The sequence below is a fragment of the Loxodonta africana genome, chromosome 7, assembly GCF_030014295.1.
Source record: "Loxodonta africana isolate mLoxAfr1 chromosome 7, mLoxAfr1.hap2, whole genome shotgun sequence".
Taxonomy (NCBI): domain Eukaryota; kingdom Metazoa; phylum Chordata; class Mammalia; order Proboscidea; family Elephantidae; genus Loxodonta; species Loxodonta africana.
The window spans coordinates 13,336,323-13,464,495 of NC_087348.1; the positions used below are offsets into that span (position 1 = coordinate 13,336,323).

Consider the following 128,173-nt stretch of genomic DNA (forward strand, 5'->3'; position numbering starts at 1 on the left):
GGAAGCCTGGGAGGTCAGCCTGGGGCAGGGTCTTTGGGGCCTAAGGTCACCCTCAGGGAGCCAGCAAAGACAGCCAGCCCTTGGCATTTCCCCAATGCATTCTCCTGTTCCCATGCAGTGCAGTCATTAGCCCCCACTTTATGGATGAGAAAACTGTGGCTCAGAGATGTCAAGCAACCGATCAAGGCCAAACAGCTAGAGAATGGCAGAGGCAGGACCATAGTTCAAGTCCCGTGTTCTTCCCTTGAGGCTGTGGGCCAGCCCCTGTCTCTTTAGGACTAAGCCCTCAAAGCAGAGCCCAGCAGAGGGGTGACAAGTGTGCCCTGGGTAGTTCTCCAGGATTTGGTGGTCACTGGGTATGTTGAGATGTTGTTGTTGGGTGCCATCAAGTCTATTCCAACTCCTAGTGACCCTATAAGACAGAGTAGAACTGCCCCATAGGGTTTCCTAGGTTGCAGTCTTTACGGAAGCAGACTGACAGGTCTTTCAGTGGGCTTGAACTGCCAACGTTTTAGTTAGCAGCTGAGCACTTAACCGTCTGTACCACCACGGCTCCTTGGGCTGGAGAGAGGAGGTAATTAATCAGCACATATTGATTCTGTCTCCATTGTGACGAGCTGGGTGCAGAGATGGCTGCAGCTGCCTTCTAGGAGTTTGCCATCACATCCTTTCCAGAGAGACGATGTCTGTTTTTAACTTGTTACCTGTTTTTTGCCCTGTTATGTTTTTACCTTCTCCAGACTCTTGCCTTCTAAAAAGGAGGAAGGGGAAGGCTGAGAAAGGGGCGGCTGTGGCATCATCAGCGGGCTCTGCTGTTACCCTTCACAGCCACCTTCTAGCTGGTCTCTGAGTCTGCCCCTCCTGGATCAGGCGAATGCTCAGCGCAAGTCTCTTGCCACATGGACGGTGATGAGGAGCGAGGTGTGTTCTGTCACGTGAGCTGCACAAACAGCTTCCTCAGCACTTTTATTAATAATTCAGCCTCTGGCCGAGGGGGAGGGGATGGGGGGATAGGAGCCCTGGGGAGACAGCAAAAGTGGAGACCATTCCAGGCACAAAGGCCGAAGGGGAACCCAGGAGCCCTGCCTCCCAGCCGTGGCCTAGCAACAGAGCCAGGTGGCCTCAGGGGCCCCGTTGGGGAGAGTGCAGGCCTGGCATCTGGTCCTGAGGGACAGAATGTCCCTCCCCCCTTTGTGTCTCTCCCTGAAGCAAACCCAGGACACCTGGACCCTGATGACAGCACCAGATCGGAAACAGGCCTGAGGGGTCCCTGGCATGCAGCATGGCAGCCCTCGGGGAACCAGGTGCTGCCAGTGTTTACTGCCACGTCATGGAACCCAGGATACAGGGGCCAGCAGCATCACGGAAGGAGAGGGCCTCTCTGGGCCCCCTTCACTGGGGGCCGGAAGGGGCGAGGCAGAGCACCAGAGGCCCAGGCCCTCAGGATGTGAGGGCAGGATGGGGGCGATTCACTGCCTCTAATCTCTTTCCTCAGAGGCTCTGCTCACTCGGCAGACTCCAGCTTCTGCCTATGCCCAGTCCTCTGTGAGTGCTCAGAAAACAGCAACTCACCGTTGACTTGGCTCTCGGTGATGCTCCAGCAGGAGACAGTAGCCTTCAAATGCAGCAGGATGGTTTGAGGCTGGACACGCAGAGGAACTTTCCTGACAGGCAAAGCATAGGGGTGAGGAATATATGATATCTCCATTAAGGATAAACAAATAGCAGTAATAATAATAGCATTCATTATCAAGAATAGGTTCTGTGATCCAAATATAGTTTGTGTTTTAATTGTATCATCTCATTGAATCTTCACAATTTAAAAAAAAACCAAACATGTTGCTATCAAGTCAATTCCGACTCATAGCAACTGTATAAGACAAGAGTAGAACTGCCCCCAGAGGGTTTCCAAGGCTGTTATCTTTACAGAAGCAGGCTGCCACATCTTTCCCCCCTTGGAGTGGCTGATGAGTTCAAACCGCCAACCTTTTAGCTAGCAGCCAAGTACTTAACCACTGAGGCTCTTATCTTCCAAATAGTCACAGGAAATGTTATTAGTTGCCATCGAGTTGGTTCCAACTCATAGCAACCCTGTGTGCAATAGATCAAAACACTGCCCAGTCCTGTGCCATCCTCACAATTGTTGCTCTGTTTGAGCCCATCCTTGCAGCCACTATGTCAATCCATCTCGTTGAGGGTCTTCTCCTTTTCACTTGCCCTCTACTTACCAAGCATGATGTCCTCCTTTAGGGACTAGTCCTTCCTGATAACACTTCTTAAGTACATAAGACAAAGTCTTGCCATCCTCTCTTCTAAGGAGCATTCTGACTGTACTTCTTCCAAGACAGATTTGTTTGTTTTCCTAGCAGCCCATAGTATATTCAATATTCTTCACCAACACCATAGTTCAAATGCATCAATTCTTCTTTGGTCTTCCTTATTCATTGCCCAGCTTTCGCATGCATATGAAGTGATTGAAAATACCGAGATTTGGGTGAGGTGCTTGTTAGTCCTCAAAGTGCCATCTTTGCTCTTTAACACTTGAAAGAGGTTTTTTGCAGCAGATTATCCCCATTTTATAGATGAGGAAAGTGAGGCCCAGAAGTGTCAAGTAGTCTAGCCAGGGTCACACAGCTTTGAATGGCAGAACCGCATAAATCTATAGTCTTTCCTTTTTCCAAGGTGAATGAATGATTTCTTTAATAAGAATCATAACAAAGCAGCTTAAAGCTGATTCCTGTGAGGTGGAGGTCAGACATACCTCCATACTCCAACCTTTTTACCAGTCCCGACACCAGCTGCTCCCTTCACGGTACTCTCTACTTCTCTGTTGGGTTCAATAATTGATTGCAATGGCCACATAGAACTCACAGGCCTTACTCATGATTATGGGGCTTATTAGAGAAGTAACAAGTTACAATTCAAGATCAGGATCAACTTGGAGGTAACGGAAGCAACTCAGGAGACAATAGACAGTTCGTCAACCAGGACAGCTTCCAACCAAGATAGCTCTTGGCTTCTTCTTAGCCTCTGCCGCTGGTCCCCGCTCAGGCAAGTGTTAAAACTCTTTTGGTTCCATTACCCGAAGGCGCTCAGCTCTGTCACTCTGTGGGTCAGCAAGCCCACTGCAGTTGCCTTGCTCCGTGGGCCAGGAAGCCACCGCAGCTGTCTCACGCTGGTCTCCTGGTTCTTGCCACTCTTGCCATCTTGCACCATCTCGTGCCCTCATGCTGTCTCCAGTGTCACAGCCCTCTCTGTCTCCTGGGTCTAGGAGGTTCTCAGTGTAGGGACTCCTGGTCCAAAGGATGCACTCTGCTCCAGGTTCTTTTTCGCAATGGTCCTCTTAAGCCTAGCAGGATGAAAAAACTAGCCAATCTCCTAGGTAAGCCACAGTCACCTAGTTTGCATCCTTGCAAGGGTTTTACATACCTTATTTGCATAGTAACTGTCCAATCCGTTTGTAAGATTGTGGCCTAGCAAATCATCTTCGCAGAACTACAAACCCAGGGCTAGAAAGGCCATATATAAAGAAAAACCCCTTGCCCTGTCCAAGGACTCTGGATCCCCTAGACAAAGTGACTGAGGCCCAGAGGCAGGGTGTCGATAATGCAGGCAGGAAGGAAAAAAACCACCCAAGGCCCCCAATCCTCTGGCGTATCAGTTTCTGCAACTATATGCCATAAGATATATCCAGTGTATCTGAGGGGCCACCTAGCTCCACCATTCTGGAACAATGCTGTGTAATGCCTGCTGAGAGTAAAAGAGATTGGGATTTGTATTGCTTTAAGGCGCAGGCTGTAAGCTCTCAGGTGGGAGCCAGCACTGGGTCTTCTCCTGAATCCCACTACAGTTTATAAAAGGCTGGGAACCAACCAAGTGTTCTACCCCCTGTTTTCTTATCAGTTTCCTGGGCTCTTAGCTCCAGGGCCCGTAGCTCCCTGCATCAGTTCCTTCCCCATCTGTCACCTGAGAGGTGTCTTCTTTCCAATTCTGAAAACCTCTGTGATTCTAGATGCTTCATAAAGACCTGTTGAGTTGCATCGATGAGGAATTCTGGCTGTACCTGGACCAGGAGCCTGTTTGAGTGCTCAGTGCTGGGGCAACCTGTCTTGTTTGTTCTTTTCTAGGGCAATGGGAGGCAGGAGGAGGAGAGGGCCTGGAGTCCCTGTATTTCTGGCCTACTGGCTTGGCTTCCTGGGGTTTGCCAGGCTCAAAAGGGGAGTGTGGATCACTCCTCGGTGTGTGGAACAGAATGATCTTTGATCTGGGGGTTTCTGGCCACTGAGGAACTATGAGCTAGAACCTACAGATGCCTTTTCTCCTTCCATTTTTAATTAGAACATTCAACCCAAGGAAATCTGTTCTCCACCGGAATAGTCTTCATGGAGGTTTGCTTGGGGAATTTCCTTATCTGTTTCTCAACCGGAAAAGCTGTGGGTGGAGGTGAATATATGTGTGAGGATGCATGTGCTTGAGAGAGAGAGAGAGAGAGAGAGAGACTCCATGTGAGTTCAAGGGGATGGGGTCTGTGGGTGTGTGTGCTGCGGGAGAGTTGAGATGAGGTTTGTCCCTAGGGGTCCTGGCTGCCTGCAGCGCTGTGGGAAGGCAGAGGTGTGGCTGGACGTGCGCTGTGCAGTATAAAGTCAGTGACGTGGATTTCTTGGGGGTGGGAGCAGGACCCTTTGACTCTGGAAAGCCTGATGCCCTGAGAACACACCTGAGAAGGGAATTCGCCATGGAGGGGAGGGCAGGATGCTGCCTAAGGGATTTTGCCCTCCTGCCCACACCTCCCGTGCGGGGGCAGGAGACCTATACTGTGTGAAGCTTGGAGTCCGTGACTCTTTGAGTAGGAGGTGTGTTTGTGTGCCTGCAGGGGTGGGGAATACGTGATTATATGTGTTGGTGTGTGCAGAGAGCTTTCTGACCCTGAAAACCGCCAACGTTTCAGATCCAAGCCTTTAACATCCTTGGCAGAAGGGTCCCTTCTCCTTCCCCTCAGAATTCTGTAGAGGAAAGAACGGAGATTCTCCTGATCGGTGCTGTTGTGAGCGGCAGAGGGGCCAAGAGGCCCCCAGAGTTGGAAGGGCAAGGAGGGATTTCCTTCCTACCCGCTGAAGGGTTGAGGTCAAGAAAAGATGGGGGTGGGGCGGTGGAGAAGTGGGTGCGAGAGAGGTATGAGCAGAGGCTAAAAGGGCTGAAGTGGGGAGAGTCACTAGGATTAGTCCCCCGCCCAGGGCAGAGAACCTAGAGTTTTTGGCTCTAGCTGTGTGCGAGCTCCGGGAACGGCCAAAGGGTGGCGGATCCAAACTCCGCGCTGGCAAATATTCCACTCCTGATCTTCCCATATACCAACCCGCCTTCCCCGGCCAGCCGCCTTGTCGAGTCCGGAGCTGACGCCCTCGAGGCGCCATCAAGCGGAAAACCCGGCATGGATCTCCACGCCATTTGGATCGGAGTCAAAGGGCACCTCGGAGGAGGTGGCTGGCTCGGCGGTCCTGCCCCGTGCCGGGCTGCCGCCATCAGGGGCGCACAGGCCGGGCTGGTCGCGCGGCACGCCCGGACCCGCAGGCTAGAGAAGCCCAGGATTGGGCTCTGCTGTGCTCCCCGCGGGGGCTGCAGGCAGGCGCGGCGCGGGGCGGTGGCGGTGCCCTCGGGGCGGCTCCCGGCGGCGGCGGCGGGCGCGGGCTGCAGTGCGCGGCGCGGCCAGTAGTGGGCAGCAGGGGGCCCGGGCGGCGCCGGCGGGGCCCGGGGCGCGCTCACACACGCGCTCACACACACACACATACACACGGCCTCGTACACACTCACACACGCTCCGGCGCGCACACGCGGCGCGCAGGCCGGAGGGAGGCGGCTCGGCGCGGCTCAGCGGCGGCGGCGTGCTCGGCGGGCGGGCGGCCCCCGCTCCCCGGCTCTGCGCTCGGTGCAGCCGCGCGGCCCCCGCCCTCGGACCCGCCCCCGGGGGTCGCCCGGCCCCATGCCCTGCAGCGGCGGCAGAGCAGCGTGCGGCCGCGGGAGGCTCTGAGGAGCCCGGAGGGAGCCGGACACAAGGGACCATGTACCGGGACCTGGAGGCGGCCAGCCCAGGTAAGCGCGGCCCCGCTCCTGGGGCGCCCCGCACCGGCGGGCAGGACGGCGGCAGCGCGGGGCGCCGGCTCGAAGCCAGCCCCGGACTGCTGCCCGCGGAGCCGCACGGACTCCCGCTAGGATCCTCCCAGCCCGAGGGGCGCGGGTTGGAGCGGCCACAGCTCGGACCCGGACCCCCGCAGTCCGGGCACTGCCAGGCTGGATGCCTGGTGCCGGCTTCGCAGTGTCCCCGCAAGGACCTCCCCCCCACCCCCAGCGGCCCAAGGACAACGTGGGTGGTGGAGCGAGGAGCCGGTGCCCTCGGAGGCGTCCCCAGTTCCTCAGCACTAGTGCCCAGGGGGTGCCGGCGAGGGGGGGACTCCAGGGCGAGAATCCCAGGCAGCTTTGGGACAAAGGTTGTGGGCACCGGGGAGCGGAGTGGCATCGGCGGTGCCAACTATGACTTGAGAGGATGCCAGGGGACAAGTGGGGATCTTGTGCAGCAGCTGGCAAGGGGGTCGGGGCGGGGGGGGATCTGCAGGAGCGTGGAAAGGGGCGGCAAGGGTACCTGAAGGGAAAAAGAGCAGAGGGTGGTGAGAATGGGGGTGGCAGGGGAATGTGCTCATAGGCTCGGGGAAGGGGGAAGCAAAGAACCCCAAACTCACTCCAGCCCTGTGAGGGGAAGGGGGGAGGGGCTGTGCTCCCCTGCGTTTCTCCCAGCCAGGGGAGTGGCCTGGGAGCCCACGTCTGCTTGGCATCCTTGCGGCCAAGGAATCTAGCCTCCTTCCTTGGAAAATTGCTCTGCCATTTCCTCCCTGGCTCTCGACGCCTCCTCACCCTATGCCCACCTGTAGGCAGGTCCACTGCAGCTCCCGCCCAGGCTAAGTCCCAGCTTCCACCTAGGGTGCCCCACCCCAGGCCCAGCACCTTCAGCTGGCCAGCTCTGGCAACAGGGTCTGTGTCTCTGGGCTTCCCTCTGACGCTGAAAGAGTGACACTCCAACCTGAGGACTTGCTCCCAGATGAAGAGCCTAGGGGCTCACTGCTGTGGATCTCCTGGGGGTGGGATGCTGGGGGAGAGGATAGCACCCAAAACCCTCCCCAGAAGGGACCTGGAGCCCCTCAAGCTGTTGAGGGCAAGTCCAGTGGGTGCTGGCTTTGCCCGCACTTGCCCCAGCCCCACATCAGCTCTCTTCCCTCTAGGGGCGGCCTCTGCCTGCCCCTGCCTCCTTCAGGGTCTACTCTCACCCCATCGTTCAGCCATGATTGAGAACAACCTACCAGCTCCAGGATTTGCACTCCCTCTGTACTTGGGCATAAGGGTGAAAGAGACTCAGCCTCTATGAATGTCTTCTAAGTGAGGGCTGAAGGCACAGTGCCTTTGGAGACCCATCCCCTCGTCTGCCTGGACCCTGGTCATCTACCCTGACACCTTCCCCCCGAAAGGCCACCAGCTCCCAGCACTTGGACCACTCTCAGGAGCTAATAACTTAGTTCAGAGGCCAGATCTGGGGTATAAGGAAAGAAGGGAGGATGCAGTGAGGACACTCCCCTCCTCTTGCCTTGCCAGGCTGGCAGCCTCCCCATTCCTGTTAGGTCAGTTGCCTGGGGCCCTGCTCTTGTCCCCTCTCCCTCCTTTCTCTTCCCTCCCATGCCTGGACACATGACATCACCACCCCTCCAAGCACCTCTGCCCTCTCCACGGAGGCCAACTTAATGTGCTAAGTATCTTCTGGCCAAAGGGCCTGGGAGTCACTGCTGCCCTGGTGTGTGGCAGCCCCTAGACTTTTCCCTCTTCTGCTCTTGGAATTGGCCTCCCTGCCTGTCGGGGGTGGGGGGCTGTCCTGCTCATTCAAGCTGCAATACAGGGTCCACCAGTGCCCAGGGCAGGGGCAGCTCTGACTGGGGAAGGGGCTGGCCTGAGGCTTACTTTTCTCTGGTGTGGGCACCTGACTGGGTAAGGTCAGAAATAGATTGGAGAAGGTGTCTGCTTTTGATCCTAGTCCTCTGGCAGCCTCTGAGGGATCAGAGACCTCTGTCTGGCGTCTGTGCCCCTGGCATCCCACCCATCTCCTACGATCCCATCAGCTCCAGGCTAGACCTTTCCTCCTCTCAGCTCACCCCAGGTCCCCATGTCCCCTCCTTGCCACCATAGCTCTGTGTCCGCCATTTTTGCACCTCACCTCCCCTTCAGCTGGCACCAGGTGGGAGTGAAATATGCAAATTAGTTCCTGTGTTAGGCCAGTCCCTTCTCTCTCCCCTGGTTCTTTGACTTCCTAACCCCCTCATCCCACTCCTAGGAACACCTGTGGCCCAATCCCTTCTTTTTTATCTCCTGCTCCCTCACACCCCAGGCTGGTTCCCAGGGGTCTCCAAGTTACTCCCTCCCTCATCCCACTCACTCTGCAGATCCCCACAGGGCACAGCCTGATGCCAAGAGCTACCCAATAGGTGATAGGTGTGACTCCCTCCCCCACTCGGGCTCCTGGCCCCCCAGCACTTCACTCCCTGATCTATTATGGATGAAGCAAGGAACTGTGGGAAAAAAACAGAGCCCAATGAAGAATGCAAGCCAGCCCCCCTCCCACACACACTATGGGCTCCTGCTCCAAACTCTGCCAGCCTCCACCAACCATGCCTGCAGCCTCCCCTTGCCCCCTCCTGTAGACACACTGACCTGTCCCTGCCCTCAGCCTTCCCCCTCTGGTCATCCCCCAGCTGGCCTGTCCAGGCCTCCAGTTCCCTTGGCCAACCTGTCCCGGGCCAGGCAGGGCCTCAGCAGGCCTGCAGGGGTCAGCGTTGCAGTGGGCAGGCAGGAGGGAGGAGGGAGAGGTGACCTTGCGGTGAGCTGGTAAGAAGGCCAGCAGGGGACAGGCTGGGGAGGTACAGCAGAGCTGGGGGAGGTCAGGTCCTGGTGGCAGCCTCCCTGTCTCCCAGCCCCTTGGGAGCCTCCTCCCTGGGGTCATAGGGCTTGGAGCCTCCATCTGTCCCACCTGTCAGTGGACTCTGTCCCCTATAGCAGCTTGGCCAGGCAGGTTGTTCCCTCGGTGTGTGGGGGCAGAAGGACTTGTGTCCAAAATCAGGAATGGGCATTGGGGGTTTCCACTCTCAAGGCAGAAAAGTCCACGAGATGGTCCAGGCCAGACCTCCCCCACTGGGCACAAGTCAGGGGCAGAGCTGGCGGGCTGTGTGTGGGCCAGGAGTTAGGGGTATGGCTGAATAGGCAGATCAGGGGTGTGCCGTGATGGCCACCAGGGTTAGAAACCAGGGCATTGACTTGGCTTGATCATTTCATTTCACTGACACCCCGTGCCTGCCCTGCACAGGGCCAGGCCCCCCTCACCTGCATCCAGGGCTTGGGTCAGAGCCTGGGACTGAAGAGCAAATGACCTGCCAACAGGCCATGGCAGGGAGAAGCACCTGGAACTGAGCAGGTCTGAAATGCAGGTCAGGAGGGGGTGGGGTTGTTCGGGGAAGCTTCGGCCCAGGTAGCGCACACCCCCAAGCTGTGGTGTCACCGTGGAGACAGGCTCCTCTTGGCCCCAGTTTGTGGTATTCAGTGGCCTTGTGGAAAGGGCTCAAGGATTGGGTCAGCGGGGGGGAAGTGGGCAGGGAGATAGCTCCAAAGCCCCGCTTCACTGGAGGGAAGGGGCCAGAGCAGGGTAGAATGGGGTAGAGTCATACAAGCCAGGTGAGGGCCAGGTGAGGGGACAGCTTAGAGGGCAGGAGAACAGGTGGGTGTCAGGTGAGCGAGAGACAGGCCTTGACTGATAGATAGGCCCTGCCGCTGGGTGACCCCAGGCTCCAGCCTAAGAGGCATTGAGGTCAAAAAAGACCTCAATGAATGGGGGGATGTCCCCTCTCACCCTCCAGCTCTGCTCTTACAGGATGTAGTGAGGGTAAGGAAAGAGGGAGAGGAGGGGTGGGTGGTTCTCCTCCACTCCCACCCCCTCCCTCCCTGTACCCTCACTCCCACCCACCTCCTATTCTCTCAGGGACTTTGAATCCTTATTGAATCTGATGGACCGTTTTCAGTATCTGCTTCCCCCAGGGGAGTGAGGCTGGGAACAGCAGGGAGAGAAGCTGGTGAGGGGGGATCCTAGGGGGCGGGAGGCCCAGACCTGTCTGGAGGCAGAGTCTGCACCCCAGAGGCACCGAGGCATCCCAGGTGGGCATGGATCCCGAGTGGAGCTGGCCCCCTGCTTCCTGGGCAATGCCCAGCAGGTGGCACATTCAGCTGGTGAGGTCAGCCTTCTCCGTCAGGGCGGTCACTGGCCTGGCCAGGTGCCGGAGCCAGCCTGTGCCAGGCCCAGCCCGGGTGCCCGCCTGCCTTGCCAGGGAACCCCAGCCGGTGGTGCCAGGTGAGTTGTGCCAGTTTCATGACATGGAGGTCCCTGGCCTTCCAGGTGATAGGGGCAGCCCCGCTGGGCCCCATCCAACTTCTGTCTGGAGGGCAGGGCTCTGGTCTCACCCAGTGAATTCCCCAAGGGTTGGAACCAAGTTGGCAGACAGCTTGGGACCTGTGGAAGGGGCTGGATGCCGCCCAGAGCCTGCGCCTGGAATTCTGAGCCCAGTTGGTGGGAAGGCGGCTGGTGCCTTGAGCCTGCTCTGGGTTGGGGGAGGGGGGCTCCATAGTTTCCACCAGGAAGGGCCTCTTGGGAGAGGTGTGTCGGGAGCTGACTTGTATGGTGAGCTGGAATGCTTGGGGATGGTTATATTCATGTGATTGAGACTGAGTGTGGGGTTGCAGCCCGGTGCCTGGGGAGGGTGGGGCTGCAGGGGGAAGCGCTGGGCTTTGGTGTGGGTGTGTGTGCACCTACGTGAGCCTGCGGGGCGGGGAGGGCTCCAGGCTCCGGCGGCAGCTGGACGGGCCGTAATAGCTGCGCTCATCGGAGTGCCGCGCCCGTTGTAAACAGCGGCTAATGAGTATATTTGTAGTGAGGTGCATCCAGGTGCCTGGGGAGCTGTGACGGCAAGTGCTGGGGGAGGGTGCCTCCCCAGGCCTTGTCCCTAGCCGGGTAGGGCCTGTGCCCTCCAGGGTCCCTGGCTGCCCCCTGCCCCGCCTTCCCACCTGCCGCCTCTTACTCCTCCTTCAGCTGGGAGCCTGGGCTCACCTGGCAGTGCTGCCATCATGGCTGTGGACGCAGATCTGGCCATTTGCATGAGAGTGTGTGCGTGCTTGTGGGCCTGTGTGCCTGCCTGGGCTTGTCTGTGTGTTCGTGACTGTCTGGTTCTACGTATGTGCATACCCACCCCTCCCCCAGAGGCCTAAGAGGAAGATAGCGACTCTGACAGCGACAAACCCAAGGATGCTGGTGGAATCGGTACGTGCTGCCGGCCCCGTTCCTTCACTGCCCTTCCCGGAGTGCAGGGGGTGGGGGACTTCAGGGGCTGGCTGAGGAAGAAAGGGGGTGACCTTGTTCTGCCCACTAGGGAAGACAGGAGGGAGAGGTCTGAGCCCGGGCTCAGTGGGCTCCCATAGTTGCTGCTTGCGTCAGAGAAAGGGGAGAACTTGGGGCCTAAGGGGGCCCCTAGCCCTCTGGTTCTAGAACCCCCAAGAGCCTCAGGAAGGAGAGGAGAGGTGCCAAGGGGTTGGTCCTAGTAGGCGGGGGTTGGGTAGTGCTGGTGGTGGAGTGTCGTAGAGCCCCCAAGAGCCAGGGTAGGGCAACATGAGGCGTGGGAGACCGAAGGGGCGCCTGCATAAGGCCCCACACAGGGGGAATGGAGGAGAGAGCTGTGTGGCTAATGTGCCCAATTAAATTACTTCAAACCCTGCCGAGGCAGCTGCTCCCACCAGGGCCCTGGGTACAGATTGGATCCGTCTCATTACCACAGGGTGGTGTCAGCGGGGCCAGAGAGCCATGGCCAGCACATGGCAGGCCCTTGCCGCTCTGCCCGGCCAGGTCCCAGTCGGGCATTGGTTCACTGCAGGGTCCCTCAGGTTCCCCTGATCCTCTGGGCCCAGATATTGGGGCTCCCTGCATACCTCCTTGCCTTCCTGAGCCCCAGTCCCTAGCAGGCCAAGATCCCCTCTGAGCCCTCACTTTTTTTCTCTGTGCTTTGTAGGGCGTCCAGCCTAGGGACTTCCCCTGGTAATAACAATAACAACAATATTAGCAAGATGCCATTTGTGGAGCGCTCAGGATGTGCTAAGCACTTTACATATGTGCAAGGAATGGCTTGCTCAAGCCAGGGCTCAGGGTCAAACAGCTGTCCATTTCAATGCTGGCAGAGACAGTTGCTGCAGTGTCCCTGGAGCAAGTGACTCCTCTACCCTGGCCTCAGTTTCCTGCTCTGTGAAATGGGGATAATGGTGGTTGAGACAGTGAGGTGAGATAACGTGGGAAAAGTACTTAGCATTGAGCCCAGCACATAGTAAACACTCAGCCAACGGCAGCTGTCATCAACATTCCCCTGCTCAGAATGATTGATGTGTGGGATGAGGGTTCCGGAAGCTGAGAAGGACATGCCTGCCTCAGCCTGGGTAGGGGAGGAGCTGGGGAGGGCTTCACCGAGGCAGTGTGGGTTAATTACCATCAGGATATCAACAGTATGTTGAGGGCTCACTGTGTGCCAGGCACTGTCCTTGGCAAGTGATGCATTAGTTCATCCATCCTCACCATCACCTGGGAAGTGGGTGTGAAAGGTTAGAAGTCGGTTTTGGAATCCAGCCACACCACGAGACCCAAGAGCATCAGCCTTAGCTCCAGCGGTCTTGAAGGAAGACTAAAAGAACTTGCATGTGAACAGGCAGAGGTGAGGCCTTGCATGTGGAGGGACAGCCCATGTGAAGGTCTCAGGCTTTGGGAGGTCTTGGCCAATTCAGGAGTGGGGAGTGCCTGAACGGGACTGGAAGGTAGGCCTTCTCAGGAAAGTAGCAGGGGCCCTGGTGGCACAAACAGGTAAGTGCTTGTCTGCTAACCCAAAGGCTGGCGACTCAAACCTACCCAGTAACTTCATAGGCGAAAGACCTGGTGATCTGTTTCGGTCAAGATTACACCAGGAAGACCCGATGGGGCAGCTCTACTCTGTTGCATAGGGCCACTAGAAGGCATGGGGTCACTATGAGTCGAAATCAACTTGACAGCACTTAACGACAACAACAGTAGAGGCTGAAGCTTGGGAAGGAAGGTTGGTATGAAGGGCCTGGCACTGAGATAGAAAAACGGTTTTTTGTGGGTTTGGGGGCTTTTTTGGTTGCTTGTTTGTTTTTAAATGAAGGCAGCGGAAAGTCCTAGATGGCTTTCAAGCAGCTCTTTACAAAGAGCTTCACATCTGGCAGTGTGAAGGGTAGGATGCCTGGAGGAAGGCAGGTTCTGGAGCCAGAGTTCCAGCCATTAACATACCTGTCCCCACTTCTGCCCAGCCCCTTCTCAGTCTCTCACCTGTACAGGGCTGATTCAAAGCACCTGCGCTGGGAGGGCTGTGGTCCAGCTGGACTGGGCCCTGCCCTGGAGAGCTCATGGTGTGTAATGGGCAGCCAAAGGCACAGTCTGGTGCCGATGGGCTTGGATGAGCACCCTGAGGGGCCTTACCTAGGTGGCTGGCTACCAGGAGGCCTCCCAGAAAGGAATGGAGAGCCAGGGTGCCCAGGACAGAGATGGACAGGCCCAGGGCCCAGTGGACACAGCAAAAGTGCTTCCGAAGATTGCCTGTACACCCTACCCCCCACCGTGGGCATCAGGGCTGGGCCCTGGGGAAGCCACACGACTCACACTCCAGCTGCCAGGCCTGAGCTCCAGAGCCCCACCAGAGCCAACCTGTCTCCAAGGCAACTAGGCGGGCCGCCCCCCTCCCTGTGCCCACAGCCCCTGGCACAGGGGCCCGTTCACAGCAGGGCTTGGTACGTCTTCCCACTTCCTGCAGGGGTCGTCCCAGGGCAACGCCCTCACACCGAGGCATCGGCTGCACACATGCGTGCTGGCATTTGGTCCATGTGCACACATGATGTATATGCGTGTCCTGCAATGGAGTGGGGTGGGCTACATCACCCTATCCAGGGGAGGCTGGGGGTCTGTCTCCCTGGGATGGGGGCAGCAAGCACCAAAGAACCCAATGAAGGAATGAACTGTAGGCCCCTGCCTTGGGGATTGTGGTAAGAAGCCCACGCAGAGAAAGGACAGAGAGAAAGAATTGCTGGTCAGGGAAAGATTCTCCCAGCAGTGCCGGGTGGGTCTGCAAACTGCCTTGTTCTTTACGTTCATCACCTCAGTTAATGGTTACAGCGACCCTGCCAGCGAGATAGTATTATCACTGTCATACAGATGAGGAAACTGAGGCTCAGAGAGATGGAGCAGGGATGAGATTTCAAGTTGGCCTGACTCCAGAGCCTCAGCCTTAACCCCTGGACTATACTGCCTGATGCCTGTTGAATCCTGGGAGGATCCCAGCCATCCTGCCTCTCAGCCTATGACTCGGGAGGAAGGGCTGGGAGTGGGTATTGGCTGCAGAGGTGGTCTCACATGGTGTCCTTAGTGCCTCCCTTCATCTCGGGGTGTCCCCTAAAGGTTTTATTCTCAGTTCCCTGGAGTGAAGCCTTCTCTCCCCACTCCCGGCTTCCTCTCTGCCAGCAAGGCAGAGGGGATCTTCTCACTCAAGGGGAGGATCCAGGAGAAAGAAGGAGAGGAACCCCTCACTCCCTACTTGGCACCTTCCAGTGCTGGAGAAGCCTGATGAATTGGCTATGTGTGCCCCCTCCCAACCCCGTTCCTCCCTCTCCAGCCCCCGCCTGGTTGGGGAGGTGCGAAGGGAGCGATTTCACAGCCTGTCAGCTGAGGCCTAAAAATACCCAGAACTCTGAGATGCTTGGGCAGGGGGAGGAGAGAGCAGGGACCAGGGATGGGGCGGTGGGAGCGGGGAGTGGAGTGAGAACTCCACCAGAGGGACCCTGCTTGGGGTGGATGGGCAGACCCTCCGTCCTCAGGTTCCCTGTCTGGCCCTATGCCTGGGTCTCTGGGGTCTTGAGAGTTCAGCTCAGGCACTCACACCTAAGGGAAGGCTCATCCTCAGATGTGACCTGTGGACCCCAGGCCCACCAGAGCCTCTGGCTGATACATCTTCCCCCTCCCCATCCCTGGGGTTGGCTGGCATCTTTAGGCTGTGGGAGCCAGGCTGGGCCTGTGCCTGCTTCCTTCCTGGAGAGGGGAGGTGCCCGCTTCTGCTGAGGGAGAGGTGTGAGGAAGGCAGTGTGGATGGGGGTGCTGGCAGGTGCGCAATGTGACGTGCGAGCCACCCAGGCACTCCAGGGGGTAGAGGAAAAGGGGTGTGGTGGCCCACGTCACTGCTGCGTGGCTGTGCGCTGCAGCATGGCACATGGCCCCCACGAGTCAACCAGGGCCCAGAGGGGGACACGTGTGTGTGCGCCCGCACAGTCTTCCTGCAGCTGACCTGCTCTTGGTGCCAGGATGCTTGTGGAAATGTGTGACTGAATGTGGCTATTCCAGGTAGAAGTTGGGGGAAGCTCAGGAGTGGGTGTGGAAGCATGAGCAAGCACATGTCTTTTCATGCAGACCGCAGCTGTGTGCATGCTTGAAGTGTGATTGGGCAGGGGCACAAGGGCAGACCTCTCTGGGACACCACACAGGGGCTGAGAGGTTTCTTAGGGAATCAGTGCACAGTGGCAGTTAACAGCGTGTGTTCTGGACCGAAAGTTGTTAGCTGCCGTCAAGTCCACCCCCAACTCGTGATAACCCCATGCATAGTGGAATAGAGTGCTCCCTGGTCTTACACGATCTCCTTGATCAGTTGTGGATCAGACCGTTGTGATCTGTAGGGTTTTCGTTGGCTAATTTTTGGAAGTAGGCTGCCAGGCCTTTCTTCTTAGTCTGTCTTAGTCTGGAAGCGCCACTGGAACTAGAGGTAATGGGGTTCAAAATCCCAGATCTGCCATATACTAATTAGCTGTGTGACCCTGAGAAAGTTACTTAATCTTTCAGTGCCTTATCTGTGAAGTGGCTTTTGGGAGGATTCAATGAGTTAATATATGTAAACCACCTAGAACCATGCTTGGCACAGAGCCTAGGTAATGTGTGTAAACTGTCTAGAAGGCTACCTGGCACAAAGCTAGCACCATGTATGCATTAGCTCTTATTCTCTGGCCCCACCCTTTAGTAGTACAGTTGGGAGCATGAAGGCCTAGAGAAAGCAAGAGACCTACCCAAAGTTTTGCAGTGACTTAGTGACAAAGTCGGACTAGAGATCAGTTTCCAGTGCCTTGGAACAGGGCTTGTTCCAAGACTAGGACCTCATGATACTGCCCCTCTTTGGGCCAGAAGAAGCCCCCACAACACAGGACTGCAACCCCATTGCTGTCTGAGGCCCAGATTCTGCCAGGATTGGGCTGGGATCTTGAGCATCCCAAGATAATGCCCAGAATGAAGGGGCCCTCAGGGTAGCGGCCTTAAAGTGGTCAATTGCTGAGTAAGGACCATGCTACTGGCTAGCTGTGTGGACTCGGCCAACTCATTCAGCCCTCCTGAGTCTCAATTTTCCCTATAATGGGATATCTGTAATACGTACTTTATAGGGTTATCATGGGGATTAAATGAGAGCCTGCACAATAATGTCTGCAGTGGTCTGGTACACAGCACCCAGTAAGTGCTTAATAATGTTCGCTGCAATTATAACCCATGCAGAACCCTCCCACCCAGTGCTCCATAAATGCTTCCTTTGCTTCTTCTAGCCTCTAGCCACCCTTGCTCCGTTGCACCTGCCACCCCACACGGCACAGGGCTCAAGCTGACCAGAGTCTGATTTGCTGCAACCAAGACCTGACTTTGTCTTCTTTGGCTCTTTGCTCAGGAGGGAGCAGGACCCTCCATCTGGATTTTTCCCCTGAGCCCTCTGCATCTGGGCCCATCACCTACTTACTCTGTGACCTTGGACAAGCACCGTTCCCACTCTGGGCCTTGATTTTCCCTCTGTAAAGTGGAGAGGCTGGACCACACAGTCCCAGAGCCTGCTGGTCCTGTTGTTCTATGACCCAGGAGGATCCCTAGCACACCAGAGTGGGTGGCAGACCAACAGGGAGGAAGGTCAGTAGGCCACCCCAGGTGAATAGAGCATCTGGGGCCTGAACCGGCTGTTGGCCTGCCGTCATGCCCGCCTGCACCTGTGGCTGTGTAGGAGGGTGTGCAGGCCCAGATGGCTGGGCACCGACATTGGGGGAGGCTCAAGGGCAATGATGTAGAGAGAGCCCTTCTCGGGCCCTGGGAGCTGCCACTCCAGCCGTCCTCTCTGCTCTCCTCCTCCCCCCTGGGATTTTCCTACAGCAGTTCCTCCTTCCTTCCTGTCCTTCCTCTCTCCTTCTTGAAGTCTCCCAGCATCTCCCTCTCTCTGCCTCTTTCACTTCGGTACCCTGGACCATTTTCTGGGGCATGCCTACTCCCTTCCTCACCTGCTGCAGGGGGCAGATCTCTCCTTTGTCTCTCTGGTTCCTGAGATTCCTCTCTTCTTTCTTCTTCCCTCAACATATCCCTGTTTCTCTGGATCATTCTGGCTCAATCTACTGCTCCAGAGCCTAGGTCTCTCTCTTACTCTGCATGGGCATGTCTAGGCTCCTTCCAGCTTCTTGTCCCCTGGGTCTCTCCCACTTCAGAGTCGCTCCCTCCTCAGCCTCCCACCTCCTTTCCTCCAGCTCCTTGGAGCTCTTTGTTTCTCCTCTAGCTCACCTGCCCTCAAAAGTTTCTTGCCCTCTTCCAACAATGGGGCCCTGACTCAGTTTCTATATAGTTGGTGCTGCTACCCAGGACCTCAACAGCCCCCACCCCTGTGAGTTGAGAAAGGGGGTCAGTCCAGGGCCCGGGGGCTGGCAGCCGTGCCTCCTAATTAGCAGGAGGTAATTGCCTGGAAAAAATTTTAATTTAGAATGAGACTCTGAGCTTCCGAGTTCGAGCTGAGCTAGCTGACGGACCCTGGGGAACAGGAAGGGGAGAGTGGTCCAGGTCAGACCCTTGGGAGGGCCCTCAGAAGATGAAGGCCCCTTGGACCCCTTGCCCACCTCACCCGCAGGACCCCAGTTTTGGGAAGGTGGAGAGTGAGAGCACTGAGCTGGGAGTCCCACCATCATCATCTGAGTCCTGGCTTCACTACCCACTGTGTGACTCCGGGCAAGCCACTTACTCCTTTGAGTCTTAGTTTTCTGTTTTGTAAAATCAGAAGAGGGCCATCCCTGTCTGCCTCACCCCTCAGTATCTTGAGAGTTGATTCAGATGGTGTCTATGAAAGCACCTTGCAGGCTGCAAGGTACTGCGGGAGTGTTACTGTCTCCCTCCATGCACCTGTCAACTGTAAAGGGAGGATGGCAGAGGGCTAGAGTGGCCTCGGAAATGTCAAGGGGGCAGTGAGGTCTCCAGGATGTTGAAGGATTGGGAGGTGGATCCACCAGAGCTGCACGATTAAGAGCAGACAGAGGTGGTTTCTCCCACCCATCTCAGCACTCACCAGCTGTGCCATCCTGAGAGGTCATCTCACCTCTCTGAAGCCCACTTTCCTCATCTGTAGGACAATTGAACATGATTCTTCCTCCCCAGGAGCATTGTATGGCTAAATGACATAATGTTTGCAGAACTCTGAGCAGTGCTTGGCATACAGTGAATACTCAATAAATGATCTGAGCTATATTTACTGTAAGCAAAGGCTGTAATCTTTACTCCTTGCCTGATCCACAGAGGCCGCGATTTTGGGTGTTGTCTTCAGGTGGTTTTATTTGTTTTGTTTCTTGTTTTTGGAAGGAAGGGGAGTTTCTACACCCACACACTGGGTCCGTGAGGCTGATATTAAGCAATTCCTAGAAACACCAGTCAGAGCTGCTTCTCAAGAAGCCCCCACCTGTGGGGTAGGGGACAGGCATGGACTGTACTTCTGGCCCTCTCTCCCGACCACTACCCCCAGCCCTGCTTTTTCCTCAGGAGAGGTTGTGGGCAAGGTTTTTGTTTGGGTGGGTGTGGAGTAGTACAGGCCTTTGTGTTCATGTTGGTGGCACTGACCCTGCCATGGGAGGAAACATTGATGTTTGTTTAAACAGGTCCACCCTGCCCACCTTGGAGGAGGAAGCAGGAAGTTTCACCTGACCTAGCTATGGCCAGTCGAGTTGAGCCCATGTGGTGACTTGTGCAACTCGGTGCCCCACGGAGGCCAGGGCACAGCTGTTGGTCTACAGCCTGGAGCATGGGGGTGTTGGGCAGCACTGCAGCTCAGAGTGCCAGATTGCCCCAGGAGGGGTGAGGGGGTGGCAGGGGCTGGACCGTCTGCTGCTGTTTCCCTGCCCACCAGGTGCCACCATTGGGGACCATCTCCCATTCCTCTCACAGGGGACCTTCTGTGTTGCCCAGGAGGGAGGATGGCAGGCTTCTCTGTGGGAATGAGGTGTGGCATTTATATTAGCAGAGTGACTCATTTTTTGGGCTTAGGCTACTGCCTGGGGTCTGTAGCAGCTGAAGACTTGATCCGAGGAAAGCGGGCTTTTGAGATAGGCTGGTCACTGCCACAGCTTCAGCTGGGGGCTGATCAAGAAGGAATTGGCAGGAGAAAGTGAGACCGCTATGCTGTAGTTCTGAAAATGTACCTTTGCTTGGATCCCGCTCACCAGGAGCAATGCAGAGCATGGCTTGGAGGAGGGCACAGCCCAGGCAATGAGTTCTGCTTCAGCACCAGGGACAGAGGCGCTGCCGACCCTAGTGCCAGCTTCAGCACCATGGACAGAGCCCAGGGCAGCCTGAGTTACTCTGTCCTAATACTTGTACTTGTGGTGCAAAAGAGAACCCCAGAAAATGGCAGAACAGCACCTAGGAAAGGGTCTCTCAGACACCCTATATTCTAACCAGGAGGCTTAGGACCGGAGAGTTGAATGAGTTCCTTAAGGTCACACAGCCAGTGGGTAGCAGAACTGGATTCGGATGCCCAGTGCTCTCTCTCCATCCCTCTCTCCTATACCTGGATTCCCACTAGTTACCTCCTTCCTCCCTAAACATTTCTGGGAGCTGTTTCACATTATGTTGCATCCCTGAGACCCCTTCCCCCACCAAAAGTCCAGGTCAAGGATCTGAATGCCAAGATGGGAGATACCTAGACCCTGCAGCCTTCATTGTTCCAAGCCTCAGGTAGGAGGGTATCAGGACAGGGCAGGTACCCTTGCCTGTAAAGATGCCTGTGACTTGGGGAGTAGAGTTGAGTCATCAGCATGAGCAACTCTTAAGTGCTTAGAGATTCTCGAACGTAATGTAGCGCACTGTTCCGACCTCAGCTTCTTTGCAGCCCGTGTATTATTAATAACAATAAGATGCTGATTTCGGCCAAGGCACAACAAAGCATTATTCAGAGGAGTAACTAGTGGTCAAGGCCTGCACTTAATCATCACACGTCCCTGATCCTGCCCCTGCTCCCACTCCTGGCAGAGAGAAACCCTCCGTTTGAGCTTCTGCTTTCTGGGCTCCTGTGGCTCTGATGGATGTGATCGTTTTCGTGGCTGCCCGGGCAGCTCATAAGTTTTGGGATCATGGTGGGTAGGGAGGGTTGGCAGGTTCTGGGCTGACTCCTGGCTGGACACTCCTGGGCTCCCTGCTTAGAGCTGGTACCTGACCCTGTTCATCCTGAATGGCTTTGACTCTGATGACTGCCAAGTTCAGCAGCTCTCTGGGATGTGCAGGTGGCCTGTCTCCCTCTCCCCGCCTTTCGAGGCTGCAGACTGAAGCCAGGTGCATCAGGCCTCCCTAGGGATTGTGAAAGGTGAGGGTGGTGGTGGTGAGGGGAGTGTATGGCTGGGCAAAGGACACCCCCATCACCTCCATTAAATGCGGTGATGGATGTGCAACCTCAGTCAACTGCACAGCACTTTGTAAACTGCTCTGCACTGTACAAATGTGAGCCATTATTACCGAGGCCATGCTGTCTGCTGGGAGAGAGACCAGAGGTAGGGGAGGCACTAACGAGGACCTCATAGCTCACCAGACCTAGATCCCTGATGCACAGTCAAAGTCCTTATGGATCCCAACATGTCCCCATCCGGTTTCTTGCTGCAGCAGCTCCTGGACCATCCAGATAACCCTTTGTTCACTGTTGACTCTGCATCTCCTCTGAATTCTAAACCGTCTGTGTCCAGCCAGCCTCTGTGGCCCCTGCCAACCCTTTCTGCCTAGCTCACTTACGCATTATCTGTTTTTATTACAATCAAGGTTGAGGAGGCCTACTCATGCTAGGCCCCTATTTTCAGCTTCTTGTAACTTTCCAAAACAGTGCCCCTCAGGCCTACTGTTTCGCCAACCTTGTTCCCACCCCGCGAGGCCTGAGGGGTTGTGAGCCCTTCCACTGCTTTCTGAAGGACATGCTCGGAGAATGTCCAGAGGGCATGGGGGCAGGGCTGAGGCCCAGCTTTCCTGGGAAATGAGTGCCCAGCTCTCTTGCCCCTCCTTTTCCTTTCTTTCCTTTTCCCTACCCAGCTCATTTTCTTTTTCCTAATGTAAGGAATAAGCTGCTGCCCCCGTTCAGAGGTAGGTGGTCTGGAGGGAGGTTTTAGAATGGAGAGAGGGCAGGAAATTCAGTATGACAGCAAGGCCCAGAGCTTTGCTTGGCTGTTGGGGCTCAGAGTGTAGCTTATTTGTTTTCTGTTCCTTTCTTTCCGCCTCTGGCTCTTTCTCACTTTCTTGTGTGTGTTGGGGTCAGGGGAGGATGGGATAGGCACCAAAAATGTACCCCCTTCCCATCTCAAATGGCCCTGGGGCTTGGTGGGCTCTGCCCACTCGTAAATGCCCTCCTACCATCCCCTATTTCTATCTGCTCAGCATGTACGGGGCGGTGGGGGGGGGCGCTTCCTATGGAAACCTGTGACTCCGGCTTTCACTATTTTCTATCTTGAACGTCATTCTGCAGCCACCAAGGGATGGGGGGGGAGGAGTGGGGTGTGGTGCATAGTGCAGAATCAGGTGGGAGGAGGCAGGATCAGAATGGAAACTCAGGCAGCCATGGCCCCAACCACACTCAACATCACTGCTTTCTCTCTGGAATAGTGGTTGCACCCTCGTGAGCACCATAGACACGGGATCCTCGGCATGTCCTCGGGAATCTCACCCTCCTCTTCTTCCCACGTTCAATGCCCAACCTGCTTGGGGACCTTTAAGCAGGGTGAGCCTCTGTGTACCGAGGTGCTTTACTGAGATCAAGGGCTGGGCCAGCGGATTGTGGGAAGGAGCCCCAGGAAAGGCATATGAGCATGTGACAGGGTCCCTGGAGTGCTTGGAATAACTAGTGCAGGGCTCCAGTTGGCAAAGCTCTTAGGAGAGTGGGAACTCTTTTCCTGACTGCTCTTTATTTTGTGTTCACTCCATTTCTTTCTTCTCTTCCCTCCACCCTTAGAGTGACTTGTTTCAAGGGCTTAGCCCCGGTAGGGTGGGGCATGAGTCAGAGCAGTAGGGTTTGAGATTCCCTGCTGTGTGCTCTTAGGCAGGTATTTAACCTTTCAGAGGGGTGCTGAGGACTGTGAACGTGATTCAACATCGACCATACATTAGTTACCAGGATTAAAAGCACTTGGTAAGTAATTGCCTCCATGAACGACTGCCTCCTTTGCCATGAGACCAGAAGAACTGAATTGTGCCTGGCTCTCCTTGGAAACTCTGTGGGGCAGTTCTACTCTGTCCTATAGGGTCGCTATGAGCCAGAATCAACTCGACGGCACTGGGTCTGGTTTGGTTTTTTTTTTTACCATTACTGAACATTTTGGTCAATAGAAGAATTCTCACCAAAAGGGGGAAAATGTAGAACAAAATTTCAGATTCTCATGGAATCCAGACTTTCTGGAGCCGTTGAGGCGTGATGAACTCCAGGAACTATTGCCCTGAGATGATCTTTAAACTTTAAAACCAAACATATCCCCTGAAGTCATCTTTAAACCAAAGAACAGTATAGCTTAATTGGTAAAGAATGGCTGCCTTGATCATAGTAGGCTTTGAGAACTATCTATATGGATTCAAATTGACAACAGCAACTTGAGAGATGAGATAGGAAATGTAGGGGACAGTGACTTTATGTTAATGGGATAAGGGCAATTAGGAAAAGGAGCTTGAGAACAGTTGTACAACTTGAAGGATGGAATCAGTGTCACTGAGTTGTACATGTAAAAATTATTGAATTGGTATATGTTCTGCTGTGTATATTCTCAACAACAATAACAAAAAATAAAATAAAAATTTTTAAAAGCACTTGATAAGGAAAACAGTGGCCTGGGACCTGTGGGTGCCCAAAAGAGCCTGAAGACGGGGTAGCAGTCTAGGTTGGGAGGGTGTGGGTTGGTGGAACAACTTTGGAAGGGCGGGATATGGGGAGTGTATGTGCATCTGAGGGGGTAAGAGCAAGGGAATTCTGGGAGGAAGAGCTATGGGCACAGACTTCCAGGGCGTCCAGTGGCTGCTCTATATCCTGATCTGGGCTAGGGGCTCTGGGAGATACAGAGCAATGGGAAGACAGAATCTCATCCTGTTGTTCCTGCTGGTGGGCCAGGGCTACTCTCATGAAAAGGGAGCTGGACAGAGGGTCAGTTAATTGAGGTCACAGAAGGAAGAGATTGCTGTGAGCATCTGTCATTGGGGAAGACTTCCTGGAGAATGTGGGCTTATCTGGGGCCTTGGATGCTTTCATGTATTTGTTTAACACAGACCTCTCCAGCCCCTGCTGTGTACCAGACCTCGAGCCACAGAGTCTGGTGGTCTGGGGTCTTGGCCCTCCCAGTGGGCAAAAGAGCTAGAAAGAGCTCGTTATTAACCCACAATGCTGAATTGCTTTAGTTACAGGTGAGACATACAGGATGGGGTTAGGGAACGAATGTCTAGAGGGAACACTGGTGGTGCACTGGTTAAGAGGTCAGGCTGCTAACTAAAAGGTCGGCAGTTCGAATCCACCAGGCACTGCTTGGAAACCCTTTGAGGCCATTCTGCTCTGTCCTAGCTGTGAGTCGGAATTGACTCCATGGCAACGGGTTTGGTTTGTCTAGGGGACTTGAAGATAGAGAATGGAAGGAAGGGTGTTCCAGACAGAGGGAACTGCTTGTGCAAAACCTGACAGGTGTGGGTGTGGTTGGCCTGCCTGAGGACAGGAGAGAGTTGGGTGTGGCTGGGGCCGTGCGGCAGCACAATGTAGAATGCTGTCACATCCCTCAGCCCAGAAGGGAAGCAGCTGTAGCACAGTATTAAACCTCAGGCACAAATTGTTTTAATTCTGCAAAATATGGGTAATAATGGTCGAGGTTGTGGGATTCTGTGAAATCACACACATGAACTTCCTGGCACGGCATCTGCCACATCTTGCGTGCTCAGTTAAGATTAGTGCTCATTTGATCCTGACGGCACCCAGCAGGAGAGGCCAGGGGTGGTTGTCCTCATTTGAAGGCCCAGAACAGGCCTGACCCTGGGTCGTGTAGCTGACCAGGGACCAGGTCATCTGCCTCCAGGTCTAGCGCCTCAGAAGGACAGACAGAATGTAAGTAGATAAGAGACAAGCATGGAGAGAGAATTCCGGGCCAGAGGAAGTGCACGAATGCCTAGACCTTGTGGAGGGCACAGTGAGCTAGGCATCTGCTCGTGGCTGTGGGTGCATTTAGTCAGGGATGTCTCTGCCTGGGTGAGTCTCTGTGGCCCGTGTGTGTGTGTGTGTGTGTGTATGAGCAAGAGAGAGAGAGTGTAAGCCATGGTGTCCGTGTCGGGTAATTCTCCATGGCCTCTGTGTGTGTGTGTGTGTGTGTGTGTGTGTGGTCTGTGAGTGTGTGAGCTGTGATGTCCATGAAAGGGGTAATTATCCATAGCCCGTGTGTGTATGTGAGTGTGAGCTGTGGTGTCCGTGCCAGGGGTAATTCTCCATGGCCTCTGTGTGTGTATGAGTGTGAACTGTTAGTGTCTGTGCCCAAGGTGAGTCTGTGGTGTGTGCGTGTGTGTGTGTGTGAACCATCAGTGTCTGTGCCAAGAGTGAGTCTGGTGTGTATATCTGTGTATGAGTATGAACCATTGGCATCTGTGCCAGGGGTGAGTCTCCACGGCTCATGTGTATGAGCCATAGTGTCTGTGCCAGGGTGAGCCTGTGGCATGTACATGTGTGTGCATGTGTGTGTGAGTGTGTGAACCATTGGTATCTGTGCCAGGGTGTATGTGTGTGCCTATGGGTATGAGTGTGAACCATCAGTATTTGTGCCAGGGGTGACTCTCTATGATGTGTGTCTGTGTGCATATGTGTGTCAGTGTGAACCATAGGTATTTGCACCACGGGTGCATCTTTATGACGTATGTGTGTGTGCATGTGTGTGAACCATTGGTATTGATGCTGAAGGTGTGTCTCCATGGGGTGTGTGTACCTGTGCGTGTGAGTGTGTGAAGCATTGGTGTTTGTGCTGGCGGTGCATCTCCATGGTGCGTGTTTGTGAGTGTGTGAGCCATTGGTATCTGTGCTGGGGCTGCATCTCCATGGTGTGTGTGTGTGTACATGTGCGAGTCAGTGTGTGAATCATTGGTATTGGTGCTGGGGGTGCATCTCTGTGGTGTGTGCATGTGTGTGTGAGTGTGTGAACCATTGGTATTTGTGCCAGGGGAGCATCTCCATGGTGTGTATGTGTGTGTATGCGAACCATCGGTATCTGTGCAGGGGGTGCATCTCCCTGGTGTGTGTATGTACATGTGCGAGTGAGTGTGTGAACCATTGGTATGGGTGCCAAGGGTGCATCTCCGTGGTGTGTGTGCGTGTGTGTGTGAGTGTGCAAACCATTCGTACTGATGCCGGGGGTGCGCCTCCATGGTGTGTGTGTGTGCATGTGTATGTGAGCGTGTGAACAATTGGTATGGATGCCAAGGGTGCATCTCTGTGGTGTGTGTGTGTGTATATGTGTGTGTGAGCGTGTGAACCATTGGTATTGGTGCCGAGGGTGCGTCTCCATGATGTGTGTGTGTATATGTGTGTGTGAGTGTGTGAACCATTGGTATCAGTGCCAGGGGTGCATCTCCATGGTGTGAATGTGTGAATGAGCCATGGGTGTTCGTGTCTGTGGCCTGTGCATGTGTATCTGCTCCCCCCTGGCTCCCTTCCTTCCCCGCCCCGGGCAGCTGGTGAACCGGCCCTCAGAAGTTCATTCCCTCTCTGGCAGCTCCCCGGGGCATCCCAGCAGCCAGCAGCCCTGTTTGATTCTGTTCATCCATAAATCATGGCTCACTGAGGAGATGAGAGGGAGCTGGGAGTGAGGGCAGAGCCTGGGCAAGGGACAGGTCAGGTCTGCAGTTCACACCTGAGGCCCAGCCTGGCTTCTGGCTGTCGCCCCCATGTCCCTGGGACTCAGCCCTCCCCATCCCATGCCAGGTACTCACTGACGCCTGCTCTCAAATCCCGGCCAGATCCCAGGGTACCAGGCTGGGGGTGCAAGAGCTGAGTAAGACATGACCCCTGGCCTCTGTTCAGTGGAGAAAACTCGGTGTGTAGACAGTTTAATATTTCATTCAACGCGGAGTGCTAACTCTGTGCCCCAAATATCTCTAATATAGGCGGTAATGTTATGATAATAAAACCCCCCCAAAAATTCCTGTCAAGCCAATTCCGACTCATAGCAACCCTATAGGACAGGGTAGAACTGCCCCATAGAGTTTCCAGGGAGCACCTGGTGGATTTGAACTGCCGACCTCTTGGTTAGCAGGCGTAGCACTTTACTACACCACCAGGGCTATAATAGCTAGCATTTATTGCCTGCTTTTACTGTGCCAGGCACTGTTCTAAGCGCATTATATGTGCTAATTCCTAAACCTCACACTACAGGCAGCCCCTGGATAGCGAATGTCCAACTTACGTACAGCCCGTAGTTAGGAACCAACCCCCATTAAGTCTACTATATGAAAAATTTGAGGTACATACATTGGTTCATAATAACATTACTATTACTGTATCATTACATTAAAGAGACATTAGTGATCTGGAAGTGTTTCTTTGATGTTTCTTATGCACAGAAAAGTACAGTATATACTATTTACTAAGATAAACAATTGACTGACGTTAGATACAAACCATACCTGTCACAACTTAGGTACAAATTCGACTTAAAGATAGACTTAAGAATAGAACTTGTCCGTAACCCAGGGACTGTACTATTGTCAGCCCCTGTCTGCAGATGGGGAAACCCAGGCATGCAGACATTAGGTCACACGGCTTAGAAGTCTTGGAGCCAGGATTTGAGTCCAGTCTGCCTGGCTCCAGAGCCCTGCACCTACTCACTCTACTTCCAAAGAAAGGTGCAGGCACAGGTTGGTGGGAGCTTGAAGGCAGGAGGAATTTGTTCCTGCTGGGGAGATTCAGGAGGGCTTCATAGAGGAGGTGCTTTTGAGCTGGATCTGAAAAAGTCAAGAGTTCGCCAGACAAAGATGGGCATGAGGGAAGAAGGGAAGGAGTCCTGGTGTGTGTGTATGTGTAGGTAAGTGCATAAAAGGGAGATGCTCCCCAATTCCGTCACCACAGCCTCTCCCATCTCTTCTCTTCCATCTTGTTTGGGGGACAAATGAGAACATATGCAAGCATTTATCTTTCAACAAATATTTACTGTGCACCGCCTGTGTGTCAGGCACACAGCTTGTCACGGGAGATACCAGAGTGAGCAAAGTAGATACAGACCCTGCTGTGATAGAGCCTGAAGCCTGGCACACAGTACCAAAAACCGAAAACCAAGCCCAGTACCGTCATGTAGGCACTTAATAAATGGTAGTTTGTGATTATCATTGAGACATTGGTGGCTCAGTGGTAGAATTCTCATCTTTCATATGGGAGACCCAGGTTTGATTCCCAGATAGTACACTCCATCTCTCGGTGGAGGCCTGCATCTTGCTATGACACCAAAGAGATTTCAGTAGAGTTTCCAGACTAAGGCGGGTCAGGAAGAAAGACCTGGTAATGTACTTCAGAAAATCAGCTAGTGAAAAGTCTACTGTCTGATCTACAGCGGCTCATGGGGATGGCACGGGCACGGGACCGTGCAGAACTTCATTTCATTGTGCGTGGCACTGCCATGAGTTGGGGGCCAACCTGATGGCACCTAACAACAACACCATCATCATTATTCCTGGACGTCTAGGATTCTCCTCATTCATTCTTTCAACAAGCATTTATGGAACACTCACTATGTGTTCTGGAGTGACCAAGAAACCAAGCCTTCATGGAGCCAGTATTCTAGAGGGAAGACTACAAGGGCATGTTGTTTGCCCCCAGAGGCTGACCGTGGGAAGGCCACGTCCTCGGACGTACAGGCTTTCCTCTGAGATCTCCTTGGGGGTGGGTAGCGCAGTCAGGAGCACAGGTTCTGCCCGCAGGCCCTGGCACACCCCACAGGGCTCAATTGGATCATAATTAATCCTGAGCTCTAATGAGCTACGTGTCCACTGCAGGCCTGGGCAGAGGGGCACCAACTTGCCTGAGCTCACACCTCACTCCCAGCCCAGCTCCTGGCCCACCTCCCTCCCAGATCCCCTATTGTTAGCTGTCTGCCCTTGTCTGTGCCTCACCCCTTGGGACCCAAGGAGAGGTCTTGGAATTCAACCCTGTCAAAAGGCTGACTGGAGCTGTGATGTTTTCTTTCCCCAAATGTGAATATGCTGACGATAAGGGGACCTGAAACCATGCATGTCATCTGAGGAAGGGTTGGGAAGGCTAGGGCAGCTTTGCCTGGAGAAGACTTGAAGGAGACATGAGAGCTGTCGGCAAGGATTTGGAGGCCTGTCATGTGGCAGAGGGAGCCAGCTTGTTCCTGGCAGCTCTGGAGGGCAGGCTTAGGACCATGGGGGAAAGTTCTAGGCAGACAGATTTGGCTCCAAGCAAGGCATGGCAGCCCTCCCTAACAACGCCTGTCCATGGGACCCACCTCCTGCAGAAGGAGCTTCTTGTCACTAACAGGGCTGCCCAAGGGGTTTTGTGCACCAGTGGGTTTGACTCCATGACTCCCGAGATCCTTCCAGCTGGAGACACAGTGACTCCATAATCTGGGAATGGCTTCACTCTGGCTGCCAGGCAGGCACACGCGTGCGCCCTTGATTACAACATCACTTGAGGGGATGCTGGCCGAGAACATGGTGTCACTTTTATTCACAACATCAATGCAATTTGCAGTGGCAAGCGCCGGTTTCACCTGGCCCCAAGGGCTGTCTGAGGGGCCTGAGGGTCTCTCAGGGTGGTGGTGGATCAACTGCCTGGGAAATGACAGTATCCACTCATGCTGCAGAGGGCCCTAGGGTCACCAAGTCCAAGGGGGGTTCAGATTTTTCTTAGCAACACATCCCTTTCTTTAAATGGAATTTTCTGCAAAAGTCCAAGATGTGGAACAGAGGGAACCGATGCTGCTCTGGGTGAAGACAACATGGGGAAATCACATCCTCAGCTGCTCAGCACCCCTCTGCGTAGCCCCTGAGAGATTCCTGGGAACCCTAAGAGTTCCGAAGAGCACACTTGGAAAACTACCAACTGCCCACCTCTGTCCTGACAGTGGTGTGGTGGCAGAGTGTGGACTCTGAGCAAGACTGCCTGGGTTCAAACCCTGGCTCCACCACTTACTGGCTGAATGACCTTGGATAAGGTATTTGATCCCTCTGTGCCTCAGTTTGCCCATCTGTAAAATGGGGGACAATCATCACACCTACCTGAGAGGGTTGTTGTGAGGATTAAGCCTTTACTGCATGTCAGAGCGAGGAAGGATCAGCCCTTCTACCAATGAAGACACTGAGGTCCCAAGAAATTGCATTTTTTGTCCGTGGCAGCCTAGTTCTCCAGTGCCCGTTCTACCATGTCCACAGAATGCTAGTTCCTTAAGATGGGTGTTCCCTCTGCTCTCTGGCTATGGGCCCACTGGCTCTGGGCTCAACAGGCTCTGCCCCCAAGGGCTGTCCAGCTGCAGCAGGAGTTGAGGGGTGGGTTTAGGGGATAGACACCTTTTTGACAAAGAGAGAGGGGGTGGAGCTCCAGGGAGTTGACCCCTTGGAGAATTTCTCCATGGCCAAGCGGTATGTGGAGGGTGGGACGTGTGTATGGAGAGGGCACCATGGCAGAGCAACCTACCTGGAGGCTGGCAGTGACCTCCAGCTGGCTCCTACCATAGCTGCCAGATCATAAGCTAGTTAATAAGGCTGTCCCTACTCTGCTCAAAAACCTTCCATGGCTCCCATGGCCTGTAACACAAATAAATCCCTCTGCCTGAGAGACTCACCCCTTCCCCGTCAGGCCCCACTCTTCTTCCCAGCCCAGTTCACCCCCTGTGCCCTCAAATCCAGCTCCTCAAACAGCGTGCCCTTTCTTCCTGCCTCCTTTGCTCCTGCTGTTCCCTCTGGCCAGAATGTCCTACCCTGACCCTACCCCCTAGACCATGGGGAACACCACCTCCTCAGGGAAGCCTTCCCAGATAGCTCCCCTAGCCCCAACCACTTCTTCCCTTGTGTTCTCACAGCCCTTGATTTACACCTGTGATAAAACCAGCACCAACAGCCATAAGAATAGTGTCCAACAACCGTGTGAGGCAGGTATTATTATGTTCACTTTCCCCTAAAGGAGGAAACGAAGACACTGAATGGTTAAGACACCTGTCCAAGATCACATAGCTGTTAAGGGGCAGAGCCTGAGCTCATACTTGGGTCTTTTGGAGTCTGGAACCCCCCGGCTAGAGGTCTTGCCGTTCACCAGCTCTGGGGCCCCTGGCATGCTAGGAGATAATTAGCTGAATTCATACCTGTCTTCCTCATACGAGTGACAGTTCCTCGAGGGCAAGGCCTGTTTCCCCCATGCCTCATAGTAGATTCTTGATAGATAGCGGTTACAGAAAGCTCAGCACAAGAATGGAGTTCGCTTGATTTTTAAAGTGATTTCGACAAAGAAAGGTATGGGGTGCCTGCTTCCCCAGACCACACAGCACTCCCAGGCTCTCCCTGTGGGGCAGGACAGCCTCCTGTGGGGGTCCCTGGAAAAAGTGTAGGCACCATGCCAGCAGGGCCCATTCGCCCATCACTTCATCCCAGGCCTGTGCCCTGGGGCCCTTCCAGAGTACCTGCAGTATTATGGCTGTCACATGGCCCTGTGTCCACTCCACTGGGACACCAGCACATTAAGGATCCAGTCCCCTGATGTGTGAGAGCCCTGGCAAGTGTCCCTCCAGCCTTGCAGAGCTGTGCTCCTCAAACCAAGATGGTGGTAGTGGAGGGTGTTGGCATGTGGCCCAGGCTGGAGCTCCTGGGTGCTATGGGCCGGGAGGTTGACAGCGAACCTGGTGCAGGGGCTTCCTGGGGGCAAAGGCTGTGAACCTGGTACAGGTGAGGCCAAGGTGGATCAGTGGGATGGACAAGGGTGGTCTTCCCCACAACTGGGAGGCTCAGGAAGTTAGGAAGGGGGAGGTGAGTCCCAAGCAGGATTCTAGGGAGAGCCGGGAGGAGTCCGGCTGCCTGGAGCACCAGCGCAGTGGTAGAAGGAAGCCAAGAAGGCCCTGAGAAATGAGGCCCCCCTGGCAAAGCTAGAGAGGCTGGGGAAAGGAAAGAGCGGCAGAAACTAAAACTGCAGGAACCAGGACCAGACAGCTATTGTCAATTCTTAATTACTGCCACCACCGGCACCAAAAGGCCCACAGGCTCGTCTGTAAATAAACATCGTCTCCTTGACTTTGGGCCGCACCCCAGTGCACATATATTTACAGTGCTCGTGTGATCTGTACCTTCCTTGCTCTGCTCACTCGCCCACGTGATAGCTCCTGGGCTTTCTTTACGTTTGGTTTGGGCTAATGTTTACAACCACCTGTGAAGAGGCCAGGGGAACAGGTATAATCCTCATTTTACAGGGGAGAAAATTGGATAATTAGGTGACTCTTCCAAAGCCACACAGCCAGGAAGAGGCAGGATTTGGACAGAAACCTGGGACTTTCCTTCCAGGGCAGGGCTCATCTTGTGAGGGGCATTGAGGTTTCCACTCTGGAAGCATGTGGAATGGTAGCTGCCAGGCGGTCCCTGTGGAGATGTAAGGCCAATGCGAGCAGTGCAGGCCGGGCTGCAGCGAATGGGTGGGAGAACTTCAGAAGGGCTATGGGATGAGAGGGCAGGGGTGCCGAGGCCAGCAGGTGGGCTAAAGGGGACAAAGAGCAATGGCTAGTTTGGAGGGATTGGAAGGGCCAGGGAGGCCCCGGGGGGCTGAAAGGCACATTTGACCGCTCATTTTTAGGGTGTTAAATTGGGGGATGGTACGGATCCCATGGACTCACACAGGGCCTGTGCAGGTAGTAACGGAGAGAAAGAGACATCCACTAGTGTAATTCCTCCTCCAAAGGGAAGGGACTTCCCAAAGTCAGCCAACAAGCCAGAGTTGGGAGAACCTAGGACTCCAGCTCCCAGGGCGTGCCCTGCCCTCTACTCTGCTGCACTGGGCTGGACCCAGGGCACTGGCCTATCCCCGGTGCTGGGGCCAGATGGAGGAGAAGTGTGGCTATTCTGGGTGGCTCTGGGTTGAGGGATGGTGGCTGGCTCTGGCCAATCAGGGTCTGACCTGTGCCTATCCTCCCCAGGGGCGCCCACCCGTGACGTCCTGCTGGTCTCTGCCATCATCACCATCAGCCTTAGCGTCACTGTCGTCCTCTGCGGCCTCTGCCACTGGTGTCAGCGCAAACTGGTGAGGCTCCCTGGGACCCCCTGGGGGCGGGGCATGGCCTTGCACCCCGCCCACCAACAACCACAGGCTTGTGAATGTATCCTAGCGCACACACAGGTGACCCACCTGCCCGCAAAGTCAGGCACATTTGCGTTGAGGTTCACACCACCTGTACACGCACTGCGTTTGCCTGAGGGTTGGCGTGCCCACCCGGAGCCACACACCTTGGGACATTCGTGGACAGACACGAGTCTCACAGGCGTTCGCACGGGCGCAACTACACACCTGCCTGCCTCACGCATAAAGACCTGCAGGCACACACGCGCAGACTGAAAATCGAGCCGCAACCTGAAAATCGAGCCGCCACCTCGGCGCCCGCCCCTGCTCCCCGCCCCTCCCCTCCGGGCCGCGGGAGACTGGGCGTGGCCGAGCAGCGAGTCCCGCCAATGGGGAGCCGCCGCCGCCCGCCCCGCCCCCGCCGCCCGCACATCCATCCTGGGTCTCGGGGTTTGTACAAGCACAAACGGCTTCTTTTCATTTTTAACGAGGGCTGGGGAATTAACGAGCAGGATTAGACCATCAATAAGTAACGAGACCGTCAGGAGGGGCATTAATCAGCCGAGGGCAGCTGGAGCGGGAGCAGGGTTGAGCTCCCCGGGGGTGCCACGAGCCCTGCCTCCTGCCCCCCTCATTCCCCAGCCCAGACGTGCTCTGGGGACCTTGGAGGCTGGTGGGGGGATGGAGGGCCCGGCGGTGAGTCCAGGCTAGGGGGAGACCGGCCGCTGACAGGTCCCCTCCACCAGCACCCCGAATCGAGAATGGTGGAAGGGGGACAAGGTGCCATCTCCCCTGTCACAGAAGGACCCTAAGGACCAGGAAGGAGGGCTGTGGCTGTGGCTTCATGCCCCTACTCCTAGGAGGAAGAGAAGGGGCAGATGCCCCTGGCAGAGGGTATTGGGGTCTTGAGAGTGGCACTATGGGCTGAGTCCAAAAGGACCATGTCCTGCGTGCCTCCTTCAGGAAAGGCAAACTCAGGAATCCGGAGCAGGACTCCTTGTCCTGGATGTCCGGCTTCAGGCAGCTCCTACCTCTGGGGAGGGGCCTCGGAGAAGGCCAGCTCTGTCCGTGTGTGAGCGTGTGCCCATGTTCGGGTGACCGGCCACTCCCCCGCAGGTGTGGAGCAGGGCTGACCGCCCTGCATTGTTCCTAGATCCCCTGTGTCTGCGTCTGTCTCGGAATTTCAGGGGTGGTGGTGGAGGGGGCTTGGCCACGTGCCTTCGTGTGTAACAGTCCTCGGAGGCTGTGGGCGTGGCCAAGAGCGCACTGCGGCCCTGTGCGGCTTGTTGCAAGCAGGTTGAGGCTGTCTGTCTGTATTTGAGGCTAGGGGGAGAAGGTTGTCTGAGCAGGCACTGCTGGTGGCCTTTGTGTGTGTGTGTGTGTGGGAGATCTTTGTGCTGAGTGTGTTGACTTTGAGGGTATTTCTGCAGTGTGTGTGCCCCACCCTCTGTGTGGGGGGGGGTCTGGAGGCAGACTGCATCCCTTCCCCCCCTCCACTCATCTCCACTCAGGACCAGACCCCAGAGACAGGAGCTCCAAGATGACAGCTCTATAGCAGGTAGGGCCTGCGTCAGCATAGGAAGTGCCCTGGGTAGCTGAAAGGGGCAGAACCAGCCCCCCATGCACACCCCCACCCCAGCCAGGGTCTTTTCCAGAGGCCTCTAGATTTGCTCCTATGGGCTGCTTTATATCTAGGCTGTCTCCTTGTTCCATGTGAGGGCTTTAAAATGCCTCCGCAAGTTGCTGGGCTCTCCTTGCCTGCCTGTCCCTTCAGCAGCAGTGACGTGATACTTTGACAGACCAGATCCCATTTCCAAACATTAATAACTTCCTTAATCTCCAGCTGGCTTTTTCCAGATCAGCCTGGCCACCCCCTTCCCTGATAGGCAGGCTGGAGGTGTTGGGCTCCTTTGGAGACACCTGAAATCCCTTGGACCCAGCCTGGGTTTCCTATTATTGCCTCATTCCCCCAAATGGAGTCCAGCCTGGTTCCTGTCCCCTATACTACCCTAGCTCCACTGTAGATTGGTAGTTGTGGCCTGAAGGGGAAGGTTCTCTAAGCTTTGGAATGAAGGAGGGTAGGCAGAAGTTTCCACAATGCCCTGGGTGAGCTCACGTGGTGGACCCCAGACCTGCCTGGCCTTGGGGAAGGGGCAGCTGACCAGCATCAGATGAGGGTGCTGACCGGGGTGAGTTCTCCTGCTGAGACTAGGATGAAGAGAAGAGTGAGGGGTAGGGGTGGAGGATTGCCCTCAGCAGGGCCTGCAGTGCTGGAGAGTACGAGGGCTTGGTTTCTGCCTGAGGGTCCTGCCTAAGACAGGGCTGCTGGCTACCACCAAGGAGCTCCAGCCACCATGGAGGGGCTCCAGCCACTGATCTTTCAAATGGGAACTAGGAATTGTTTGGGTCGTGAACTTAAGTATTGATGAGAGGGGTCATAGAGAGAGAGCTAGGATTCAGCTTCTTTGTATTTTCATTATTTAAAGTTCTCTGGGTCAGAGGCAATACTGGGGCTCAGACCCTAGGCATGTGGGACAATAGAAGGGACCTCCCAGTTGATGACTTTGGAGACCATGCAGGGCCTGCCTTTGTGGGACTCCATTCCAGGAGTGGGGGCTGGAAGAAGTAAAGAGAAAAATACCAGTATCTTGTGATGAGAGCGATGGAGGATGAGTGGCCCCTTGGCTCAGCAGGTGACACCACACCATTCTAGAGGAGGGAAGGGAGGCCAGAGAGGGGACAGAACTTGCCCAGGGGGACACTGGGAATGTTGGCAGAGCGGAAACCAGGACCCAGGTGTCCCTGAGACAGAGGGCGCTGGAGGGCCCTCCCCCACTCACGCACATCCTTCAGGGAGCTCCATCGCCAGGCTTTCTAGACAGGCGGCTCCCCGGCCTGAAGGGGCTGCAGCCAGCAGGAGCATGGGAAACGTGGCTGTGGCGGCTTTTATTTTGCTTTCGGGAGGATGGAATAATTGATTGTTGTGGCTGTGGTGTTGGTGCACATGATGGTATGTTGGGAAAACGTGTGCACGTGTGTCTGCATGTGTGTGTGCATGTGTGTGTGTGTGCACACGCGTGTGTCCATCCCCACTCAGCTGGGCAGGGGCAGGCCAGTGCCTGGTGGAAGAATGGGCTATCAGAGGGGCAGCCCCATCCCCCTACTGTCCGCATCAACCCTGGGTCTGGCCCAGGTCCGTGGCCCACGGGTGCACGTGAGGACACTTTGTGGAGGCCAGGAATGTTAATGGTGCCAGGCTCCGCACGAGCTAAATTTAGAAACCCAAACCGAGAAGGTGAATGGTGCTCACCTTCCCGGCCGCAAGCCCAATCACCACTGCAGCCTTGTCCCCTCCTCTAGCCAAGGACCTGGTGTGCCACCTCCCTGGCCTGCCTTGCCCCTGCCCCTCCTCATGCTGAGATGAGGAAGTCTGGGGGGCTGCCAAGGGGTCCAGAGCACCCGGTCCTCAGAGTCAGTGGGCCGCCTCTCCTGCTGATGCAGTCTTCCTAAAAGGGAGACTGCCCAGGCCCAGCCCTGCCTCACAGCCCCAGGGCACGGGGACCCACAGAGCCCCAGGCAGTGATGGACACAGCCCTGGGCTAGGACCGGGCATGGGGCCCTCTCCCCACCCCCGCAGCTCACGTCACTGGCCGCTGCCAACCTTGCCCTGCAGGATGCCACCCCCACCATCTGGGGGCGGTGACGTGGACAACGTGACGTGGCCAGGCGCCTGAGAGCCGTCTGTCCATGGCAGAGGGAGCTGTGTTTCTGGGAGCTGGGCCAGAGCCCCAGAGACAGGCCAGCAGGAGGGGCCCATCCTGGGGGACAGGGGTGAGTGCAGGTTGAGGGCGCGGGGTAGGTCCTTGAGCCTGATGGGGCCTGGGACCTCCCAGGCAGGGAGCAGGTCTCGATGGGACTGGTATCCCACGATGGTGGTATCCTCACACATGGATCCCAGGACCTTGTTGCCTAGTGGGCTCCCATCTACTCCTTTTCCTGCTGAGGCCACCTTTCTGGGAGGCAGGGAGGGCACAACCTGGCCCCAGGAGTGACCCTGGTGCTGTCTCCACAGGGCAAACGCTACAAGAATTCCCTGGAGACTGTGGGCACGCCAGACTCGGGGCGTGGGCGCAGCGAGAAGAAGGCAATCAAGTAGGTGCCAGGTTGTGGGGGGGGGGCACGCAGGCAGCCCAGGTGGGAGGAGCCCCCCCCACAGACCCAGCCACACACACATTCAGTGTCCCCTCACACCAGATGCCGTGCTGTCTACCCTCCCTACATATACAACTCCTCAGGGTGGCCCCAGGGCTCCACCTTTCTGCCTGTGCTCCCAGGCCCTCAGAAGGTTCCGAAGACCCCAGCTCTTCTCTCTGGCTGCTCTCTCTCACCCCCAGCAGGGTCGGCCTCCCACCTCAACCCCCAGTTGCTGGTTTCGCCACACCTGGCCCTGCACATCCACTCCTCCATGTCGCACACACTGTCACCAGCCACCAACTCAGCTCCCCTGGACCTCCAGATTCCTCCCCTAAGCCCCTGCCCCTGGGTTGTGCCCTCTCCCAGTGGGTCCAGGCTTTCTGCTCAGACTCCCACATTCTGTGGGCGACATGGAAGGGAAGGCAGACAGAAACCCAGGATCCGCAGGCCTGGCACTGGGCCACTCTGGGGAAGGGCCAATGGAGAGATTTTCCTTCCTCCCTGTCACTCCACCCCCCACCTCATGTCTTGCTGCCTCTGACTTGCCCAGGCTTCCCCATTTTGTCCTGAGAGCCCCCCTCAAGAGGCAGGCCTGCCTTCCGACTATAGACCATCTCGGCTGGCTCACTGTTAAGGGTCATTGGGGGATACGAGGAGACAAGCTCCCCCTGGCTGGGGCACTGGGAACCCTGATGTCCTGTGTCCACTTCTCTTAAGGCCTCTGTGCCTGCTGAACAGTGGCCCCAGCCCCTTCCTCTCTACTGAGCTCAGGCCTTCACTGGGAGACTGGCCGACCCAGGTAGTGATGGGTGACCCTCCATCTTAGCCTGGGATCAAGCCTGCTAGCCAAGGGGCTGCTGCCCAGAAGCGGAGCCCCCAGTCCTCCCTGCTGCACCCTCCCCTGTTTCAACTCAAGGCCCCCAATCACCCTCCCCAACCCCTTTCTTTCTGCTCCCATCCCACAGCCTGGCCTCCTCTCCCTTCCCCTCATCCATTTTTCTCCCTTCCTTCCTCTTCCTCTCTTCCTGCCTTCACTTCTTCCTCCCTCCCAACTGTGTCCCTGAAGAGCCCTCCCACTCCGACCCCCTCTCTTTTTTCATCTCTTGCTCTTATTTCATCTCTTGCTCTGACCCTGTTTTGGATGGGCCTTCACAGAAGCTGTGTGTGTGTGTCCATGGGGGGGCGGGTAAGTGGAGGGGTGGGGGGCGGGCTGAGGCTGAAGTTGGGTGGTGAGGAGGAGGCTGGGAGGTGGCTGCGCTCTGCGAGAGGCCGCAAAGAGCCTTTGAAGCTGGGCTTGGTTGCATACTCTCCAGTCTTCAAAGCCTGAGAGCTGGCAGGTCTCAGGGGCTGGTGCTAGCACGGGCCCCAGGCTTTCTGAAAGTGGGAAGACCACGTGGTGGCACGCCCTGAACTGAGTTTGCAGCCCCAGGGCGGGGCAGGGGGCTTGTCTCTGCAGGATGACCATAGCCTTTCTGCATAGGGGTGCTTGTGGCAGGGCCAGGAGTACTGGAGACAGGAGACAGGATTCCCAACAAGGAAGGCAGCAGGAGGGCATCGGGCATCAGCTTCTGCCAGGCTGGGCCAGTGCCCTTGAGGGCTCTCTAAAACAAAGTAAGGCCTGGCCAGCCCACCTCTCTGGGACCCTACAGCCCCACCACCCACAATCCTAGCCTGTTCCCCACCCTGCCCTCCCTGTTATCAGAACCTCTGCCCCGCAGGGAAGGAAGCCACCATTCATGCCTACCTTTCCCTGGGTTCCCAGGCCTTTGCCTCATGCCAGGGAAGAGCAGAAAGGGCCCAGGCCAGTTGAGGGGCAGGCAACAGGGCTGACCTACTGCCTAGTCACCTCATGGGCTTGGGGCCTCCTCCAAAGGGTCATCTCATCAAATATTCTGGAAACCTACGAGCTCTAGCATTGCTTCTCAAACTGCATTCTGCGATTAATTAATAGGTGTCTTGTGTCCACGATTAATTAACAGATGTCCTGTGAGTAAGGGTTGTGTGGCCAACTAAGTGTGGGAAACACTGCACCCTATATCTCCCTCTTGGAGATACGAGATCATCACTGGCACATGAAAGGCTCTGAGAAGTCCTGCATAAAGGGAGTGATGTTTCCTGGACTTAAAGGTCCTCTTTTTCCAGTGCTGGCAGGGGACAACCTGAGGGACACCGAACTCCTCGGAACATGGGGTGGGAAACCAGCCTGGCAGCAATGGTCAGATGGAGCTCATTCTCCAGGATCTAGGGTCTGATGTCCCTTGATTATGGAGATCTGGGAAGGAAGCTTTCCAACTGCTCCATCTCTGTTACACCTGACTCGGAGGACTCACCCATAGTCGCTGTGTGATGCCCTGCTTTGGGGGCAGAGGGCATCTCTGGGGTAAATGGGGTCTTCTGTTGAGGGAGCAGGTTCCCCTGGGGTCTCCCAGGGAGGAGTTTTGGCTCCTGAGGGCCTTTCCTGCCTCTCCCACCCCTGGTCCCTACTGGCCCTCTGAGTTGGCTTGTGCCCAGAGTCCCCTGTGAGACATTGCCAAGGTGCACTCCAGACAGACAGAGACTTGGGCCTGGTCCAGTCTCCTCTGGGCCTGTGGCAGCAGCTCAGATTCTCTCCTTCCTTCTCTCCTTTGCTTCTGAGTCTAAGGTTGCGAACCAAGAGAAAGGTCAATCTCTTGGGGGAGAGAGGCTGGCCCCAGCACAAGACCATGTGCGCTTGATCCTCAGAGGACATGCCTCTCCACAGTGCCCTCACCTTGACCTTGAGCAGCCTCAGGACACCCCCAGGCCCACCCCAACCCTCCTCCTCAGAGCCCTTCCCCTGGAAGCATTCCTGATGGTCCAGGCATGACTCCCTTCTGGATGCCCCTTGGCCTGGGGACTGACTGCCCCTGTGGATCCTCTCCTTGTACTCCTAGCCCTGCTCCTTGGGGCCCCAGGGACCTGGCAAGCTGGGGGAGCCCCTTGTCCTGCCCTTCTCTGGGCAAGAGGACTCCCTGAGTTTCTGGGCCATGCGTTCTGCCAGCTGAGGCTTCTGCCGCCCTCCCCATGTGAAAGTCCCCACATCTGAGCATGCCTGCTTCTTCAGCACATGTTATGGAGAAGGAGGGGGTGGGGAGCCTGGCTGGAGAGGGTCCATTCCAAACCCAGCAGCTCCACCTTGGAAAGGGACAGAGGCACAGCGGTGTGGTAGGGGGGTGGGTGGGAACGTCCTCAGTGTCCCCAGGCCAGGTACATGCTGGGAGGAGACAGGGGGACTGGGCAGGCTAGGAGTTGGCAGGTCCATCTTGTCACCAAATGCCTGAGCTGAGCCTACCCATCATCCCTGAGAAGGGCAGCCACCCCCGACAGGCCCCAAAACAAAGGACTGAGGGACCACCGGTCAGCCTGAGGCCCTTCCAAGCACAGGCCCTCAGCAAGGAAGCTAGCGAAGGAGGCCTGGAGGTGTTTCCTTTTCTGCGGCTGTGGGAGGACCAGCCAGCACGTTTGGAATGAGTGGAGAGGGGCTTCAGCTCAGCTGAGGTCCCCCCAGTCTCACCTGAAGCCTGTACACCAGTGGGGGGTGGGGGGAATGAGGAGGTCAGCGGGGACTGAAGGCCAACGGGAGGAGGAGAGGGATGGGCAGGAGAGAAGACTGGAGAGGGGATGATCCTAAGCCTTCCAGAACTAGGGCTTCCACTTCCGGTGGCAGAGCTGACATCTTAGCAGGACAGCTGACATCTTGGCAGGACAGCAAACCTTCTCGTTCGACAGGCAGGGAAGCTGAGGCCAGGAGGGGTAGGGGCCCTGGCAATCACCCAGCAAGTTAGTAGCATAATCTGATCTACCTTTCAGCCCTTTCTAGCCAGAAGCCAGCACCTTCTCTCCCACTCCCACCTCATCCCACCTCCAGGCCTTGTCCCCAGCACTCCCTCCCCGCTGCCCTTCCTCTCTCACCATCTCTCTCTCTCTCCCCCGCCAGCTCTGAGGTGCGAGGCTTGGATCTGCCCGCCTGCAGCTCGCCTCCTTTCTGTGCCGCTTCTCCCCTGCCCTCCAGAGTGTGTGTGCCTGCGTGTGCGTGCGTGAGCGGGGCGCAGGCTGCGGTGCCCCCAGCCATTCTTCCTCCTGCAGGCGCAGACCCTCGCCCGCCTGCCCGCCCTCTGCGTGCCCTGGCCCCGGGCCCCACGTCCCCTCCGCCCCGCAGAACTTCAGCTCTTGTTTCTTCTTGTATCTCCCTGTTTTCTCCCCTCTCTCTCTGCCCCTCCAGCGATCTAGACAGAGACTTTTGGAATAACAATGAGAGCACAGTGCAGCAGAAATGGAGCTCCTACCCTCCCAAGGAGTTTATTCTAAACATTTCACCCTACGCCCCTTATGGCGACCCACGACTGTCCCTCAAGTGAGTGACTTTACCTGGTTTAATCATATGTACCGAGTTTCCGCGCACGCCCTTCCTCTCCCCGGACCCCCTCCGGTCCCTCACTTCTGCCCCTCCTTCTGCTCCTCTGCCCTCCTTCCCTCCCCCTCCCCCCATGGGCAGGCTGACCATGGAGACGAGCAACCCCTCCTGCCCCCCGCCTGTCTTCCCCTCTCCCATCCCCGCTCCCAGGGCCAGCCACCTAGGAGCCCCCTCCGAGCCACGCCCCCGCCGGTCCTTTGGCCCCGCCCCCTGCAGTCAGGGCGGGGTTGCCCGTTTTGGTCCCTCCCCCTCGGTTGTGGCTCCCTCTCTCCTTCCTCCCTGCTGTGTGCTGCTGCCGTGGCTGCTCGGTGGTTGGTGGTCGGTGGTCGGCGTTTCGTGGCGGTGGTGGCGGTGATGGTGGTGGTGGTGGTGGTGTTGAATTCTAACTAACACGGCTTTCTCTTTCTCCCTGCCTGGGGGCCTCCTGGCCTGGACAGCCCGCTCTTCCTCCGTCGTTAACCCTTCGTTGTCCTGTGGGATAGAGTTGGAGGTGGCTGCCCTCCCCTCACCCCCGCCGCCCCTGCCCCAGGCGGTGGGGAGGGGCCCCCCCTCCGTTGTCGTGGTGCGTTGTTCTCCGACCCCCAGCCCGCCCGGTCCCCTCTCTCCTCTCTGCAGGCTCCACTGTGAACCCACTTGCAGTGCTGATGTCTCTCTCTCTCTCTCTGTCTGTCTCTTGTCTGTCTGTCTCTCTCCTCCTCTCTCACTGTCTCTTTCTTCCTTTTATCTGTCATTGTTTTTCCTCCTCTTCCACCCCCCCCCACCCCCACGTGTGGCCCGCCCTCTCTCCCCCACCGCCACCCCCGGTGCCCCTCTGGCTCGGCTGCCTCCTGTGTGCCTCCAGTGGCACCCTCCTGTCGGGCGCCAAAGTGGCCGCTGCGGCGGCGGGGCTGGCGGTGGAGCGGGAAGGCCGGCTGGGGGAGAAGCCGGCGCCGGTGCCGCCACCCGGAGAGGACGCCTTGAGAAGCGGCGGGGCTGCCCCCAGCGAGCCGGGCAGCGGTGGCAAGGCGGGGAGAGGCCGCTGGCGGACAGTGCAGAGCCACCTGGCCGCAGGGAAGCTCAACTTGTCCAAGTGAGTGATGGCGCCCCATGGCCGCCGGAGCCATGAGCTCAGGCCTGCCTCCATCAGGGTGGACAGCGGGACCCCTGGCATGCCCGCTGCTACCCCCAGAGGTGCCATCGTGGCCCCTGGCTCATTCCATCCCGTCACAAGACTCTTCCATTGTCCTTGCCATCGGGCATGACCAGCTCGGCCATCCAGCCTGTCGCATTCCAGCCCCTGGCTGCTGCCCCCAGCAGTCTTTTTGCCAATGACCAGGTCATTCCATATTCTGCCCAGCGGGCAGCTTCATTTCAATCCTTGGATCATCGCTTTCTCTTTGATCAACCATTGCAGCCGCCAGGTCACCCTTCCATGGGCGTCCAACCTATGGTCGTCCAGCCATTGGATCATCCCATCCTTGGGGAGCTAGCCCATTCTCAGCCTGTGTTCTGTGCCACGCATTAGCCACCAGGCCCTCCCTCTTAAGGGCAGCAGATGGCTCTAGACCCAGAGATTGACCATCCCGTGACTCCATTGGCTTGTCCCAGTCTTGCTTGTGCCATAACGCCACAGCCACTGGGCTGTCCCCATTGGTTCATCCTCATCCCAGCCATTCCCATTGGCTGTCCCCATCTTGGCCAGCGAGCTGTCCTACTTTCAACTGTTGGGATTGTGTGTCGTTGGAGGTTGGGTTGTTTAGCCCCAGCTAGCTTCACTTGTCAAATTGGCAGAGGGTGGCCTGGACATCAGGCAGAAGAGCTGTCCCCTTTTTAACTGCTGTATAAGATTGTCAAACAGTCAGTCATATTCATGGGCAATGGGTATAGGTTTGGCCCTGTTCTCAGTGGGTGGTATGTTCCCCCCAGTCAATGGGGCTACCTTTTAGAACCTCCAGTTGCCCACACTGAGCCCTACCAGGCCCTAAGTCCTTTGAGCTAAGACCATTCTCACCCACTGGGATGGAAGTTCCGTTTTCAGCTGTTGAAACTGCCTCTTTCCCAGCAGTGGAGCAGTCTCTCACTCAGAAGACCACCCCTAACCTGACCCCTTCTTAGCTGTTGCCTCGATGTAGGCCCTTCCCAGGCCTCTTCAGAAGGCCTGTGATTTCTACCATTGGGACCACCAAGGGCCACGGTCATTGGCTTGTTGGCCTGAGGGAGCCTAAATCAATATCCTCTGACATCTGGCTTCAGAAGGGTCCCACAGGGAAGCCGCATACCTCCTCAGAGAGCCAGGCCCAGCACCCCGCCCTCTGATGGCCACTCTGGCCACAGTCTCCAGGCTGGCCGAGGCCTCCATGCCATTTGCTGGCTCTAGGCCTAGAGGAACCAGTTTTAGTTTCCTGTGACTGAGAGGTTGTAAATTGGACTAATTTTGGATGTGATAGGAAATCAAAATGAGGTCAGCAAGGAGGAGGAGGAGGTGGAGGCCACAGTGCCATCCTCCCTCTACCTCAGCCTGCCCCAGGGGAGCTTTGAACCTACCTGGCCGGCCAGGCCTAGGCCTGCCCCCAGTGGTAGCCTTGATCCCACCCCCAAACCAGAGAAGGCTGCTTTCCCTCCAAGACCCCAGCTACAGCCACGTTGTGCTTTCTTCTCTCTTTTGCTCTCTCTTTGCTATTCTCTGACTTTCTCCCCCTCTTTCACTCTCACTCTTCTTTTCTCTCTTTCTCTCTCTCAGCCCTCGGGGCAGCCTAACTGTTGTCTTTTGGTTCCTGGGGTAGACTCAAGGCAAGCAAAGCCGAGGGCTGGCTGCAGTGGTGAAAGCAGCTCCCAAGGGCCCTGGGGCCTCCTCCTTCAGACTGCCCTGTGGCTGCCCTGTGGCCTGAGACCAGGGCTCAGCAAACTTTTTCTGTAAAGGGCCAGATAGTAAATATTTAGTCTTTGCAAGCCATATGGTCTGTTTTACAACTATCCAGCCCTGCCAATGTAGCCCAAAAGCAGCCATCTAATGACAGTGGCTGTATTCCAATAAAACTTTATTTACAAAAGCAAGCAGCAGGCCATATTTGGCCTGCAGGCATAGTTTGCCAACCCCTGCCCTAGACCATTAGATGGGGAGATGGAGGGAAGGGACAGAAGGAGGAGGAGGCTGGAACCTCCAAGGCCCAGAGAAGAGTAGTGGCTACCCCTAGAGTCGTTCAGCCTGCTCTCAGGCTTGGCTCTGTGGCACTTTGGTGACAGCCCAGCTCGGGCCTTGCCTATGAGACAGAAATCTCTGAACAGGGGACAGAGTAGGCAGGTTACCCAAGAGGAGGCCAGGGACCCCAGACTCCTTCTGCCTCTGTCTCCTGGGGCATTCGCAGCATCCCCCTGGTGTGGGGAGCGTTTACCAATACAGCACTTTCCTGGGCTGATCTCACTAGGTACCCATGGCAATGCTGTGATGGAGGCAGCTCAGGAGTTATTTTCTCCCCATTTTACAGATGAGAAAGCTGAGGGCCAGGAGGTGGAGTAACTTCCAAAGTCCCACAGTTTGTAAGTGGCAGAGATGGATTGGAGCCTGGGTCTCTCTGACCCCTACTGCCTCTGGCCAGCTGTGGCCTGTTTCCTGTCTGTCCTTGCCCCCTGCAGCATTTTTCAGAGATGCTGGTGGGCCAGTGAGACAGGTGCCTCTTACAAATGCATAAAGGACAGGACAGTCCCCCCACTCTCTGTCTGAACTATGGTGCAGCAGTCAGATGATGGTTCTGGGGGTTCCCACCTCGTCTCCTTTCTTTTCTGGCTCCATCTCAGGGAAAGAGAAACCATCCTTCCTCTCACAGAGTGCCATTCCCAATATACTCAGAGAGGATGCTGGGGCCTCGGAGACAAAGACCCCTAGAAGGAGGACAAAAGTCTGTCTCTGAGCCTGAATCCTGAGGCCAGCCTGGCCACAGGGCCAAGGTCTGTGAGCGCAAAGCTACCTCTGTGTCTCCGTGGACAAAGTCTAAAAATTGTGGCTTCCTCAGACCCACCATGCATTACGAGGCCAGCTCTGCTCTGGCCTGGATTTCTTCCCGTCTCTAAAGAGCAGTATCACTAAGAACATGGAGGCAGATGCTTCTGGTGTCCCTCAGTGAGGCAGCAGGAGGGGGCGGCAGCGGGTGGGGGCGGCAGCAGACGTTTCTACCCTCCCACTCCAAGATGACACAGCGGCAGGGCCCTGGGGACCCGCCTTCACCACGCAGCTCAGACCAGTCTAGCAGTTGGCCCAACAGGAGGTATTCAGGACTAGCTGAGCCAGGGCCAGAGGGTGAGGTGGGCGGGCTGGCCTGGGGCCTGGGGGTGGGGGGGCTTGTGGAGAAACAGTGGCGGCAACGACGGCGAGAACCCTGATGGAGGCCTGGCGAGGCCCAGCTGAGCGTGCCCTGCAGGGGGGCCTCCTTGCCCTGGCCCTCGGCATCTTTCTCCTCCACTGTGGTCCCTTCACCGGCTTCTCCTTTCTCTCCTCTCCTCCACCTGCCCCAAGTTTCGAGGACTCCACCCTGTCCACGGCCACTACCCTTGAGTCTATCCCCAGCTCCACGGGAGAGCCGAAATGCCAGCGACCCCGCACCCTGATGCGGCAGCAGAGCCTGCAGCAGCCGCTGAGCCAGCACCAGCGGGGCCGGCAGCCCAGCCAGCCTACCACCAGCCAGAGCCTGGGCCAGCTGCAGGCCCACACGGCCTCGGTGCAGGGCTCCAACCCCCGGGCCTGTGGCCGGGGCCAGGCTCGGCAGGGCGCCTCGGCCGGCTCCAAGTACCGGTCGGCTGGCAGCCGCAGCCGCTCCAACCCGGGCAGCTGGGACCACGTGGTGGGGCAGATTCGAAACCGAGGCTTGGACATGAAGTCCTTCCTGTAAGTCCTCCCCTGGAGCGGCCAGCCCCACTCCCCACCCAGCCTCCTCCTTCCCACATCTCCTCCTGGGAGCCCTCCAGCCCCCTGCAGGGGCACCCAGCCCCCTCGGCTGCCCCCTCCCCAGCCTTGAGGCTCATGCTTAAGGCCCCCCATGGAAGGATTTGTGTCTGAACCACTCTCTCTGAGGATCCCAGCTCCCCCTTGGTGCCTCCAGGGCTCAGAGAAGGTCCCCCTGAAAGCAAGTGAAGACACTAGGGGATGCTGCTGAGGTCCCTGAGATCTGTCCCCTCTCCCCTCTCACTCCAGGCTGCTCCCACCAGCCTTGCCTTCTGCTCCTGTGACCTCTGTCCTCTCCCCTCCCATCCCAAACCCAGTCCCCTTCACCCCATCCCTTTCAGTCTCTGGCTTGCCCTCCTACTCTTTGACTTACTCCTCCTTCCCGGTAACCTGACTCTGCTCCCCTTCCTGCCCCACGTTTCCTCCCTCTCCTTCCCTCCCTCTTATTTTCCTGTGTCCTGTGTTCCTGTGAGCTGCCTGTCCACCTCTATGACCTTCTGCATCAGGCTGTACTCCAGTTCCTCCCCGTGATAACCCACCCCTGAGGACAAACCTGGGATGTCCCCAAAGCTTTGGGAAAGGTTGTTTCTAAATCAAAGCCTTCTTTGGCGTGCACAGGTCTGAGAAGTAACAGCTACAGCTGACACCAGCGTCTACCTGGAACCACACCCTAGCCCCTTGTCTGCCTGCCCTCACTGTAGGGCACCCCACACAGCCCCATACCTGTCAGGGCTCCTGAGCATCTGCACTCACTCTCTGAGTCCAGGGTAGCCTGGGTGGCTGTCCTCCAGCATCACCTGCCTCCTCCGGCCTAACGAGAGCTTCCTTCCAGGCTTGGGGTTCTTCCCATCACCCAGGTCTTCCCTGGAGCACTTTTCGCCAAGCAGGAGACCAGCATATAAGCCCGGAAAGAAGAAATAGAGGAAGAAGGGGAAACCCAAGGCCAGGGCCAGCTCTCTGATAAGATGTGGGGATGCCCATGACAAGAGTGTCCCTCAGAGCATCCTGCCTCTGACTGAGACCCCAGCCCGAGCTTCCAGGGCCACGGGGAGCATCGCCCCTGGGAGAGAGACCCTCCAACAGAAGAGGAGTTTCCAACGCCTGTGCAAGGACATGCCGTCTGTGACTCCCTGGCAGATGTGGGCAGCATACCCAGTGGGGCCCTACCCCACCCAAGCACCTCCAGATTCTGCAGGAGACAGGGTGCCCAGCAGAGACTCCTGGCTTCCAGGTGTCGGTTTGTACGGGATGAATGCCTTCGATGTGGACGCAGGAGAGTGGAAGGAAGTGCTTCTGCCCCAGCTTGAACAGAACCAAGAGCTAGCAGCTACACCTGCACCCCTGTCCTCCCTCACCTCGTGTTTCCCTTTCCACAGCCACCACCTGGGGAGTATCCTAGCAACATCAGACAGGGCAGTGTCTTCCCCAGGCTCTGAGGGAAGAAAGGAGCCCCCGAAGGAGCCCCTGTGTACCCATGCTTCCCTGCCACCCAGTCAACCAGGATTGGATGAGCATCAGGCTGGTGCCAGCATCCTCCCCAGCCCACCTTGACTTTGTCCACACTTCTCCTTGCCACCACGGCTCCTGCTCCCTCCCCTGCTGGCCTCTCCCCCAACTCTTCCACCCAAGTCCCTTACAGCAGAGGTCAGCCAGCCTTTTCTATAAAAGGCCAGATAATTAGTATTCTAGGCTTTGTGGGACACATGTGGGTCTATCACATGTCCTTTTTTTTTTTTTCTTAAACGACACTTTAGACCCCTAAAACCATTTTTAGCTTGGGGCCCATACAAAAAAATAGGCCGCAGGCTGCTATTTGCAGACCGCCGCCTTCCACATTTGGAGCCCAGGTTTCAGGGCCCTGCTTGCCCCAAATGTTGGTGGCCTAGGTAGAGAGTCAGGGTGAGAGGGCCTTCCAGGCCCTCCCAGGTGCTGACCACCCCATGTGGGGAGAGTGGCATTCCTCCTGCTTAATGGCGTGACCTCCTCCGACACCAACAGCTTCTTCCCAACTCTCTCCTCCTTTGGCCCCTTATTCTCGCCCTTGTGGCCCAGTGATGCTGGAGAGAATGACAAATTGGCTATTTATGCAGAGGAGCTGTTTTTTTTTTTAAGAAGAGCAAAAGGAGTGTCTGAAAAGTGCATTTAACCAGGGAAAAACATGTTGTTTTTGTTGGGTTCACTTTCCCCCAGCTCAGCTAGCTCCTGAGCAGCCAAATGGAATTTTACCAAATCCAACAGAGCCCTGGTGGGCAGAGAGCAAAGACGTGAGGGTTTGTCCTGAGGGAAGGGAGAAGTTGTTGCCCCAAAGTCAAGTGCCGGTGAGAGCATCAGCCTAGAGTAACCATGCCTGGGCGACAGAGACCAAGAAGGGCAACCACTTAGCTTCCTCCCTTACTCTGACCCCACTGGCACTTACTATTCCCAAGACCCCTCAGTCCCCACCCCTCATCTTAGATGCTGTTCATTTCTCACTTGTTTGTGCCCCCTTTTTGACAACCTCTCTGGGAAGTCACTAAATGTTGCCTTCCTTGAAGGTAGCTTAGTGGTGGAATTCCTGACCCAGGATTCCCTCCCCTCAGGAACATCCCGGTAGTCTTACCATCTCCCCCTCTGGCCTTAATGCTTCCGTACCTGCCCCATCCACAAGTACCTCTACCTTGATTCTGCTGAAAGACCCAGTGCTCCACAAAGCACCTACAAAATGCCCACGACGTTGGATGGTTTTGAGGGACAGCAGGCCACAGACACTTCTCTACCCTCCCTGGAAAATGCAGGTGACCCCGCAAAGCTCCTCGGCAATTGCCTAGCAGTTCTCTGAGACTGCCTCATGTTAAAGATGCCACACCGCGACCTCTGACCCCACACTGCTGCCCATGTGTTGACTCCAAGCCACTCTTGCCTTCACCTTGACCATGCCTCCTTCAGAGCAGGACCTCCCGAGGCTCTGCCACACTGCCCTCCCTGCAGACACAGGCTATCTCATGTCCTGCCAAGATTTCTTCAGACCTGCATGGCCCAAATGCCAAGTTCCTGTACTTTCTCGCTCTCCACCTTTACTGTTTGGTGCCTTCTGGACTGTTTCTCCAACAAAAGGCCCAAAACCTTCATGGTCATCCCTTGAGTCTCCTGGAAGGGGTATACAGGAGAAGGCTTGCAATGGCAGAGATGCCTCTGAGGACTGTTTACCATAGAAACTTCCATTCTCTGATGGGCTGTGCAGCCAGGGAGCGTTCCCAAGACCCCTACTGGCATCTAGGACATATGGCTGTCCCTGACCCAGAGGTGTCTTTCTGAGGGGCCTCCATAAGCACAGAGTGCAGTGCCCATTGCACTTCAAACCTTTCTAAGAGCCTCCCATCTGAGAGCCCCAACCTGCCTGCCAAGTCCCAGTGCAAGATGGCGACCGAGCCCCGACCTCTTCTCCCAGTGGCACAGATGATTAGAGCCCTGTGCCCCTCTGGCCTTTGTTCAGCCTTTGGAAATCTGCAGTTCCCAGGGCCTGGGCTCCCTCCCCCAACACTCCCCCTTCAGTGCTCTTTTGGGGCAGTCCCCATCAGACACAGTCCCAGTAGGCCTCTGCCATACCCTTCCCCACTTCTCTCCAGAGAATCTTGCTCTCGCCCCAAGAGAGCTCGGACACTAGACCTCTCCCCAACCCCTCCTCCCCTGCCTCCACCCACTCTGTTCTACAGCTGTTGACAGTGCTGAGGTTTGCTTTCTCTCCCACAGGGCAAGTTTCTTACGCTTGTTTCTTCTCTCTCTTTGTCTCTGTCTCTCTCTCTCTCCTTCCCCCCACCCCTACCCACGCCCATGGGGCCTCCTCGCTTCACCCTGGCTGGTGGGCTGCCTGCCCCGGGCAGGGAAGGCCGGATGGTGGTGCTATCCTTGGTCTTAGGGCTTTCGGAACAGGATGACTTTGCCAATATCCCTGACCTGCAAAACCCAGGAACCCAGCAGAACCAGAACGCTCAGGGGGACAAGAGGTATGCGCACAGGCGAGGGACTGCAGCAGCGGCCGCAGAGGAGAGGCGTGGAGAGGCTGCCTGCCTCGACCACCCCAGGTGGCTGGACGAGGCGCAGTGCCTTCAGCGGATGTTGGCTCCGGGAGGACAAGCCCCCTCCCAGTTGGTGCCTTCACACACGTCCACCTTGGTGGTGCCCCTTGGGTCTGAGGCCATGTGCCATCCTGGGACCATTCTGGATCAAGCCTGCTCCCTGGGCATGCTTGCCCCTTGCCCGGAGCAAGCCCAGCCTTTTCTGCCCCCATCTCCCTGCTTGGCTTCCCTCTGCTGCCTCCTCCATCTTCCATTTGCCCCCACCCCTGACCCAGAAATCCCTGTTTCTCTGGTGGTTGCTGGGCGGGGGGGATGTCAGGGAGGGGCGACAGCCTGTTCTCCCTCATCCCCGCCACCTCAACCTCCCTCTTGCCTGGAGGTCTCTTTGGGGTGGTGGCTGCACGTGCCACTGCAGGGGCGTGAATGGGCTGCGCGGGGCGATGGGAGAGGAGCTCGTGGTGAAGGGGTCTGAAGGCAAAGAACACTGGTGTGTAGGAGAGGCCTGGCAACAGGGCCAGAGAGGCAGCACCTGAGCCCGGGGGAGCAGAGGAGGGCACAGGAGGGCTAGGCTGGCCTGGGGGGCTCCCTGTCGCTGGTAGTCCCATTGCTGGGCTCAGGGCCCTGTGAGACCAGAGCAGCCCATGTGGTCACAGCGACAGGCTCAGCAGAGGGCTGGGCATTTATTCCTGTTGCCTTGGCCATGAGGAATTCAGGAAGTGTTTTCAAACACTTCCAGGGAGGGGCTGGAGCTGTGCTCTTGGGGCAGGGAACAGCTTGGAGGTCCCAGGGCTCAGGCAGCATCACAACAACAGAATACCCAGCCCAGGGTGTTCCTTGGCTAGGCGACCTCATACTTGTTAGCCCCCAGCAATAGGAGGAGGCCTCATCCCCTGGTTCAGACCTGCTAGGAGGCCTCTGGGTAAATGGGGTCCCAGCAGCCAGGACACCTGCCTTTTAGCTCCAGCTCTGCGACAGTGGGCCAGTCCCAGGCCCCAGGAAGTGCCTCTGCTTCCTCATCTGACAAATGAAGGTGTTGCACAGGGTGACCCTATAAAGTGTCCCCCACTCCCCCCAGCTCTGACATGCTAAACTTCTAATGAGGAAGACAGGCCCTGGGGCTAGGCACTTGGCTCTGAGAGCTGAGCACAGGCTGTGTTTGGACGGGTGACCCTGTCGCTTGTCAACAGGACCATCAAGGCAGGAAGGGGCTGGCTGAGGCTGCTGCTGGGTGCTTGTGGGCTAGAGAAGAGTGGGCAGGCTGCCTCCTGTCCCTCCAGTGGCCTCTCATTTCTTCCCATGCTGAGTCCACAGTTGCATGTCTATGGTGGGCAAGACTGGGTAGGGGGCCGAGAGAACAGCCACTTCTTTCCCTCTGTGGCAAGGGTGGTGTCCAGCCCTGAGCCCATGGCTGGGCATGCAGGAGGGGTGGGACCTGCCACCCTAGCCCATCTGGGCACTGCAGGAGCCACAGCTTTCGGGGGCACAGGGCCATAGGGAGAGGGTACAAGAGAGACCTGGGACCTCCGAAGGCCTGCTAGGAACCCGAAGCCCTCGAGGGGAAAGGTGCGAAGTGTGAGGGAGCAGGTGCAGGCTGGAAACGAGATTTCACATCACCCACGTGTTAATTAACTAGCTCCATTTTCACCCACAGCCTATTTTTATCTCCTTGCCACTGAGGTCTCACTTCATATTTTAACGCACCCATCCCTTCTGATCATGACATTAGCTTGTCCCTGTCCTTCTTTCCATTGGAAAGGTAGGTGTGGAGGTGGAGGCGGTGGGCCCGCCCCACCTGGCCTGGCTTTCTGAGTGAACACGTGCCATTTCCGCCTGGTCATGCCCACCCCTTCCTGGAAACTCATCCCTCTGACCTGAGGGTTTCCCAGGAGGCCAGCCACCACAGAGGTGTCCAGAATCAAGCGTGTCTTTACTTCTTTCCCATCCCAAGGTTTGGCATTCACCCCACCCTGAGGGCTCCGAGACTCTGGTCCTGGGAGTGGTGGGCTGGGTCAGCTGTCCCTCCTCTTCCCCTTCTCCCACTCAGCCCAGGGCCCAGCTCTGCCCCCAGGCCCACCATTGCCCACTCCAGGCAGGTGTGGACACTCTTGGCCAGATGTCTCTGGAATGAGGAGGTGGGCAGCCCTTAGCTGTTTTGGGGAAGACCTTCAGTCCCCACCCTGGTTTGTTAGCAACAGGCTCAGGAAGATCTCCTGAGAGATGGGCGGGCCCATGAGAAGGAGCAGCCGCTCCAGGTCCCAAGCGAGGTGGGAGTGTATCAGTGGGTCAGCAGGGAGATGGAGGGTCACCAGCTTTCCTGGTGGCCTTGAAGTCCCCCATCCAGGACCCACCACCCATGGGCCTCACCAAAGTGGGGCCCACGGACTCCATTTCAGACTTCAAAATACTCATGGACCCAGGGGGGAGGCCCTGGCTCCCATGCCAAGCTGTGTCCATTCCATGCTCACCCATTCTGCCCTGCACCCATCCGAGCCTCATTCTCTCAGCCATTCCCTTCGGCATTGCTCCTTGGGATCCAAATGGTTTCCACCATGGTTCCACCCCCACCCCGAGTAGGGGGCGGGGTGGGGACCAAGCCACCCCATTGCTCTCCTTGCTCCAAAGCCACCATGTTTCTTCTGCCCCGTGTGTGTTCCCCGCCTCCTCTCTGCCTCTCCTTTCGGCCGCCTCGCTCCTCCTTGCCCTCTTGTCCACTGGCAGCCTTCTTCACAGTCTCTTACTAACCTTTCTTGGCCCCTCTCTTTCTCTCCTCACTTCCATCTGCTCCTCACAGGGATGACCCTGGGCCAGTGATGGGCCCCTTGGCCTCTCTCTCCGCCTCTCTGTGCCTCTCGTCTCTGTCCCTCTCTGTCTTGTGACCTCTGACAGCTTCCGTGGCGCTGACCATCTTTCCCAGGCTGCTTTGCAGCTGTGCTGACGCTGTGGTGTGGCCAAAATAACTCCAACTTTCTCATACCTTCAGCAGTCAATCTCCTCCTCTCCCGCTCTATTTTTAACCTGACTTTACCTCTCCAGCTATTTCAGTCTCTCTTCTTCCCCGTGCCTGTCTGCGCGAGCACATGTCCACGTGTGTGTGTCCATGTATGTGTGTGTGCCTGTGCGTGTGCTGCTACGGCCGTGTGTCTGGGAGGAGATGCCCGGTGCATCCCTGAGTGGGATGGGGCGTTTCCATGTTGTCCAGGCCAGGCCAGGTCTCCATGGCAGGTGTATGGTGTGTCTGATGCTCGGGTGTCTGTCCCCGAAACCGCTCCCTGCTTTTTCTGTTTCAGTCTGCCCCGATTCACGTGCAAACCTTGGCATGCCTCAGTTTCCCCAGATGTGTTTGCTCCCAGGATCTCAGGGTGTCATCTCTATGTGTGTCATCACAGCTGTTCTAGTCACCCGCCTGGTTGCTCGTGGCCTTCTCTCCCTGGTCCCCTGGGAGTCATGTACTTGTGTGCACTTGTGTGTGTGCCATGTTTGTGTGTGTGTACACAGCCTGCTGCAGGATCCTGGTGTCTCCCCTCCAGGCCCTGCCATCTATCCGTGCATGATTGTCTGCCTGTCGTGGCTGGCTGTGGGCTGGCGGCTGGTCTGGCCCAGAGGCCGTGGCTCCTGTCCAGCCTGTGTATGTTTCTGAGTCTGTGGCTGTCCCACAGCTGTTCTATTCCAGCCTGTCCCAACCTCATGCTGCCAGTCTCCCCATCTCCTTGCTGCCTGCCCCCACCTCCTGTGCTCCTCAATGGGATATTCCAGCCTGGTCCTGGGCAGGCCTCTGGGCCCCCCTTCTGGAGCCCATGCTGAACAGAGCCCCTGGGCCAGACAGAAGCTCCCCAGGAATAGCATGGACCCAGGGTGTGGGCAGAGCCTGGTGTTGGGACCATCAGCCCATTGTGCCCCGTTTTCCTCCATCCCTGGAAGACACCTTATCAAGTGCACCGTCCTCAAAGTGTGAGAAGGGTGAGGGCTGGGGGCAAGGGGTACAGACACACCCTAGCTACCATGAGGCCATTTAAATTTAAATTCATTTAGATAAAGTAAAAAGTCAGTTACACTAGCCACATTTCAAGAGCTCAGTAGCCACATGTGGTTAGTGGTGACAGGACTGGGCAGGGCAGCTATGAACACTTCCGACATCAGGAAAGTTCTGGACAGAGCCGTGTAGACAGTGCTTCTGGCCTCACCTGGTCAGTTTCATGTCTCCCTGGTGGGAAGGGCACCTATGCTCTCCCTGAGCCTGAGCAAACACAGGTGGGGGCCTCCGGGAGACAGACGCTGGATGTGTTTGCAGAGGGTGATGACGCAGAGAGAGGACCTGGACACGCCACTGTGGAGCCTTCCTGTGAGCCTCTCCTGCCAGGCTGGGGAGCAGGCAGGGGGAGCAGACCTGGAAGGGAGAGAACATGCTCAGAGACCGCTTTGTGAAGACAATGGCTAGAGGGTGGGGGTGTTTCTGGATAAGGGTGGGGAGCACACTCAGGGGCAATTAAGCCAGAGTTGTTCTGGGGCAGAGGCAAGGGGATAGGAGCTGCAAGGAAGACGGGACTGAGCACTGGTCTCCAGGGGAAACCAGGCTCCCGGTGGGCAAGCGCGCCACCTGGCCTGCCTGCAGGAGGTGGCAGCCAGGTCCTCAGAGATGGGCCTGCCACATCCAGGCCCACAGTGGCCAGCCCACACCCACCTGTCAGCCTGTGCTCATCTGGACTCCCCCACCCCCAGGTTGCCCACAGGCGGGAAGGTGGTGAACACAGCTCCAGTGCCAGGCCAGACGCCCCACGATGAATCTGACCGCCGCACTGAGCCGCGCTCCTCCGTCTCAGACCTCGTCAACTCCCTCACCAGCGAGATGCTCATGGTGAGAAGGGCGGGAGGCCTGGCCCCAGCAGAGGAGCTGGGCCAGGTGGGGGTGGGCACGTGTGAGAAGGGTTGGTAGCACGTAGTTGGTCCACGCAAGGAGGGAGACCAAGTCACAGGCAGCCTGTAGAGCCAGGCCCCACATCAAGACCACTCGGCGCTTGTGACCTGGTTTCTTTTCCCAGCTCTTTCACCAAAATAACCTCTCTGTGCCTCGGTTTCCTTATCTGTCAAGTGAGAATAAGAATACTCATCTCCCTTCATCCCCTTTCTGAATTGTGAACCTTTTATCTGTTGCCACCTAATCGACCCTATAGACAGCGTGGAACTGCCCCACAGGGGTTCCATGGCTGTGATCTTTAAGGAAGCAGATGCCAGGTGTTTTCTCCCACGAAGTGGCTGGTAGGTTCAAACTGCTGACCTTTCAGTTAGCAGCTGAGCACTTAACCACTGTGCCACCAGGGATCCTCTGCATTGTGAAGGGACCTAAGAAAACCTATTCATGGAAGATATTTTTATGATCCTAGAAGAAAAGGCTGGTGGGCAGAGGACTTGGGGCAGAAGCTGCCCCTCCCTTGGAGTGGCGTCCCGGTGAGTGGAGGTCTCCGGGAGAGCCTCCAGCACAGCAGGTCTCATATTCCCAGACGAGGGACCTCCTGGAACCCACCATTGCTGGGGGCAGCCAAGACCCAGGGAGAACAGGAGGGCAGGAGCCACTGGTCCTGATTCCTATGAGGGGCAGCTGTGCTGGGGTTCTCCAATCCATACCCACACCCGACCTGGTGACTCCTGCCTCTTGGGATCTTAGTCCTGGGCTATTTTCACCAAGTTGGACAGGTTGTGGCTTCCCTTGGCGCCCCCTAGTGGCGGAGGCAAGTCACAGCCATTTGACCCGCCTGTGCTTTCTAAAGAGCCCTGGCCACCCAGCAAATGGGCAGCCAGAGATTTGCAGACAGGAATCAGTTAAAGGTCTGGCAGCTCAGAAATCCCAGTAAGGCTTCCAGACGGCATGAAGTTGGGAACCTGATGCCTGTCTGCTCAGCTGGACTTGACTTGGGGCAAGTCACTTCCTCTCCCTAGACCTCGGTTATCCCTCAAACACTACCTCTGGTACCATGGCCCCCCTTTCTGAGGCCTTCTGCCATCTTTGGTTCTGGCCAGCTCTAACCATCCATCTCCACTGCCTTTCTCTAGCCCAGAGCCTCTCAAATTTTAATATACACCGGAATCATCTGGGGAGCTTTTTAAAAAGCAGATTCGGAGTCAGCAGCCTCCAATGAGGCCCAGAGTCTGCATGGCTTTTGGGTCCAGATTAGAACGTCAGCGGGTCCCTGTCCTGGATCTGGTCTCCCTTGGGCCTGCCCACTTCTCCGTCTCCCCACCCCCTCAGGCCCCTTCATGCCTGGCCCTTCGCCACCTCCTTCCCATCTCCCCCACCCGTATGGAATGGCCTGAGCCATCCACTTCTCCGGACAGAAGGACGCAACACTACCCACCCGGCCGCTCTGCACAGCCTCCTAATTGGTTGCAGCTTCCCGGTAGCCAGGTTCCCAGAAGGCACGGCCCTTTCCCAGCCAGCTTGCCTGGCCCTTGCTGCCCGAGGGAGGGGCCAACAGCCCTATAGCTGCAGCCCGAGGAAGTGCAGACACCACCTACCTCCCACGTGCTCAGGGGAGGAGGTAGGAGGCAGAGCCTAACTGCCCAGCCCTAGGCCAGCGCCAGGGCATTGTCCTTGACAGTGATGATAGAGATCAGCAGGGCAGGTGGAAAGCCATTGTGACTGCACCCGACCCCTGTGGTCCCCAAGCCTCCAGCTGTCAGAAGTAGGGGTCAGCACATGAGTTGGGCGCCCACAGCTGGCCAGAGGAGGGGCCTGAGGAGTGGGGTGACAGAGCAGAGGCTCCTGCCCTGGCACAGAGGCCTCTAGGATGCTCTTTGCTGCCGCCTTCTGCAGGAGCAGGGGCTGGGGCAGCATCTCCCCCGGGGCTGCAGTACGGGTGGCCAGCCCTGTTGCCATGGAGACAGCATCACGAGCTGCCCAGCTGGTTAATTAGGACTCAGATCTGTGGCCATGCTGGGGAAAGCTTGGAGTGTTCCTAAAGTCACTGCCCCCTGCTGAGGCGAAGCCCACCTGGCCCCAGACAGGCTTGCGTGGGAGCCAAGGGCCAGATGGACAAGGGACCCTCAGGTGGGGCTGGGCCACCTGGGCTACACTCACCAGGCACTGCACCCTAAAGGAACAGACAGAGGTAAGCGGTCTGCCAGCACTGCCTAGGCAGGCCATGCCCCAGGGTTTCAACCACATGGCCAGCAGGGCTGGGCCAGGCTGTGGAGAGGTCTGGAGAGGACGTGAACCCTATAGCCTTCCAGGAACCCTGCCAAGTAGGTCTCTCGTCCCTGGTCAGCAGATGCAGAAAACAGGTTCCAAGGGAGTGAGGCTGGTGGGAGCTACGAGGAGTGCCAGGGGAAATGGACTCGGGAGGGAAACCACGCCTCAGCGGGCCTTGGAGGGGTTTTGGGGTATCCAGATCCAGCCAAAGGGGCAAGGCTGGAGGGCCCCTCTTCCACTATGAGGAAGAGCAGGGTGACAGCTCAGACCCCACCCCCACCAGGTATGGCTGGTGAAGCCCCAGACACTGAGGCTGAGCATGAGAGCCAGGGCAGGTGGAAGGAGGCTCTCAATTGCAGGGCCCTGACTGGGTTCGAGTTCAGACTCAGCCAAATAGTCATGGGTGGCTTGGGGCAAATCGCCTAACTTCTCTGTGCCCCAAACCAAAATTGGAATCCAATCATGCTGGCTCTGTCGGCTTTTTATAAGGAGTAAATGAGGGAATGCCAGTGAAGGCCACAGCACAGGGCAGGGTCTGGGCACGGCAGGCAGCTGACATGGTGACACGGCATACCTGTTGCCACTGAGTTGATTCCAACTCGTAGTGGCCCTACAGGACAGAGTAGGCAAGGCTGTAATCTTTACGGAAGCAGACTGCCACATCTTTCTCCCTCAAGCAGCTGGTGGGCTCGAGGCGCCAACCTTCCAGTTAGCAGCTGAGTGCTTAACAACTGTGCCACCAAGGTTCCTCTGACATTGGATAGTTACTATGATTAGTGTGATTTGGCTGCTTCTCACCTGGGGCAGGTGAGTCCAGGCTAGCTTGGGAGGAAAGTCTCTCCGTTGCCTTGGGGGCGCGGGACTGCTTTGGTGGATCTGTACTGGCCGTGCAATCTTGGACAAGCATCTTAACCTCTCTGAGCCAGTCTCCTCAGTTAGAGGATGATGATAACTGCCTCGCCGGGCTGTTGTCAGAATTCATTAAGAAGCTGATGTAAAGGTCCTCATCCGTGGTAGGTATGCACTGTGCATGATTACCTACTATTTCAGAGCCTGGGGTGGCTCTCCAGGATGGAGGAGGGGGCAGAGAGCTTCTGCAACAGGAGCGGAGGACAAGATAGGTGGCACCAGAGCTTTCAACTCTACTTTGGCTCCTGGGCCCCACCCCTGGTTCTCATCCAATCCTCTGAGGACCTTTGAGACGCAGGGATGCAGGGGCCAAGTGGACCCCCGCCTGGGTCTGGGGCAGGGCCCCGCAGCGAGGTGTAGGGGTTGGTTTGAAACCCTTCCCCATGAGCACCACAGCTGAGAACACTTGGCTGAGAGACCCTCCCCCCATTTGCCAAAAACCAGTTGCGATCCAGTCGATTCCAACTCTTGGCGACCCCATGTGTGTCAGAGTAGAACTGTACTCCATGGAAATTTCAATGGCTGATTTTTCGGAAGTAGATCATCAGGCCTCCAACCTTTTGGTTAGCAGCCCAGCATGTTAACTACCCAGGGACTCCCCTCCCCTTTCACTTCCCATGTTTTCAATGTCAGGCTGGGAATTCTATACCCACCTCACCCTCCACGTGACTATTCTTTGCTGGGTTCCAGCCCACGTGCCCCCTTCAGGGATGGGGGCTGAGTGCAGGTGTTGACCTCTCTGCCAGTGGTTCTCAGCCCTGATGCCCAGGTAATGACTATATAGACCCCCAGGCCCCACCACTGCCCAAGCAAATCAGACTCGGTGGTGGGCCTGGAAATCTATTTTTAAGTGTCCTGGGTGATTCTGCCTTCCACAAATAAACGTTGCTCCCAAAGACTCACCTCTTTCATTTTGTAAATCATATTACCCTCAGTACCCTGGAAGGTCGCTTTTTAAAGAATCGTGGTAAAGCCTTTTGAGATATGAACACTCCCCCTCATCTGTTTTGGAGCCCAGGCTTCTGTGTTGGTGTATTTCACAGTGGGCTCCACATGGCAGGGTGGGAAGGTGGGAGTGGGAGCTCAAGGACCCCAGGGCGGCGTCAGGGAGGAGAAGGCAGGCTTTGGTGGTGCTTTGGGTGGGGGGTGGGCCCAAGGGGCGAGGAGAGGCTGGGGAGCCATGCGCGCTGCCCTGGGGTTCAGGAGACGGGGGCTGCCTGGTTGCCCCTCCCTCCCTGTGTGTCCTTGGCTGAGGTACTTACTTGCCCTTGAGCCTGAGCATCCTCACCTGGGTGTGAATTGGGTTGGGCAGCCACTACCGGCTCCACGTTGGAACCAGAAGGAGAGCGCCCCTCTTGACAGTTGGCCTGGCCTGGGCCACAGGAAGGCCTCCAAGCTATGCTGGCCTGGGGTGGGGCCTTGGGGAAGCAGAGTTCTCCTCAACCACGCTGGCCTCTCCCTGCCCCCAGCTGTCCCCAGGCTCCGAGGAGGACGAGGCCCACGAGGGCTGCAGCCGAGAGAACCTGGGCCGGATCCAGTTCAGCGTCGGCTACAACTTCCAGGAGTCCACGCTCACCGTGAAGATCATGAAGGCCCAGGAGCTGCCAGCCAAGGACTTCAGCGGCACCAGTGACCCCTTTGTCAAGATCTACCTGCTGCCAGACAAGAAGCACAAGCTGGAGACCAAGGTGAAGCGGAAGAACCTGAACCCCCACTGGAATGAGACCTTCCTCTTTGAAGGTAAGGCAGGTGCCACCCTCCCCACCCAGGCCCCCCCTTTCTCCACCACCATGCCCGCACCCAACCATAACATCTGTGACCACATGGGCAAACATATACATATACACACCTGTAGGCACACAAATGCACTAACACACACGTCAGCATCTTCATGTTCATGCTCACATGTATACGTGCACATGTGCAAACATCCACGGGTACACTTGCCCAAGCACACACAGGCACATGTCTTGGCCCAGTTCACCCCGTACATTTGGTGTCTAGCTGGGACCAGGTCACAGGGGCCGAGCAGAGCTGGCATCTCACCCAGAGGCCCAGGAAGAAAGCCAGGCTACGGCCTGGGGTTTCAGCCCAGACAGAGCTCCTCCCTTGGAACCCGGGGAGAGGAAGACAAAAAGGGAGGGAGCACCAATAGGACCCAGAAGTGGAGCATCATGGAGCAGCCACAGCGTAGTGGCCAAGAGTACAGTCTGTGGCCCAGGCTACCTGAGTTTGAATCCCAGCTCTGCCACTTCCTGGCTGTGTGACCTCAGGCAAATTCCTGAACTCTGTGTTTCCTCATCTGCAAAACAGAGATAGTAAGTGAGGATTAAACACATTAGCGGAGTCCCTGTTGATGCAAATGGTTAATGAGCTTATTTGCTAACCAAAACGTTGGAGGTTCAAGTCCACCCAGAGGTGCCTCAGGAGAAAGGCCTGGCAATCTATTTCCAAAAAACCAGAATTGAAAAGCTTACGTACAGTTCTACTCTGACACACATGGGGTCACCATAAGTTGGAAACAACAGCAACAGGAACTAGAAATACATAAGGCAATTTTAAGTGCAGTCAGAGCAGCGTCTGACACCAGAAAATACTCTACAGGCGTTTGTTAAACTGGGGTCGTTTTCTGCACCCTGCCTGGGTCAGGCCCCTCTAGATACACAGGAACGGCTCTAAACTATGCCCTCGGGTTCCTGGAGGGCCTCTGAGGCCCTTGTCCTTCCCCTCTCTTGCAGCTGGTCTTTGAAAGCTCTGCCTTTAATCTCTCCTCTCGGGATTCAAGGTAACCAGGAAGCAGGGTGTATGAGCCCGGCCCGGCATGAGGAAGATGGCCTGTCTGTACACTTAGAAACCAGTTCAGTCAGTGAGACTAAATCCCTATGGCTCTGCCTCCTGGGGCCCCAGCTCTCCAGGACCCTCAGCGTATCCCAGGGAACCTTTCCCACCTGGTATCCTGGCCACATAGCACCCCACCTGCCCTGCAAAGTGACAGCCAACTCTCCCACTAAATTGAGGGTGAGCTGGAGGGTGCTTGTGTGTTTCTGGACCCCCTCCTCCCTAGGTCACTTGGGGGACGATTTACAGATGGTGCCCACAGTGAGAGGCTTATGGGCAGAGCTCCCATCCACCAGTCCCTTTCACAAGTATTTACCCAAAATCAGCTGTGGCTGAGCACTGTCCTGGGCACTGGGGTACAGAAAAGAATGAGGCACCATTATGGCCTTCAAGGTGTTCCTGGTCTAATGGAAGACAAAGCTGTGTAGATAAAGCATTCACAGCATGGCAGGTACTACAGGAATCCAGTAGGAGCTCCCCCTGGTGGTGCTGGAGCACATTTCTCGAAAGAAGGACCGTTCAAGATGGGTCCTGATGGATGAATAGGAGTTTTCCAGATAGGAGGCTACCTCCTCTGGTGTTGAAGAGAGCTGACTCCGGTGCAGGGGCCTTTTGGAACCTCCAACATGTCCTAATGCATTTCATCCAAATAAATGCCAAAGGTCTTCTGGGCAGCGTCACAGATGAGCAAAACACAGCCTCTCCCCACCCTTCCTGCTTAATATGATGAAAGGAACCCTGAAGGAATTCAGAGGCCGGGGGTTGGGAGAATGTAGGATTTCCTCTCCCAGCTCACCAGCTCCTGTCAGAGGTTCCTCAGTGCTTCCAGAGTCTCAGTTGAAGGCCCTAGAATTTTCTAGAGCTCTTCCCCTTCCTTCCTCTTCTCCAGTCAGGCTGAGGTGTGTCTATTCTCCATCCCACTCCCACCGTGGTTCAGGCCCCCATCACTTCAACCCCCAGGCTGGCCTGTGCCGCCTGCGCCTCCCTGGCCAGTTCCTCCCACCCCAACTAAGCCTCCCAAGCTCGAATATCCGGGCTGCCCCTCCCAGCCTTAGATACCGCTCCACCTCGCACGGTTCTGCTGCTCCTTCAGACCACCTGACCGGAGTATATCCATTCATTCAACTATTTATTCACTTAACAAATATTTATCCAGTGCCAACTATGTGCCAGAAACAGTGTCAGACCCTGAAATCCAGTGATTGACAACAGAGATGCCCGCCTGGAAATCCCAGTCTAGTGGGAGAGGCAGACAGTAATCACGGATACAGACAGATAATCCATATGACGGTTTGGGGTGCGTGTTGCCAGAGGAAGGTGCTAAGAATGTGTAATAGGGGGCCTGACCCCGTCTGGGATGTCAGGAAAGATAGCTGAGGCCCGAAGGACGAGAGGAGCCAGCACGTCCCAAGTCCAGAGGCAGGAAAAGTCGGTGTTGAAGGGCCAGCAAGGAGGCCAGTAGCTGGAGCCTAGTCATTGCATGGAATCATGGTCACAGATGAGTGGGGAGAAGACAGCCAAATTGTGAAAGGTCTCAAAGCCAGGCTCAGGGGCTGGCATTTATTCTAAGTGCACTGGGAAACCATTGAAAGGCTTGAGGCAGGAGAGTATCATGATGGGATTTCTATTTTTAAAAGCTCACTCTGGCAGCTGTGTCCCGAATGGACTGCAGGAAAAGCAGGGAGTGCCGTCAGGAGGCTATTGGGAGTCTCCAGGCAGGAGGAGCTGGGGGGCTGGTGGGAGGGCTAAGGCGATGGTAGTGGAGACTGGGGACAGTTACAAGATCTGTTTTGGAGGAAGAACCCGAAAGACGGGCTGATGCATCGGGTGGAGGTGGAGGGGGCGGGAAGAGTCACAGGACATGAGTACTTCTATTTCCATACCTTTGCTATGTCCCTTCCCTGGTTGCTTCTCCCACCTCTGTCTGTCCTGACACCTCCTGGGGCTTGCCATGGCCATCTCGAGGTGCTACTTTCTCAGACTTGCCTCAGGACAACTGGCAGTAGCAGGGCTGCCCAGAGAGCAGGGGGGCCGCTGCCCAGCCCCAAAGATGGACACAATGGATGGACGAATGAATGAGACACTAAGGGTCCCACTTCTGCTCTTTATTAGCTATGGGACTTTGGGCAGATAATTTAAGCCTCTGAGCCTCAGTTTCTTCATCGGAAAAATGGACATGATGCCACCCACCTCGGAAAATTGTCAAAGAGACAAGTGAGACAGTGACGGTTCTTGCTGGCTCTTCAGTAAGGTCTGAATGCTGGTTGTTCCCTGCTGTGCCTGGATGGGATGGTGGTGGGAAGGCACAGGATAAGCCGTCCTCTTGGGGCCATCCTGCCCAGGAACCCAGCCCTTCCTGGGCCCCATCTTCACCTGTGCTTGTCTATCCCCCAGGTTTTCCCTACGAGAAGGTGGTACAGAGGATCCTCTACCTCCAGGTCCTGGACTACGACCGTTTCAGCCGCAATGACCCCATTGGGGAGGTATCCATCCCCCTCAACAAGATAGACCTGACCCAGATGCAGACCTTCTGGAAGGATCTGAAGCCATGCAGCGATGGGAGTGTAAGACCCCACCTGTTGGACCTTTGGCTGGAGGGGGCTGGAGGGTCGGGGCTGGCAGGTCTAGGATTGCCCAGGAGAGATGTGGGGAGGGGGTACAGTGGGTGGACCCCCAGTGGGACAGGGTTTCCTCCAAGTCTTACAGTGGGAAACATACCTGAGCTATGATGAAGAACTCAGGGTTCTGCCAGGGAGTGGGGTACTGGGGAAGAGCTCAGACCTTCACATATGCAGGAGGTGACAAAGGGGCTGGGTAAACACCAGCTCAGGGTAAAGGGGGCCTGGCAGCAGTTGAGCTGCTCCCCACCTAGTCCCCATGCCCTTCCCCGCGACCCAGCCTCACTTCTCCTATTGTCCCCCCAGGGGAGCCGAGGGGAGCTGCTTTTGTCTCTCTGCTACAACCCCTCTGCCAACTCCATCATCGTGAACATCATCAAAGCCCGGAACCTCAAAGCCATGGACATCGGGGGCACATCAGGTGCTGGGGCACCTCGTGGCAGAGGGCGGGCAGGCTGGAGGGGCTCTGGTGACAGGGATGTCACTCTGGATGTGGAGAACAGGACCTTCTCTGTGGCTCTCACCCCCAATGCTTTGCACCCCACTTCTGGTCCTAACTCCTCTACCCTAGAGGCCTTGGTGGACACCCTTTGGAATACCCTTAGAGTCAAATCATCTTGGACCTTGTCCTTCTGAGAACCAGGAAGAAAGAGAACATTGTGGTAGGGGGATCTGGGTTCTAGCCCCAGCTCTGACAAGAACTGGCATATAACACCGGGCCAGGCCTTTGCCTCTCTGGAGCTCCATGTCCTCATTGGTGTTAACAGGAGGCACTAGATAAAGGCCGAGGTTCTTTCTAGCTGCACCATCAGCTCAATCCCGCAAATTCCTCTCATTGTTGCTTGGGTCATTCCTCACCCCTTTGGGAAAGGACACAGCTCCCCTGCCCCAGCTTCCACACCTGGCAGGGGAAGTGGCCCTTCTGACCCTTTTCCTGCCCTCCAGACCCCTACGTGAAGGTGTGGCTCATGTACAAAGACAAGCGGGTGGAGAAGAAGAAGACGGTGACGATGAAGAGGAATCTGAACCCCATCTTCAACGAGTCCTTTGCCTTCGACATCCCCACGGAGAAGCTGAGGGAGACGACCATCATCATCACCGTCATGGACAAGGACAAGCTCAGCCGCAATGACGTCATTGGCAAGGTAGGGGGCAAGGCAGGTGGAGTCTGCACACAGCTGACACCTAGAGGGGGCTCGTTCCTTAAAAGATAAAGTTAGGACAGTAGGTGAGTGCAGGGCTGGGCACCAAAGAGATCAGGCCAGTCCCTGCTTCTCTCTTGGCTGTTTCCTTGTCTAAAAAAATGAGAGACTCAGATGAGACTCTCCCTAAACTTCTCAGCAGTGTCCCGCTATAGGTCAAAACAGACCACCGGAAGGTCAGGGATAAAAGGAAGTGGGAGAGAGAAGTGCTCTGGATCCCCAAAAGAGAGTTTTCTAGACAGTACCCTCTGATAGGTAAGGACTTCTGAGGCATGTTGCCTGGGGTCTGGTCTGCACAGGGTGAGCTGTGTGGGGCAGCATCAAGACTGCAGTCAGACTCCAAGACCTGTGCTCATTTCCCACCCCGTCTACCTCTAAACAGCTATGTGACCTTGGGCAAGTCACTTTGCCTGTCTGAGCTTCAGTTTTCTCATCTGTAAAATGGAGCTACTAGTACCAACCCTACAGAACTTCACATGGTGGTGTAAGAATTGCCAGAGATACGGGAAAGTTCTCCTTGTTTAAATAACCTCTCCTTATCACATATTAACCAAAAAATCCATGCCTGACCATGAGTTTTTCCAGGATGCAATTCTGTGACATAGACCCTTACACTTTTCTACTTTGAAATGTCTATTTCCTGTGTGTGTTTGTGGCTTAGTGTTAAGAGTGTGGGCTTAGGAGTCAGACTGCAAGGGCCAAATCCCAGCCCCACCTCTGAACAGCTGTGACCTCCCTGAGCCTCATTTCCTCCTCTCAAAATGAGAATAAGACAGCCCTCCCCTCACAGTGTGGAGCCCTGGTGGTGCAGTGGTTAAGAGCTGGGCTGTGCACCAAAAGGTCAGCAGTTTCAATCTACCACCTGCTCCTTGGAAACCCTACAGGGCAATTCTACTCCATCCTATAGGGTCGCTATGAGTCGAAATCAACTTGATGGCAATGGGTTTTTGGTTTTAACCTCACAGTATGCTGGAGGAACTCAATAAGATAACATAGGCGAGGTGCTTAGCGTAGTACCTAGGATGTATGCATTGGCTACTATTATAATAAAAGTTAATTTTGAGATGTTCCTGCTAGACATGGCCACGCTAAGGGTGTTCGTGCCCATTCTGGGCATCGTGGTTTGACCGGGAGTGGGGCAGGGAGCCAGTGCTTCAGGACAGAGAGGGAGGTGGGTACCTGAAGCAACTGATGGGAGAACACAGATCACGTGGGGCGTTGCCCTTTATGAGAAGATGGCCAAAGGTGACCCCCGGGCACCCACAGGGAATGGGGCTGAGGGAGAGGCATCCCTTGGACAAATGGGAATGGAGAGCCTGGCTGTGGGGGATGAGGGAGGCAGTGTAGACTCCAAAAGGACAGCTGGCCCTGCCTGCCATTGATCATGGCCCAGAGAGCCTGGCTGGCGGCCTGTGGTCACACGTGGGACAGCCCTGCAGGACGGCAGCATGTGCTGTGCAGGGCTTGTGGCTGCTGAGCCCCCTTCACCAGCTCGGGCCAAGGGCCACATAATGTAACCACGTCTAGGCTTTTGAAGCTTAGCCTTCTGGAGTTGGGTTTTCCTTAGATACCAGTTATAGCTCCACTTAAAACAGCCTCCTCTTGGCAGAGCCCAGGCTAGGTGGATTTGTTCCCACTTTGGCCTGAGTAGCTTAGGGGGCCTGAGCATCTCCAAGCCCAGCCGATCCTTAACCCGAGCTCAGCCCCAGGAAGCCAGGAAGCTGCCATTCCTCTCTGCCTGGCATCACTCAAGGCTGTGGGCATCATGCCGGGGCAGAGGCTGCAAATGGGGGCCAATCCTGGAACTGGGTGGGCGCACAATGCCCCCAGGGCTCCATGGCCCTGGGTGGGAGTATGCAGTCAAACAGCTTCAGACGGACAGAGCCCACTGGCTGAGAGAGCTCACAGCAGGGCACCCCCCTGCCCGGTCCCAGGCTGAGCACCCAACATGCACCATCCCAACACTCCATGAGGCACGGCCCTTAGCCCATTCCACAGAGCAGAGCCTGCGTCCAAGAGGGGTTACTCCCCTGGTTTGTGGCAGAGCTGGGAATGCACCCTCCCTTTTTTTTTTAGTAGCATATTTTGTTGTTGTTGTCGTTGAGAATGTACAGAGCAGTACACCAATTCAACAGTTTCTACGTGTACATTCAGTGACATCGATTAAGTCTTCAAGTTGTATAACCGTCCTCACCCTCCTTTTCCGAACTGTCCCTCCCCCATTAACATAAACTCACTGCCCCCTAAGTTTCCTATCTAATCTTTTGGGTTGCTGTTGTCAATTTCATCCCATATAGATATTTCTTAAAAGAGCACAAGGCTCAAGGCAGGCATTCTTTACTAGTTAAGCTAAACTATTGGTTGGTTGGAGCCCTGCTGGTGCAGCAGTGGTTAAGAGCTTGGCTGCTAACCAAAAGGTCAGTAGTTGGAATTCACCAACCACTCCTTGGAGACCCTATAGGGTTGCTATGAGTCGGAATCGACTTGACGGCAAAGGGTTTGGTTTTGGTTTATTGTTTGATTTAAAGAAGCCTTCAAGGGATATTTTTGTTTTAAGGTTTAAAGATTATCTCAGGGCAATAGTTTTGGGGGTTCATCCAGCCTCAGTGCCTCCAGAATGTCTGCATTCCATGAGTTTTTTTTGATACACTTTTTGTTTTTATCTTTTTTTAAATCGAGGTGAAATTCACATAACATACAATTAAGTGTACAGTCCGTCAGCATTTAGTGATATTCGCAGTGTTATTCTACTACCACCTCTCTCTAGTTTCATCACCCAGAACTAAGCACCCTGTGCTCATTAGTCACCCCCCATCCCCCCTCGCCCCCGGTAACAGCTAATCTGCCTTCTGTCTTCAGTACACTTTTTATTTCGGGATAATTTTAGGTTGACAGAAAAGTTGCAGAGAGAGTACTGAGAGGTGCCACATAACCCTTAACCAGCTTCTTCCATCGTTAACATCTTACATTACTGTGGAATGTTTGCCACCACCAAGAAACTGACGGTACATTACCACTTACCAGCCACGAGTCAAGGAGCCCCGATGGCGCAACAATTAGTTAAGCACTCAACTGCTAACTAAAAGGTTGGCAGTTCAAGCCCACCCAGTGGCTCCGTGGGAGAGAGACCTGGCAATCTGCTTCCGTAAAAATTACAGTCCAGGAAACCCTATGGGGCAGTTGTACTGTGTCATATGGGGTCCCTGTGAGTTGAAATTGACTCAGCATCACCTAACGACAAGCTACAAAGCTGGAGTCAGCTGGGCCCATCCTGGAGATTCTGGGATACCCGTGAAAGCAGACCAGCTAGGCTGTAAAGTCCCTAACACAGGAGCCTGGCAGGATTGGCTGGCCATGTAGAGCCAGAATGACCTGGATTTCAATCCTCTGCACCACTTATAAATTCTCAGACTGTGGGCAAGACTCTTAAGTCTCTGCACCTTAGTTTCCCCATCTGTAAAATGGGGCTGATAATAATATATCCATCTCACAGGTAAGGATTCGATGATGTATTGTATAAAGCTCGTAGCTCAGTGCCCAGCATGTAGCTTGTGCCCAGAAGGTGGAAGTGATTGTGACAAAGGTGAGATAGACTGTGCTCAACAGGTAGGACAAGGAAGGGCATGAGAGCTAACTGTCGCCACTCCACCTTCCACTCCCACTGCAGAGTAGGCTGGAGTGTGATTTGGAAGGATCAGGTTTGCCCAGGTTCCCAAGAGGAGGCACAACCAGGAAAATAGCCAGGCTGGCAGGGTGTAGTGAGTTGGGAGGGGGGTTGTCTCTGGGATATGTCGTCAATACAGGCAGAGGGCCAGAGGTCCCCATGTGATGTTGCTGATTACAGGCTAGTGTGTCATCGTGAAGGAGTCCCAGTGGCGCTGTTGTTGAACACTCAGCTGTGAACCCAAAGATCTGCAGCTTGAACCCCCCAGTTGCTCTGTGGGAGAAAGATGTGGCAGTCTGCTTCCGTAAAGATTACAGTTTTAGAAACTCTACGGGGCAGTTAGCTTCCCCTGTCCTATAGGGTTGCTATGAGTTGGAATGGACTGACTCTCTGGCAATGGGTTTGGGTTTGGTTTGGGGTCAACATGGAGATGGAGTGTTGTCCCCTGGTGGTGGGAAGGGAGCACTGCCTCAGAGTGAGCCGCTAATGCTTACCTCTCTATTGTCTCCCCAGATCTACCTGTCCTGGAAGAGCGGGCCAGGGGAGGTGAAACACTGGAAGGACATGATTGCCCGTCCACGGCAGCCTGTGGCCCAGTGGCACCAGCTCAAGGCCTGAGCGGGGCCAGGAGAGGCCTAGGGGGCCGAGGGCCTGGGTCCCCATCAAGCCCTCATCACTTTATGCACAACGCCCAGCCTGGCCCCGTTGCCGTGTGAGGGGAGGACCCTGAGGCTCGGCCTGGCAGTGGGGGGGTCCCAGGACTCGGCCCCATTTCTAGGAAGTACCAGCCCTACCCCCTACCGGTCCAGCTATGGGGGAGGGCTCCAGGAGCCATTTTCCTGCTTTACCCCTTTCCTTCCTGACTTGCTGATACTAAAGAAGTGGGGGGAGCCCAAGAGCCAAACTGGCAGATCCCTCCAGAGGCCCGCCAGGTGGGCATGGCCCGCCGTTTTCTTTGAGGCAGTGCCTGGAGTGGAGAGAGGCCTCCCCTACCTGCCCCCATGTGGGCCCAGGAAAGGGAAGGTCGAGGCATTTGGCCCCGGCCAGCAGAGGCCTGTCCCCAGGGCACTTTCAGGCGCCGGCTGGGCCCTGAATGCCAAGGAGAGTATATATAGCCCGCTCCGGGTCCTGGAGCCGGGGCGCTGTGTACTTGTGTTGTGTCCACCCATGTGTGTGTGCGCGTGTGGGGGCCACTTGCTCCCTGTCCCCCTGGGGCTGCAGTGCTTGAAGGCTGTGCAGAGTGGACATGGTTTTGTGAAGGCCAGGTGGGGCTGGAGCTGGGAGAGGGCAGGGCCATAAAGCCAGGGGTGGAGGGGAGAGGCAGGTAGGGGTGAGTGGGGCAGGGCATGGGCAAGGGTGGGGTGGAGAAGAGGGCTAGGCGCTGGAGCTGGGCTGAGACCTGGGCTGCCTCCCCCCTGACCCCCTCTGCGCCCCCCCCCCAGAATCCTCTGGTAGCTCCTTCCCCAGCTATTTCATCTCTTGAGCATCTTTTCACACCTTTTAGGCACCAACTGTGTGCATAGCATTCCACCAGGACTCCCCTGCTCTCTTCCTTCTCAGGGGACCCACACCCTCAGCTCTCTCCCCTGAAACCCCAGCCAAGTTGGCAGTATTTGCCAAGCTTGCCAGATTCTTATTCCTCATTCCTCGTTGTCTGTGCAGACCCTCACCCCCACCCCCACCCCACCCCATTCCCTTGCTGACAAACCTCCCCCACGCTCCCCTGGTCCCTCAAAGCAGCTCCTTCTGGCGCTCCCACTCCAGTGCAGGGGACAGAAGCTGCGGTTTCTTCACCTCGGCTACTGCTGCAGCTAGAAGTGGCTCCCCCTTGGGAGACAGCAGATTTCAGGATGATCCCTACTTAAGATCCGCTGATCCCCACACTAGTCCTGTATTGATTGATACAGGACCCAGCTGGTGACAGAGCCTCAAACACTGGGGGTCTGCGAGTCTAGGCTGCCATTCCATGCATATACCGCCAGGTGGCGCCCGGACACCACAGTCTGTGGCCGCCGTCTCTGGGTCTGACACCGCCAGGAAAGACGGGAACCCTCTGTCCGCACATCCTCTGTCCCCACATCCACAGTCTGCCAAAAACATAGGCATTTAGGGACCATTTTGCTTCAGTAGGCTGCCTCTTGAGCTGACTATTTTTGCTCTATGCAGTAGACAGGTCACCTTTTGCCCATATCAAAATGTTCTTAAATTTTGTCTCTCCCCGCCCCACCTGTCCCCGGCCTTACTCCCATCCCCTGGGATCTGAAGGAATATCGCACGTAGTAGGTGAATCGTTTTGTAGAGTGAAGAATGCAGATGTAAAGCAAAGAGTCACCCACATTCCTTGTAAATCCAGACTTTTCTATATGGTAGCTTTGCTTAAATTGGGGTCCGCCCCAACCGCGCCCTCCTTAGCCGGAGGGCTGGGGACCAACTCCCAGAGGGGATGGGAAGGCAGCGACCCCGGAGGTTGCGTGAGTCGAGGAGAGGGTGCTGTCATTCTCCACCCCTCCCTCGGATCCGCCTCAGTTTCCTGCGCCCCTCCATCCCCCGGGGGACCGAAGAGTGAGAGAGACCACCCCAGGCCCTCTTGACGGCCCTGAGCTTGAGAGCCCTCGGAGACCGAACCTAATCCTATTGAGTGGGCGGGGCAACTGCACCCTCTTTCCCGAGCCCCGCCCACGGAGCGCTTAGCCAATCATATGCAGCGAGCATCTCTGGGCGGAGTCTGTTGGCCATCTGACCCCTCCCAGGCACATCTCTAGTGCCTCCCCCCCCCGCACTTCTCCAGGCTCCAAGTTTTTGGAGCTCGGGGCATGGGGGAGAGGCGGTGAAGTGTGGGCTGAGGCCCGGTCAGCTGGCACAGGAGGAGGTGGGTGGTGTGGGATGGAGGCGGGGAAGGTCTAGGGCTAAGAGAGAGAGCAGGAAATGGGGGAACTTGGGGGAGGGGGCACCGAAGAGCCCTGCCGCCATCCCAGGACCTTGGGCAAGTCACCCACACCCCCTGGGCCTCAGTTTCCCTATCTGTAAAATGATGGTAATAATACTTCACCTACCTCATTGGGGAGGTTGTGAGGCCACCGTCATCTGACCTGGGGGTCAAGGCAGGAGGGCTCTGAAGGTGCTACCCGCGAGCAATGTATTATAACCGCAGCCTGAGAGCGAGGCCCACCTGCCTCTCCCCCACACAGCCTCCAGGAATAGCCGAGGCCTGCCCAGGCCCTTCCTGTCTTCTTTACTGTGTCCCAGGTCCCTTCATCACCATCATCTGTCGTCTTTGTGGGCGCCCTAGATGTAGTCGTTAACTTGTTCAGGTATCTTGTGACCATCTTCGCACATAACTGCTGTACAAATTCCACCTGCCCCAGGACCCCGCACCTGCCCACCGGCACCAGACGCCAGGGAGGGGACAGGAAAACAGCCACACACACAAAAAAAGCCAAGGGGGCCCCAAGGGTGGGGAATTGGTGGCCGCTGTTTGTATTGAGTCCTTGAGCGCAAGTGTTTTATAAAAAAAAAAAAATCAACAAAAACCCACTGTCACAAAAAAAAAAAAATTACAGCGAGGAGAAATGAAGAAAAAAAACTGAAAAAAAAAAAAAAGAACCATACAAAAATTTTCCACTACACGCACCCTCTAAGCCAGCAAGATTTCCTCTTTGCAAAATCATATTTTTGTGGGAATGGGCCAGCTTTTTGTGGCAAGGCCTGTTCTGATTAATAAAGGATCGTGAAAAAGTAGGGCCTTGGCTCTTTCCTCTGTGGGTCCTAGTCCTTCCTCATCTCCCCAGGGGAAGAGGCAGTGGGGTACGAGGGATGGAAAGCCTGGGCCTGAGTCCTCCACTCATCCCCTTTGGCATCACTGACAAAAGGTCCTTCCAGAGTTTGAAGCCCATCCTCAGATCTAGAATATAAACCACCAGCTGCCCGGGAAGCAATGGGAGCAGCTTCACCTCAGCAAGGTCAGTCCAAGTGGCACAGCAGTCCCCCCTTCAGTCCCCATGGGACTCTGGCAGCCCTCTGAGGAAGGTCAGACAAACCAAAGGAGGACCCTCCACCTTTCCCACCAACACCCCCTGGGCTCTGGCTGGGGCCACTGTGGTCACGGGCTCTTGCCTCCTCCTTCTGGCTTGTCCTAGTAGAGAAAGGAAAGACTCAGAACCCCGATGTGTTGGCTGGAGCCGTGACTTCTCATCACCCTTTTCTAGTTTAATCCCTTGTCGTTGTTAGGTGCTGTAAAAGTCAATTTGGACTGATAGTGACCCCATGTGACGGAGCAGAACTGCCCCGTAGAGTTTTCTAGGCTGTAATCTTCATCGAATCGCTGTGAGTCAGAATCCACTTGATGGCAACTGGTTTGGTTTTTGTTGATAATCTCTATGGAAGCAGATCACCAGGTCTTTCTCCCTCAGAGGAACCTGGGTGGGTTTGACTTGCCAACCTTTCAGCTAGCAGCCGAGTGCTTAACCGTTGCACCACCAGGGCTCCTGGTTTAATCCCTTAGGATTAGAAGTCTCTCCAACTCAAGAGAGCCTATGGCAAGCTCTGGCCTGAGGGCCTGGGAAGCTGGACTGCAGGCCCTTCCTTCTCTGGCTTCTGTGGCCTGGGACAAGCTATTCCCTTCCTCCTCCAGGTCTCAGTTCCCTTGGTCCACAAAAGAGCAGTAACCATCCCAGCCCCCGCTTGCCCTCCTCACACACAGCCAAGGCCTGGCAGCTCTCAGGGTACTTCAGAAGGCAGGTGCTACATCTGTTTCAGACACAGGCACAAAAGGAATGAGCCTCCCCTGTTGTGTGTCCATACTCACTGGCCTCCCCACTCTGGAGCCAAAGGGGCCAGCATGCCTCCTGCTCCCCAGCATCTGGGGCCAGTGGCTCTACCCCCAATCAAAGCCACCTGCTTTCCTTTTCTGCCCCAACCATTTCTCACCACTTGGTTTAAATGTCCCATTAGAAGGTAGCTGTTTCTTCTGGCTCTGACTTCTGCCCAGAGGTTGAAGGGAGCCCCAGGGTCAGGTAAGTAGCCTCAGGAGCTGGCCTTGCCAGAGCTTTCTCTGTGAAAACAGCTCCAAGACACTGGACGTGAAAGCAGGGACAGCTCAGCCCCAGCAGGGTGGCAGCAACCTTGTCACCGGCTCAGGGCCTCTTCCTTTGCTTTTTGCCACTTTCCCTGCCTTCGCTTCTTTGGGTCTGTCTTCATTCCCTCCTCTTCGGAGATTTTCTTCCATCCCTCCTGTGCCTGGGACCACTAGTGTTTCTTTCTCCCACAAGTTCCTCCTGGATACCACTGTATTCTGGAAGCCGTCCTGGGCCGTGTCCTGCTCTTGTCCCCCTCCCTCACAAAGACATCCAGAAGGACAGCACTTGAACATACTGTACGTCCCGGCCCGTGGCTCCCCTGACCATCCATTTCTCGTGGCGATGTCCCCGTGTCTGTGTCCTGTGTGTGTGTGTGTGTTGTGTCTCGTTTAGATTGTGAGCCCCTCCACTTGGGCAGGGATCCCTGTCTGAATACATGTTCTGTGTGGCACGCCAGGATGTACTAATAAATGTTCATACTCAGAACAAGAGTGCCCGGGTGTCTCGGGGATGCTGTGGGGCAGACGGCCGGAGAAGCCGTGTGGTAGAATCAGAGGCAGGGAGGTGCTTCTGGGCAGGGCCCACAGCTCCGAGCACCCTGTTCTGTTTTCCAGAGCCCCTGAGGGTGGACGGAGAGGTGGGTGATGGCAGCAACAAAGGTGGGAAAGGAGCCTCCCTCCTGGGTCTCTGCTGTTCTGTTGGCCAGGAGATCTGGCTGTCTGGGGGCTCCAGGAGGGTAAGAAGAGGCTATAATGCTTGCCCACTCCACACACAGACTTGATGGCCAGCCAAGGACAGAGTGGCCGTTCCATGGGGTGGGACGAGCACTGGGGCAGGAGTCCTGGGACCCGTGTATGTGAGCAAGTTGCCTCCCCTCCTGGATGTTTCTGGCCCTGCTCCTTTCATTCCAGTTCCCACAACCTTCCTTCCTGTGTTGACTGCTCTACATCCACCCCCAGCCTCCTCCTTCACCAGGATCCAACCCAGCGCCAGCCGAGCTGCTGGGTAGGGCCTGACCTCTTGGCCCCATATGACATCAGCCACCATTGCCATGGTGATGGAGGCCTGGCAGCATCTCCTTGGGTCTCTAGGCTTGAGGTTTTACCATTTTCTTTCTTGAAATCATTAATTTTCCCTCTTTAGCAATGAGGAAAGTAATGCCAAGATGGGGCAAAAAGAGACTAAGAGGGAGAGACAAAGAAAGGAATAGGGAGTGAGAGATAGAGGAAGGGAGGGGGAGAGCCAAAGAAGGGGAGGTGGGGGCCAGCACCAGTAAAAGGACAGAGAAATGTCAGCCCAGCTTGAGGGAGATTCAAAAGCATAGGGAGTCGGGGAATCAGGGACCCTGAGAGTGAAGCTGGAGAAGACAGCTGGAACAAGGAAGTTGGGGAGCTGGGAGGCAGGGAGTGAGATATGGCAAGACAGAAAAATAGCCTGGGGTAACCAAAGCCATTTCTAGTGACAAGCGCTTCTCCCTCCAGGTAGACAGGACTCAGCAGTGGGCCAGGGTCAGTCTGACTCAGAGCTGGGGTACACAGATGGGTGGTAGTGCCTGTGTGAGCTCAGGGTCCCTGCAGCGACAGGACCCAGTGCCCCAGGGCTTATAAATAAATAGGCATGTGGGAAACACACATTCTTGCTCCAAGAAACATAATTTATGTTTACGGCCAGTTTTTTTCTTCCTGAAGAAAAACACTAGGATGTGGGGCCCCTGCCCCCAACGGTGTCCCTGAGTGTCCCCAGCCCTGGCCCTCCTCCTCCCTTTATTGCTTGGATGGGAAAGCTCTGTTCCTGGGAATGGCAGAGCGAGGCCCCCACTCCTCACCCCCTTGAGCTGTCCCTGGTGACAGAGTGGAGGCACACAGTGCCCGTCCCATGCCCTCGCCGTGCCAGCCGCCCTGGCTGTGCCCATTTAAGGGAATGGAGAGTGCAGGCAGTGGGAGAGGCGCTGGAGCAGCCTCCCAGAGCAGAGAGCCTCTCTCCTCGGTGCAGGAGGCCCTGGAGGCACAGTGGCTTCTTTTCAAATTTGACAGCTGGAAGGTTCAGGCTGTGGGGAAGGAGGGAGAGCTTCTTCCCAGCCAGATTCCAGGCACGAGCTGGGAGAAGAGAACTGAAAAAAAGGGGGGGCCTGCCTTCTATGTCCCCCCTCCCCCAAAGGCTAGGGGTCCTGGGGAGGGAGGGATGTGCGATGAACCCCGGTAGAGGAGCAAGACAGCAGCCTGTTAGGGCCCCAACCCCAGGTTCCCCCCGCTCCGTCCTGGGCACCAGCCCCAATCAAGCCCATGCCTGGAGTTCTGCCTCACACAGGCACACAGCCCACCCCAGAGGTAGCGGCTCCTGCACCAGAAAGGGTGGTCCCAGGAGAGCCAAACCCCAGGAGAAGGGAGAGTGGTGGCGCCCTGGGCACCCAGACTCAGCAAGAGGAGAGGAGTCCGTGGACAGCGGTGACGCTGGCTCCAGGAAGGAGCTGGCACCTCGGTTGTGCTGTTAGTGAATCGATCAGGGATTGGACGGAGCGGGGACTTCTTAGTCTGGCAACTGCCCGGCAATCAACCAGCATACGGTCTTCTTACTCCCCAGGAACGTCTGAAGATGGCACCCAGGCCTGCCTGCGCCCGGCAGCTCACCCAAAGCGGTCCCACAGACCTGGGCAGCCACAGCTTCCCCGAGCCACTACCGAAGAAGCACAGGCTCAGGTGCCCAGTCCCGGAGCGGCTTCCAGGGCGCGGGGGCTGCTCCCTGCACGCTCTAGGGCCCCTGCACTGCCGCCCCCTATGAGCAAGTCCTCCTCCTCCTCGTCCTCGAAAGCCCGCGCTGGGCGCCGCGGCTGCGGCCGGGGCGTGGGCTCGTCGCGTTCGGCCATGCGTTCGACGGCGCCCTCGCCCACGAGGAAGACGGTGTCGGCGACGCGCGGGGGCCCGGTGACCGGATTGTGGTCGTAGGAGAAGACGCGCAGCGCGCGGAGCGGGTGCAGGTCCGGGAAGCCGCCCAGGCGGTTGCGGTCGAGGTCGAGGATGTGCAGGCGGCCCATGCGCAGCAGCGCGGGCGGGAACTCCTCGAAGCGGTTGCCGTAGAGCCAGAGGCCACGCAGGCCCGTCATGCGCGGCAGCTCGGCGGGCAGCGCGCGCAGCCGGTTATCGCCCATCTGCAGCGACTGCAGCGCCACCAGGCGCAGCAGCGGCCGCGGGAAGCGCCGCAGGAAGTTGCCCTCGATCCAGAGGCAGCGCAGGCTCTGCAGCTGCGCGAAGTCGGCGGGCAGTGCCAGCAGCCGGTTGCTGCCCAGGTAGAGGCGCGTGAGGCGCGGCAGGCGGCACAGGCCGTCGGGCAGCCGCTCGAGCTTGTTGAAGTCCAGCGCCAGGATGCGCAGCTCGCGCAGCTCCTCGATCTCCTCCGGCAGCTCGCGCAGCCCCGTGCCGCTCACGTACAGCTTCTGCAGGCGGCTCAGCGCGCACACGGCGCTGGGCAGCCGCTGCAGCCGCCGCCCGCTCAGCTCCAGCTGCTGCTCGCCGCTGCGCAGCTGCTCCTCGGCGTCCGACGGCAGCTCGTCCGGCGTGGACTCGGCGATGCCCATGGTCACCGGCCCCAAGCGGGGCCGCCGCCGCCGCCGTCGCCCGGCATCGCCCCGCCCCGCCGCCCCCCGGCGGCCCCGGCGGGGTCCGGGCCGCGCCGGGAGCGGGGCCGCGCGGGGCCGGGAGGAGGCGCCCGCTCGGGCCCCGCCGGGCTCGGCCGACCGCTTCGCTCCGCGGCCTCCCCCGCTCGCTCCGCCGGAGGCCGTCTGGCGCGGCTTTGCGCTGACTAGCGGCTTAGCTACCGGTCGCCCTGGCAACCCCCGACGCGCGCGCGGCTGCCAATGAGGCGGGGGGGGCGGGGGCGAGGCGGAGGGGCGGGGCCAGGCGGGGCTAAGGCACCGCCCGCGCGGGATCCGAGTTCCCTGGGGTCCTGCGCGCAGCGGAAGGAGTCCGAGGTCCCTTCCCGCCAAGCGTGGCCCTCTGCGGGCACGGAGCCCCGACGTCCAACGCTGTCTGCACCTCCGGCCACAGCGCGCCGTTTGTGAGCGGGGGTGTGCGCCCCAGAGCGGCGCGTCCAAAAGAAGGCACTGAGGGTCGAGGCGGTGAAGTGACTGCGCCAGGGTCGCTCCCAGTGGCAGCGCCGGGGAGGAACCCAGAACCCTGTACAAACGGCTGTCTAGGAGCGGGCTGAGGGGCGCGGTCGCTCCGGCCATGTGCGACCAGTCTTCCCCATGGGGTCACTTCAGGATAGTAACTCGCGGTAGTGCCACTTCCACCCCCGCACAGCACTGCCCGACAGATTACTCACTAGTTCACTCACACCCCTCTCTCCCCCCATGTTCCCTCCAGCAGTGCTGAAGGTCTGAGTGGGGCTGCAGGGAGACAGACGACGGGACATGCCAGCGCTTTTGAGCACCACCGGCAATGACCACCCTGATGCTGGGGTCCCTCCTTTTGCGCAGACCCGCACCCACGGCCGTTTGCCCCGCCTTCTCTCCTGCCATCAGCCCTCCTGCCTGAGCTCCTGGTAGAGCGCTTGCTCCCATTCACTCTCTGCCTACCACGTGCTTCGTGCTTCGGTAAAGATTACTACAGCAGAGAAAACTCTGTGGGGCAATTCTACGCTGTAACACATGGGGTCGCTACAAGTCGGAATCGACTCTGGCAACGGGTTTACCATATGCCCAGCTCTATGCTAAGAGACTTGTATTTCATCCTCAAAACACCTTTTGAGATAGGTCCCCTTGCTATCCTAATTTTAGAGATGGGGAAACTGAGGCTCTGAGAGGTTAAGGAACTTGCCGAGGTCACATAGCTGGTAGATGACTGGGATTTGAAGCCAGGCAGTCTGACTCCAGGGCCTGTGCTCGTAATGGTACTGGAAGCCAATACAAACCAAAAAAAAACCCAAACCCAGTGGTGTCGAGTCTATTCCGACTCATAGCGACCCTATAGGACAGAGTAGAGCTGCCCCATAGAGTTTCCAAGGAGCGCCTGGCTGATTCGAACTGCCGACCCTTTGGTTAGCGGCCATAGCACTTAACCACTAGGCCATTACTCCACCTCTGGCAATGAATTTTTTACAGTGGAGCTGATACTGTGTGTTATCGCTACCTCTCAGGACAAAATTACTTGGAAGCTGATCAAAGATTCTATAGAAGAATCCTGATCAAAAGGGGGAAAATGCAGAACAGAGTTTCAAATTCTCATAGAATCCAGACTTTCTGGAGCCATGGAGGCTGGATAAACCACAAAAGTACTGCTCTGAGATAAACTTTAAACATTAAACCAAAAATATTCCCTGAAGTCTTTTTTTAAACCAAGTGACGGTTTAGCTTAATTAATAAAGAATGTCCGCCTTGCCAACTCCTGTCCAGAGGTGAGATGAGAAGGCAGAAAGGGACAGGAACTGATTGAATGGACAGGGGAAATCTGGGATGGAAAGGAGGAGTGTGCTGTCACATTATAGGGATAGCAACTAGGGTCACATAACAATGTGTATATAAATTTTTGTATGAGAAACTAACTTCAGTTATAAACTTTCAGCTAAAGCACACTTTAAAAAAAAGAATGTCTACCTTGAGCATTGTGCTCATTTAAGAACTATCTATAAGAGGTCAGATTGACGACAACACCTTGAAAGATTATATAGGAAGCTTAGGGAGTAGTGGGTTTATGTTAATGGGGGAGGAACAACTCAGAAAAGGAGGGTGAGAATGGTTGTACAATTCGAAGAATGTAGTCAATGTCACTGAACTGTACATGTGGAAACTGTTGAATTGGTATATGTTTTGCTGTGTATATTCTTAACAATAACAACAACAAAATTTTAAAAAATACTTTAAAAAAACTGCATGGAAGGTATTATTAATCCCATGTGAAAGGTGAGGAAGTGGCTTCAGAAGAATTAGGACACTTGCTTAAGGTCATACGGGGAATAGAGTTTATAGCCGGGGTGCCCATTCCTGCTCCCCAGCAACACACTGCCTCCTCGGCCCTGCCGTCTCTTGAACCCAGCTGGTGTGGCTCATCTAACTGACTGACCCGACAGCACCCTGCCCTTCAACCCATGCCACCCCCATCCCCACTTTGGGAAGAGGGAGGCCAGCCTAAGGGCAGGTAAGGACAAGAACTGCACCCACGGGAATATAAGCTCCATGGGACAGTCATGTTTGTCTCTTTCACTGCAGGCACAGGGTCTCACACATAGTAGGTCCTCAATACAGATGTTGAACCTTTTTTTAAAAATGGAGGCAAACTTTACATACAGTGAAATGCATAGATCTTAACTATATGATTTGATGTTTTCACAAATATGCACACTCATGTAACATGTCCACCACCTCAGACAGTCCCCTTGTACCCTTTCAATCACTCCCCACCTCCCAGAGGCCACCACGATCCTGACCTCTAGCCTCATGGATTAGTCTTGCCTGCCTCTGAATTTCATGTAAATGAAACTATTCAGTACCTACTTTGTTGTTGTTGTTGTTGTTATTTCTGGCTTCTTTTGTTCAGATTGTCAATAAGTACATGTTGGATAAAGGAATGAAAGGAGTCCTGGGTGGCACACATGGTTAAGCATTTGACTACCAACTGAAAGGCTGGCAGTTCGGACCTACCAAGAGGTGCCTAGGAAGACAAGCCTGGCGATCTGCTTCCAAAAGTTCACAGCCTTAGAAACCCTGTGGAGTGCAGTTCTACTCTGCACACATGGAGTTACCATGAGTCGGAATTCACTTGACAGCAACTAATAACAAAGGAATGAAAGGGCAGAGCCATAGCAGCTGCGATCCGGCAGGGGGTGTCATGGGGCGAAAGTGTGATGGGAGATGCAGAGGTAGGTATTGCTCGGAGCCAGGAATTAGCCATGGACCTCTCTGTCCTGAGAAGAAGATTGACAGGAAGACGGGACTCCAGGCCAAGGAGAGGACGCAGGCAGGGACCAAATGGAGCCTGGACACCAGTCCTGGGTGTAAGAGGGTTCTTAGCTCCCACTGAAGGGCTGCAAGCTCCTTCCAGACCTCACTTAAGCCCCATTCCAACTCTCCCCCTTCTACTCATTTGGGAAGACTTCTCGGAGGAGGTGGCACCTCAGAGTCCAGAAAGCTGTAGAAAGAAGAGCCAGGCTGGCGAGCCGAGGATGAGCCTTCTCCCTCTTCCCTATTCCCCAGAAGTTTCCTCAAGGGAACATTCGCTGTGGAGGAGGAAGCTCGGCCACCCACCCTCACCACATGCTCGGAGCTGGCACTCCAGCACCAAGGAAGCCCTCTTGGGCTCTGTGAGCAAGAGCAGAAGCCCCTGCACCCCGGCCACAGCCTGGCAGAGCTCCCTGGGGCTCAGGGCACGGAGGGCCAGCCTCTCCTTTCTCTTTCTCCTGCCGTAGGTAGAGCCTGTACCTTCGCCTCCCACCAGGCCCTGCTCAGCGGGTGAAGGTAAAATGTGCTGGTGTTCTGGGCCCACGCAGCCTGGCAGCGGAGCAATCATTGTGATGAATCATGCTGGCACTGCGGGTGCCCGGTCCTTGTCGAGGCGTCACTAATGAATTAGCCTCGTGCCCAGCACGGGGCCTCTCAGCCTTTCCCCACTTCCCAGGAAGGCAGGAAACTGAGACCTGGAGCGGGGAGCTGGGGAGGAGAGGGAGGTTCTGAGAGTCCCAGGATGGGCTCAGAGCCTTGCCACCCCCTCTACACACACACACACACACACACACACACACACACACACACACACACACTGGAATAATACCCAAAGGACAGGCCCCCAGAAACAGCCTGTCTGTTCCTAACTATGAGCTGTAACTGTCCTGCCCACTCCCAAGTCTGTAATTTTCAAAGAATTTTTTGAAATACAGAAAAAGTACAAAGCTTTCCACGATAAACACCCTTGTGCCAGCCTCTGGCATTGACAATTGTGCACGCTTTGCCGTACTTGCTTTAAGTCTGTTTCCTTTTAAATAAGGGGAAGAAAAAGCACAGGCAATATAGAAGTCTCCTTTGTCTCCCCTCCCATGCCCCCAGAGGGAACTCACCCGTCCAAGGACCCCTCTGGCCCTCCTCCCTTCCCTGGGGCCAGGACCGCCTTGGCTGCTGAGACTTGAATAAGAACGTGGAACGCTAGCATCACCGTTCTTAGAAAGCAAGGACTTGAACCTATTAGAGTCAACCACAAAATGTCAGAGCAGGGAGGGTGCATAGCTGCTCTGAGAGATCATAACCAGTGAAAACCAGCTGGCATCGAGTCAACTCTGACTCATGGTGACCCCATGTGTATCAGAGTAGAACTGTGCTCGAAAGGGTTTTCAATGGCTCATTTTTCAGAAGTAGACCAGCAAGTTCCTCTGAGGTGGACTTGAACATCCAACCTTTCTATTAGCAGTAGAGCGTATCAACCCATTGGCACCACCCAGGGACTCCCGGGAGGTCACAGGCTGTGTTGAATGTCTGCAAGAAACTAGGGACCCTCATTCCAGAAAAATGTATGGTGGAGACAGGTACTCACCCAACGATGTACACAATTCCCAGGGGCGCATGGTCTCCTGGGGGTCCATCTTATTCCAGAATCTGGGCTTTTCTTACTCTCTTGACTGGAGAAATGAGAGATACCACCCAGGGTGCCCAGATGGCTGCCCCCATCCTGAAAACAGCAGAACAGTTCCCAAACCCAAGCCAAACCCATTGCCGTCGAGTCTATTCCAACTCATAGACACTCATAGAGACCCTATAGGACACAGTAAAACTGCCCCATAGGATTTCCAAGGAGTGGCTGGTGGATTTGAACTGCTGACCTTTTGGTTAGCAGCTGTAGCTCTTAACCACTGCACCACCAGGGCTCCGAACAATTCCCAGGACCTCCTTATTGGAGATTTTTGAGGTTACCAGAGAGAATGAGTGGCTAAGAGCCACACTCCTCCCCCTTTCCCATCTAGGACCCCAGAGCTCAGTGTGTTTGCCTAACTGAAAAGCATCCTGGAATCCACGGGGCAAGCTTAAGATGTTCAAACAGATTCAAGAAGACCAGGACCAAGAGGCCCCAAAGTCCATGGTCACCCCAGGACTGTGATCTGGGTTCCGGGCTCTCCTGATAACAAGTTCCAGGGAGCCCCTCGCCCACCGCTGGTCCAGGGCCATTCACTGAATACCCAAACTCATGAGGCCAACTCAGCCGCTGCGAACCTGCTACCAAACCCTGATAGAAACCAGAGCCCGATATAGCCTGGAGATCACATTGCCCTGGAACTCTACCTCTGATGAAGACCTGCGTGGGTCTGTTGAAAGCCGAACCCTCCTTCTCCCCTCCCAGGGACACAAGAGCTGGAGCAGCAGAGGCCAAGGAAGTGTGAGGAAGCAGAGAAGGTGGCTTGGTGCCCAGTGCCATGCCTCCACCCCACAGACAGGAACCTGACCATCTAATGGGTTCTAGTAGGCCACCATATTCCAAAATGGATTGTGGGCATGACAGCTTCTTCCCCCTGGGAGGAGGCCTCAGTGGTCATAGCTGGCAGCTATGTACTTACGTTAATACCTTCCTGGACCTGTGACCAGGTGCAAAATGGATCTTCCCATATCACTGCCCTAAATCCTCCCCTTCTGTGCTGAGAATACAGACCCAGGACCCAACCATGACCTCCTGGCCTTGGACTTGCCTGGCCTGGACCCTCTCTGGGGCAGGAGCCGTTGGGTTTCACCAGCTTCTGTTTCTCCCTCTTCTTCCCAGGCACTCAGCTAAACTCCCGTTTTCCCCGGCCTTTTGGATGTAGGCAGGGTCCGGGGATGAGCATTGGGCCAAGGAGTGTGGGCAGAAGTGGCATGTACCACATCCACACACAATCATCTGCTCTCTTTTATCTTCTACAGTGGTTAAAATGGAAAAAAGCTTGGGTCTCTAGAGATGAGCCACAGACTGTGAGGCAAAGGAGAAATTTTTCATGGGTTTAGCTGCTTAGATTTTAGGGCTGTTTGTTACAGAATCAGTGTTCCCTGGCTAACATGCTTCCTCTTAGTTCCTCAAACTTGACAGCTTCTTTCCACCCCAGGGCCATTGCATATGCTGGCCCCTTTGCTGGAAACTCTCCCACTCGGCCTGGCTCACATCGCTCATCCTTGAGGTTTCATCTGAAGCCTCCCTCCCAGGGAGAATCCTTCTGGAAACCTCCAGAGCATGTTGGGCCCCAATGTTATAGATTCTTGAGCTCCAGCATTGCTCCTTCAAGGCACTTATTCCAATCATGATTAAATAAAAGTGAATGGACTGTGAACTCTTTGATTGAAGACTGTTTCCCCTATATTAGAATGTAAGCTCCATGAGGGCAGGGCCCTTGTTTACCGATGTTCCACAGTACTCAGTCCCGTGTCTGCTGTATCGTGCCAGCTCGATGCATATGTGTTGAATGAATGAATGGGTGCCCTCTCTCCCACATGTTCCCCTGGGGACATCTGTTCCACTTGAGCTACTCATTCTCCCTGAGTCTTGATTCTCACATTCGGAGAATGGGCCAGGACCAGGACTACTAGTATGAGGTGAGTGAGGCACTTGCACTGGGCACCAAATTTAAGGGGGCACCAAAAAACTCAGTAATCAAATTAAGTAATAGCTTGATACAATATTTTTAAAAATTCAAAATTAATGCAAAAAAAAAAAAAGCCCTATGTACAAAACATTAAGATTGTAAGTAAAGACAGGATCAGTACCAGGGCTATGCTAAGCCAGATTGGAGACTGAGGCAAAAGGAAAAATCAGGAACACAGTACAGTTTGTATTTAAAATTATGATATTCTGTTCATCATAGATTTTTTACATTAGCTTTTGTTGGATTGAATTGCGTTCCTCCTTCCCCCCCACCAAAAAATATGTGTTAGAATCCTAACCCTACCCCTGTGGAAGTAATCCTGCTTGGAAATAGGGCTGTCTTAGTTTTGTTAATTAGATCATACCCAAGTAGGGTGGGTTCTGAGTCTAATCACTTCTGAGTTATAAAAAGAACAGATTAGACACAGAGACTCGACCACTTGGGGAAAGACAGATGCCAAGTGAAGATCCGAGCCATGGAACCAAGGAGCACCCAGAGCTGCCTAGAAGGAAGGAATCAACACAGCTAAGACCCTGATTTGGACTTTAAGCCTCCAGAACTGGGAGAAAATAAATTCTTGTTCTTTGAGGCCACCCACTTGTGGTATTTCTATTACAGCGGCACTAGGTAACTAAGACAGTTTTTATTTTAAAAATAAAATTATTTCATGAGATGTTAGCCCTCCTTAAATTCTGTACCTGCGGCAGATGTCTCGCCAGCTTCACCCTAGCCCTGGCCTTGGAAAGGGCGTAGCCTCCTTCCCTAAAGGATTATCACGAAGCGTCAGTGGCATGATATGAGAGGTAGCTATTATGTTTTGAAATATAAATGATGTTCTACTTCTGGCACTCTCCATTTTCTATCCATTCCCCTCCACTCCAATGCCAAGTTGGCTTTCCACAGTCTCTGCTCCCCAAGGAAAATGCAGAACAAAGAGTCAAATCCTTGGCTTGGAGTTGCAAAAGAAGCTCTGAAACCCAGAGCTGGGACTATCAGCCTTTGAAGAGTCAGGTTTTGACAGAGAAATATTGAAATAGTTTTTGCAGGTCCAGAAGCTTGGCTTTGAACATGGACAGCAGGGAGCTGATGCCATAAACTCTGGAGTAGGGAAGCATGTGTCATCCCAGAACCGAGAATCCCACCCAAAAGGAGAGAATGCTCAACCGGCAGGTGGGAGAGATGCTGGCCCGAAAAGGAGTCCTCAGCCCCCTCTTTCCCTGGACTGAGCCCAGGGTTGCATGAGAGAAGTCCTGGGTACATTTGGGGGACACCAGGGCAGAGGAGACCTGCACTTCCTTTACCAGGTGCGGCCTGAGGATGCAGAGGCCTCCCCCAACAAGTCCCCCTGCTGATAAGGTGAGGACTCAGGTGGGTAGACATGGAGGTGAGCTAGCCCCTCCCCCGGGCCCCCTACACACACCTGCCTCACGAGGGCGAAGTGTTCAGAAGCTTGGGCAACTCCAAGATGGATGTGAGTGTGGCTGAGAGCAGGCTGATGGATCTGGAGGGGCCACTTGTCCAGGTAAGCTGCCTGCAGAGTAACGTTGTGACCCTAGCAACCAGAGGTCAGAGGTCACAGTTGCTTCTGGGCAGGTGCAGCGAGGACAGGTGTGGGTGATTAAAGGCCGTGGAGATCACACATCTTTGGGGAAAACGGCATGGATGGATGCCTCTCCCCAATAGCAAGATGATTTATAAAGTCCCTGGAATATATGCACATTGGTGGTTATGTGGTAGAATTCTCCCTTCCATTCAGGAGACCTGGGTTCAATTCCCGGCCAATGCCCTTCATGTGCAGCCATGACCTGTTTGTCAGTGGAGGCTCGTGTGTTGCTATCATCATAAACAAGTTTCAGCAGAACTTCCAGACTAAGACAGACTAGGAAGAAAGGCCTGGCAATCTACTTTGGAAAACCAGCCAGTGAAAAACCAAAGCAAACCAGTTGTCATTGAGCCAGTTCCAGCTCATGGCAACCCGACGTGTTACAGAGTAGAACTGCGCTCTGTAGGGTTTTCGAGGTGAAGCAGATTGCCAGACCTTACTTCCGAGGCACCCTGGGTGAGCTTGAGGCACCTCTGGATGGGTTTGGACAACCATCTTTCAATTAGTAGTCAACCGCTTAACTGTTTGCGCTACCCTGGAACTCCTTCAGCCAGTGAAAACACTACGGATCACAGCAGTCCAGTGCGCAGCCAATCATGGGGATAGTGCAGGACCAGGCAGCATTTTGTTCCATTGTGTGCGGGGTCACCAGGAGCTGGGGGCCAACTGGACAGCAGCTAACAACGTAATCGAACCAAAGAACCCATTGCCATCGAGTGGGTTCTGATTCATCGCAACCCTATAGGACAGAGTAGAACTGCCCCACAGAGTTTCCAAGGAGCAACTGGTGGATTGGAACTGCCAACTTTTTGGTTAGCAGCCAAGCTCTTAACTGCTGCACCACCAGGGCAATAGAGAGGGAGAAGAAAATGGAAGGGAGAAGAAAATGGAAGGGAGGAGAGACAGCCTTCCTGGGCCGGCTGAATTTGAGTCCTGAGGGAGCAGGATTTACATTCAAAGGGGACTGAGGTATGTCTTTGCTAAGCTCAGCTCACACTAAGGTGCGTTTCTGTGCACCTGGTCTGTGCCTGTGAAATCCATACGTGCTGAGTACACAGTTGTGCAGGTGGTGCAGTACACAGAGAAGTATGTCTAAAGGGCCCCATTGGCATCAGAGACTTGGTAGATCTGCACACTATCGGGACAGTTTTCCCACAGATGGGAGTCAAGCGTCTTGAGAAAGGACACCTCGTTCTATGTCTCACAAAGGGCCAGCTGCACCCCTGCCAGGTGTGTAAAGTACCTGGGCCGCAGGAGTCTCTCCTCAAACACTCCCTCCTTCTCAGGGGTAACCGACATGCAAATGACATTTGAATCCTTGGGGCACCCAGCTTCCCTTGCAAGTTGGGTACAGGTGTGTGACCACCCACCAGAAGCACCCACCCCAGATTTTGAGTCTGAAATGAGAGGTAGGGCAGAAAGGACCCTTGAGCCCCTCTGAGGATGGGGGGGGTGGGGGGTGGGGGGTGGGGGGTGGGTAGTGACAGCAGGAGCCGGCAGGGGGAGAGGCTGAGGGTCTGCATTGGCCCAGGTCCATGGGAAGTTTGGGCTTTGGTTCCTGGCTGGGTCACCTCCAAGCGTTGTTCATCCGAAGTGTCTGCAAGCACCCAAATCCTTCTGATAAGTTCCTTTTCTGCTTAAATTAGCCAAAGCTGCTTTCTGTTACTTGCGAAGAGCTCTGACTGATCGCCCCATGGTCAAACTTCATCAACCCATGATTACCATTGGGGTCACTTTCTCACAGACCACTGTCCTGAACCTGAGCCTTCCACGGTTGTTTCCAGGAGTCCCGACAGTGGGAGGTGCCTCCTGCGTGCTTGGTAAGCAGTTTCCCCATGATCTTCAATACCAGCCTCCTGCCCCTGATGCCAGAGCCCCCCAGGAGAGCGCTGCTCCCCTGCACACTGTCCTAACACAGGGACCACACCTTGTCATCGGGCCCCTTAGCAAAGCTCTTTGGATCAGAGTCTCATCAAGTCTTTCCTGAACACAGCTCCTCAGTGTCTCAATCTCTCTGTCTCTTCCCTGGGGCCTCTGAAAACACACACACCATACACACACCACACATATATGCACAGCATACGCATACACACCACATACATACACACACCACACACACACCACACACATACACACACACTACAAACATACCACACTGCACACACCGTGCCACAGACACACACCACACTACACACACCACACATACCACACTTCACACACCATACACACACACACACCTTCTTCAGCAAAAGAAAACAAAGGCCCTATGCTTATCAGTGGCTGCAAATGTGTTGCAGGCTCTCCTCAGAGGTTTCCAGGCCCCACTCCTGCCCACCCAGGACCCCCAGGTAAGTAGTGGGATGGTCGACAAGCCCCCACTGAGAGAGAGACCCAGCAGGCCCTCACTAAGCCATGTGGCTTTGGGCAGGCACTTCATCTCCCTGGGGACTTGGTTGTCACAAAGGTCCTTCCAGAAGTAGTTCCCCAACTCTAAGAATGTTCTTACATGTCCGTAGCAGCATCTTGAGAAAGCAAGATGACGCCACCCCCAGGAGGCTCATGATGTCCCCTCCGGCCCTTGAATAGAGGCCCTTGGTGGGGCTTGCTGGGTCTGGCTCCTCCTCAGCCCTAGAATATTCTGTGGTTCAGGAACAGTTCCACAGGAATAGGTGATCCTCCAGATGGTCACAGGAAGCTGGGGAACCGTTCAGAGCGTCGCATCCTCCGTCTGTCTCTGCAAGGCCCGCCACCGTGCAGGCCTTCCTGCAACCCGCTCGGCCTCCAGGTCCCACAGACAGATGCCTTTAACTCCCCTTCAGGAGCTCTGTTTTCCCAGTGACCAGCTGTCAAACCCATGGGCTGGTGGCTCTGCGTGTTATCATGTGACCCAGGCCAGATGGTCCCTGACTACATCCGTTGCCACTGTGCCATGACAGGAACCACCTCACTTGGGTTGTGTGTGTCCGTCAGGAGTGGGGCCCGCTCATGTGGTGCCCAGCCTCAGTCTCCACCCCGCTGCTCCCTCAGACCTCTGTGCACTACACCCCTACACCAATGCGTCAGTGTAGCTCCCACAAGCATCCCCAAACTTTCGCTGAAGGGAGGCCCCACTGTGTTCTTGCTGAAAAGATGAAGGCCCACGGAATATTCTCAGCGCTTGGCAGGCTGTGGGGGCTTAATAAAGGTTAATCATTGTCATTGTACACCTCAGAAAATTTTCTAAAATATCCACCAGGAAGGGAGGGAAGCTTTTGGTGGTGGTTACAATCATCACCCACTGGAAGAAGTGACTCGGCTGAACGCCCAAAGCCTGACTACCAGGTGAGCAGAGAAGCTTCTAGAAGGGTCTCATACAAGTTGGCTCTAGGGGAGGGTGGAGACCTGGCACCCTTGAGGTGTAGCCAAGGCCTCTATGTAAGGCAGTTTAGGTTGATCACCAACCCAGGCTCTCCCAGAGAAGAGAAGCCTGTGCCAGAAAGGGTCTGTTATGGATTGAATTGCGTCCCCTCAAAATATGTGTCAACTTGGCTGGGCCATAATTCCCAGTATTGTGTGAGATTGTCTACCATTTTGTCATGTGATATGACTTTCCTATGTGTTGTAAATCCTACCCCTATGATGTTAATGAGGCAGGATTAGAGGCAGTTATGTTAATGATGCAGGATTCAATCTACAAGACTAGGTTGTATCTCCAGTCAATCTCTTTTAAGATAAAAAGAGAGAAGGGTGGGGGGCTCATACCACCAAGAAACAAGAGCCAGGAGAATAGCACATCCTTTGAACCTGGGGTCCCTGCACTGAGAAGCTCCTAGACCACAGGAAGATTGACTACAAAGACCTTCCTCCAGAGCCAACAGAAAAAGAAAGCTTTCTCCTGGAGCTGGCACCCTGAATTCAGACATCCAGCCTCCTAGACTGTGAAAGAATAAATTTCTCTTTGTTAAAGCCGTCCACTTGTGGTATTCCTGTTATCACAGCACTAGATAACTAAGCATTTGGTACTAGAAGACTAGGGTGCTGCTCTAACAGAAACCTAAAATGTGTAAGCAGTTTTGAAACTGTGAATGGGGTAGAAGCTGAAAGAGTTTTAAAGTGCCTAATAGTAAATTTTTTTTTTTTTTTTTTTAATAGTAAAGCCCAAATTGCCTTGAACAGACTGTTGGTGGAATTATGGACAAGGAAGACAATTCTGGTGGGGACTTAGAAGGAAGTGAGGACTGCTATTACACTGGAGAGAGTACAGACTATGAGAAGCAGCAGCAGAGACACAGAGGCAGAGAAACAGCAGCAGCAGAACCAGGAGATCAGCACCAGACAGTGCTGGAGCCGGCCCATGGAGAGAGCTGAGTGCCTTTGCACACAGGAGGCTTCCTGGTGGAGTGGGGTGCCACCAGGCACTTCCTGGTGGAGCTACAGAGCTTTAGAACATTTACCCCAGCAGAGCAGATGAGGCCAATGAGGCCCGAGGGGCAGAGAGGCTAAGGAACCAAGAAGCAGAAGCTGAAGAGACAAGGAACACAGGAAGCAGAGCTGCCTCAGTCTCAAGGGGTAGGGCCAGGACCTCTGGGGTCTTAAATGGTGAAGCCATGTACTCTGGGGTTTTTAAGGGTGGGGTCACAGCCTCCTAGGTCTCAAAGAGTCAGATCTTCATGAACTCAGTTCTGGAGTGTGAAGCTGCCTTGCATGAGTGCCAGTGGGATGGGGCCAGATCTACTGCCCAAAGCTGAGGAGGTGGGGCTGCCATGCTCCAGAGGCAGAAGAACAAGGCCTGCTGGGGCTGAAGGGGTAGGATCAACACTCAGATGGACTACGAGAATGGGGCTGCCTAAAGCCAAGGGAGCAGAGTTGCCCTTCCAGTGGGCCTGGAAGGCGGAGCTATAGCCCAGGGCTGAGGGACCTCCACTGAGAATCTGGAGAGTGTGGCCAGTGCCTACAGTCTAGAAGGCAGGGCCATTGCTTAAATGGTCTCAGTGAACAGAGTTTCTTTTTTTCCTTTTTTTTCATTGCAGTGAAAATACACACAACAAAACATTCACCCATTCGACAATTTCCCCATGTATAATTCGGTGATATTTATTACATTTTTCATGTTGTGTAACCATTCTGTCCTATCCTTTTCCAAATTATTCCACACCATTAACATAAACTCAGTGCCCCCTAAGCAAAAATTTACCCTTCCCCCTTCCTTCCCACCACCTCCCCCCCGTAACCACTAATAACCTGGTTTCTATATATTTGCTTATTTCATATAAGTGGGATCACACAGTATTTGTCTTTTTGCAACTGATTTATTTTGCTAAGTATAATGTTTTTAAGGTTCATTCACATTGTGGCATGCATCAGGACTTCATCCAGAGAGGGTCTTGAGGAGGCCTATTGGGGCTAAGCAGGAGGAGGCAATGGCTGGCTCCAGAGTTGTCCCCTGTGTGGCCTTGGTTAAGTCCCAAGCCCCCCGGGCCTCTATTTCCCCTGCTCCACCTTCAGAGCAGCTACTATGTGCATGCTAAGCACAGCACACGTATCCCCTCATTTAACCCGCAAGATAGGTTCTGCTATTAGCTGGCGCTCAAAATCCTTAGGTGACCTGCTCAAAGGCACACAGCTGGTGGCAAGAAGCAGCCTCAGGGTGTGGTGGAGCTGGGATTTGAACCCAGGCAGTCTGACTTCTGTAACTAATACACTCTGCAGACTGCCTGAAACAGAAGAGGAAAAGCCTGGGCTGATGCCTGAGCCAGGAAGGAGACTGGAGTCACCTCAAGGCCAGGGGCCACAGCCCAGGGCCACTGACTCTGAAGTCACACTGTCATTGTGCCTCGTCTGATCCTCTTGTCTGGAGGAGTCCCCAGGGCTTCTCGCACCACCTCTCTTTCAAACCCTCGTCACCCACACACCCCGGAGAGGTAGGAGTCACCTCACAATCACTGTACAGCTCAAAGCAGGAGAGTGATGTGGCAAGGGCCACACAAGACAGAACCTTCCCCAGGGCTCCCGTGTGCCCAGCAGCCTCAGGGCCCTGGTATGCTAAGGTAGGGCAAAGCACAGAGGCCCTGAGGGGCCACAGCCAGGGCAGGATCTCAGCTGCCAGGCTGCGCAGAGGACAGACCTTGCGTGAGAGATGTTGTGGTGTCTGGGTGGGTGACATTCAGAAACCCATAGCTGGTTCATTTTTCCGTCATTTATTTATTTATCTAATATGTGTTGAGCACCTGCAACCGTGCCAGGTACCATTGTGAGCTTTGGAGTTTCAGCCATGAAGAAGACAAGCATGGTCTCTACCTTGTTGAGTTTCACAGTTGAGGAGGGGCACAAAGAAGTGCTCCTTAGCATGGCCCTCAAGGCCCCCATAATCTGGCCAGCCACCTTCTCCACTGAGGGCACTTAACCCCCTGGCCCAGCCTTGGCTCACCTACCTCATGTGCTCATCCACAGCCTTGCCTCCTTCGGTGCCTCCCACGGCCCATTTGATCCAAAGTTCAGCTCACACCTCCTCCAGGAAGCCTGCCCTGACTAACTCAGGAGATAATGACCTGGAGGTTGGAGTGACTTGGTGTCAGCTCATGGTCCCCACTCGGGTTGCTGCTGTGCTGGGCCCCCACTCCACCCTTACTGGCTGTATGACTTGGGGCAAGCCCTTCTACCTCCCTCTCTGTCACCCAGCCTATGAGAGCAGGGACTCAGTGCCTGCCCCAGGCGAGGGTTCCAGAACACCTTGGCTCGGCCTCGGCCCCCCTGGGCTCCCCTCTTGCCACCTCAGCCCTGGGCCGCCCTGTCTGCAGCCCCCTCCCGCCCCCCCCGCAAGTAGTGGGAAGAAGGCAGCGGCTAAGGGGAGTCCCCTTAGGCGGAGTCTACAGCTCCAGCTCAGGAATCACCCGTGGACGGGCCCAGCTCAAGTGTCCTGGAAACTGGGTGGGACCATGGGAGAGGGCGAGGCGCTGAAGAGAGGGTGTAACCAGGCTGCGGTGGCCCGACACCAGATCCCCCGTTGAGCCTGGTAGAGGTGGGGCGGGCAGGAACCTGAGCTGTAAAAGGACACTGGCAGCTGAAGAGGGAAATGGAGACGGTGCAGTAGGCGGAGCGGGGGTGTGCATATCTGTCCCACAAGTCTCTGAGCATCTGTGTTTGTGCGACTGCCTGTTGGTGTGTTTGTAGGTCTCTGCCTGTTGTGTGTGTGGCTATGTGTGAAGATCTGTGTGGTTGTGGACATGTTTGTTTTGTGTTGTCGCTTTTCCGAGTCTGGGGGGCTGTGTTAGTGGGTCCACACGTGCTGGTCGGTTGGCATTTATGTGCCTGTGTGTGTATATACACGTGTCTTTGGAGGTCTGTGCGTATTTCTATTTGCATTTGTGTGTCTTTTGTGTTGACAGTGTGTGCTTGGATGTGTGTGTGTGCCCCACCTCACCATGGCCAGGCTATGGTTAGGGTCCAGCCCAGTTGGCACATGTGGTTTGGTGACTCACCCCTAATGTTGGGGACCATGGACCAGCAGGTCCCTGCAGGCAGTCTGTGTGGCTCTAGAGGTGGGACTGTCACTGGGTCCTGAGTGGCTGGGTTTATAGCTGAGAAACAGTGTGTCCCCCACCCCCACGCCCAAGGCTGGGCCAGCTGGAGTCGCCTACACTTCTCATGGAGCCCCTGCCAGCCTGCGGACAGCCCCTGGGCCTGCCTCTCCAGACTGTGTGGGAACAGCCAGGCCCCAGGGCCAGCAGAGCTGCTCAACAGAACACACCAAGGAGCTGGGATGGAGGCAAGGTAGAGGGTGGGAGGTGCTGCTGGATGGCTGAGTCTGCCCCCACTTGCAGGGCTGGGCTGCAAGGTGCTAGGGAAGTATCCCATGTGCAGGGCTGCTGCTGCCTGTCTGCCCTGTGTGACCTAGGGCAGCTCGGGCACACTCCGGGGTCCATGTCCTCAATAAAATAAGGGGCTGGTGCCAGCAGGACCACTGCGTACAGCTGTACAAATGCACCTGGCCGAGCAGACAAAAGACACTAGAGCCGGCCCAGACTCTGCCTGGCACCGCCCACAACTCGTTAGCCCATAAGGCTGTGCCCACCCAAGGTGTCCACCTGGGGGCACCTTGTTCTAATATTCTTGAATGGCATGCCCCACTCTAATGGCCTTGGCTGGAGGGAGGGAGCACCAGCCTTTGTGCCCAGCACCCGCCTCTTCCGGGGTCCAGGTGTCCATCTCCTTTAATCCATTCAATGTGAGACCCAGAAGGGCCCCAGCATCCTGCTCCTGCCTCCATTTTATAGACCCCCCTCCCATTTTATAGACCAGGCCACTGAGGCCTAGAGAAGCATGAGACTTGACCCTCAGCCCACCCCCCGACCCACCTCTGCCTCCCTCTTCCTCCTGTCTGGGCTGCCCACCTGCCTGCCCGGCCTCCCCGGGTTTTCCCCCATCCACGCCTGTCTGAGAGCTTCCTCAGACAGGACAGGCCTTAGAAGGACCACTTTACAGAAGAGGAGGCTGAGTCTCGAGAGGCTCATGTGTGGTCTCACAGTGAGTCGAGGTGCTGGCCCTAGCCTCCAGCCTCTGCCCCTGTCCCATTGCCCTACCTCCCCCCTCACTTCCCTTCACCCCGGACAGTGTCTGGCACCCTCTACTTGCAGCTCTTTATTTCATTTGGAAAGTAGCTGGGGACTCCCAGTGGGGGGTGGGGTGGGGACTGGAAACAGTAGCCTGGCTCCTGTTCTGTTGAGGTGGCAAACCTGTGGGGAACAGGAAGCAGGCCTGAGGGGCTCCAGAGTGGTTCTGTGCACCTGACCTCCCATCCACTCTGGGGGTGGGCCCCAGGGACAGGGCCTGCTTGACCCAGGGCTTGGAAGGCGGGGCTGGCCCACAATAGCCACCCCCACAGGTAGGGCAGCCGTGGGTGGGGGTCCCCAGGCCTCTTACCCAGTCCTCAGCTCAGCTGGGCGGGGTGAAGCGACTGCTGTGAGGCGTGTCTCGATAGAAGTGGTCTATGCTGGTCAGGGTTCTGCGCGGCAAGGAGGAGGTATGGATGAGGGTGGGGCGCGGGGGCAGCCTCAAAGGGCTGCGAGGCCTGCACCTTCTCTCTGCTGTTCCTCCCTGCGTGGCTGGCAGCCAAGCCACAAACAGTCTTGCTTGCCAACTCTGGGCAGTTGTCGTATAAATATAAGTTTTGTGGAATTGGATTGAGCACAAACGAATAACAAGCGAGGCGGGACTATAGTCCATTCATCTTTGGATCCCCCCCTCCACACACACGCAGCCTGGTGGGAGCTCTCAGGGAGCCAGGGAAGGTTTGCCAGAAGCCTGGGTCCGGGGGCAGGTGGGGAGGGAGAAAGGAGTAGTCTGCCCAGCCAAGAGAATGGAATTGGAAAAAGCAATGGACAGAGCCAGAGAGAAGAAAAGAGACAGGCAGACAGACAGAGACAGGGGAAGGGAATAGAGGAAGCGGGCAGCAGGGAGGAGGCTCTGAAGGCAGCAAAGACTGAGGAGGAAGAGGAGGCCTGGGAGTGCTACCTTCCCACTTCGGGGTACAGGCGCTGCAGGCTCTCCGTGGGGTTGGGGGTGGGCTCCATGCGGGTGACTGGCTGGTTGAGGGCATAGCCTCCCGGCTTCTGGGGCTGGATGCTACCTCGAGTCCAGCCTTCCCGGTCTAGACCCTTGGGAATATTCTCAAAGTACCTAAAGGGTGGAGGGGGCGGGTATATGGGCAGAGGTTGCCATGGTGGAGAGGCTCAATCTCACTGTCATCAAGCCCCCACATTGCCCACCCACTACTCCAGCTTGAGAAATCCATCCAGGCTATTTCCGCATCCGGTAGCCACAGCTGGTGCAGCAGACCAGGCCACAATGGTCTGTCTGGTAGAGCCCGCTTCAGCCTCCTAGCCAGCCTCTCTGCCTCAGTCCTTGTCCCCAGGAGGTATTTCAAAAGTGCACATCTGACCACTCCCTGGTGTGAAATCTTTAGGGGACCCTCCACCACACCACCAAGGAAATGTCCACAGTCATGGCCCCAAGGCGGCCACTACCCTCTCCAGCCCCTGCAGCCTCTCCAGCTGGCAGCTCCACAGCAGGAATCCTGGCTCCAGCAGTCCAAACTGTGCTCATGTCCCTCTGGCCTTCCTGCCTTGGCCATGCTGTGCCCTCTGCCTGGTACTCCCTAAGCCCCTGTCCACTTGGCTAACTCACTCAGGAAGCCTGGCCCGGCCCTGGCCCTGAGCAAGGTTCTCCTCCTTTGTGCCCCACACCCACCCCGGTAATTTCAATCATAAAGAACGAAGTGGTGCCTCCCTCCCCAGCCTGTGAGCATCTGGGGGAGCAAGAGAGACCCTGTCTTGTTCATTCCTCTCTAGGCATTCAGCTTCTCCTCCATCCCACCAGTATTCACTGAGCACTGGGCAGGTTCTGAGGATGCAAAGATGAGCTGGTCTTGGGCCTGCCTTGAGCTGATGAAGGGGAGTGCAGACAGATAAAGGCAGAAGTCAGTGATTATACCCCTGGAGGCTCCTAGCACCTGGCAGGGGCTCAGGAAACTCCAGAAGGGAGGGGGTGGGACCCAGCAGAGATGGCTTAGGGTTGGGGGTCTGTTGGAGCTACAGGAGGAGGGCATTTGCCTAAGGAGGGGCAGGGGCATAGTTGTCTCTCAATGCCCAGAGGGAGCCTCTACCCCTTCCCTTTGTTGGAGTAGGAGCAGCCACAGAGCTGGAAGCCAACACTGAGTCCCAATCCCACATCTGCCCTGGGCCTCTGTGCCGCTCAGGCACACGTTTCTCCTCTCTGAGGCTCAGGTCCCCATTCCAAAGAGACGGGGTTCAGTTCAGAGGATAACCAAGGCCTTCCAGCAGGGCCTCTGTAATTGCCCATTCACTGGCTGTCCCCTCTGCCCAGAACACTCCCCCTTCACCAGTCCTCATGGCTGCCACTCTCACCAGTCCTCATGGCTGCCGCCCTCACCTGTTCTCGTGGCTGCCGCCCTCACCTGTTCTCGTGGCTGCCGCCCTCACCTGTTCTCGTGGCTGCCGCCCTCACCTGTTCTCATGGCTGTCGCCCTCACCCATCGTCATGGCTGCTGTGATCACATCTGCTCCATGGTCACCTTCTCAAGGTGGCCTACCCTGACCACCAACCAAACATTTCAACCCATGCCCCACGTCACCCCTCCTGGTCTCCGTCACTGGCTCAGTCTGTTCCATAGAGCTTACCACCTCCTAGCCCATGTGTAGGGTCACTGACCGGCTGGTTATTGTGTATTCCTCCTCCCTCTGCCTGAATGTGAGCTCTGCAAGGGCAGAGATTTTCTTTCTATTCCCAGTGCCTAGAACAGTGGCTGACACCTAATTGGCGCTCAGTTAAAATCTGTTGAAAGAATGAATTCAGTGAGGTACCCTGGAGCAGAAGGAGCCCTGATGATGCAATGGTTAAGTAGTCAGCTGCTAACGGAAAGGTTGGTAGTTCGAACCCACCAGCCATGCTCCTGGAGAAAAGACTTGGCCATTTGCTACTGTGAAGATTTCAGCCTGGACCCCTATGGGGACAGGCCATCTAAGATACAGCTATTGGTCTCTACTCATCCAAAGCAAAAGAGAAAGAAGGAAACCAAAGACTCAAAGAAGAAACTAGTCTACAGGACTAATAGTCTACATGGACCACAGCCTCATCTACCCTGGGACCAGAAGAACTAGATGGTGCCCAGTTACCATTACTGACTGTTCTGATTAGGGCTGTGATACGGATCCTCATAGAATGGGAAAAAATGTGGAATAGAACTTCAAATTCTCAAAAAAATTCAGACTTACCGGACCAGTTGAGATTGGAAGACTCTCCAAGGCTATTGCCCTGAGACACTTCTTAAACCTTGAACTGAAACTAACCTTTCAGGTCACCTTTTAGCTAAATAATAGATTGGCCCACAAAATAAAGAATATCATCCATGAGTACTGTGCTCCTTTAAAAAGTCATCTATATGAGACCAAACTGTCGACATTTACCTTAAAACAAAGATGAGAAGGTAAGGGGATAGGGAAACTAGATTAATGGAAATGGAACAACCAGAATGGAAATGTAATGATAATGTTCATGCATTGTGAAGAATGTGACCAATGTCACTGAAGAATTTGTGTACCAACAGTTGAATGGGAACCTAAACTGCTGTTAAACCTTCACCGAAAACACAACAAAATATTATTTGAAACAAAAAACCCTATGTGGCTATTCTACTCTGTCCTACAGGGTCGCTATGGATGGGAATTGACTGGATGCCACACAGCGCTAGCAACATCACCCTGGAGCAGAGATGGGGAGAGAGGAGAGTGAGGAGATGGTCAGAGATGCGGAGGGTTACCTTGAAAGATCATGGAGTTGCCTGAGCAAGGAAGTACCTGCAATTTAATGCTGCCCTGGGAACAGCCCTTAACTAATGAGGTGGACGTAGGATATTTGTACCCCAGCTCTCTCAACCTTGGCAGGAATAATTCTGAGTTGTGTGTTTTGCGTTGTTTTCTGGAGTCTCCTCAAGGGCCATCTGGCTTAATAACACCCGAGAATTGGTCGCCTTCCCTTCCCTGCCCCCCTTCCTGGCTCCCCCATGTCCCCAGTAAACTGCTGGCACTTGAATCCTTGGCTCAGGGTTGGCTTCTGGAGGAATCCACACTAAGACAGTTTGGCCTTCTCCACAAGGCTGTGAGCTTATTATATTATCTGTCCCAGCCTCAGCCTCCCTGTCTATAAAGTAGGTGCCAGCCTCACACCCCCAGGTTTGGGCAGAGAAGGGGGCTCACCTTTGGTTATAGGTGGTCAGATACTGATTATCCATGTCGGGGTCATAGGAGCTCCGGACATAGCTGGGGTTGTTTAAGCTGAACCCTGTGGGCTCCTGCAGAAGAAGGATAGAGGGGGGTTGTCAGGCCAGGAGAGGGTGAGGGTTTTGGGGTGGGGGTTGGGTACACCAGGCCTTACTTTTTTCCCCACAGTCTCCCGGCCAAGCATGGCGACATTGGTCTGTTGCATCCGCTGGGGTGGCTGGAATTGCCAGTGGCTCATGCTGCTGGGTTCCAGGCCGGGAGGGGGAGCCTGCAGGGGATAGAGCCACGAGAAGGTGGGTGAGAAGGCCAGGGTGGGACAGCAAGGAGGGGGGGAGGGCAGGCGGAAACACACACAGCTGCAGCCCACCTCAGCCCCATTCTTCCTAGCCCTCCCTCCTCAAAAACTCAAACCAAACCAGTTGCCATCGAGTTGATTCCAACTCATGGTGACTCTATGTGTGTCAGAGTAGAACTGCATGCCATAGGGTACGGTTTTCAACGGCTGATCTCTTGGAAGTAGAGTGCCAGGCCTTTCTTCCAAGGCACCTCTGGGTAGACTTGAATTGTCCACCTTTTAGTTAGAAGCCCACTTCACTAGTTCAGAACAGATCTTGCACTTTCCAGCCCCCAGGACTTTAACCCTTCTCCTGGGAAGAACTTCCTCCCCGTCTCCAAATATCCTAATTCTTTCCATCATTCAATCCTGCCCAAATGCCACATCTTCCAAGAAGCCTCCCTGACCCTTCGGCTCTGAGTACTCCCTTCTCTGAGGAAGTCCTTCACAGCCACTCACTCTGGGGTTCAGAATCTTTTCATTCACTCGGCTGAAGCCTGTCCCTCGCTCAGAGCCTCTGGTCAACCCAGGTAGGAACTCATCTCCCTGGAGGAGGCAAAGAGGCCACTGGTACAGCATACGGCCATCCCTCCCATCGCCCAGTCGGCTTTCCAGAGCTATGTCCTAATTCCACCCACAGGAGGACCTCCAGCCCAAGGGTGCCACCCAGGCCCTGGTCAGCCCCTTAGCCACCTCCCCCCGTCAGCTCAGCTCTGGCTTACACGAGAGTGGGTCATGGGAAGGAAGTCTGACTTAGTAACACTCCTGCCCGGGAGAAGAGTCTGGAAAAAAGGCCCATGGGGGCGTGTCAGACCAGCAGCTTGGCCAGACGGGCCTCTTACCCTCTTGTTCTAAGTAAAGTTGATTTTTCCCCACCCTTCTCTGCCTCCGGGCCCCCACTGCGGCTGGGCACAGAAGAGAAAAAATCAACCCCGCTGCCCTCTAGTTGACTCTGACTCATGGCGATGCCATGTGCTACAGAGTAGAGCTGAACTTCGTAGGGTTTCCAAGGCTGTAATCTTTACAGAAGCAGATTTCCAAGGCTTTTTCTGTGGCACCTCTGGGTGGGTTTGAACTGCCAACCTTTCAATTAATATTTGAGCAGAAACCATCTGTGCCACCTAGGGAGGACTCAGTGCAAATGGATATAATTGGGGTAACCAAGGAAAAGGAAGGGTTTGGGAAGAAAAAGGGAAAGACATGATAGAACCTGCAGGCCAGGGCTCTTGTCTAAACAGCTGAGTGACCTTGGCTATACCCCTTCTCCTCTTTGGGCCTTATTCTTCTCATCTGTTAAATGGGGGAGTTGGACCAAAACAGTACTTTCTATCCATGAGAACTCCTCTTTCAACTTGAGTTTGAACTAAGAAGCCCACCATTATTGAACACTTTCATCAAAGATTTTATAGAAGAATCCTGATTAAAAGGGGGAAATTTTCAGATTTCAAATTCTTGTGGAATCCAGACTTTCTGGATCCATGGAGGCTTATCCAACCCCAAGACTATTGCCCTGAGATAATCTTTAAACCTTAAACCAAAAATATTCCCAAAGTCTTCTTGAAACTAAACAATAGTTTAGCTTAATTAGTAAAGAACTTCTGCCTTGAACATTGTACTGTTTCAAAAAACTATCTATATGGGACCAAAATGACAACAGCAACTCAAAAGATTAGATAAGAAGCTTAGGGGGCAGTAATCAATGACACTGAATTGTACATGTAGAAATTGTTGAATTGGTATTTGTTCTACTGTGTATATTCTCAACAAAAACATAATAAATTGTTTTTTTTTTTTAAAGCCAGAAGACCCTAGACTGGAGGTATTTCAGTACCCTGAGATTCTAGGAGGGGCCTAGTCTGACTTACAGGGTCCCCAGGAAGGGTCTGGGAGGGCGGCTTGAAGACAATGGGGTTCTTGGTGGACTCTTCTGTGAAGCCAGTCTCCTCCTTGGCACCAATTGATGTCTTCTGCAAGAGATCTGCAAGACACAGTCCCCCATGCTGTCCCCAGGCCACCTTCCTTGCTTACCTGGACTTCAGGTGGGTGGGAAGTGACCTGAATCCAAGGATCTGGAGACCTGACCCACCAGGATCATGGGCCCCAGGAGAAGACTCCGGAGTCCAGGCCAGGAACAAGAGAGAAGGGTAGAAAGAAAGGCAAGGGCCAACAGGCCAGGAGAAGGTTGTGGATAGGAACCAATAAGTTTCCTTTGGGGGTCAGTAGCCCTAAGGCATAGAAGTCAGCTTGGGGGATGCCATTCTCCCAAGCTTTCCGTATGTCCTTCTTTCTTCCACAGGTATCTTCTTGGGCTATACCAGCTCCAGGTCCCCCTGGGAGCCTGTCTTAGAGGTGGAGGGAGCAAGGAGGTGCAGTGGGAGGGAGGTGTGAGCTCAGGCATGGGCCTACCTGGCTGGTTGGAGGGCTCGTTGAGATACCTGGAGTTGTACTCAGATGTCATGAATCGAGGGCCCTGGAACACAGAGAGACAGGGTTATGGGGGACACAAGGGACACCAGGCCCCAGAGTGGGTTTGGTGGTGGTGGTAGCTCTTTGGCTGTCTGTGCTCTTAGCTGCCTTGCGCTTCTGCCATGAATCCCTCTCTGATCGCCATCACAGAGCCACAGAATCCCTCTCTGATTGCCATCACAGAGCCAGAAATTGCACCACAAGAGTACAGTTCTCTTGTGACAATGAATGTTAAGTCAGCTACCACACTGAGCTTCTGGGAATTAACAACTGAACCCAGAACCCCCAGAACCTAGACCAGAAGAGGGTGGGTCTAAACAAGAGGAGAGGCTGATGGAAAAAAATGGACGCTCACTTCACAATTCACTGCCCTGGGTTTGGGGGTCTGGATGGGGCAGGTGAGAGAAGGGGGCTTGGGTGTTAAGTCATAAAATGCATGTAAGGAAGCCTGTGATGACCACTTTGATGCTCTTACGGAAATGTCAAATATCAAATCCTTTGCCCTCTCATTTTTCATGGTGTCCTGAGTCCACATTGAGTTGGCTCCTTGGGTGAGCCACTGTAGTGCCTGTCTGGCAGAGGGAGAAGGGGGCAAGCCAGTCCCTCTGCCCAGCCCACAGCCTGAGGCTTGGGCTGCCCACTCACGTGTCGGGCGTTCTCCCACTCCATGGAGCCCTTGCCCTGCTGCTGGTGGAGCAGTGGCACCACCTTGGGCTCCAGCCCCGTGATGCTGTGGGCCCCGTGCTCCTGGGTGTCAAAATGGACCTTTTTGACCTGGAGGGAGGGAGCAGCCAATTACTCTCCAGGGGCAGGTGAGGGGTTGGCAGTCACTTCTGACTCTAATTCTGCTCTTGACCCCTACAGAGTATCTTCACCGAAGCCAAATCCTGTCCCTCATCTGGTCAGAGCCCTGCAGCACTCACATAGCACTCAGAGTAGAATCCTACATCCTGACAATGGCCCGCAAGGACATGGGTGCCTCACCCATCTCCAGCCACTTGCCTTCTTGCTGTCCCTCCTCACATCAGAGGCACTCCTACCTCAGGGCCTTTGCACTTGCTGTTTTCACTGCTGGGAAAACCCTTCCCTTAGATAGCTGCATGACTGGCTTCCTAACTTCCCTCAAGTCTTTGTCAAGTGTCACCGTAGGAAGCTCTTTCCTGACCCTTCCAATGTGAAGTTGCAATGCTTCACTTCTGCTGCACCCCTACCTCTAAGCATCTGTCTCCTAGCGCTTATCACCTTCAAATGTTGAAGACCTGTTCAGACTACATCGGTTGAGTGAATGAATGAATATCTGTTCTGTTGATGATGACAGTGCTAAAGATGATGGCAGTAATGATGATAGAAATGAAGTGACAAAAGTAAGTGTAACGATGGTGATAGAATAATGGTGGTGGTGGTGAGGATGGTGATGCGGGCTTGGAGATGTAGATGGGATGGAACGGGGGTGGGATTGGGATGGGAAGGTAATGAGGATAGAGATGGAAATGGTAGAAATGATGGGACTGTGGGGTTCATGGTGGTGGTGATGGTGATGGTGACAGGGATAGAAATGGAGGGGAAGGGAGATGTTAGTGATAGTAGGGATGGGAATGAGGACAAAGGTGAAAAAGGTGAGTGGATCCCCACATTGTGGCTCCTCCATGCCTAGTCATCTCAACCCCGACCAACTATTTATTTATTTTTTTTTATTGTGCTTTAGATGAAGGTTTACAGAACAAACTAGCTTCTCATTAAACAGTTAGTACACATATTGTTTTATGACATTGGTTAATAACCCCATGACATGTCAACATTCTCCCTTCTTGACCTTGGGTTCCCTATTACCCTTTTCTGTTCCCTCCTGCCTTCTAATCCCTGCCCCTGGGCTGGTGTGCCCCTTTAGTCTCATTTTGTTTTATGGGTCTGTCTAATCTCTGGCTGAAGGTTGAAACTCGGGAGTGACTTCATTACTGAGCTAAAAGGGTGTCCAGGGGCCATACATACTCTTGGGGTTTCTCCAGTTTCTGATAGGCCAGTAAGTCTGGTATTTTTTGGTGAGTTAGAATTTTGTCCTACATTTTTCTCCAGCTGTATCCAGGACCCTCTATTGTGATCCCTGTCAGAGCAGTCAGTGGTGGTAGCTGGGCATCATCTAGTTGTACTGGACTCAGCCTGGTGGAGGCTGTGGTAGGTGTGATCCATTAGTCCTTTGGACTAATCTTTCCCTTGTGTCTTTAGTTTTCTTCATTCTCCCTTGCTCCCAAAGGGCTGAGACCAGTGGAGTATCTCGGATGGCCCCTTACAGGCTTCTAAGACTCCCAAAGCTACTCAGCAAAGTAGAATGCAGAACTTTTTCTTTGTAAAGTATGTTATGTCAGTTGAGCTAGATGTTCCCTAGATCATGGTCCCTACAGCCCTCAGCCCAGCAATTTGGCCTGCAGGGAGTTTGGATGTACCCGACCAACTATTGGCAGTGCAGTCCCAGCTGTTCCCACCTACTAGTGTTTTCCCCCCTTTCTCGGCCCTGGCCCAGCACTGACCTCCTTGGTGGAGGGCCCTGTGTTGGCCTTCTCCCGCCCATAGCCAGAGCAGGTCTGGTGCATGTTCCAGGGCAGTGGGTCCTTGCCATCAGGCACCGCTAACGGGCGGTAACTCTGACTGGTCACTGTTTGGAGATTGTTCCGGACTTGTTCCCTGGGAGGTTGAGGGGACAGCAGGAGTTAGGACCACCAGAACCACCCACCTTTGTCCTTCGGTGGCTGCATTGGCTCTCCCCAGGAGCTTCCCTTCTCACGCAACTCTCCCCACAGAAACCTCAGGAATCTGCATGCCTTTGGGCCCCGGGCCAGGTGCCATGTCCTGAGTCACCCCAGGTCCCAGACCTAGGCCAGGCCAAGCTCTGTGCCTCCAGGCCTCGGGGCCCATCCGTGGAGCCCAGACTTGTTCTAAGGAGATGTGATATGCCTGAGAGCTAAGGCCTAGCAGGGCAGGTACTGAGAAGAAGGAAGTTGTACAGACCGTACCCCATGGCTGGGCTGTCCAGGGCATTGAGATTGGCTTGATATGAGACCAGGGGCCGGTAATTGGACTTGTAGCCTGTGCCTATGTGGCTGCCCATTCGAGGCTTGAACTCCTCCCGACCTGCCAGATGGGAAATGGAAGACATGGGGGCCGTGGACCAGCAGAGCCAAGAAAGGAGAGGGCTCCCCAGACAGGAGCAGTGTCCCCCCAAGGGGTCTGGGGGTCCCTGTAATAGGGGAAGGCACAGATCCATGGGCAGGGATGAGTGTAAGAGGACCTGTAAAGCCCCGCCCTTCAGGATTGTGGCAGCAGGAGACAGAGTCCATGACGGGGACAGGGTCAGAATCACAGAGATGGAATCAGAGTGACAGAATTCAGAAAGGGGCAGTGTAGTAGGACCAGGCTGATGGCACAGTTGTGGACAAGTCCTTGGGGGGCTCAGGGATAATTGACTCAGTGTGATGGGGTCACTCTCGGAGGAAGGGGCTCCACTCCTGTCCAGGGGCCTGGAGATGGTTCCTGCTCCCTAGTTGCCCTCACCGTAGGCCGTGGAGTAGCTGGTGGCGTAGAATTTCAGGGGATCCGAGCAGCCCCCCGAACTCATCTTCACATGAGGGGAGACAACCCCTAGGGGGAGTTTCCCCATCATGTTGCTGTGGGGTGACCCCTGGGGGGCCTGGGAAGAAAGCACAAGGGGGTCATCAGCCCAGCCCTCCAAAGGGCTCAGCGCCTGCCCCAGGTCCCCACGGGGCCACCGCAGAGGTGAAAACTAACCCCCAATACTGCTGGCTCCTTCCCCAGGGCTGCTTCTCTGTACCTACACGCCAAACTGAGGAAAGAACTCACACCCGTCAACACTTAGGCCACATTTACGTGTGTCTCAGTTCATCTTCCTTACACCTTATTGTTAACTCTCCCTATCGGGTGGCTATGAGTTGGAATCGACTTGAGGTAACAGGTTTTTTTGTTTTTGTTTTTGTTTCTGTTATCCCATTTTGTAAGGAGTCCCTATAGGGTACAAATGGTTAAGACCTTCATTACTAGCCAAAAGGTTGGCAGTTCAAACCCACTGAGAGGTACCTCAGAAGATAGGCCTGGTATGAAAAGGACTGGTCAGCGGGGGGGAGAGAGATGCTGATGAAGAGTGAGCCAATTAAGTTAGGTGGACACTGGAGAGTGTGTTGGCAACTCTTGACTGGAGGGGGGATGGGAAGATAGAGAGAGAGGGAAGATGGCAAAATTGGCACGAAACGAGAGACTGAAAGGGCTGACTCAATAGGGGGAGAGCAAGTGGGAGAAGGGAGTAAGATGTATGTAAACCTACATGTGACAGACTGATTGGGATGGTAAATGTTCACTTGAAGCTTAATAAAAATTAATTAAAAAAAAAAGAAGAAGATAGGCCTGGTGATCTGCTTCTAAAATGTCATAGCCTTGAAAGCCCTATGGAGCCGTTCTACTCTGTAACACATGGGGTAGCCATGAGTCAGAATCGACTCCATGGTAACTAACGACAACATCCCATGTGATTAAGGATTTGTTCACGGGAGGTGGCAGAGCCAGATTCGGACCCAGCGTACCTGACCTCTCAGCCTCTACATACCCTCCTCTCAGGGAAGGAGTGACCGGACAACCTCCTGCCAGGGGAACTCTTGGCCACCCCAGCTCAAACACTTACCCAAGCCCCAGGCCCCTGGTCTCTCCCTCAGCTCCCCAACCTTGCCCACTGCCTCCCGCTAGAAGCTGGCTCTGTGCTTTCCTGGGGGCCAACCGCAGCTGGCCCCACTCTCACCTGCCCTCTAGAGTAGCTCTGAGGCCCGGAGAGAGGCTGCAGGAGTCAGGAGCCAAGCCAGAAAAGCCAGGCCCTCCTGAAGGTGGCCCAGCTTGGAGAAACAGTGCGTTGCCTGGCAACCAGCACCTGGCAACAGCGTCCTCACACCTCTGAGGCCCTTCCAGGCCTGGCCTGGGGGCTAACTTGGCCAGAGGGGCGGAGGGATGCAGGAGCTGCCCAGGCAGGGCTCTCTCTGCTTCCTAAGGCTCTGCCTGTCCTCAGCCCCCCTCGACAGAGCCAGGAAGAGTTGCTGTCTGAGTGCCGTGAAATAAATGATAATCCCAAGCAATCACTCCAATTTATTGAGTTCCCACTTCTCACCAGACACTTTGTATCCTTTATCTCCAGTCCTCTGAGCAGCTCTTCCAGGTAGCGATTGGTATCCCTGTTTTTACAGGGGGAAATCAGGCTTAGACAAGCACAGTGACTCGACCGGCCAGTGATGGCACACTGGGAAAACAAGAGAGTCGGGATTCAAACGTAAGTGGGTCCAGACCCCACTTCATGCCTCCCGGTAAATTAACATTTACTATGTTTGCTAGGAGCCCTGGTGATGCAGTGGTTAAGAGCTTGGGTGCTAACCAAAAGTTCAGCAGTTTGAATCCACCAACTGCTCCTTGGAAACCCTGTGGGGCAGTTCTACTCTGTCCTATAGGGTCGCCATGTGTCGGAATTGACTTGGCAGTAACGGGTATGTTTGCCTAAGGATCCCGGGTGGTGCAGTGGTTAAAGCGATGCCCTGCTAAACGAAAGGTCGGTGGTTTGAAACCACCAGCAACTCAGCAGGAGAAAGATGTGGCAGTCTGCTTCTGTAGAGATTTACAGCCTTGGAAACCCTATGGGGTCACTATGAGTTGGAATTGACTCAACAGTGGTGGGTTTGGTTTTGGTTATGTTCTGTCCTGTAGGGTCGCTATGAGTCAGAATAGACTCATAGGCAACGAGTTTGATTTGGATTTAGGTTTTATGTTAGGCTAGAGCCAAATCTGTGGAAAGCACTTTCATACACATTACCATAAATAACTCTCAGAGCCATCCGGTGAACTGGGTACCGTTATTACAGGGCTAATAAGCCATAGCTGTTACAAGCATGGAAACCCTGGTGGCGTAGTGGTTAAGTGCTATGGCTGCTAGCCATGAGGTTGGCAGTTCAAATCCACCAGGTGCTCCTTGGAAACTCTATGGGGCAGTTCTACTCTGTCCTATAGGGTCACTACGAGTCAGAGTCGACTCAACAGCAGTGGGTTTTTGTTTTGTTACAAGCATGGCTGAAACGTGACCTGCCACCTCTGGTGAGGTTCTTAGCCACCTGATGCCCCATTTCCTCTTCTTAAGGGAACCACAGAAGGGTACCCACCTTACTGAGTCAATGGGAGATTTTATGAGAACATGAAGCCGCCACCTGGAAGATAGTAAATGCTCGATTTTTTAAAGCTGCTATTCTCAGCCTTATTTTGCAGATGGGGAAGGTGAAGTTCAGGGGCAAATTGCCCAGGCTTTTTTCATGGCTGGTGGAGTCCAGAGCCTGGACTCAAACCCGGTGAGCCAACTCCACAGTCCACATTCCCTCTACAGTTTGCCTCCCGATGGCTCTCAGGCTTGTAAATGTTTAACAATTGGATTTCTGGGGAGGAAAGGTGGGAGAAGTCCTGATTTGTAGCATTTGCCAATTTCCGTGCTTTAAATGTTCCCGTTATGGCTGCTTCAAGCTACCAAGGCAATGTCACTGGGAAGAGATGCTCAGCGGCACCACTATATAGTATTTCCATCTGCAGATACACTAGACATAAGTAACCTCAAGAGCATAAATAATAGTAAAATGTAGCCCTGGTGGTATAGTGGCTAAGTGCTTAGCTGCTAACCGGAAGGTCAGCGGTTCAAACCCACTAGCCACCACTCTGTGGGAGGAAGATGTGGCAGTCTGCTTCCATAAAAATTTACAGCCTTGGAAACCCTAGAGGGCAGTTCTACTCTGTCCTATAGTGTCGCTGTGAGTCGGCAACGGGTTTTTTTTTTCTTTTTTTTTATGAGTTTTGAGTATCACCTTTGTCGTTACTATAATTTTTTAACTTGTAAGTTTATGAAGCTCTGGTGCCACAGTGGTTAAGAGCTCGGCTGCTAATCAAAAGATTGGCAGTTAGAATCTACCAGCCGCTCCTTAGAAACATTATGGGGCATTTCAACTCTGTCCTATAGGGCCGTTATGAGTCAGAACTGACTCAACAGCAATGGGTTTAGTTTTGGGTTTTCTGTAAGTTTATATAATTTTGATTTTTAATTATGGCTGAGTTTAACAACCAGCTTGCAAATTTCCTGAAAATGTTACCTTTGCAGAGCTTGACCCAGTAAGAGTTGGCCCCAGGGCACCCCTGTTCTTAGGGCAGAGGTGTGGGTGAAGGGGAGGCTATTAGAAAGTACTAGAAAGGACCATGTCCACGCTGCACTCACCCTGCAGCGACTGGACCTGCCAGCGAGGGGGCTCACAGCCACACTCGACTTCCACAGAAAGGCCCTGGACTCAGAGGTGACCAGAGTTCCGTCAGGGGTGTGGAGCAGGCGGAGGGGCACCTGCCTTCCAGAGTATTGATTCTGCTCAGGGGATCAGAGGCTGCAAGGACACAGCGCTGCCCTCTACCAAGGAGCTCCAAGTCAAGTGAAGAAGGCTCAGTGAGCGCCACCCATGAGCCAAGAGGTAGGGCAAGAACACCATAGTTGGGGCACTCACCCAGGGCAAAGGGAGAGAGCGGCCTTCTCCAAGGTGTGAGTGAAAATGCTTATAGCAAGAATTTGATTCAGAATCCAGACAGCATGGGCCTAGCTCTACTGCTTTGTAAGGCTTTGCGTATGTTACTTGTGCCCCAATTTCCCCTTCTAGAAAATGAAGGTGAAAAGAGTACCAACCTGTGGGGTTGTGGTACACATAAAACATTAGCCCAGTACCTGGCACATGGTAAGTGCCTCCTAAGAGTTAGGGAAAGGCCCTGGGGAAGGTGTCTTTGTGTGCTGTAGCACGATGGATCGCTTTTGTGTGGCCTTTCTCGCCATGGTCTTGTAACTCCCACCCAAGCGATTGGGTGGGACTGTGCAAATACGGTATATGTGGCCCACCAAGGAGATTGTGGCCCACCAAGTTTTGCCATCCCGCCAGGCTTAAAATGAACCATCCCAGAGGCAAGAAGGAGAGTATCTCACCACCACCAAGGAAGAAGAGCCAAGAGCAGAGCACATCTTTGGACCTGGGATCCCTGGGCTAAGAAGCTCCTGGAACCAGGAGACTGAGAGAGACAGAGAGCTGTGACACTGAAGACGGTGAGAAGCGGGGGCAGAGAAACAGTGGCAGTAGAGAGCAGCAGGAGTCAGCTTGGTGGGTTTCCCGGCCCACAGAGCTAGAAACCTGAGTGTCTTCCTGCAGGAGGCTCGCTGGCAGAGTAGTGTGCCTCCAGGCACTTGATGTCGCTAGGTTTGCCCACCCATGGAGATAGAGCTGAATCCCTTCAGGCTGAGGCTTACTGCCTTTGGACACTTACAGGCAGAGATAAAAGAACTTTGTAACACTTGCCCAAGCAGGGAACAGGCTGAGGGCCAGAGAAGCCTGCCTGCAGGCACAGCTGAGAAGAGACTGTCCTGATGGAAGAACTGTATCCTGAGTTGTTTCTGATCCTGAATTGTAACCTGTCACTTCCCTAATAAACCCCATAATCGTGAGTATTGTCTGTAAGCTCTTTGTGGCCATTGCAATGAATTATCGAACCCAGCAGAGAAGTAGAGAGTGCCGTGGGAGGGAAGGTTGGTGTCAAAATTGGTAAAGATGGCAGAGAAAGGAGGCATGCCTGACCTCCGCCTGATAGGAATCAGCCTTGGGCTGTTGTTCTTGATTCTCCTTCCCCCTTACAAGGTGAGAGGCTGTCAGATACCACCCCACATCATTTTTACAAGTGATCATTGTGCACTAGGCCAAGGAGTGACCCAAGAGTTAAAAACAGGAATTCTACACAGCTCTGCCCTCGGGGAGCCCACAGTTTACATCTTAGACACAGCCAGGGCGATGTAGTGAAAGAAAGCTCAGTCTGGGAGCCAGAGAGGTCTGAGCTCAAACCCTGCTTCTGCTTCTTGCCAGCTGTGTGACACTGGGATTCACCTAGCCGAGCCTGTTTCTGCACCTCTAAGTAAGGAACAGAGTTAGCAGTGGCTCAGTGGTAGAACTCTCGCCTTCCACGCAGGAGACCCAGGTTCGATTCCCGGCCGGTGTACCTCATGAGCAGCCACCGTCTGTCAGTAGAGGCTTGTGTGTTGTTATGATGCTGGACAGGTTTCAGCAGAGCTTTCAAATTAAGATGGACTAGGAAGAAAGGCCTGGCAATCTACTTCTGAATATCAGCCAGTGAAAAAACCTATGGATCACAACGGTAAGATCCCCACCCATCTAGGAAATGTACAGCACCGGACAGTGTTTTGTTCCATTGTGCATGCGGTTGCCATGAGTTGGGGGCCGCTCAACAGCAGCTAACAAGAAGCAAGGAACACACACCTACCTTACAGGTCTGCAGGGTGGATTTGAAATGCCCTATGCAAAGTGCCTAGCAGGCAGTAGGCACTGCAAAAGGCAGCGATGAAGGAGGGGACTCCTTCCTTCCGACATGGAAGGTCCAGACAGGACAAAGGTGGGGAAGTGCTGGCACCTTGAGAGCTGTGGCTGGGAACCAGGTGTGGAAAAAAGGTGTTCAGCCGGGAGAAGCCTTTGGGAGGGTTGTGGCGGGGTTTTCCTTTAGCGGTTGGGATGCTGGGACAGTAGGAAAGTTTGAAATCGTCCCTCAAAGCTGTGAGAAGCTCCTGGACCGCTGGGGCCCACCTGGACAGTAGTTGACAAAAGTCTGCAGGAATTGGAGGAGTTGGCTGCCGTTAAGTTCCAATTCCAGTCCTCCCCCTGGCCCGTGGTTTTTTGTTGTGTGGTGACACCCAGTGGCATGATTTTGTAACTGCAGGCAATGCTGCAGGTGCTGCCCTGATGAGGCACCCAGCCTCACCCAAGCCCCAGGCTCCCAGAAAGGAGAGACCTGGGCGAGAAGTGTTCTGGGAGGGGAAGGCCCTGGGGCCTACGAGGAGCAGGAGCCAAAGGGACAGCTCACCTGGATAATCAAATTGCCATATGACTTTTGGACCCCTCATCTCTGAGCCTCAGTTTCCCTTCTTGTAAAAAGAAGAAAGGGACCAAGCAGTCCTTTCAGATTTGAGTCTAAGTTGGAGATTCTGGCCCACCTAACCCCCACTTTCTTCCCATCACAGTTCTCATTTACTAAGCACCTACTATGTGCCAGGCCCTGAGCTAAGGGTTTTACCTGAGTCATCTCACCGTATTTTACCCAGCCCTACAAGGCAGGAACTGTTATTACCATCCTCATTTTACATATGAGGAAACTGCCTGTGGTCTTACAGGCAGTAAGAGGTGGAGCCAGATTCAAACCCAGCATTGACCCAAAGCCTGTCCCCCCTTACCTCTGGGCTTCATTTCCATAATCGCCTTCAAGTCTTGGGACTGTAGTGGTGGGCTTTAGCACCACTTGGTTAAGCACTGCTTGATTTTCCAAAGGGACAGACTACTGGCCAGTTGGGTCACCTCCTTCCCCTTTCTAGACATGCCCCGTCCTGAGCAATAAGATACTCTTGGAAAGGGCTACATGAACTAGAGACTACATCATCCTGAGACCAGAAGAACTAGATGGTGCCCGGCCACAACCGATGACTGCCCTGATAGGGAGCACAACAGAGAACCCCTGAGGGAGCAGAAGAACAGTGGGATGCAGACCCCAAATTCTCATAAAAAGACCAGACTTAATGGTCTCACTGAGACTAAAAGAATCCTGGTGGTCAGGGTCCCCAAACCTTCTGTTGGCCCAGGACAGGAACCATTCCCGAAGACAACTCATCAGACATGGAAGGGACTGGACAATGGGTTGGAGAGAGATGCTGATGAGGAGTGAGCTACTTGTACCAGGTGGACACTTGAGAATGTGTTGGCATCTCCTGTCTGGAGGGGAGATGGGAGTGTAGAGGGGGTTAGAAACTGGCAAAAAGGTCACGAAAGGAGAGACTGGAAGGAGGGAGCGGGCTGACTCATTAGGGGGAGAGTAAATGGGAGTATGTAGTAAGGTGTATGTAAGTTTATATGTGAGAGACTGACTTGATTTGTAAACTATCACTTAAAGCACAATAAAAATTATTTTTAAAAAAGATATGCTTGTTGCTCTCCTGCAAGAAGAGGGAGGCTGGCCCTGGGCACCAGCAGCTGCCTCCCCTCTGAGGTCTGGAAGGTTGAGGTTCAGGCACCCGGCAAGAGAGAATATCTTGGGGCCCTGGCCTGTGAGTCTCCTCAACAACCCCAGTGACCAGTGGGGATAGACCCCTATGAGGCACCAAGGCCAGGGGACACCATCCTGTGACTGCTGGGTTCTGAACATACAACTGCCCTCTGTGCTCTGGGTTGTGTGGGCTTTGGGTCCCCAAAGGAGAATTAACTTAAGCAAATGGGACAGCACAACACCAAGTGTGTGTCGTTGTGCTTTGGCTGACATACGTCTTTGTGGCTGGCTTCCAAGGGCATGGCCAGGGCTATTGCCAGGAGGAGACAGGTTGGCTGACTTGAGTTTAACGGAGGGAGACCTTCCTAACACACCGAACCATCTGACAGGGGAATGGCTGCCTTGGGGGCAGTGAGTGCCCCATCCCAGGAGGCATTCAAGCAGAGGCTTGATAAGATGACAATAATAACAAACTTTCCAAAAAACCAGTTGCCATCAAGTCACTTCCAACTCATGTGGACCCCATGTGTGTCAGAATAGAGCTGTACTCCACAGGGTTTCAATGGCTGCTTTTCTATAAGTAGATTGCCAGGCTTTTCTTCAGAGGCACCTCTGTGTAGAGGGAAGATAATCAGCCAAGAGCATTAACAGTTTGCATCACCCAGGAAATCCATTCTCGCTTGAGGTTATCAGGTACCAGGCAGTGTTCTAAGTATTCACACGTACAGCAAAACCTGCAAAAGCCAGAACTTGTATAAGGCGGAACCTGTCAGAGAAGGAAAACTCAAATATTTTCACTAAAAGAACAATACAAAAGTGGTAAGACTAGACCCTGTCAAAGGTGGAAAACTTGCAAGACCAGGAAAAACAGTGCAGTCCCATCAAGTTCCAGCTCTCACAGGTTTCGCCATATTAGCATAATTAAACCTCACCACATTCCCATGTGGTGGGTAGTATCTACACCTCCATTTTACAGATGAAGAGACAGACACAGAGAGGCTGAATAACATGTCCAGGGTCACACAGCTATTAAGGGAAAGGGCCAGGATTTGAACCTAGGTAGACTGGCTCCAAAGGTTGTGCTGGTGACCACTTACATACTGCCTCGTGGGTTGAGCTAGAGTTTCTCCAAGCTCTCTCCAAAATCTGACCTTACATGACAGCTTTTTAAAAACTTAAAACATCATTCCTCCCAGGGTCTCCCCTGCACCCCAGCTCCCCAGCCTTGCCGGGTGCTGTTGCATGAGAATCCACAGAAGAAAGGTTTGAAATTGTCCAGAACAGTTAGGAAGTGGGGAGCATAACCCTGGAGCGCAGCTGAGGAAACTGCACAGACCAGGAGGCTGGGGTGGCGGGCAGGGGGGACTTCCCTGCATGCTCCTGGCTTCAGGCAGGCCTTGAGGCAAGGGGGTGATGGGGCAGTTGGATCAGGTATTACCCCAGGGAGGGCCTGGGCTGAGCTCCTTGAGGAGACAGAACAAAAGGCAGAGATGCTGATGTCTTGGGCTAACCAAGGTCCCATCCCTGCTCCTTTCTGAGCCTCTTCTAGAACATGGTTTAGGTCTGGCCCAGGCCCCAATAGTGCTGTGTGACCTCCCTTAAGTAACTACCCCTCTCTGATCCTTGATCCATTACCTATGAAATCAGGGGGGTGAGCCAGACCAGGAGGTTTGGCTTGTTTGCTCTTAGTTTGGGACGTATGGTTTGTTTGGCCATGGAACTCTGTCTTCAAGAGGATACTGAAATCGTGGTTCCTTCTATCTTATTGCCTGGGAGGGTGGAGGGAGTTTGCATCCCCCAGCCCACACAGCCTGGCCCTCTGAGTTCTGCTGGGCCCGCAGGAGTGGTCTCTCCTGGGACAGACCCTGAGGCATATCCACAGAGGCCCCAAAGTCCTCAGGACAGTGATCACCAAAGCCCTCCTTCTGCTGATGGGAACACTGTTTTCGAACTTAGATTCTTCTGTGTTGGCTTGACAAACCACTGTGGTCAGTTATCTGACTGCGTGACCGCCAGCTCCAGCTACCCCACCTGGCCCTCCCTGGTGGGCAAATTTTATGTTGGGATATGGATACAGGAGTCACGGCAGGTGTCAGGGATTGAATTGTCTCCCCCAAAAAAATACGTGTTGTAAATCCTAACCCCTATTTCTGTGGCGATCCAGCTCAGGCTGCTAACCAAAAGGTCAGCAGTTCAAATCCACCAGGTGCTCCTTGGAAACCCTATGGGGCAGTTCTCTGTCCAATAGGGCCACTATGAGTTGGAACTGACTCGACAGCAAGGGGTTTGGCTTTTGGCTTATACCTGTGGTTTAGCTCCATTTGGGAACTCTTGGTTTTTTTCATTATGTTAGCGAGCTAGTGTAGGTGTGTCTTAAGTTAACCTCTTTTGAGATATAAAATAGCATATTAAGCAAGCAAAAATGGAGGAGAAGATACACGCCACATGTTTGCCGAGAACCTAGGAATAGAAGGTGAAAAGAGACAAGGACCTTCCCCCAGAGCAGATAGAGAGATAGAGCCGTCCCCTAGAGCCAGTGCCCTGAATTCAGACTTCTAGCCTCCTAAACTGTGAGAAAATAGACTTCTGTTTGTTAAAGCCACCCATTTGTAGTATTTCTGTTATAGCAGCGCTAGGTAGCTAAGACAGCAGGGAAGGGCTGCTTGGGGAATGCCAAGTCCCTGGGATGAGGGTAACAGCGTGGCCCCTTGATCTAGACCTGGGAGTCCTGATAACATGGAGTTGGTGGAAGTGGATCCAGAGATGATAGGCTCTGAATGACCTAGCTGTGATAGCCCCGGCTTTGGGAGCTGGTAGACCTGCATCCAGCCCCAGCTTCTTTATGGACTAACCAGGAGACCAGAGAAGTTGCTCAGTCTCCATTGCTCACTTTCTCGGCCTGTAACCTGGGGAGTCCCTGGTGGTACAAATGGTTAACGCATTCGGCTGCTAACCAAAAAAAAAGGTTGGTGCCTCGAATCCACCAGTGGCACTTCGGAAGAAAGGCCTGGCAACTGCTTCTGAAAAATCAGCCATTGAAAATCCTACGGAGCACAGTTCTATTCTGACACACGTGGGGTCGCCATGAGTCAAAATTGATGTAAAGGCAGCTGTTTTAACATGGGGATGATGGCTGTTCCCTGGATTGTTGTGGGAAATAAGAACACCCTGTAAGGAAGGTACCCAGCATGAGGCCTGTGCGGCAGGCACCTGTGAGCGATGGCTGATGTGATTATTATGGGAGCAAAGACTGGGTCCAGGGAACGGGCAGAAGATACAGTCCACTGTCAGAATTTTACCCCTTCCCGGTTCCTCTGAGTTGTGACTTGGGCCTTACACTCCCGTCTTTAATAAGTGCTTTGGAGCTCTCAGGTTCTTGCTCCCAAGATGACAAAGAAAGAACAATGGTTTGTGCCCAAAGGGACCAGTCACATGCAGCCTATTTGCTCCATGAGCTGTACCTGCTCTGTGCGCAGAGACAAGGCCATCAAGAGGTTCTTCATTTGAACACAACAGAGAGTCCCTGACAAAGCAGGAGAAAAGCGGATGCAGACCTCAAATTCTTGTAAAAAGACCAGACTTAATGGTCTGACTGAGCCTGGAGGGACCCCAGAGGTCATGGCCCCTGGACTGTCTTTTAGCCCCAAACTAAAACCATTCCCGAAACCAACTCTTCAGACAAAGATTAGACTGGACTACGTGACATAAACGACAGTGGTGAGAAGTGGGCTTCTTAGCTCAAGTAAACACATGAGTCTACATGGTCAGCTCCTGTCTGGAGGTGGGATGAGAAGGCAGAGGGGGACTGGAGCTGGTTGAATAGACAGGGGAAATACAGGGTGGAGAGGAGGAGTGTGCTGTCACATTAGGGAGAGAGCAGCTAGGAGTACATAGGGAGGTGTGTATAAGTTTTTGTATGACAGACTGACTTGACTTGTAAACTTTCACTTAAAGCACCCTAAAAAAATAACACTTAAAAAAAAAAAGAGGTTCGTCATTTGAAACACAGTAGAGCCTGCAGCCATCCAGGACATTTTGGAAGCGAGTGTCTTCAACACTGACGTGATTTCCAAGGTGGCTGTGCAACCCCAGTACTGTGTGAGTGGCACCATTCACAGCAAGGAAAGTGGTCAGGAGCCATCCTCACGAAGCCTGCAAGGACCCAACATGCCCACCCTGATTCAGAGCTACAGGTGCCACCCACGACCTCCACCAAAGCCCATGGAAGGATCTGAATCCTTAAAGACTAAAGAAAAACTGACCTGAAGGAAAATAAAACGGAAATTATATTTTAAAAAAAAAGTGCTTTGGAACTGTGTCCTCTGCTCTACACCACAACCAGGACCTGCAAGCCCCCAGCCAATCTCTCTCTCCTTCCCTTTCCAAAAAGGAAACCATTTCCGTGATGGTCTGATCTGTCTCTCCTCCTCCCACATTGGACGTTTCCTGGAAGAACTCTATAGTGCTTACCGATGACTGTTGTGTTCCTGCCTGTTCTGTTCTTTCACTGTCTCTTCTGAGTGAATGGGTTGATCTCACATAGGTTTAAAAATTCATGACTCCTGGGGAAGACAAAAGGAGATGAAGCAGAAAATAAGAACCAACCCCAGTCCTCAAATGGAATGAAGAAATCTTGGCAGTGGTCAGCAAAACACCCAGTGCAAGAGGCAAGAGGGTGGGTTGTGGATGTGTAGAGCTTTGGGTTCAAGTCTCAAACCTGCCTTTATGAATATGTGCCATTGGACAACTTAACCTCTCTAAGCCTGTTTCTTTAGCTGTATAATGGGGCCGCAGTAGAACTGAGTTCATAAAGTTAAGGTGAGGACACAATAAAACAATCTTTAAGAGCTTAGCAAGGAGCCCTGGTGGTTAAGCACTTGGATTCTAACCAAAAGGTAGGCAGTTCGAACCCACCAGAGGGAGAAAGACCTGGTGATCTGCTCCCATAAAGATTGCTGTTGTTATGTGTCGTCGAGTTGGTTCTGACTCCTAGCAACCCCATGTGACAAAGGAGAACTGCCTGGTAGGGCTTTCGTGGCTGTAATCCTTACAGAAGCAGATCACCAGATTTTTCTCCTGCAGAGCTGCTGGGTGGGTCCTAACTGGCAACATTTCAGTTAGCAGCTGAGTGCTTAACCATTGTCCTACCAGGTCTCAAGCCTAGAAAACCCTATGGAGCAGTTCTACTCTTCCTCTATCTCAGAGTCTTTCTAAGAAACAAATGAGATAAATAGAAGCAGTGCCTCACACATGCTAAGCACATCTCATCATTATTAGTCTTAGGATAAGGCTAAAGGAGGTAGTGTATTGGCCAAAGGAGGCCAATGGAGGTTTTTATTATCTTGGCCAAAGGAGACAGCATCTTGTCAGCATAAGACCAAAGGAGGTATTGTCCCAGCCATCCTCCTGACACTGGCCAGACACTACCTACATGACTCACAGGCTGCCAGCTACCTAAAGCTCCTGCCACACTGTCCCAGAGTTATGGACAATGTAGGTGACAGTGATCAACTGGTGTGGGTTTTTGCGTACTGAATTTACATACACATCCCTGTGACAAAACATTACTTCTGAACATTGACAACCATTTTCTATGTGACGAACTGATAAATACCCATAATTGTATCGGAGTAGGCAGTTAAAATCTTTTGCTCTTTCCGCCTACATGCATATGGCTGTTGGCATTCTCAGTGCTAGTGAATATCAAAGTTTAAAAAGAGAATTGCCTTTTGATGGAGAACTACCTATTCATTTTAGACATAAATGACATTAAACTAGTATCATTTTATTATAGACTGGTCATAATCAGTACTATTCTTCTCATCAAGGAACTTATTTTTAAATACAAATTTTTGTAACTCAGCTAGACTACTTTTACTTACATTCTATTTTATTTACATGTTTTATTTTGAAAACTTTATAATTTAATAACGTTGTTTTGTTTGTTTTTACAGTTAAGATTTGGTTTTTCACAATGATGCTGAAGCAATCCAATGGGAAAATGCTTCATCAAAATTTTAAACTTCTGCTCTTCAAAATGCACTGTTAAGAAAATAAACAGACAAGCTGCAGACAGGGAGAAATACTTGCAAACATGTATCTGACAAGGAATTGTATCCAGAATATATAAAGTACCCCCGCAACTCAATAATAAAAGGACAACAACTAAATTTGAAAATGGGCAAAAACTTGGATAGAGACTTCACAAAAGAAGGCATATGAATGGCCAATAAGCACATGAGAAAATATTCAACACCATTAGTTATCAAGGAAATGCAAATTAAAACCACAATATGGCACTACTACATACCACAGGGATGGCTAAAATTAAAGATTGACAATACGAAATGTTGATGAGGTTGTAGAGCAACTGGAACTCTCATACGTCGTTGAAAGGAGTGTAAGGCGGTACACCTACTTTGGAAAAAGTTCTAGCAGTTTCTTTTAAACTAAATATGCATCTACCCTATGACCCAAGAATTCTATTCCTAGATATTTACCCAAAAGAAATAAAAACATATATTCACAAAAGACTTGTTTATAGCATCTTTATTCTTAATAGCCCAAAACTAGAAACAGCTCAGATGTACACTGACAGGATAGTTGATAAGCTAACTGTGGTATATTTATACAATGGAATAGGACTCAGCGATACAAGGGGACAAATAACTAATGCATGCAGTAACATGAATGGATCTCGAAAACAACATGCTGAATAAAGCCAGGCACCCACAAAAGAGTGCAAACTATATTATTCCGTCTACGATATTATTCCATCTATGTGACAGTCTAGAACAGACTAACCTATGGGGGAAAAAATCAGAGATATGGTTGCCTGGGCCAGGGGAAGTAGCAGTGTGGAGATTGGCTGGGATGGGGCATGAGAGAACTTTGTAATTTCTGTGCCTTGATAGGAGGTTAGCATAACCATTTGTCAAAACTCAGCAAGTATACTCTTTAGATTTGTGCATTTCATTGTATGTAAATTTTAAGCAAAAGAAAAACAACCTTAAGTAAATATTTAACTCTAGCTAATGATACACATTCTGAAGTGTGTAGGGGACAATTTTTTTTTTTTTTAGGTGAAAGTTTACAGCTCAAGTCAATGTCTCACACAAAATTTTATACACATATTGTCCTTTGACACTAGTTGCAATCTCTGTAATGTGACAACACACTCCCCCTTTCCACCCCAGGTTTCCCGTGTCTGTCTAACCAGCTCCTGTCCCTTCCTGCCTTCTCATCCTGCCTCTGGACAGGAGCTACCCCTTTGGTCTCGTGTATCTGCTTGAACTGAGAAGCACACACTTCTTGAGTATTATTTTATGTCTTATAGTCCAGTCTAATCTTTGTCTGAAGAGTGGTCTTTGGGAATGGTTTTAGTTCTGGGTTAACGGAGCATCTGGCAGCTGTGGCTTCAGGGGTTCCTCCAGTCTCAGTCAGACCATTAAGTCTAGCCTTTTTATGTGAGCTTGAGTTCTGTTACACACTTTTCTCCTGCTCCATCAGGAACTCTCTGTTGTGTTCCCTGTCAGGGCAGTGATCGGTGGTAGCTGGGCACCATCTAGTTCTTCTGGTCTCAGGCTGATGGAGTCTCTGGTTTATGTTGCCCTTTTGTCTCTTGGGCTAATATTTTCCTTTTGTCTATGGTGTTCTTCATTCTCCTTTGCTCCAAGTGAGTTGGGACCAATTGATGTATCTTAGATGGCTGCTCACAGCTTTTAAGATCCCAGGCACCACTCACCAAAGTAGGATGCAGAACATTTTTTAACAAACTTTTTTATGCTAATTGACCTAGATATAGGGACACTTTCTGATGTCTGTAATTTGCTTTGAAATGCATGAAAAGATAGATGGATTAATGGATGGATTAAAAACAAAACAAAACAAAACCCATTGCTGCCAGTCAATTCTGACTCTTAACGACCCTATAGGACAGAGTAGAACTGCCCCATAGGGTTTTCAAAGCTGTAATTTTACTGAGGCAGACTGCCTTATCTGTCTCCCACAGAGCGGCTGGTGGGTCCAAATTGTCGACCTTTCAGTTAGCAGCTGAGCACTTAGCCATTCATTGCACCACCAGGGCTCCTTAACGAATGGACAGAGGGATGGAAAGATGAACAGATATGCAATAAATCAAGTAATCAAGTAGAATAAAAAGTTAATGGTAGAATCTGGGTGGTGGATATATGGGTGTGTTCACTGTAAAAGTCTTTCGACTTTGCTGCATGTTTGAAAATCTTTATAATAAAAAGTTAGGAAAAAAAGTCAGTAATATTTTATCTACTTGTTTTACATCTTTTTGAATTTTGGCAACCACCAAGTGTCTGTCAGATTGTTGTACTGTGTTAGGCTTCTGTGTTGCTGTGACACTGGTAGCTTTACCACCAGTATTTCGAATACCAGCAGGGTCACTCTTGGTGGACAGGTTTCAGGTGAGCTTCCAGACCAAGACACACTAGAAAGAATGACCTGGCAGTCTACTTCTGAAAAAAACTGGCCAGTGAAAAGCTTACGAACATTGTCGGATATGGTGCCAGATGATGAGCCCCTCAGGTTGGAAAGCACTCAAAATACGACTAGGGAAGAGCTGCCTCCTCAAAGTACAGTGGACCTTAATGACATGGATACAGTCGAGCTTTCGGGACCTTCATTTGCTGATGTGGAAGGACACAAAACAAGAAGAAACAGCTGCAAACATCCATTAATAATCGGAACATGGAATGTATGAGGTATGAATCTAGGACATTGGAAGTTGTCAAAAATTAAATGAAATGCATAAACGTTGATATCCTAGGCATTAGTGAGCTGAAATGGGCTGGTATTGTCCATGTTGAATCAGACAATCAAATGGTCTACTATGCCGGAAATGACAAATTGAAGAGGAATGGCATCACATTCATTGTCAAAAAGAACATTTCAAGATCTATGCTGAAGTACGAGTGGTGGTGGTGGTGGTGGCCTACAAGGAAGACCAGTTCATACAACTATTAATCAAATTTACGCACCAACAACTAAGGCCAAAGATGAAGAAGTTGAAGATTTTTACCAACTTCTGCAGTCTGAAATTGTTCAAACATGCAATCAAGATGCATTGATAATTACTGGCAACTGGAATGCAAAACTTGGAACAAAGAAGAAGCATCGGTAGTTGGAGAACATGACCTTGGTGATAGAAAAGACACCAGAGATCTCATGATAGAACTTTGCAAGACCAATGACTTCTTCATCGCAAATATCTTTTTTCAGCAACATAAACAGTGACTATACAGGTGGATCTCACCAGATGGAATACACAGGAATCAAACTGACTACATCTGTGGAAAGAGATGATAGAAAAGCTCAATATCATCAGTCAGAACAAGGCTAGGGGCCGATTGTGGAACAGACCATCAATTGCTCATATGCAAGCTGAAGTTGAAGAAAATTAAAACAAGTCCTCGAGAGCCAAAGTACGACCTTGAGTATATCCCACCTGAATTTAAAGACCATCTCAGGAATAGTTTTGACGCATTGAACACTAATGACCAAAGACCAGATGAGTTGCGGAATGACATCAAGGACATCATACATGAAGAAAGCAAGAAGTCATTAAAAAGACAGGAAAGAAGGAAAAGAGTAAAATGCCTGTCAGAAGAGACTCTGAAATTTGCTCTTTAACGTACAGTAGCTAAAGCGAAAGGAAAAAATGAAGGAAAAGAGCAGAACAGAAGATTTCAAAGGGGGTGCTCAAGAAGACAAAGTGAAATATTATAATAAAATGTGCAAAGACCTAGAGATAGAAAACCAAAAGGCATTTCTCCAGCTGAAAGAACTGAAGAAAAAATTCAAGCCTTGAGTTGCAATATTGAGGGATTCTATGGGGAAAATATTAAACAATGCATGAAGCATAAAAAGAAGTTGGAAGGAATTTACAGAGTCACTGTACTAAAAAGAATTGGTCAGCATTCAATCATTACAGGAGGTAGCATATGAACAGGAACTGATGGTACTGAAGGATGAGGTCCAAGCTGCACTGAAGGTATTGGTGAAAAACAACAGGAATTGATGGAATACCAAATGAGATCTTTCAACAAATGGAGGCAGCACTTGAAGTGCTCACTCGTCTATGCCAAGAAACTTGGAAGACAGCTACCTGGCCAACTGACTGGAAGAAATCCGTATTTGTAAACATTCCAAAGAAAGATGATCCAATAGAATGCGGAAATTATAGAACAATATCATTAATCCACCAGGCGCTCCTTAGAAACTCTTAATATCGCTAGCAAGTAAAATTTTGCTGAAGAGCGTTCAAAAGCGTTTGCAGCAGTACATCAACAGGGAACTGCCAGAAATCAAGCCTGATTCAGAAGAGGACAAGGAACAAGGGATATCATTGCTGATGTCAGATGGATCCTGGCCAGAAGCAAAGAATACTAGAAAGATGATTACCTGTGTTTACCTATGCAAAGGCATTCGACTGTGTGGATTGTAATAAATTATGGATAACATTGCAAAGAATGGGAATTCCAGAACACTTAATTGTGCTCATGTGGAACCTGTGCTTAGATCAAGAGGCAGTTGTTCTAACAGAACAAGGGGATATGCATAGTTTAAAGTCAAGAAATGTGTGCATCAGGGTTGTATCCTTTGACCATACTTATTCAGTCTGTAAGCTAAGCAAATAATCCGAGAAGCTGAACTATATAAAGAAGAATGTGACATCAGGATTGGAGGAAGACTCATTAACAACCTGTGATATCCAGATGACACAACCCTGCTGAAAGTGAAGAGGACTTGAAGCACTTATTTATGAAGATCAAAGACCACAGCCTTCAATATGAATTACACCTCAACATATGAAAACAAAAATCTTCACAACTGTACCAATAAGCAACACTATGATAAATGGAGAAAAGATTGAAGCTGTCATGGATTTCATTTTACTTGGGTCCACAATCAATGCCCACGGAAATCGAATGACACATTGCACTGGGCAAATCTGCTGCAAAATACCTCTTGAAAGTATTAAAAAGCAAAGATGTCACTTTAAGGACTAAGGGGCACCTGACCCAAGGCATGGTATTTTCAATCACCTCATATGCATGTGAAAGCTGGACAATGAATAAGGAAGACCAAAGAAGAATCAATGCCTTTGAATTATGGTGCTGGCGAAGAATACTGCCTGTACCATGGACTTCCAGAAGAACAAATCTCTTTTGGAAGAAGTACAGCAAGAATGTTCCTTAGAAAATCAAAAAAAGGTTTAAACACAGAAGAAAACATTTTTTGATGGTTACGAGGGTGGGGAGGTAGTGAGCGGGGAATTCACTAACTAGATAGTAGAAAAGAATTATCTTAAGTGAAGGGAAGGACAGCACACGATACAGGGGAAGTCAGCACAACTGGACTAATCCAAAAGCTAAGGAGTTTCCTGAATACGGTCAAACACTTCGAGGTACAGAGTAGCAGAGGCAGGGGTCTGGGGATGATGGTTTCAGGGGACATCTAGGTCAACTGGCATAACAAAGTTTATTAAGAAAATGTTCTGCATCCCTCATTGGTGAGTGGCGTCTAGGGTCTTAAAAGCGAGTGGCTATCTAAGATACATCAATGGGTCCCAACCCACCCGGAGCAAAGGGGAATGAAGAACACCAAAGACACAAGGAAAATATTAGCCCAAGAGACAAAAGGGCAACATAAACCAGAGACTCCATCAGCCAGAGACCAGAAGAACTAGATGGTGCCCAGCTACCACCAATGACTGCCCTGACAGGGAACACAACAGAGAGTTCCTGATGGAGCAGGAGAAAGTGTATAACAGAACTCAAATTCCGGTAAAAAGATGAGACTTAATGGTCTTACTGAGACTAGAGGAACCCCAGAAGACGTGGCCCTCAGACTCTCAATTAACCCAGAACTAAAACCATTCCCAAAGACCACTCTTCAAAGATTAGACTGGACTATAAGACATAAAATAATACTCATGAAGACTGTGCTTCTTAGTTCAAGTAGATATACGAGACTAACATGGCAGCTCCTGTCCGGAGGCAAGATGAGAAGGACGAAAGGGATAGGAGCTGGTTGAATGGACGTGGAAAATCTGGGGTAGAAAGGGGGTGTGCTGTCACATTATAGGGATAGCAACTAAGGTCACATAGCAATGTGTGCATAAATTTTCGTATGAGAAACTAACTTCAGTTGTAAACTTTCGCCTGATGCACCCAAACCAAACCAAACCAAACCCAGTGCCGCCGAGTCAATTCCAACTCACAGCGACCCTACAGGACAGAGTAGAACTGCCCCAGAGAGTCTCCAAGGAGCGCCTGGCAGATTCGAACTGCCGACCTTTTGGTTAGCAGCCATAGCACTTAACCACTACACCACCAGGGTTTCCACCTAACGCACACACACACAAAAAGAATGCTCCTTAGAAGCGAGGATGGCAAGACTTTTTCTTACATACTTTGGACATATTATCAGGAGGGACCAGTCCCTGGAGAAGGACATCATGCTTGGTAAAGTAGAGGGTCAGGGAAAAAGAGGAAGACCTTCAACGAGATGGGCTGACACAGTGGCTGCAACATAATAACAATTGTAAAGATGGCCCAGGACCGGGCACTGTTTTGTTCCATTGTACATAGCGTCACTAGGAGTTGGAACCAACTGAACAGCACCTAACAGCAACAATTTCGGCAAGTGACACTTTTGCTATTATCTTTCCATTTACGATTATTATGTAAAGTTTCTTTTTTTTTAATTAATTCATTTAAATAAAAAAGGGACTCAATTTAAAAAGATAGTAAGTAAATATTAGTATAGATGGTGCAAAGATATTGCTCATTCTCATTGAGTCAATTCTGACTCATGGTAACCCTACAGGACAGAGTAGAACTGCCCCATAGGGTTTCTAAGGCTGGAATCTGTATGGAAGCAGACTGCCACATCTTTATCCCGTAGAGCAGCTGGTGGGTTCAAACCACCAACCTTTTGGTTAGCAGCCAAGTGCTTAACCACTGTGCCACCAGGGCTTCTAAGGATATTGCAAAGCTCATGAAAGCCATGTGAGAACTGGTAAGTCTGGGACACAGTGGGGTGGTGAGAATTACACAAGTCCTAAGGTTAGGAAACCTGAATATAAATCCTAGTCCTGCTGCTCCTTAGCTGTGTGACCTGGGGCAAGCCTCCCCGAGCTTTGGTTTCCCTCTGAAGGAGATGACCCAGGGAATGCACAGGGCCCCTACTTGGTTGTTATCATTGTTTGTTGCTGTTCACCAACCCATGGTGAACGCGTGCACAACACAGTGAAATGCTTCCTGGTCTTTTGCTGTCCCCATGATTGGCTGCAGATCAGGCCACTGTGATGCATAGAGTTTTCATTGGCTGATTTTCAGAAGTAGAATGCCAGGACTTTCTTCCTAGTCTGTCTTAATCTGGAAGCTCTGCTGAAACCTGTTCAGCATCAGAGCAACATGCAAACCTCTACGGACAGATGAGTGGTGGGTGTGCATGAGGTGGGTTAGCAAGGAATCGAACCCAGGTCTCTCACATGGAAGGCAAGAATTCTACCACTGAACCACCACTGCCCCCGCCCCCCTGCATGGTAGGCCTCAGTAAATGTAACCTCCCTGTCTGCCTGTGAGGAGAAAGGTAGAGAACATTCCAGCCTGAGAAACCAGTGTAAAGGATGGAACTGGGTAGAAAGCACGTGCTGAGATTCCAGGAAGGTCACCAGACTGCACGGGGAGTAAGAAGGCAGAGGCAGTGGAAGAGCGTCTCCCACAGACATCCAGGATTCTCAGCTATTCCTGCTTCCTAGCCTTCCTCCTCCTGCCCCAAGCTTCAGAGCCCTGTGATGTAGCATGTCTCAAATCTATTTCCTGAGAGTTTACTTCTTTCAACATACCTAGCTTTCCAGAGGCCTGGGCAGAGAACCAAGAACTCTCCACTTTCCACAGCGTGAGAGGCAGATCTAATTTATTAAAGCCCTTCTCCTCAGCCACCTGGGAAGCTGGAGACCAGCCCTTCTTGCACACTGAACCATCAGAACCCGAGAGGTAAACATCACGTGGGTAGGCCCAAGAGTCTCTAGCTCCTGGAGACCCAGCACTCTCACTGCTGGTAAGGTTTGCTTTGAGCTCCGAAATTGGATTAAGCCATCGATTGACTGATCTTTTTTTCACTAATTTCTCATATCATTAGGAACACCTTCTCTGTTGCCAAGAGATGTGCCAGGCACTAGGGATATAAAGATGAACAAAAATCAATCCAGGCCTTGTCCTCTTGGAGCTTGAAGTCTGATGGGGAGACAGGCATTAATTGGAGAATCATCATACGGATTTAAAATTGAGAGGTTAGTCAGAGGAAGTGGCACCTGAGCTGAGATCTGAAGGTTTACCAGGTGAAGAGAGGACAGGAAGAACATTCTGAGCAGAGAGAACAGCATGTGCAAAGGTCCTGGGGTGGGAAGGACTGTAGAGAAGATAAGAGGTTGTAGGAACGCCTTAGAGGCTACAGCAGAGAAACTGAGAGCCTGGCCAAGACGAAGTTTAAGATGTGGGCAGACCACATAGGACCCTTACAGGCAATGTTAAGGATTTCCATTTTCTTAACAGCAGTGGCCAGCCATTAAAGGCTTTTAAGGAGGTGGGAGACACGGTCAGATCAGTGTACTGAAATGGGATTTCAGGGCTGCAGACAGAGAACAGGTTCAAAGGATGTCAGATGATGATGGCAGGTCAGGTAGCTGTAGCAGTTGTCCAGCTGAGAGATGAGAGTAGCTTTGACCATGGAGATGGTGCTGGAGACGGAAGGTACTGGATGGATTCAAGAGCCACCTTGGAGGTAAGTCAACGAGCCTTGGCAATGCACATGGAAAGAGAGGGAGGGGTTTGGGACACTTCTAGGTTTCTAGCTTGAGCAACTGAATGGATGCCGGTGCCATCCACTGAGACTGGTTTTAGAGGAGGACTGCGGTGTTTTTGGTGGGTGGAATGGGAGGGGGAATAGCCTGGTTCGGTTCTTGACGTGCTGAGTTTGAATAGCAAGGGCAAACCCAATTGTGTAAGCTCTGCTTGCGTCATGATGACTGACATCCCATTGGCCAAAGCAAGGCCCATGGCCAACCGGAGAGTCAGGGGGAAGGTCCTGCAAAGTTAATGGCAAAGAGTGTGAATACAAGGAGAGGTTACAAATCCACCATACATCCATCACCAGATGAATGGATAAACAAACTGTGGTACATACGTACAATGAACTATTACTCAGCCATAAAAAGGAAAGAAGTACCAGACGTGAATCTTAAAAACATTATGCTGAAAGAAGCCAGACACAAAAGGTCAAACTCTGTATGATTCCATTTATATGCAATATCCAGAATACGCAAATCCACGAGACACAAAGCAGACTGGTGGTTGCCAGGGACTGGGCACTCGCACCAGTGGTCCTCCATGGATGGAGACCAGATCCGTGATGAGAAGCCATTAGCAGAGAAAGAGTA

General features: G+C 53.8%; 3 protein-coding genes across 4 annotated transcripts; 1 reads left to right on the plus strand and 2 right to left on the minus strand.

The window, feature by feature from the left end:
- The first annotated feature begins 6,010 nt into the window (after positions 1 to 6,010).
- Positions 6,011 to 70,045, plus strand: SYT7 (synaptotagmin 7). Of its 2 annotated transcripts, XM_064287956.1 has the most exons (13): positions 6,011 to 6,087; positions 32,587 to 32,690; positions 36,799 to 36,878; positions 41,161 to 41,292; positions 42,194 to 42,421; positions 45,842 to 46,210; positions 50,128 to 50,250; positions 55,039 to 55,174; positions 59,881 to 60,151; positions 63,644 to 63,813; positions 64,174 to 64,288; positions 64,813 to 65,012; positions 69,247 to 70,045. In XM_064287956.1, exons 1-13 carry the CDS (start codon positions 6,057 to 6,059, stop codon positions 69,349 to 69,351), a joined length of 2,064 nt encoding a protein of 687 aa, XP_064144026.1. In that variant the 5' UTR covers positions 6,011 to 6,056; the 3' UTR covers positions 69,352 to 70,045. The 2 variants fall into 2 exon arrangements, with proteins under 2 accessions (XP_064144026.1, XP_064144027.1); XM_064287957.1 differs by lacking the exons at positions 41,161 to 41,292; positions 42,194 to 42,421; positions 45,842 to 46,210; positions 50,128 to 50,250.
- A 1,062-nt stretch (positions 70,046 to 71,107) lies between these two features.
- LRRC10B (leucine rich repeat containing 10B) lies at positions 71,108 to 77,379 on the minus strand. Its single transcript, XM_064287958.1, has one exon. The coding sequence runs from the start codon at positions 77,377 to 77,379 to the stop codon at positions 76,501 to 76,503; it is 879 nt and encodes a 292-aa protein (XP_064144028.1). The 3' UTR covers positions 71,108 to 76,500.
- A 17,224-nt stretch (positions 77,380 to 94,603) lies between these two features.
- Positions 94,604 to 106,452, minus strand: SAXO4 (stabilizer of axonemal microtubules 4). Its single transcript, XM_003419490.4, has 13 exons — positions 105,109 to 106,452; positions 104,571 to 104,688; positions 104,088 to 104,241; positions 102,208 to 102,336; positions 101,503 to 101,566; positions 100,962 to 101,074; positions 99,819 to 99,878; positions 99,556 to 99,642; positions 98,917 to 99,030; positions 98,739 to 98,833; positions 95,479 to 95,643; positions 94,888 to 94,969; positions 94,604 to 94,700 (listed from the first exon to the last, which is right to left on the minus strand). Exons 1-12 carry the CDS (start codon positions 105,215 to 105,217, stop codon positions 94,900 to 94,902), a joined length of 1,278 nt encoding a protein of 425 aa, XP_003419538.2. The 5' UTR covers positions 105,218 to 106,452; the 3' UTR covers positions 94,604 to 94,700; positions 94,888 to 94,899.
- Positions 106,453 to 128,173: the final 21,721 nt, after the last annotated feature.

What these genes read in the sequence shown, in the direction of transcription:
- SYT7 (XM_064287956.1), top strand. Translation starts at nt 6,057, where the DNA reads ATGTACCGGGACCTGGAGGCGGCCAGCCCAG. An exon ending in AGCGAGAAGAAGGCAATCAA is followed by an intron (nt 36,879 to 41,160) that starts GTAGGTGCCAGG and finishes CTGCCCCTCCAG; the next exon opens with CGATCTAGACAGAGACTTTT. An exon ending in TTGGACATGAAGTCCTTCCT is followed by an intron (nt 46,211 to 50,127) that starts GTAAGTCCTCCC and finishes TGCCCCGGGCAG; the next exon opens with GGAAGGCCGGATGGTGGTGC.
- LRRC10B (XM_064287958.1), bottom strand. Translation starts at nt 77,379, where the DNA reads ATGGGCATCGCCGAGTCCACGCCGGACGAGCTGCCGTCGGACGCCGAG.
- SAXO4 (XM_003419490.4), bottom strand. Translation starts at nt 105,217, where the DNA reads ATGATGGGGAAACTCCCCCTAGGGGTTGTCTCCCCTCATGTGAAGATG. An exon ending in AGTGGGAGAACGCCCGACAC is followed by an intron (nt 101,567 to 102,207) that starts GTGAGTGGGCAG and finishes TCTGTGTTCCAG; the next exon opens with GGCCCTCGATTCATGACATC. An exon ending in AAAAGATTCTGAACCCCAGA is followed by an intron (nt 99,031 to 99,555) that starts GTGAGTGGCTGT and finishes TATCCCCTGCAG; the next exon opens with GCTCCCCCTCCCGGCCTGGA.